General features: G+C 32.4%; 9 protein-coding genes, 1 long non-coding RNA gene and 2 other non-coding genes across 14 annotated transcripts; 8 read left to right on the top strand and 4 right to left on the bottom strand.

The window, feature by feature from the left end:
• Positions 1 to 27112: 27112 nt before the first annotated feature.
• On the top strand, positions 27113 to 31600 carry LOC108343029 (auxin efflux carrier component 4-like). Of its 2 annotated transcripts, none has more exons than XM_017581046.2 (6): positions 27113 to 28711; positions 28935 to 29217; positions 29367 to 29452; positions 30180 to 30337; positions 30724 to 30800; positions 30898 to 31544. In XM_017581046.2, exons 1-6 carry the CDS (start codon positions 27427 to 27429, stop codon positions 30962 to 30964), a joined length of 1956 nt encoding a protein of 651 aa, XP_017436535.1. In that variant the 5' UTR covers positions 27113 to 27426; the 3' UTR covers positions 30965 to 31544. The 2 variants fall into 2 exon arrangements, with proteins under 2 accessions (XP_017436535.1, NP_001316762.1); NM_001329833.1 differs by having other exon boundaries at positions 27135 to 28711; positions 28929 to 29217; positions 30898 to 31600.
• Positions 31601 to 62905: 31305 nt separating this feature from the next.
• LOC108341375 (probable aquaporin NIP-type) lies at positions 62906 to 64750 on the top strand. The gene is made up of 5 exons (XM_052869376.1): positions 62906 to 62971; positions 63057 to 63287; positions 63564 to 63761; positions 64372 to 64433; positions 64581 to 64750. Exons 1-5 carry the CDS (start codon positions 62906 to 62908, stop codon positions 64747 to 64749), a joined length of 726 nt encoding a protein of 241 aa, XP_052725336.1. The 3' UTR covers position 64750.
• Positions 64751 to 69153: 4403 nt separating this feature from the next.
• On the top strand, positions 69154 to 75123 carry LOC108341999 (protein WVD2-like 7). The gene is made up of 9 exons (XM_017579698.2): positions 69154 to 69359; positions 69484 to 69569; positions 71436 to 72218; positions 72483 to 72659; positions 72807 to 72847; positions 73081 to 73177; positions 73279 to 73350; positions 73904 to 74014; positions 74267 to 75123. The coding sequence occupies exons 2-9, from the start codon at positions 69528 to 69530 to the stop codon at positions 74741 to 74743; spliced, it is 1800 nt and encodes a 599-aa protein (XP_017435187.1). The 5' UTR covers positions 69154 to 69359; positions 69484 to 69527; the 3' UTR covers positions 74744 to 75123.
• Positions 75124 to 78107: 2984 nt separating this feature from the next.
• LOC108341997 (pentatricopeptide repeat-containing protein At2g01860) lies at positions 78108 to 80238 on the top strand. Its single transcript, XM_017579697.2, has 2 exons — positions 78108 to 78261; positions 78631 to 80238. Exon 2 carries the CDS (start codon positions 78681 to 78683, stop codon positions 80115 to 80117), a length of 1437 nt encoding a protein of 478 aa, XP_017435186.1. The 5' UTR covers positions 78108 to 78261; positions 78631 to 78680; the 3' UTR covers positions 80118 to 80238.
• Positions 80239 to 83517: 3279 nt separating this feature from the next.
• LOC128194938 (uncharacterized) lies at positions 83518 to 84423 on the top strand. Its single transcript, XR_008246403.1, has 2 exons — positions 83518 to 84128; positions 84268 to 84423. It is a non-coding gene; the product is annotated as an uncharacterized LOC128194938 (long non-coding RNA).
• A 702-nt stretch (positions 84424 to 85125) lies between these two features.
• LOC108342044 (uncharacterized) lies at positions 85126 to 87375 on the top strand. The gene is made up of 3 exons (XM_017579748.2): positions 85126 to 85346; positions 86028 to 86051; positions 86809 to 87375. Exons 1-3 carry the CDS (start codon positions 85130 to 85132, stop codon positions 87153 to 87155), a joined length of 588 nt encoding a protein of 195 aa, XP_017435237.1. The 5' UTR covers positions 85126 to 85129; the 3' UTR covers positions 87156 to 87375.
• Positions 87376 to 88304: 929 nt separating this feature from the next.
• LOC108341377 (probable inactive linolenate hydroperoxide lyase) lies at positions 88305 to 88721 on the bottom strand. The gene has a single exon (XM_017579064.1). The coding sequence runs from the start codon at positions 88719 to 88721 to the stop codon at positions 88305 to 88307; it is 417 nt and encodes a 138-aa protein (XP_017434553.1).
• Positions 88722 to 89230: 509 nt separating this feature from the next.
• Positions 89231 to 92000, bottom strand: LOC108341879 (probable diphthine methyl ester synthase). 2 transcript variants are annotated; one of them, XM_052871578.1, is made up of 7 exons: positions 91883 to 92000; positions 91681 to 91776; positions 91462 to 91586; positions 91153 to 91382; positions 90508 to 90547; positions 90244 to 90335; positions 89231 to 89668 (listed from the first exon to the last, which is right to left on the bottom strand). In XM_052871578.1, exons 2-7 carry the CDS (start codon positions 91738 to 91740, stop codon positions 89481 to 89483), a joined length of 735 nt encoding a protein of 244 aa, XP_052727538.1. In that variant the 5' UTR covers positions 91741 to 91776; positions 91883 to 92000; the 3' UTR covers positions 89231 to 89480. The 2 variants fall into 2 exon arrangements, with proteins under 2 accessions (XP_052727538.1, XP_017435030.1); XM_017579541.2 differs by having other exon boundaries at positions 91681 to 92000.
• Positions 92001 to 97899: 5899 nt separating this feature from the next.
• On the top strand, positions 97900 to 97963 carry LOC128195088 (small nucleolar RNA snoR101). Its single transcript, XR_008246661.1, has one exon. It is a non-coding gene; the product is annotated as a small nucleolar RNA snoR101 (small nucleolar RNA).
• Positions 97964 to 98466: 503 nt separating this feature from the next.
• LOC128195087 (small nucleolar RNA snoR101) lies at positions 98467 to 98530 on the top strand. Its single transcript, XR_008246660.1, has one exon. It is a non-coding gene; the product is annotated as a small nucleolar RNA snoR101 (small nucleolar RNA).
• Positions 98531 to 105744: 7214 nt separating this feature from the next.
• Positions 105745 to 106415, bottom strand: LOC108342300 (leucine-rich repeat extensin-like protein 6). Its single transcript, XM_017580059.2, has one exon. The coding sequence runs from the start codon at positions 106246 to 106248 to the stop codon at positions 105802 to 105804; it is 447 nt and encodes a 148-aa protein (XP_017435548.1). The 5' UTR covers positions 106249 to 106415; the 3' UTR covers positions 105745 to 105801.
• Positions 106416 to 141161: 34746 nt separating this feature from the next.
• Positions 141162 to 142095, bottom strand: LOC108342246 (chitin-binding lectin 1). Its single transcript, XM_017579991.2, has one exon. The coding sequence runs from the start codon at positions 141816 to 141818 to the stop codon at positions 141414 to 141416; it is 405 nt and encodes a 134-aa protein (XP_017435480.1). The 5' UTR covers positions 141819 to 142095; the 3' UTR covers positions 141162 to 141413.
• Between the last annotated feature and the right edge of the window lie 2084 nt (positions 142096 to 144179).

Below are 144179 nucleotides of genomic sequence, written 5' to 3'. Positions count from 1 at the left end.
GGTGGTATGGAGGTCAATATAAACTCAGATGGACACCTTTTCTCCTAAAAAGGCATACATGGGTTCGTCATAAAGGGTCATTGCTTCTTTTTGCAACTCCAATTTCTTTCATGACTAGAGTATATCTATTGAACCACCCTAGTTGACTAGGAGTTTTTTGATAGCAAAGTTCTCCACTTCCATTGTTTTGTCCATAAGGTCATCAGGATCTGAATCTACCTCTTGAAAGTTGGCATTTGTGAATGTAATAGTTGACATCCTCTTTTGTCTAGAACTCCAGGATATTGCATTCATTAACTGCATGACCCTAAAAAAATACCTCTTTCTAGTCGAAGATGAGGATTCCATATATAGTATTGATTGTGCTCCTAGAGAGGGGTCTTGCATTGGAACATGTGTCTTTGCATTGGGTTGGTTCCTCTCTTTTCTCTTCCTTATCTCTGTCTCGTTGACCTTCTCTTCAGTCATTGGGTCTTTGGTATTTAGAACAAAAAATTCCTTCATCGTCGCGCCTTACAAACCATTTAAGGTGGTCAAAGTCAGATTAATTGTTCAACCTTATCCCTAAGTGCAACACATTCATTCATTCGTAGTATGATCATTACTGCGATGGTACTTACAATATTTGTTCATGTTAACATTTCACACTTTTTGACATTTCTTAGATGGTGGTATGAGGTCTGCCTGTAATGATTCTTCAAATACAATGATTCTAAGGAAGCTACCTTACTAATTTCTCGTTCAACACCTTTCCTTTCAACTAGTATGGTCTTGTTATGATACTTTCTTACCTCTTCTAGTCGCATGAACTTGGCGGTCCACTATCTCAGGTCATCCGTGCTTGTTGGCGGTGTTAAGGAGAAAGGTTGGGCCAAAGCATGAACATAAAGATACGAAGGTGAGATTGGCATGAAAGCAATGGATGGATGAAGATATTGTTGTGAGTGGTTGTGGTGGGATGAAGGTGTTTGATGCTTCTATTGAGAGATTGAGCCAACTCTAGAGAAGGATGGCTAGAGGAGACCATATGGGATGCTCGAGCCTTGACTTGAGACACGATATGAATGTACACATATTTTGGCAACATAACATTATAATTCTCAAAGTGGTTTTAAAGGGAGGGAGACACTTCTATTTATAGAAGAAGGTGTCTCCAAAATGTATAGACACCAAATCTTAAAAATGCTACCTTGGTGCAAACCCTAAAAAAAGATTCCATCTTGGTGAAGGAGATGAGGACATGTGGCCACTAACTTTTAGAAAAACTCTCAACTCTTAGAGTGTCATGTGGCCACTACTCTTGCAAAAGCTTTCCCACTAGAATTATGACACATGGCCACTTCTCCTAATGTGGGACACCCTCCCCCTTGCCTTGTCCACCAAGTTAGGTTAAAAACTTAATCACTCAAGATTAACTTAAGCTAGGCGCAAATTGGATAACAAAAAAAAAACTATACTACTTAGTCCATGATACAAGGCCTAAAAGGAAATCCTTTAAGGTTTAAATATTCCTAATCTACTAAAGATGTTCCATGATGGCCTAAGAGAAAGATCTTTGTTTCACCTTGCATAGATGACTCTAGCTCTTCTTTATTGTGCTTAGGCCATGGCTAGGGGTTCTGCCATCTCCAGCATATCCAAACAGTCGATGGAATAGGGAGTTTGTCGGGTGAACCATTCTAAGGTTGCTCCCTTTAGAGTTGTGGCAAAAGCTTTGTACATGATGACATCATTAATTGAGTAGAGACCTTAGTGGTGTAGATGAAAATGTGCTCATTCGGGTTGGTGTTATCATCATATTGGTCTAGGGTAAGAGTCTTCCACTACTTAGGAAGGGGGGGGGGGGGGTTATTGGTGATGTCGTCTATAAAAGGGTGTTGACGGCTCACACCTATTTCCAAGGAGATGTATGTCTTCAGAGTGGGGTTGTACTTGCTTTCCTCTTCAGTTCCACGGATGCAGTTGATGCGAGGTGAGCTTTTTTGCACTGAATTCGTGTTATCAAGGGTTTGCTTCTCTTTTCCCTTGCCAGTTGTTTCTTTAGCTTCAACCCTCCATTTTAGCTTGATATTCTCCTGCCTCAGGGCATCCATCTCCTCAACACTTATTTTCTTAAACTCAACGAACTCCATTTCTAAGCTTCTAAAATAGCAACTATGTTGGCAGAGGAGGGTTCTGATTCCGTTGTTCCAACCATCTTACTTCTTATAGAACCATAAACGATTTCTCACATAATACAAGTCAACTTTAAGGTGGACACCAATTGTTCTTACAGAGTCGAATGTATATCCTGTAAAAACTCCAAGGGCACTCAAAACACTTCAAATCCTCAATCTCCAAGGTGTCCATCCTCCTTCTGAGTATTCGTCCTACTTGAGTTGGATATGAGTTGTGCTGGGAGAAGATAATCTAACATCCAAGTTAGTTTAATTCATCAGCAAGCAATAAATATAGTAATTAATAAACATAATTAATATCTCTCATAAGATGAATTATTTATACTACTATTTTTTTACTTCGATGAACTTGGGCCATTGGCCTAAATACTTATTAGTTTCTCAATTTGCGTGGTTAACTATGTATTATTGTAACTAGGTGAACTTTTGTGATGTCATGATAGTCGAGTATGAATAGTCCAAATATATATCGACTTAGTAGTCTGACATGTATTCGGTTAGAGACGAATCCTATACTATATGACCCCGAATGGTATTTTGTCATATATAATAACTTTATTGATTTTGTGAAAGTAATTAGTAACTTTCTCAAATTTCCTAATGGACCATGATATTTTAACAACTTTTTCTAACAATTTTTTAACAACAGATGATGTGTCATTATTTTATTGGTTCGTATATTTGAAACGGACCAATCACACACTACCACGTTAAAAAGTTGTTAAAGAGACATTTTCCTTTCCGAATACAACTCTCAGTTTTTTTTAATATTGATTCATGAAGTCATTGGATTAACTTGTGACATAACACATTTGTTATAGCATTTTTTTCGGTTCAAGCGACAGTTTTATTATTTTGCAAATGAATGACTTTCTAATCATACAATGCCCGATTGAACATGTTTTTACTGTCAGTTGTAAAATATTTCTAAAATATACAATTAGTAAATAAATTTAAAGCACAATAGGCAATCATTGTTAAATATGTTGAATTAATAAGAAAAGTTTTGTGATAAAAATTCATATTAACGCAAACTCTGTCACTAATATTTTTATGATAAAATTAATCACTTTTGTGTTAGATTTCTTCCATCGCCAAAATCTATTTTCTTCATAGTGATTCATTGAAAAACCTACAGTAATCAAATTGTAAATGGGAAGATTAAAGCTTAACAAACACTAAATTATTTTTTTGTATTAAATAAATTGACGATGTTGAATTAGGGTAAGACTTACGCTAACATTTCAACTCTATTTCACACTTTTTTTTATCATCAATAACAGGTCAGAGATTTCTCATCCAAATTAATTAATCTTATTATTACGTGTTAATTAAGTTTACAATTAATAGACATAATAAAATTTAAAGCTCGATTTACTCTTGACACTACTCAAACTAAAATTATGTACAGCATATATATATATATATATATATATATATATATATATATATATATATATATATATATATATATATATATATATATATATATATATATATATATAAATAAATAAAGTAATTATGAGAACTACTAAAAAGAAGCAATTACAGACACATTAAACATATATTTATTGACGTTCATATAAAAAATTTCAATAATAAAAGAATATATACATAAGTCTTTTCTTGAATAGCAATTTATTAATTTGAACACATTTTAAAAAAGTCTAATACCGACACTGCATGAACAATGAACGCAGTGTTCACACATGACTGATTACCATGAAAGAATTATAATGAGGTCAAAGAAAATTGATTGAGACGTGAAAATAACTACTAAGATATGGTGAAGACTGAAACAGTAAGCTTTTCTTCTACGAAACAACAATTGTGACTGCTTTTTCTACAGTTCATTGGTCTAACGTGAATGTGATTTGTGTTGAAACAAGTTACTTTTCTTTGGGACTTGGTTCTGCCTAATGTAATAACGTAACTAGGCAATGTTTTCCAAACTTTGGTTCTTTTTCTTTTTTAAGCGAATGAAAACTCAAATATTAACTTTACATAAGCAAATTATTAGGTTTTATTTAAAGAAAATGAAAACACCATACCCACTAAAAATAAAATCAATTCATTAATATAAATAAATATAAATTTTATTTTATAAGTAAATTAGACTTAAAAAAATTATTTTCTAACGTATTAAGTTAGATGAGATGCATGAACTTGGTTGAGTCTTTGGACATGATATTGTATTATTTTTCAATATTTTGGTTTCATGGGATTCCCTAACGTTGTTCAAAATGGTCTCACTTTTTCACGCTTTATGCCGTGTCATTATCATGGAAGCAAACTAGCTCCTATAATGCTCTCCCGAACTTTTTAGAGCGCGGAAAACAAACGATAGTTACATTTTCTATCTTTTCTTTTTCTGGTGCACTAAGCTGAAATGTTTTTTTTCTTTTTAGTTTTTCCATTAGTAAGCACTATATCTTTCTCACATTTTATTAAATTAGATGCTATTCTAATTTATGATAGTGTAATTGATGCTTATTTAATGAACCTTTATACTCAATAAAATTTTACAACGCGCAAATACAAAATATCTAATCGTTATATCAACACATCAAGTTAAAAGAAAAAAACATTTGAATGAACAAAGAATATAAGTAAATACAAAAAATTTGCTACTGTAAACAAAAAGTGAATTTAACCACTTTATTAGAGCAAGACATACCATATTAAAAAAAAGTGTTATGTAAGTTATTTCTTTAACGTGGATTTTACTATCCACATAGATTTTTCTCCCACTTCGTTCATGACATTCAATGCAATCTTTAAGTGTTACTTGCAAATTTACAAGTTCTGCCACACCATTCTTGAATATGTTATTTTTACTGTCATGTGTATGTAGGATTGTTCATTGGTTTGAGTTATTTAATTATCTAATTAATCTATTAACTAGACTGAGTTGAGTTTCGTTTGGTTAAATCTAATTAAAACTAAAATAAATTATTTTTATATAAGTTAAGTGATGAGTTTATAATAAATATGGTCTAAGATCTTATCCTTTTGTTATGTTTTTTTTTTATATTTTGAATTAATTCGATAAATTTGATGATTTGATTTATTGACTTATTTGAAATCTTAAATTAATTTTTGTAAAGATTGAATTATTTTTTAATCAGGTTGATTCTTGAAAATTAAAATTGTGTAATATTAAAAAAAATGGATCCAATTGGTATAACCCATTCCAAGTGAGTCAAAAGTGTATCATAAAAAATATAAAAACTCAATCCAAGTCTCCAATCAAATATTTTTTTAATGAAATATTCTTTTAATGGGTTGTGTTCAAATAAAAATCTAAAACATTAAACCAAATATATAGGATACATCAAACTCTCTTTTGTAACAAAGTCACTACAACAAATGATAAAATTACCGATGAATATTTACTGACGAACTATAGTTCTTCGGTAATGTTGTTTTGTCGATGGATCATTGACTATTACATTACCGGCGAATATAATCGTCGGTATAGCCAATGATATGGAAAACAATCATTATCGAAGGATTGGGTTACCGGTAAAGGGGTTAGGAAATTGGATTAAATATTTTAGGGGTGAGTTTCCCTCTTTGAATGAAAGAACCCTTTTCAGAGTCTTCTTCTCTACAACCCTATTCAGCACCCTTCTTCATTCACAAAGGCTCCATTAGTGTCTCGTTCGTTATTGCCTCCTTCGTTTAGTGCCTGTGACCTATCTGAGTGCCTTTTACTGGCTGTTGTGGTTGGTCCTCCATTCCGTTATCGTTCGCGACCATTAGTAAGAGTTCGTTCTCCTATTTTGCAAATTGGGAATGTGTTTGGTGTTAACCTTTTTTTGGTTGTGACTTTCACCTATTGTAAGATAAAGAGCCTTCGCAACCTTCGTCCTTTGTAGAGCCTTCATCAATGCCTCATTCCGTTAGTGGGTTCTTCAGTTAGTGGGTGTGAGCTTCGTGAGTTCCTCTATTGTGTTGTCGGGTGTTTCGCCATTGTTCGTTGGCACTTGTAAGTCTATCGTTTTCCCATATCCCAAATTGGGTTTGTCTGTCTTGACTTTGTTTGTGTATTGCGTTTTGCAGGCTATTCTAGGGTCATTCACAGACCAGGTGTAGGGTCTTCATTGAGGGACTAAGGTCGAGGGTGCTTGGTATGGGTTTCTCTGCTGTTGTGGTCTACTATTCTTGCCATCGTCAAGGAAGGTTATCGAGAGGCCCTGCATGAGGTAAGTATAGTGTTTACAATGAAAATTTTCAACTGATTCCCCTGTTTCTAGAAACTTTGGGTTTTGTCGTGGGTTGGTTTTGTTTGTTTGATTCGTTTGTGTTGTTTAATATAAACTTTGTCGTTGATTTGTTGATGAGGTTGTTTGAATGGTCATGATATATATGTTGATAGTGTTAGCTGAACGTTTTTCTGGTAGGAAAGGATCTAAGATTGAGTAATGGTTGAACGTGTAGGATGTGAGAATGATGTGAAACCCTTTAGGTTGACTCCAATTTACCAAATAATTGGAACTATAGTTTGTAATCATTGTCGTATAGCAAGAGATGGCATTGGAGGTAATACAACTTGATTGTAGAGGGATGCACTTCTCTACTTATAACTGAAAAACTCAATTCAGTTTTTGTCAAGGCCTTTAGGAAGGAATTCAACTTTTAGGACCTGCATAAACCAACTAAGAAAGATTTTGTTAGGGTCCTTTCCCTAGCTAAAGCTAGATAGCTATATCTTATTATAATGTTTCCAACATCAACTTCATGGTATTAAATGTAAGGATGACTAGAACTCGATAGGTTCCCACAACTGGTTTTGTCTTTGCTTGGTTCTGGCCTATTTCAAAGGTCTTGACCAATCCAAAATCTGATATCTTGGAATTCATCTCATGGTGTAATAGAACATTGATAGCTTTGAGATGTTTGTGACAATAGACAATGCCAACACAAAAAAAGAAAACATTGTGTTACAACATAGGATTACATATTATCTAGACATGCTTTCCACTACCTAGTACCTAGACACTATTTTTCAAAATGAGTTCAAATATAAGATGTAAAATAGTTAGGGAAAGTTAAGTCCACTTGAAAACTTAGATTGGATTTGATGTGAGTCATTGCAAACACATTATGTGCTTGCTCTCAGTCATTGTGAGCTTCCATTACCCCTTTCAATATGGTTAAACCTAATCCTCTGATTAAGTTTGTTATTTTCAAAAAGAAACCTCTCTTCTCACAAAGCAGGTGCAAAAATAACCGAGCAAACATATTATAGTGGTGATAATGAAATATATATCACTCTTGGATCAAAAGAACTTCAAAAAAATCCACTACCTCCACTAGCATTATAGGAGGAGGGTTCAGATCCTCAACTACAATAGGACAAATCATTGATTGTGAGCCAACTTCATATGCCCATGTAGCTCCTCCGTCAAAGTTGTCTTTCAAAAGCAATCGACCTTCCTTATTAATAATCTTCATATTTAAGAAAGGATTCCCCATTTTTTTTTATTAATAATTCTTCAAATAACATTGTGTTAGCTTAGACTATATTTCTACAAGTCTCATCAACTGCAACAGATACACCATATATCTCTCTTGCTATAATACTCACATACCGAAGACCATCCCCATAATATCTATGAATTAGGTGCTCAAATAGAATAGAGTCAACCTCATATATGCAATACAAAAAATAAATCTAAGTTCATTGGTAATAAACCTTTTGGACCATTGAAATCACCAATCTGATATGATGGGGAAGAAGTTGGTGTTCTTGCTCTGTCAAGTTGTGAATGGTTGCTAGAAATGCAAAGTTCACCTTACACTTTGGTTAAATATAATATACTATAAAATAAACTAATTAAATATAATCATAATACATGATTAGATTATTGTATGTGTCACTTTCTATGCTTGTATAAATAAATGCACACCACTTTTCCTACATAGGTGTCACACTTTTTCTCATTTACCCACCTAGCCCCTCTCTCTATTCTCTAGTCCTATGTGGGGTTATATCTGAATATAGTTTTATGCGGCAAAACAAAAGCAAAGTTGTTTAATTTGAACAATTTTGATTTAAGCTATTCAATTAAATGCTTAAATGAACTGACTTAACAATTATGCAATGCAAATGACCTAAACATGTTTGTATATGATAGTCTATGCTAATTGAATGATAAAAATGATAAAAGCCCAAGACTCACAAAATCATATGTTAAACTAAATTGTGACAGCAAAGACTTAAAATGGCTTTTAACTCCAACTATGATTATGCATAATTGTGGTTCTGATGTAATGTTAAGGGTCTGGACATGTTTCTTTATGCATGAGTATAGAAATGCAATGCCTAAACATGACCAAATTTGCTAGAATCATAAAATGACCTTTTAAACCAAGTGTAACAACAACTAGTCAAAACAAAATTTTACAACATGTGAAAATTGGTGCATATTTCGTGAATTAAATGAATGTTATATACATGAATTGGTATTTTTAGCATTTGAACAAGTATAATATAATGAAAATTAAAGGCAAAAACAAAGAAATAAAATAAAATAGCAAAGAAATTAGAAAATGGCTAATTGAACCTAAATAAATGCAAGCTAACTTCTAAGAATGACTGAAATAATGCACATGAATTTCATGAGTTATGAATGTTTGAGCCAGTTTCAATATGATCAAATATGCAGAATAAACCCTTAGAACTGTTCAACACACATAAATACATAAATTCTCTCTCCAAACCAGGATTTTCAAGCAAAGTAAGTAAACTAACAATGCATAACTTTATTAAAGAGGTTCTAAATGTGTAGATGTGCATGCATTCATGATTCTATCATGTAAACATGTTTAATATGATGTTAATGAACTACTGAAACATAGAATTTAGCTCTAAGATATTGCCTCTTGAATGTCTGATGTACATTACACCCCAATTCAGAGTACTATTCTCCTACCTAATTGAATGTTTGAATATCATGGTTGCAGGATATTAATTCTGATTTGGATGTTGAAAATGAGGTGTTAAATTTGATTAGGGTGTTAAAATTGGAGTCATGTTTGATTGTGTTAGTAAACTGTTGGCATTAATTTTCTCTTAGTTTTGCTATTTACCCAAACTTGTATCATTGTTAATTTCATTCATTTAAATTGCCATAAATTCAGTGTAATGTGGTTGCTTTAATTATGTAACATCATCCTCATTTATGTTTGACGTAAAATATAAATGACTAAAGCATGAGTTTTATATACCTTACCCTTATAGTTTTTTTCCACTTGGTTAAAGCTAAAACAAATTCATGTTATATGAATTTAAAATGTAGGAAGCTTTGAATAGACTAGAGAGATTTTTCTCTATGCAATGGGTAACGAATTTTCAACTATATTATCAATAAAGAATAGTTTAGTCCTGCATTGTTGAATATTGAATAATCAACTTGTAAAATATCATAACACAAAAGGATTAAACTAAAGGAAAGATGAAATCAAAACCTGTATGAAGTAAAGGTAGACCAATTGAGCAATGAATTTCATTGGAAAGTACACATTGTAGAGTCAATTTCATTATTGTACAACTCAATTTCAGTTGTAGAACTGATTTTGTAGATGAATGTTAACTCACCTTTTTGTGACTGAACATTTTTTTTTTTTGGCTTGTCGAAGAACATGGTCGATGATCCCAACCATCATGGGTGAATGTATGACTGTTGTTATAGCGGTAGGGGAGGTTTAAAGAAAACTTTTGTCGAAGGAGTTGAAGAGTTTGTGCAAACGGGTCGATAGTATAAATATTATGTCTTGATGGAGGGATTCGATATCCATGCATGAAGTGGGAATGTACACGAATTTTGAAAGATGACGTCGTCAAAGTTCACCTATACCAAAATGGTTTCATGCCAAATTACAAGATTTAGAAATTTCATGGTGAAGAAATACCTTCTACCTCGACTGCTCGTGAAAATCGGTAGGTTTCAAGTTTAAATACTTTTGTACATACATTTGAGATAGATCAATTTACCTATATGCAAGAGATGGTCGACAATGCTCTTTGTCGACATGTTGAACAAAAAGCAGACGATAATCCGGATGAAGAGTCTCCAAATGAAACCACTTAGAGGTTTTATAATTTATTGGCAGAGGCAAACCAACCTGTATTTGAAGGGTCATCTGAGTCAAAATTGTCAATGTGCATTAGACTCATGGATTGTAAATCTAATTGGAACGTTCCCAATCAACCATTGGACTTCATTTCAAAATTGGTGTTAAATCTGACACCACCAAACAATTGTTTTCCAAAGAATTATTATGAAGCCAAAAGATGTGTTTCGAAACTAAGACTGAAAGTGAAGAAGATTGATTGTTGTGTCAATGGATGTATGCTTTTTTATGACAATGACAATGGCAAGAATGATGTATCCTTAGTTGAATGCAAGTTTTGGGGAAGCCTCGATATCAAAATGCATTCAAGACAGAGGCAAAAAACCCAATTCCACTGAAGTCCATGTTTTACTCGTTGATCATTCCAAGATTACAAAGAACGTTCGCTTCTATGCAAAAAGCAGAACACATGACATGGCATGATGGTAACAAAACTGAAGGAGTGTTGCGTAATCTTTCTAACGGTGAAGCTTGGAAGCACTTCAATCGTATACATTCATCCTTTTCCAGTGATGCCCGTAACGTGCAACTTGGTTTATGGGGTTTACTCCTTACATTCAAGCGTTCGCATCACCATATTCATGTTGGCTGATGATTGTTACCTCATATAATATTCCACCTTATTCCACCTAAAAGTTTATATATTAAAAAAAGTTATAATTGATAAAATTAAAAAATTATTATTTTATCCTTAAACATAAAAATAATTAAAAATAAAGTGTAATGAGTGTAAATTATGTTAAAATAAAATGTGAATTGTTGTTTAAAATTAAAAAGTATTAATTAGAAATAATAATTAACTAGTGCAATAATTTATATTATTATAACAAAAATAATTATTATAATGATAATAATAATTAAAAGTTATTATTGTTATTATTTTTATAAAAAAAAATTGTAACATTATTATCTTGAGAGAATCTCTGGCCATGTCATGCATAGTAAAAAGTAGAGCTGTCAAAACGGGCCACCAGTCCGATCCGGCCCGGCATACCACGGGTTGGTCATTTAGCGAGCTAACCCAACCCGGCTCATTTATTAGCGAGCCAAAAAAATTTGAATCTGGTCCGACGCACCACGGGTTGGTGGGTAAACGGGTTGACTCACTGGCTCACTTAATTACAATATTTTTTAAATAAAAAGAAATTACAAACTTCCTATAATTCAAATCTAAATAAATTTCACTTTCAAAATTCACTCCCAACATGGGTGTTTAATTAATTTTGAAAATAAGAAACTTAAATAATTTTTTCAAACAAAAATAAAATAATAAATATTTTTTTATGAAATTAAAATTAAATTTTAATAAAATAAAATTAGGTAGGTGGATTGGTGGGCCAACACGGCCCACCATGGGTTCAACTCGCATGAGTCGGATTTAAATGAGTTGAGTTGAAATCTGACCCGTATAAAAAAAATACAATTTTTTTAAACCCAATCCAGCTCAAACCCGTAGTGGACCAAGTTAATTCACGGGTTGTGATCCATTTTCACAGCTCTAATAAAAAGCCATGGAAAATGTAACAATGCACAAGTTAAAAGTACATGAGCAATTTGGTAAATGTACAATACTAATGTCTTTCTCCACTTTTCCCTTCGCATGGTGAGGAAGTTCTTTCGCTCGAAGCCCCTGTTCCACGCTCGCATCTCAGCGTGACAACGTCAATCTATCGAAACAAACATCGTAGACACTCACTTTCCATCTTCGTCAACACTAAATCGATTGAAACAAATAAAACTATAAAAAATAATTAAATGAAACTCTTTACTAATTACATTAATATTGCTAGTGTAGTGTACTATGAGGATTATTATTTCAACCAACAAATTGTTACCTCTTCAAAGAATAATTAATACAATAAATTTATCATATTTGTAAACTAATCACTGCTACGCTTGTTATAAGAGGTGAATTACACTTTAATGAAATCTCACCTTTCTAAAAGGGATCCTGAATCAGTAAAAGTAATTTATTTCATAATAATCAATACCATTATAAAAGGGTTAAAACTGTTTTTAAGTTAAAATAATTAATTTACCCATTTTATTGTTTAACTAACTGTTTCTTTTTCATTTTACAATTTTTTTATAATTTGATTTTTTTTAAAATTAAAATAATTATTTGTAATAAAAGAATTACTTAGAAATTAAATAAAGTATTAAAATTATCTTTTATTATAAATTTTATTTATATTGATTTTTATAATTATAATTTTATTACTTTTTGCTATTATAAAAAAAATTGCATGCTGTTCACGAGTGATAATAATAAATATTACTATCACAAAATATATGAATCTGCATATTTTTATATCATTCGGTAATGTGTCAATTGATAATGAGATCAATAAATAAATTTAAAAATATAAAAGGTAAACATTTAATATAATCAGTTATGAATTTTGGAAATTGATGGGTTCAAGTGTCCCCTCAACTCAATGCAGATCCTCCAGTGTGGCTACTCGTAGACATGCATGTGAAGTGTAAGATGAATACATGTTTGGTTTTCGGTTTCTACATTTTCTTTTTGCTTTTCTGAATCTTTGTCGTTAATTACATGACAGTTACTACGTTAGATTTTTTTTTAATAGAAAATAAATAAACCTATTTTTATTAATTTTGCATGAATAATTAAAAAGAGAAAAACATGTTTTTTAAAGTTATGAATAAAATAAAAATATAAAATGTAAGAAAAACTAAAACGGACTACATAAAAAGAATAAGGATAAATATCCAAGAAGAATAACACCTAACATTGATTCTCAAGAGAGTTTTCATAGTGCAAAAGAAAATACGATTCATGTTAAACTTTATGGATTTAGATTATTCTTGCTGGGTGCATTAATTGGCTTCTCATATTAATATTAGATAGTTCATTAAAAATCTAAAAGTAGAAAATATATAAATAATTAAATTAATTACTACGTTTGCTTGTTTTTGAATTTATATTCTAAAACTGCATAGTATATACGCGTCTTTAGATATAAATAATTTAATGTAATTCTCATATATATCCATACGTACTATTGAATTGATTATAGGTTTTATTAATATAAAGTGAAACGTATCTTACCAAGCTTTATGAAGACACCGAATTTATTTATGAAACTGTTGACTGCGTATAGGGCCTCATAAATAATTGCTCCTTTGAATTAGCAACAAAATATGTAAAAGTTTTTTATATAAACTAATGATTTGATGAGAACAATATGTTAATATGTTTAGATTATGTATCTTGGAGCAATAAACTTTACCATTATTTAAGCAATATCTAATACTTGGAAAAATAATTATACGTCGAATCATAACACTTTATTTAATATTTATCGATTGTTTTTCTTAAAAATCAATATGTCCTTTATACTAAGTAAAATAATATATTTAGTAGAGGTTATTTTGCAGAAATTATAAAAAAACAATTCACAAACTAACATGATTTAAGATGATTTTGGTGAGATGTCTAAAAGAAAATAATAGTAAAAGTTTTAATTCTTTTTTGAAAAGGTTTATATCCTACATAAATTATAATTCATTTTTTTTTTTACATTTTTTTTCCTAATTTTTTTCAATTTCCTCCAAGATTTTACACTTACTGAACTTCCCTCTAAATAAAAACCCTAAGCACCAATTCATCATTACCAAAGTTCCACAACCACGACTTCCTCTGCCAGACTTCGGTCAAATCTCTCGTGTTCGCTCTGTTGCTTTTTTATCATTGTTGTACCAAGAAACTGCACCACTAGCTAACAATAAAATATAACATGAAGTGGATCTTAAGTTGTCTTATCATCTTACAAAATCTGAGTCAAAATACCTAGTGATCTCTAATTGGTTTGACCTCTTGTGTGTGAGCATACAATCTTTTGTTCTTCATAAATACCTCACAACACTTTTCGTTGCTTTCTAATGCTCCATTCCTGGATTGCTTAAAAATTTTCATAATACCCCAACTATGTATGCTATATTTGGGCACATACATACTTGTACATACATCAAACTCTCTACAGTCGATGCATAAGGAATCTTCTGCATTTCCTAAATTTCCAAATTTTATTTTGGGCATTGATTGAGGCTAAGCTTGGTTGCCTTAGTAACTGGTATATCTCCTGATTTACAATCCTGCATGCCAAACCTTTTAAGCACCTTTTCAACATAACTCCTCTGTGATAATCATAGAATACCTTGAAATCAATCTCAGTGTATCTAAATTCCTAACACAAAGGAGGCACCACCAAGATAGAAATCTCTTGGTTTCGTTCTATATGTCTATATTGTTGTTGGCAAGAAGTATGTCATGAACATACAAGATTGGAAAATATACCTTCTTCCACTCAATTTTGATACACACATCAACAACAACATTCTTCTTGAAACCAAATGAGAGAATCACTTGATGAAATTTATGGTACCAATGACGAGATATTTGTTTTATCCCATAAATGGATTTTTGTCAATTTGTAAACCATATTCTTTGGGTCTCATGACACAGTTTTCTGGTTGCATCATATAAATCATCTCGTCAATGTTGCCATTGAAAAACATCGTCTTGACGTCCATCTGATGAAACTCTAAATCATAATGTGCAACAAACAAGAGCTATGATTGTCCTAAAAGAGTCTTTCGATAAAACTAGTGAGAAAATCTTTTTAAAATTAATCATTCCTTTTGAGTATAACCCTTCGCCACAAGATAAGTTTTATACCTCTCCATATTAGTTTTGGAATCCCTCTTGGTCTTAATATCCATTTACAACCAATAGGTTTCACACCTTATGATAATGGGACAAGTTTCCAAACCTTCTTGCATGGACTTATACTCCTAATTCATTGCTTCAATCCATTTTTCTAAATTAAGATCTTGTATGGCTTGACGAACGGTGATTGGATAATCTTCTATCATACCATTATTTTCTTCATTTTCTTGGATGTAACACAATAAAATATTTAAAACATGTAACTCAATTTCATAAATGTTATTGGAAATACTTTTGAATATCATGAAATGAATGTCAAAATAGGTTAAAACCTATTAGCTAATCTTATTTACCAAGAGTTTGAGTCAAATAAGCAAGAAACAATTTAGTTATTTTATTTATCGATTAAACTTAACCCGATTCACTTGATGTAGAGGTTAAGTGGGACGAGTCGAGTTAAGTATGAATTGTCCCATAACATACCAATAACCATCCATTATTAGTTTTTTTTTTACCATTCTTTATAAATTTTTTATGATAATTATTTACTAATTCTAAATATGTATATTGATAATTTGATATTTTAAAACAATGATGGAATAATTTTGATGTTTATTTTATTTGTTATTAAGTTATGTAAATTGATTTTTTATTTTCAACTATTATCTTGTAATAATATTTAGTATAATATGTAAAACATTAACGGCACTACTATAAAATAAATTGATGGAGTCATTTCACTAACCTACTGATAAATTGAGTCAAGTTACAAAATATAAAAATCTTAATTTATTAAATAATAAATTGACTTGAGCTTACTCAATTTTAATCCATCTCTTATTGAACAAGCTTATATAAACGAGTTGACTCACTTTGAATTTAATAAGGAATATGTTGGATGAAAGACATAAACTTATATTAGTTCTAAACAAGTGGAGAATCTTCATGGTAAATTTGGAAAGTAACCAAAAATAGGAAAAAAGACAATAAAAAGTTATCATCCTAAGATGACAAAAGAAGATAGTTTTTTTTTTATATATATATACTTTATTATTGGGTAGAAAATTTATTACATTGCAATTTAGATGTTATTCCAAATTTGAATTAATATCTTCATTGAACATTATTCTCAAGAGTGTTGCATTTCTTAATCTTTTTGAATTCGAAAATTATTCTTAGAACACGAAAATTCATAATTGAAGGAACAGTGACAAACACTAAAAAAACGTGTTCTTCAAAAACTATATTATATTTCATTTTTTTCATATTTCTTGCTTAAATTAAAATTTAAAGGAAAGATGAAAATGAGATTATACATAACCTGGAATTTAAAAAGATATCCTAATTTTAAAGAAAAAAAGAAGATATTATAACTGATAATCTATTGATTTCTTAGAAAGATTTGTAACTTCTTGAATTCGAACTTCAAAACCTAGATGTTAGCTTTCAAATGTTATAAGAATGAATGCAATTGGATACTTTTGGACAAGCTGAGTTAAACTATGCAAATTGGTCAAAGACACATTTGCTTCTTTTTATTCTGGTTTAGGCTCGAATATGGTTATAGACTTTAATATAACTCAGATATTGTCGAAATATACATTTTGAGAAAGTAATTGAACTGAGGCCTAACCAAGCTAAAGAAAAGTGGCTCAAATATATTCAAGTATGCTGAAAGGTCTATGTACTAAATATCAAGAAAAGTATAGGTGTAAAAATGAATTCATTAAGATGTGGTACTAAGTGACTTTATGGTGTTTCTTAGTCTAAAATAGCATTGTGCAGCTAATCCCACCACTTCTTTAAAAACTTTACAAGTGATTTTAACACAAAAATAATTTACTAAAAAAGAATTCGTCAATTTGGTAAAATTTATAAATGAAAGCTCTGGATATTTATTCGAAATAATTAATATATGTGAGTTTTTTTTTTTCAATTAATGTTGTTTTCTTTTCCAAGAATCATGTCTATTTTGGAACTACATTCAATCTAGTAAACCCAATATTATGAAAGGCTAGTAAAATTTGACATCTAATTTGTATATCCACAACAATAATAATGTATTCATATAACTAGAACTATCAATTCGGTCTAACTTCGTTCTTGTTTATGTGGATTGAAACAAAAAAAAAAGTCTACACATAAAAAAAAAATCTTCAATTAAATTTTTTTTATAAAACCAAAAAGTCCATAAAATTCATATGAGTCATGATCAATTCATGGACTTTCATTTTAAACATGAAAAAATATTAATTTTTAAAAAAATATTATTAAACTTTCAATATAGGTTGCCCTGTCTCGACCTTCAACCAAATTAGCCAAGGTCAATCTTCATCTCGAGTCATTCCATCTTGACCTTCGACCTAAACCAACTTGTCTTGACTTAGTCGAATTCAGCCAAATTTCAATCGAGGCCGACCTAACTGAATCTGACTAAATTTCGGTTAGAGCTAACTCGTTAGAATTTGGTTAAGTTTTGGTCAGGGTCAACTTGGTCGAATTCATCTAAGACTGACTTGGTTAAATTTTGCTAAAATTTGACTAGAATCAACTTGGTCGAAATTCAGTTTGGGTCGACTTGACCGGATTAGGCCAAATTTTGATCGAGCCCGACTAGGTCAAATTTGATCGAAACCGACTCGATCAAATTTTGGTTGGGGTGTTTGGTCAGGCTAGTATCAACCTTTGGTTTGGACCAACTTGTCTCGACCATTGGCCCGGGCCAACATGTCTTGACCTTTAGCTCAAGTCAGCTCGTATCGATCTTTGGGTCGGGCTGACCCATCTCATCCTTCAGCGCAAGTCGATTGATCTCGACTTTCAGTTCGAGTTGACCCTTCTTGATCTTCGATTCGATAAAGTTTGTCTCAATGTTTTGTCTAAAATGGTCTATCTTGATTTTCAGCCTAGGCTAACTCATCTAGGCCTTCGACGCGAGACAACTCAAGTTGATATGTGATCCCCACTGAAGGTATTGTTTTAAGGAGTTAATTAAAGTCTTGTAATGGGGCCAAACCCTCTTTAGACTTTACCTTAACCCACTTGAGAGAGGACTTTGGGGTCTGATGGACAAATTTGTAAGCACCAAAATATGATGTCACAAACTTGTTTCACAATCGGCAAGTATGACTGAATCGTTCAAGTAATAAACTTGGTAAGACCAAGTATCGTTCTTCCCAAAGGACTCACGGCCTAGTTTAGTTGTGTGATTTGTTGATTAGCTAAGACTTACAAACGAAATATTTGGATTATATTATGCAAAAGACGAAAATAAACATGTATGCATGAAATTTGATCAATGACAAAGACAAAAGATAAACACTTTCAATGAAATATATGAATGAATATGTTGTTGGGGGTCAATTTCATCTCATCCACTCTCATACATTTTAGGAATTCAACATTCAAATCATCATTGTTAATGCCACTCTCTAAAGTACCATTCTAGATGGCTTCTCCCTAATCACGAGTTCATACAATTCCTAGCATTCCTAATGATTAGTTCATAAGTGCAGGAGCTTAACGACAACCAATATAATATTGGGAGAAATTCCCCGGATCTAGACTTCCCCGTACGTGTCCGTATCGACAAAACCAATAATCATGCATTGAATGAGTTAAACTATGCAAGCATTGAGCAAAGAGGAAAAACCCTAACTAATGATGAAAGAAAGCATAAATCTTAGATTAAGATGCAAGCATAAATTCCATATATGAGAGCTTCAAGAGATTACATTGATTCCCCAACAAACATACAAAGTTTAGTTCACCATATTCATGGTGAACCTAGATGAATTACAATGAAAGTATGAAAGAATAAACCCTAAAAAGGTGAAGAGGTAGCCTAAGCATCCAAGATCTTCCTTCAAAGGGGTGGAAGAGAGAGTGTTTGCCTCGTTTCTGCCAAAGATCCCTAACCCTAGGAAACCCTAAAGCTTAAATACCATTCGTAAATTACAAAATATTAGGTCCAAGCCCATTAAAGTGCCGCTCAGCGGTAAAGTACCGCTCAGCGGTGAGTGCGCCAGCTCGGTTCTTCCCCTCAGCGGCCATTTTGCCCCTCAGCGGTCCTCCCGTGAGCTTCTGAGTGCCGCTCAGCGGTAAACTGCCGCTGAACGGTGCCTTCGGCTTCTCCTTTTGCACTCTTTGATTCCTTTTCTGATTCCCTCTCTCTCATTCTTCACTTCTTTCACTAAATTCACCTTAAAACCTGCACAAAAACACTGAAATCAAGCATAAACCTGTCCAGCTCTCTTATTTCTGAAAATATGAATAAAAGTATGATTTCAAGCTAATTTCTAAGTCTAAAGGTTGCTTTTAGTATCAATTTTAAGCATGAAAATAACAGTTTTTCAATTGTTATCAGGGTCGCGGCTTTTTCTTGTTCCCTCAATTGGGATCCTAAAATGGACTTTTTCAAGGATGAGTTAGGGTTGATCCATAAACCATGGATCAAGTTGACAACTTATATATTGCAACATCTCAAAAGTTTTACCTTCAAACACACGTATTCATTCCTATATTTCAAAATTCCTCAATTGTATACCGCAACAAGCATAATTTTTCCTTTTTAAACATATGAGTAACCTAAACCAACAAATTTGAACAAAATCAAAATAATATATTTAAAATTTATATATATTACCATTATCATTAATATTAACCAATAATTTTAAGAAACATAATTATTAAATGAAAATAAGTGATAAATAAGTCACAGTTGAAAATTTATTACAAAATACATACATGATCGTTAAGATTTCATTTTATTTCTAAAAAAATTTCCTTGCATAATTATTTTGAAGAAAAAAATAAGAACACTTAAATTACGGAGTTTGAAGAACCTTAACCGACGCCAACTCCTATTTGTTAATGGCTTGTAGAGGTGAAGGTTTTGCATATGGAACATTGATCGTGCATCACTTAGAGTGCTTGTTCCTTCATAACCATATTGCATTAAGTATACTTAATTATCAGCAGTATTAAAAAATTATTGAATGCGAAGGCAAGAAATGGGTGGACTGGTAAAAGCTTCACAAAATTCCTTGAGTTGTTAAGTGACTTGCTTCTTGAAGGTAACACATTGCCAACATGCAATTATGATGTGAAAAAGATGTTGTTTCCCATGGCTATGGAGTATTAAAAATTTATGCATGCCTAAATGATTGTTTCTTGTACAAAAGTGAGTTTGCAAAATTACATCAATGTCCATAATGTGGGGTATCAGGATACAAATAAAAAGAATGTGGTAGTAAGGGTTTTGCTACAAAAGTCATGTGGCATGCAAATTGACGTATAAAAGATGGGAATTTGAGGCATCTAGTAGATGATTTTCAATGGAAGAATATTGAATTCATGTTCCCTAATTTCTCTAATGATTTAAGGAACATTAGGTTTGGACTTACTATAGATGGAATGAATCCATATGACAACTCAAGTAGTAAACAGAGCTCGTGGCCTATGATGTTAGTGATTTACGATTTACCTGTGCATGAAATGCAAATATGTGATGTTATCCTTGATGATTTACGATTTACTTATCCATGAAATGCAAGACAACTAGGAAATGACATTGATATTTATTTAGCCTCACTAATTGAAGATTTGAAGATTTTATGAGAGGAAGATATTGATATGTTTAATGAGTACATTGGCGATTACTTCAAGTTGTGTGCCGTATTATTTTGTACAATCAACGCCTTTCTAGCTTATGGTAATTTAAATGGCTATAACATTAAAGGTCAAAAAGCATGTCCTATATGTGTAGAAAGCACTTGTCACCGTCAACTACAAAATGGAAGGAAAAAAGTATACCTTGGACATCAAAGGTTTCTTAGTACAAACCACTCATATATCATAAATTAAATAAAACATTTAACTAGTTTCATTAGGGTTGGACCACAAGTATATGAGCATATGATGGACATTAGGGTTGTTCTTGGAAAAATGCAAAAAAAAAGGAACTTCAAGCAATATATGGAATAAAATGTCAATTTTTTTTAATCTCCCATATTGGAGGGTGCTTGATGTTAGATATTGTTTAGATGTTATGCATGTAGAATAAAAATGTATGTGATAGTATTATCGGAAAATTTCTCAATATTCAAGGCAAGATGAAAGATGGTTTCAATACTCGTTTAGACCTGCTTGAAATGGGTATAAGAAAACAATTAGCTTTATTATCACATGGTAAGTGACATATTTGCCTCTAGTATGTCACACATTGTGTAAACAAGAGGAGATAAGGTTTTGTGATTTTTTACAAGGTGTGAAAGTTTCACTGGGTTTACTCTTCTAATCATGAAAGATAAAAAATTACTTGGGTTAAAATCTCATGATTGTGATGTATTGATGCAACAACTTCTACTAGTGACTATTTGGGGAATATTTCTTAAGAATTTTAGATACACGCTAACAAGATTATGCTTCTTTTTTAATTTAATATGTAGTAAAGTTATCTACATTGAGAAGTTGGATGAACTAGAAAATGAGGTTGTGATCATATTGTGTCTATTAGAGATGTACTTTCCTCTATCGTTCTTTGATATTATAATACACTTGATTATTCATCTAGTAAGAGAAGTTAGATTTTGTGGTCCAATATTATTACGATGGATGTACCCTATGAGTTATACATGAAGATATTAAAAGGCTATGTAAACAACCAATATCATCCTAAAGCATCAATCGTTGAAAGATGTATTGTTGAGGAAGCTATCGAGTTTCGTACAAACTACTTATCAAATGTTGAAGCTATAGGGGTTCCTAAGTCTCGTTACCATGGAAGAGGTGTCGCTAAGGGTACTCAAAGTGCAAAAGTTGTGACTCTAAGTAAAGCTAAAGTTCTACAAGCACACACACATACATATTTATTAAATAACGCTAAAGAAGTCATCCCCTACTTAAGTGCTAATAAAGATATTGTTAAGAGAAATAATCCAAGAATGCCTCAGAAGTGGGTAGCACAATAAAACCTTTTTAAAGTGGTTTAAACAATAGGTTCGGGACCATACAACTTTTGATGCAGTAAACTGAGTACTAAGTGAGCAAAAATCTGATGTCATATGTTGAAGTAGGTATGATATAAATAATTATACATTTCATACAAAAGAAAAAAATGAAAAAAACACCACATAAAGTAGTTGAGTAATGGTGGTGGTTAAGTTAATGCATTTCTCGAGTTCAAAGGATTATTATGGCATCAATATGCTACTTTGGTTGAAGATATTTGGGTGATAGATTAGAAAAGTTTTAGAGTATCTATTTTTATATGTAAGTGGGTTGATAGTAATACTAGTGTCAAGCCCAATGATCTATGTTTTATATTGGTTGACCTAAAAAAGGAAGGTTATATTGAAGAGTCATTCATCATGCCATCTTATGAAAAACAAGTGTTTTATGTCATTGATCGCATAGACAATAGATGGTTAGTGATGCTCTAAGGTAGAACAATGCATGGTACTTATGACAATGATAAAATCATTCTTGATATCAGTGAAACTCCATCTTTCTCATCAAATATGTCAACCTTAAATGTAGATAACGAAGTAGATGAAATTCATGTCATATGTGATGATCACCACAAAGGGTTATGTGAGAACATTCCAACTTGACAATGTATAAATTCAAATTTTAGATTTATTTCAATTTTTATTTGTTATTTTATCTAATAATTCTTACTAACACTTAATCATTTGAACATGTATATGTTTGGCGACACACCATCTGGTGGCTTCCCACCTTCATAAGGTGGGGACGAGATTCATTCACCTATGGGGTAGGTCTAGGACTAGGTTGAAAGAGTTGACAGTTACCCGTCGTGTTGAGCATAGGTTGCTAATCCATTTTGATATGCAAACCTATAACCTTTGGGAGAGAATATCACGATATTTGTCAACTATGTGACCTTGGTCATTAGAAGCAAGACATCCATTGTTTGTGATTATTGAGACCAGAGAGTGTGAAGAACCAAATATGACAGAATATCTTGGTATGAAATCTTAACTTATAATAATTTATTGTGAACATATATAATTGATATTTAACATATGTCATTGATTCTTATTGTACAGGTCACATATGACGTCCCAAACACTAATATGTTGAGGACGAAATGGATTTCATATGCTAGGAAACGATGGAAGAATTTTAAGATTATGCTTACAACTCAATATATATATGGTTCCAAAAGTGATAAAACCCCTTGTGAAAAGTATCAATTTTTTAATGAGGACACATGATAGGCTTTTAAAGAGAAGTGATTAGATCCTGCCTTTCAAATAATATCATATTATATCTATGTTAAACTATTTATATTAATATCTTCTTAAAATAATTCATTCTTTACACTTTAATGTCATATGCTAAGATAAGAGTTGCACAAGATATGGAAAATTCAAATCTCCACCCCCATAAATTGTCTCGTGAGGGTTATGAGAAATTGGAACATAAAATGATGAAAAAGGAAATTGCCTCTAATCCTAGTGGGGCCTTCGATATGGGTATGATGGTTCGTCCTCATTGTCATGATACAGGGAAGAAAGCTTGCCAAGGACCATCAGAGGAGTACAGAAAGCAACGGGCACAACTAGACACATTATAAGTACCTCAATGCTAACATATGATAGGCAATATTTGGTAAATTTAACTTCAAATTTTTAGATTGTAAGATGAGTTGGTGGAGCAGAGCACACAAGGTACCTTCACCCCAAAAAGGTGTAAGGATATGGGTCGTCCAAAGCATCCTGGACGTGTTCGTGGTGTTCAAAAATTTGTTGACATCCGTCAATTCTTTCTTTGGTCCTCTATAAACTCATCATAGTAAATTCCATGTCACTAAGGATGTCTTCATGTCTATCAAAGAAGAAATCACACAAGAGATAATAAAGGAGAAGAGGGAGGAAATGAGGAAGGAGATGAGCGAGACGAAGAAGGAGTACTGTGATACGCAAGCACAATTGAAGAAAGAGTACTTTGATACGTGGACACAGTTATTAGCATAAATGCGAGTAGAGTTAGCCTCTTCTTCAAGCCAACCTAGGAATGCCCAATAGTACGAACAAAGTTTTATATAATTATAAGATAAATTAGGATCGTGTTATCAATACTACAATAAGATGAAACAACATTTCCTAAATCTTACAATAGAATTAATATAATTTATTATTATTATTAATTTAATAATATGGACTTAGCCTTCTCTTATCGACACAAAAATCGATTTTAATAGCGTTTTTATGCAAGTCAACACTAATTTTTGGTAACTACTTGGAATAAGATTTAGAAGTTTTAAAACGTACATGAAATAATTAAATGCAAAATAAAATTCAAGAAATATTAATTATAAATATGTAAATGAAATACACTACAAGATCAATTGTGCACATATATAGCTAACCTAAAACATTGTATATGTTTAAGAATAAAAATAATCCAATAATGCTATAAACCATTAATGAAAATGTCAAATTTTAATTTGAAGCATTAAGATTTTGATTAATACAGCATAAGCAATATTTTAATTAATATTGAATGTGTATAATTAAAAAAATTTAAAACTATAACTGTTGGTTCAACAAATACTTAAACTTATTGAACATTTTGAGATATTGATAAACCTTGTTTGTGTAAATAATGAAATTTATTACTAGATCATGTAACTTAATTACTTACAAAAGTTTTTTATATTATATTCATAAACACACCATTAAATAGATTCGATTACTTGAACTTAGTATTGTATGTAATGTAGAAAAATCTTTCGTGTCACTCTTTAACATTAACGACATACTTAAGATATTTATGACTTCAAGAATTGAAGACATATACAGATATTTTTAAATTTAATAATGAATTATTAATTTTTATAATAATTACAAATAGTTAAATGTGACATAGATATTAAATGAAAAGTTTGTCTAATTTAACCATAATTAATCTATAAGCCTATATTTTTTATATAGGTCTTTATAACATTTATATGTTCTGTTATTCTTTAATATTATTCTTCAACATGCTATGTTTCCAATAACTCAAAAAAGGTCTATAAGATATACGCTTAAAAGTAATGACAAATTTCTTATCACGCCTTATGCGATAAAGAGAAATAAAATCAAATGAAACTATTTTAACAAGTTACTTTATATATATATATATATATATATATATATATATATATATATATATATATATATATATATAACTTAAGTTCAAAAAGAAAATTACTAAATGACATTTCATGTATAATGACAACTTTATTGCATCTCACAAAACCTTGAGAGGTTATAGAAATTTTCTAAAGACATCTTTATCAACTAGTTTTACAATGTACCTATACTGAAATTATTGCTTAAAAAAGCAATTGAAAAATACTTGGGATATATCATCATGGTTATGAAAGAATAGAAAAAGCTTATGAAACTTAGTAAGTTAAGAACTAAATATAGTGTTAATGATAAATATGACTTGATGTACAAATGTGTTATTTTTTTCTATATGTTTTTATCAAAATTTTGTTATTATTGATTCTTTCCCATTGTTTATAAAAGTTATTGTTTAACCATCAATAGAGAATTTTGTTTTAGAATAAATTGTTATACTAAAAGAAAAGAAATATACTTTAATACATACAAATTTTTACATTTATTTGATATTATCTTTTCTTACTTTTAACTTTTTAAAACAATATATATAAAAATTTAATTTTTATAACCTTCTAATATGTGTCAAATAAATATAAATGTATATCACTCTATCATTGTTAAAAAAAATAAAAATTGATAAATTGTTTCACTTCCAAAAGAAACATAATTTATTTGGATTTTCATTGCAAAACTAAATATATATGGAAAGATTCATGAATGAATTAGTTACCTAAAAGCTTTACCAAACTCGTGGTATAGATTAATATCGGAAATAATGTTAACCTAATGATTAAAACCCTATGAATTTATGTTGGAGCAAATTGCATCAAATGAGGAAGTTTTTATGAAACAACAAGAGATTTGAATGACAAGGTCATAATACAATACGTGAATTTGATAAATCTGTGTATGCCCTAAAAAATGATCTCGAAAAATCAATAACAAAGTGGAATGGATTTTGGACAAAAAAGGCTAAGTTGATCACACCATATTTGTAAGGAAATCTATAAAATGAACTCTTACAATCTATTTTGATGACATTGTCTTCATTCACACTACAAGTGGTGATCAGATCGGACAACTACACTACTTTATTGGGATAAAAGGAAATTTTGACCTCCCAAAAAAGTAAAGATTTGATTTTCTTAAAGAAATATGCAGATATGAAAGAAGTTCTATGGATAGAACATAAGTAAAAAAAAAAATTAAGAGTCAGAACTCCAAATTTTATCAGCGTCAATCTATTAAGTGATTAAATGTTCCCTTGGAAATTAAAAGAGAAGGTACATTATCTATCCTCTTTCCCTTCTCATCTTCCTTTCTTTATTACGGTGAATCCCTGATTTTCTTTTGTTGCAATTAATCCTGTTTGTGGGGTACAAAACACGTCAATAGTATAAGTATTTGTTTATTGTTAGCATTAAGTTTTATAAAAAAAAGTAATGTTTGTTTCTGATTAATTTATTCAAGCAATAATAGGTGGGATTATTAGTAAGGATTTAGTCTGTGATGAATTGATGGTTGAGAAAAGAGTGGTAAAAAAATGCAATTATTAGTGGGAATGAAAATGGAGTGTTTAGAAGGAGGTTTTGAGATAGAGAAAAGGAAGTTTGAGTAAATGAAAAGGGAAAAACGGAAAAGGGAAAAAGCAAAGGTGTTCCACGTCAACCAAATTAATAGGCATTGTTCCCCACCGCATGGTCCATTGCAACTTTACCTTTGCTATCTTAACCAGGCTTTGGTAACTTAACCATATCAGGCGGTCAATTCTTGACCTAACCTCACACTGTTCCCTTGTGGTCCCCCCAATCCCCCTAAACACACCTCATTCCCTTTTTCAATGACACTCAAATAAAATCTATAAAAGAAATCCTCTATTTATTATAATCATCATATAATTATAGTTCTTTTCACTCCCTCAGTATATATATAAATACATAGTTATATACATATATATCCACCTCTTCTCCTTCTATATATGAGTCTATTCCCGCATAGCTCTCTCTCTATATATATGTAGAGGCTAAGCTAAACTAAACTAAACTAAATCCTTCTCTCTCTCTTTCTTTCACAGCAGTTGATCAAATTCAGAGCACAGCAGGTGTAGCAGGCATAAACCTTCGCTTCCACTCAGACATATATCCCCTATCACTCCAGTTAGTTATCTAACGGTTTTCTATTTTCTCACTTTCTTCCCACTTTACCCTTTTTTTTCTCGCTTATGCCATCCCATCACTAGCACACCGCACCATTTTATTCAATCAAAGCTAGAATGATAAGCTGGACCGATTTGTACACCGTCTTGACGGCGGTCATTCCCCTCTATGTCGCCATGATCTTAGCATACGGTTCGGTACGCTGGTGGAAGATCTTCTCGCCGGACCAATGCTCCGGCATAAACCGCTTCGTCGCGATCTTTGCGGTTCCCCTTCTTTCCTTCCACTTCATCTCCAGCAACAACCCTTACGCCATGAACTTCCGCTTCATCGCTGCCGACACGCTCCAGAAAATCATCATGCTCTTTGCTTTGGCAATCTGGACCAACTTCACCGCCAACGGCAGCTTGGAGTGGATGATTACCATTTTCTCCCTCTCTACATTGCCCAACACGCTGGTCATGGGTATCCCGCTCCTTATCGCCATGTACGGCGATTATTCCGGCCAGCTCATGGTCCAGGTGGTGGTGCTCCAGTGCATCATCTGGTACACCCTCCTCCTCTTCCTCTTCGAGTACCGCGGCGCCAAGCTCTTAATCATGGAACAGTTCCCCGAAACCGCTGCTTCCATAGTTTCCTTCAAGGTCGACTCCGACGTCGTTTCGCTCGACGGGAGAGATTTCCTCGAAACCGATGCTGAAGTCGGCGACGATGGGAAGCTCCACGTCACCGTTAGGAAGTCCAATGCTTCTAGAAGATCCTTCATGATGACACCTCGCCCGTCTAACCTCACCGGTGCCGAGATTTACAGCCTCAGCTCCTCCCGTAACCCCACGCCACGTGGCTCCAACTTCAACCACGCGGATTTCTACTCCATGATGGGGTACGCTCCTAGGCATTCTAACTTCGGCGCTGCGGATTTGTACTCCGTGCAGTCCACGTCACGCGGAGTCACGCCGAGGCCCTCCAATTTCGAAGAGAACTCTGCACCCGCACCGCAGGCTATCAGCTCCCCAAGGTTCGGCTTCTACCCCGCCGTGCAGACCGTGCCCTCTGCCTACCCTGCTCCCAACCCGGAATTCTCTTCTGGGTTAACGAAGAGTGTGAGCAAGAATTCGCAGACGCAGCCACAGCCTCAGTCTCAGCCGCAGGCTCCAGCTCAAGCTCCTCAAGTTGCTCAACCGCCCAACAGTAGTAGCAAAGCCAGCCACGACGCTAAGGAGCTCCACATGTTCGTGTGGAGCTCCAGCGCCTCACCGGTTTCTGAAGCCGGTGGCCTCCATGTATTCAGTGGAGCCGATTTCGGAGCTTCCGACCAATCGGGCCGCTCCGATCAAGGTGCCAAGGAGATTAGGATGTTAGTAGCGGACGAACACCCTCAAAATGGAGAAGCTAACAAAGGTAGTACCACTAGATTCTTTCTGTTTTTTTCTCTCTCCTCGACTTAAATTCACTTAGGTTTAAAACTAGTTTCCACTCAATTTTCTAATGAAGTTGAATTCTTCAATCAAAGTTTAAATTTGTGGTTGAACAAGAGAACTTGGTACTTTTGCAACTTAATTTAGGCTTTGTTTTGAGGAACTGATTTAATTTGGGTGATTGCGGGTTGGAAATGAAGCTACAGCAGAAGGAGAATTTAGGGGTGAAGATTTGAAGTTTCCAGGGAAAGAAGGTGAACAGGCGGAGGAAGAAGCAGAGAAAGCGGGCGCCGCCGGGCCCAACAAGCTGGGTTCCAGTTCAACGGCGGAGCTACACCCGAAATCGGGCGTAGGCGTGGCGGGGAAACACATGCCTCCGGCGAGTGTGATGACTCGTCTGATACTGATTATGGTGTGGCGGAAGCTTATCCGCAACCCCAACACTTACTCTAGCCTCATTGGTGTGATCTGGTCTCTGGTGGCGTTTAGGTAAGTAAATTTCAAAGTCAATCTGGAACAACGAGGATGAATTTTTGTCATGGTTTTGACTTTTAGGGTTTAGCTATTATTATTACTGTAGGATGGTTATTTTGTGTTGACGTAGCTGTGATATATGATTACTAATTAATTAATTGCAGGTGGCATGTGCACATGCCCAAAATAATAGAGAAATCAATCTCCATACTGTCTGATGCTGGTCTTGGAATGGCTATGTTCAGCTTGGGTGAGTGGCCGTGATAATTTGTCCAAATTCTTGCTCTTCCAATAATTTCATTCCCCTATATTTGCAATTCCTTTCCTCTTTGGCGAAAACATCGTAATTCATGATGGCTCCCTTTTCCGATGTTTAAACGTACATTGACGAGAGTAACTGATGATGTTCATGTGATTGTATCTAAATAACTTTGTTGGTTCATTTCTTGGAGTTTCAACAATGCTACTAAAAATAATTGTTTGTGGAAATATGAAATGAGAATGTTGATTGAATGCGATGGTAAGGTGAGTGTGATGAATGCGTGAAAAGTATGGATTTGGGGTAGAGCAAGTAATAAGCATAAACAAAGTAATCGGCGTCCATTGAAATGAAGTTTGTTACCACATAACACAAGCAGATGATGTTGTTCACTAGACGATAATATGGGGATTGCATAGTGATAGTGCAATGTCCCCGACATGTGGGGTCTGGTCTTGAACAACGTCTCTATGCGGTCCAGGGCGGTGGTGGGGACCTGTACCATTTTTGGACCCAGATTAGGCAAAGGTAGTTGATTTAGACGAATCAAGCGGTACTAAAAATATCTTTTCATTCACAGAACTTAAAAGCATTTTCCCATCATGCCCTGACTGTAAATTTTGGCTCCCTTTTTCCTTCTCTTTTCCTTTTCACCTTTTTACCCTTTCGGCCAAGAAAAATATTGACGACTAACCTATTTCGGTTTTTGCGCTTCTAGGTCTCTTCATGGCTCTTCAACCCAATATAATTGCGTGTGGGAACTCAGTTGCAACATTTGCCATGGCTGTTCGATTCCTCACAGGTCCCGCCGTCATGGCTGCAGCTTCCATCGCTGTTGGCCTACGTGGCACTCTCTTACGTGTAGCTATTGTTCAGGTAATTAACCTTGACCTATAATCCTATTTGATAGATATCACACTGTTAATCTTACTTGCGTGTGCAAATTTCTTTGATATCTTTGAATGCAACAGAGGAAGTGATAGATTTTCAATAGTTAGGACCCTTTGGCACTGTACATTCTAGGAGAGAAGAACCCAATAAAAAATCATTAAATAGACTCTTTCCACTTGACTAATTATAACTTTTACTAAATTTAGTTACTAGTAAAATATATTTTAGTGAAAACATGTTTTATAGCATCTTATATATTATATGAAATTTTAATGGATTTTTCTAGTTCAATTTTGGCTATCATGTTAAGCATGATTTGAAGAAAAAGCCCTGGAAAGCTAACTAGCTGAATATGCACATATTGTTCGTAGGCTGCACTTCCGCAAGGGATTGTTCCATTTGTGTTTGCCAAGGAATACAACGTTCATCCAGCCATTCTCAGCACAGGGTAAGTAACTGAAGTTTCTCATTTTATTTTGATTTTTGTTCTTTTTCTTAAGAAAGAAGTTAACATTTTTTCGTGAAATTTGCAAACTTAATTGCAGGGTTATATTTGGGATGCTGATAGCTCTACCAATTACTCTAGTCTACTACATATTACTTGGTTTGTAAAATATGTATGCAGTAGTAGTCAGCACACCAGGACAGAATGAATGACCCTTTTGAACCTTTTTATACTTTGGGAGTTAGCATGCATGCCTGGTGACCACAGTGGATTACGCTGTTATTAACGAAGATGTGGATCTTCTGAGCTGGGAGAACAAAAGCCACAAACTAAACTAGTATTCTTAAAGCAGAGGAGATCCTCGAGAGTTTCCAAATTTTTTGGAATTTCTGAAAAAATTGACCAATTGGCCCAAATCCTCATAATTCTAATCCCCTATCAAAAGTCCAAAATAGACGCAGTTTTCAAAAGCAGAGAGAGAGGAACAAGTACAGCTTATGGGAGACATAGCAGAGGAAAACAGGGGAAAGCTCGCATGAGCAGAGTCAATGAAATCTAAAAATGGTTCCCTCCGTATCTGCATTGTAAATTTTATTAGAGTCATGTTTGTGTCATCAAGTAACAAAGACAGCTGAGCAATTGGGTAGGGGAAATGAAAATGGAATATAAGCTGAAGATTGGTTTCTTTAGTTTTGTTTAGTCATTTGTTTACTTCGATTTTTATTATTATATAATGGGTTTGTTTAAGTTTTGTTTTTGTCTTTGATCAACCGCGGATCCCGCAATTATTTGCGTTTGTCGTCTTTCTTTGGTCACGTTATTTGTTTAGTATATTTGTATATGATGAAGTAAAAAGAGCAAAAAGTGATATTAGCTATTTTTCTGGTTTAAAGAGAGGCAGATCTGGAAATGAAGATGGGACCATGAGACTGAGAGTTGAACTTTCAGAATATAGTCTTTCCACTGAGTGGGGATTATGTACTTCTCCTGTGAAGTTGAGTGATGGGTGATGGAAGGAAAAACTATTTTTTTAAAATTAAAAATGAAATAAAGAAGAGAAGGAGCAGGGTTAAGAGCACAAAACTTTTATTTGTGCTTTTTGAGTAGTGATGTACCCACAACCCTAACTAGCTAGTAACTCAGTCAATAACACCTTTATCAGGAGTTGAGCTAGCGTGAGAGTGGAGGTGGGTTGGTCAGCACTCAACTTTTTTACCAGGAAAACGATGGTACTTCAAACTCATCATCCCCTACGGCTCCTTCAATTATATTCATATGGTGACAGTTGTAAGGAAAAAATAAAACAAAAAAACAAAAACGTGGTTATCTCAAACCATTCATGGCCCATGAAAAGGAGACTAGGCGTCTATTAGCTCTATAACGAGAGGGTCTTTTTTTGTGAACATCAAGTCATCAAGACCTTGCAATTTTCTGCGTCTACTGTAGTTTTTTTAGCATACTATAGCTAGCTAAAATTTTAAGCCAAAAGTTTTTTATTAACAGGAAGATCACATAACTATTTACGTTGGTTCATATTTTTAAGTTTTTTTTGACAGGGCCAGTTTTGTAATATGATTTTATGCATTTAGAAAGAAAAAAAGTTTGTTGAAAATCTATTTACGAAGATTCGTCCTGTGAATCAAAATGACGTCACACATATTACATATCTTGTTCAAGATGTTCAACTTGAGTATCAATAATATCAAATTTGTCACTCATGTTTAGCTCCAATTGTTTAAATCTAGCATTTATATTGTTGAAGTTGTCGCTAACAAATGTTCGCAGATCATTGATCCTCCTCATCATGTCATGAAGTGAAGAAATATCTTGTTAAGGGGGAGATGGTTGGTGCTGAGAACGTTCAGCACATTGGCATTGAGCAAGAGCAGTAGCATATTTGTGAACCCATTCATTGTCAAGGGTTTTTCTCTACCGCAATTGTGAACTTTCTTTCCTCTAGGACAAGTATTTCATCATCTAATGGAATTTGAAAATGTTGCATGATCCGGTGACAAAAAAATGCATAGGATAAAGGAGCCTCTGGCCTCAAAGCCTTCTTCATCCTATATCAGATGAGATGACCCCAGTTGATCTGTTTTGTTGTTATTATAATCCATATTAAAAGTAAATCTTTCTCGATAGCTTGTGCAACATTAGACACATGAGAAAGCAAAATACGACATATAACATAATGTAATATTCTAACCTCGATTATCATAGAGTCGGCTAGTATTCTATTAGTAAGGGATTTGTTGGGCATAAAGATCATTTGTCTGGCTTCTAGGACACTATATTGTTATGCCCATTGCTCAAGTAAATTACTCTCAAAATGCAAGCCGACAGATGGAAGGTTGGCAATGAAAGTTAATAGGTTAGGTTTGATTATCATTTTTACATTTTTCACCTCAGTCTTAATGGTTCCATTGTCAGATATTTTGAGGTTGCTATAAAAAACACTTACTAAATTAGGGTAGAATATGAGTAATCTTAGAGAAAATCATCCAAACCTAGATTTGTCAACATGTGGTAAAATTAAAACATTTTGTCATTAAAGTATTCTTCATCTAGGTGTTTTGGCTCAATAACTTCACGGTCATAGAAAAGTAAGAAATACCTCTGATTGTGCAGGGGTGGAAAACAAAAGATTTGGGCCTGGTTAATCCGGTGGTGGTGGTGGTGAGGGTGATGGCGAGCTTTCAATCAGTGAGGGTTCATACCGACGACGTCCTGCACCTGAAGAAGATAAGCCCCTAACCCTTTGCCTCTTTGAAGAATCAGTCATTTGAAGAAATTTAAATCGGTGGAAATTGAAGAGAAATGAAAGAAGAATGGAAAAATGTTGATTAGAAGTGAAAGGAGTAGAAAATGGGTGTTTTTTTAGGTTGGGAAGGTGCTCTAATGGAGGAGAGGCGCTGTGTAGGGAGGAAAAAGTAAGGGTCTGCGAGAAGAGAGATAAAAAAAAGTTGTATTTATAGGTCTAGGGTTTCTAGTAATCGATTACAGGACTTCTGTAATTGATTATCAAAGAGTTTTTCTGTATTAAAACATGTGGTAACCAATTACACAACACTTGTAATTGATTACTATAGAGTATTTATGTATTAACACACGTGATAATCGATTACAAAAGCAATGTGATCGATTACCAAAGAGTTTTTCTATATTAAAACATGTGGTAATTGATTACACAATACATGTAATCTATTACTAGAGACTTTAGGTTATAAAATACATATTTGTGTTATTTTTGTTTTAATTTAAATGATTGTAAAATATAATTTATTTATATGAATGTTATTTCGGTATAATCCATAATAGAAATTAGATTTTTTATATAAAAATACTATTTTGATAATTTCCATTTAAATTGAAATTTATTATTTTCATGTAAAATAATAAAAAAAAATAATAGAACTCACTTGATATGAAATATATAATATGGGAACTTTATTTGAAATATAACAATTTAAACATAACATAAAAAAGTCACATTACAACAATTATTGAAGTCTTAAAGAGTCTTAATCATTACAAATGACATAAAAGTTAATATATCCATTTATTTCTTCTTTGTCCATGTTCGTCTATGTAAGTCCAATCTTTGAGATCCTCGTAGTGTTCAGCTTGAGTTAGAGGACAAATATCTCTCTGATTTGGACGAAAAGTTCAATATATTCCCAAGTGTTTGGACGTAACACAAATATGTCAATAGTTTGTGTTTTTTTCCACCTTGCAATCATATATGCAATATCATTATCACATTTTACTGAGCTGTATCATGAATGAGGTGGTTATTACACACCTTTACTGGATGACAATAATCAATATGTGTGACAACTTTTCGGTCACCACACTGGACAATTTCACCGAATTGATTTAGGAGTTCATTGAATATTGAATTGGGATTGATTGAGTTGTTGGCTGCCCAATCTGATCGAAATTTGAGTCCGTACTCAGATTGATTTTCTATTATTCATGCGCCTTTTAGAGGACCTCTGAAATTATTTATTATAGGTGATTTTGGAATATCATTTGTGCATGTGGTAGTTAAAGATGATGCTTTTGTTGGGTTCATAAGAACCATGATTTGTTCTGTATATCTTACCCATTATAACATACAATTTTATAAATGTGTTAATGGGGAAGTGAGACTTACATGTAATCATTTGTAAGACATCTTCGTCTGATCGTGGTTTAACAACTTCATATGTGATTGTTTCATCAATACTAATTGTGGGTCACCGGAAGTACAACTTATTAATGATTGTATTAGTTGGTTTGTCAGAAGCTATGCAAACTTTTTGCTTAAAGAGCTTGAACGTGCAATTGTAAGGAAGGCGAAACAATTTTGGATGCTGACATACAAATTCGACCCCATGGTCACCATTTTTTATTTCCCCATCTTGAAATAAGACAACAAGGTAAAAATTATATAGGTTGTTTGTGTCGGTGAAGCCAAAGACTTCATTATCGTAGTTGTTCATCTTGTGTTGGGATGATGTGTAGAATGACTTGAAAAGTAATTAAAGTTTAGAAGATTACTACAAATTGAAAGCTTGGTTCTTTAAAGAAAGGAAAATAATAATTAAAACTTCTGTGAACATTAGATGAAAGTATTTAAAGTTTAGAACATGATTACAACTTGAAAGTTGGTTCTTCAAAGAAATGGAAAATAATAATTAAAACTCATGTGAATATTGGATAATATCCCCAACTATTTCACTTTTGTGCACTATCATCGTACCTTCACCTACTTTCGTGAAATACATTATCACAGCCGAAATAAACACAAACACACTAAAGAAAGAGTGAGCTAACATAGAATTAAACATAATAGATTAATACACCTTGATAAATAATTTACATGTACCTTACTTAAATCTATCAATACAAAACTCAAATCTTGTTGATTCGTATAAATGTCAATTACTTACTCACAGAGAACCAAATGTCCACTCACATAAAGTCATGCACCAACTCACAAAGCCAAGCAACTACTCACATATAGCCATAAATCTTCTCTCAAGAAGTCATGCACTTTCTCTTAGGAAGCCATGCACCTACTCAAACAAAGTCAATCAACTACGTACATAGAGCCAAATATTGTACCATTCACATAGAGCCAAACATCGTCAATGTTCACACAAAGCCACAGATATGATGATTTAGAGCCATGCACCAACTCATAGAGCCAAATATTGACTACTCACACAAAGCCAATCATCATCACTACTTTTACAGGTTCAAACATCATCACTACTCACATAAACCCAAGCATCAAATCATTCAACTTATTCTTTTTCCTATTAGACGATCCATCTATCCTTTAATATTCATGAAAACCTTTCAAAAGTACATTCCTTTTAGTATAACTACCACATGTTATATGAACTTAACCCTTCGATAGAAACCTATGTTATATGAACTTAACCCTTCGATAGAAACCTTGCACTAAGCTTGACCAAGGATTTGAATTCATGTAGTAAATACTATCATCTGATGCCCTCAAAAGAGGTGTTGCATTAGTTCATAAAGTGTATGGGTAACCTCACCTAATAAATATATAGTCTAATGGAAACATCGTCTGATGGACACAATGTTTGATGGGCATATCATCTAATGAAATTTGACAAACATTGAGTGTATCAATTTTGTACACTTGGTTTTTCTTTCATTGCTTCCCTTTTGAAACTTTTTTCAAAAATGTTAAACAATTAAATTCAAAAGGTTTTCTTTTATCTAATAGTATCCAAATTCATACAGTCATTCTCGTCATTCACAACCTTCCTTACCTCATGTAGATTCACTCTTAATTATACTCATAAACTTCATTGATGCATTTTGAGAATTCATATTAGATTTAAAGTTTCTAAATTAAGTTGTACCAATTAAATCATTCGTCCAATACTCGATGAATTTAGTATACATACTTAAGAGCCTTACACTTTCAATTATACTTGTAAACCCTCAAGAATGGTGGATTTAGGCAAAATCCACCTAATACATATTTACCTCAGCACAAAACACAAACACTTAGAGCCCATTTAAATAAAGTGCACAACCACAAATAGTTATCATCAAACGGATTCAATAAGTTGAACATTGCAAGTCAATAGAGAAATAACAATTCATCGTTTTAACATATTGCGCTCCTCGTTCTAACTTATGATGTTCTTAGTTTACTCTTTACGTTCTCACACTCAGTGATTTTTTCAAGTTGCTCTTGCAAACTTCAAACTTTTTGGAAAAAGAAAAAGAGGAAATTATTTAGATAGAAAAATGACATTTTTGTGTACAAATGGAACCACTTAGTTAATGCACTCTTATTTTTTGCTTGAGCTCTTTGTCATCAATATATTCAAATAATCATCAACATATTCAATAATTGTTTGATTATGTAATTAAACATTTGACTTGAGTTCCATTTGTTTTACTTGTTCTCACTCCTTACTATGTAATAATCTAATCTTTCATCTTTTTTACTTATTATCTAGTCATCTATTTTTTATATTGTTTATGGCATCTATTATCTCATCAATGTAATGCATATATCCTCCTATGCATCCAATTACACCTATCATTTAATATGTATAATCATTTCACATTTGTTATGCTCAGCACATGTTGTCTACATTTGTCTAGTCTTAGACTTAGTTTTTCTCCTGTCTTTTCGACTTTTCTACTTTCTATACTTACCTCGAATAAACAAGTTTTTAGAAAAATTAACTACACTTGATATACCAAGTACAAAATTATATCTAACATGAAGTAATTAAAAAAATTGTAATAAAAACTCAATTAAAAATATTCAATTTACCAAATATTTAAAGCCTAATTATGCTTTTGTTTTATGTAATTTATTGGTCATTTATTTCGTGTCAATTCCAAAATAATTATTTTTATTATAAAACTTTGATAATTATATTTTTTATGGTATTATTAATCACAACGTAATTAAAAAAAAAAATCAGACAAGCAATGTATTTATTAAATTGTGAACAAAAAAGTTCTTAGTATAACATTATTTATCATATATGTACAGTAGGATAAAAAAAATATTCTTAGCAAATCTCATTACTAAAACTTGAACACTAAATTATTATTTTTAAAGGATAAAAATTTAATCGAAGTGATAAATTATTGAATAAATTTATGAACTTTCCAATTAAGTTAATGTTAGTAATAGCTGCCATTATAAGAAGATTTTATTAAAAAAGAAAAAATAAATAAAAATATAGAGATCATACCAAATATATGATAGAATTACATTGTATGTATAACTAAAAAAATACCTATTATGAAAAAAATAAGTCATAATTTCTCTCATAAAAATCATTTCATACTTTGAATTCCAATACCAGAAAAAAGAAAAGGTAAATTTCTCATCATATTAAAAAATTTGTCATTAATTAATCTTCTCACATCCAGAAAAAATATTTAATTTTTAAAAGTTTTCTTTGAAGAATTTAGTATTAATTTTCTTTAGCATACTCCTACATGTTTCCTTATAGTTTTAATTGGTTCATTATCCTTTTCAATATTAGAATCTTTCCTTTTATAAAACATATTAGCCCATTTAGAAGCTATTTTCAATTCCTCTAAAATCGAGTTTTCTTAATGTCAAAGAATTAGAAATGCAGCTAAACTACTATGAGTTGAATATAATTGGTTCAAACCTTACAAAATATTCACAATGAGAGTGATATCCTCCGAAGAAGACATACAAGCCAAAGAATCAGATTTCACTTGCACACCATCATCTAGATGCTTAACAAAAGCTATGAATGTGTAAGCGATTTGTCCCCTTTGTTAACAAAATACGTCCATGCAAATGATTTTTGAAGACCATATATCTCTATATACAACATATTATTAAGGACTTGTGAAAATGTATATTTTTGTGTCCACACATTTAAAGAAGATTTAGAGAAAAATAGTTTTTCGTGATCTTAATCTTAAAAGCAATTCCAAAAAATATGAAACCTAGAAGAAGAAATCATAATATATTTCATCAAGAAGAAGACTCAAACCAACTCTAATACAATCATGAACAAATACATCTAAGTAATACACATCAACACTCCATAAAATGTCTTCATCTCTATAAGCCACCACATAGAGTTGGCGCCTAGGATTCTTCAAACTCCCCTAAAACACCCACCACTTTTTAGTATATTGTCAAAAGTTTTGATGAAGATAATATTTTAATTAATTGGTAATATAATTTTTAACTAATTAATTGTGATTTGTAACCGTCAATTAAATTATTTATATTTAAATTTAAGTATGAAAGAAATATTATGTGCGTAAAAAGATTTCGATAATGTCATTCCTTCTTTTTTTGTGTCAGTATCAGGATTAAAAAATAAATAATATATAAAAGTAAATTATTATTTCAAAATAGAAAAAAAATAGTTAGATAGAAAACATTTATGCTTTTGTAATAACAAATCTACGTTGAATTCGAGACTAAATTTAAAGAATCTAAGTCTCGTTTTCCTTAAACTAAGAAAATGATAATATTTTTCAAATTGAAATATTACAACACTTTATAGATTCAGAGGAGTAAAACTAATCCTTGAAACAAACACCTTCGTACATATTTTCTTTATCCTACAATAATTAAAAATAATAATATTTTAACAACATTTTTTTACAACATTTTAATATCATTTACGTGTCATTTTGTGATTGGTTTATATTAATGTTTATAATTATTATTATTGATTATGAAATAATTTTATACCAATAACAAAATGACATATACATAATATTAAAATGTTATAAAAAAATATTATCAAAATATTATTATTCAATAATTAAAGATATTTTACGAACATAAATTTGAAAATAAATTAAAAAAATACTACAAGATTAGTTAATTTAAATATTTTGAAAGCTTCTTCTGGGAGAAAAACACGCGCAACGCAACAACACACCGTTAAAGTATTTTTTTTCATCCCAAAAATCAAGAACAACCCTTCGTCCACCCCTAACTTAAGTATTATTACAAATCCGACAAACAAATTATTTTTCTTTATCATTTTGCAAAGCTTGGAAATATTATTTTAAAAATGCAAAGTTAAGCTAAACTTTATAATATTTTAATTAAATTTTAACTTCCTTATATATTTGAATATTTTAAATTAAAATTTTATTAACAAACAAAATTATTTAATTGAATGTTTACAAGTTATATATTATTTTAACTGTAATTTGATTTTGTCAGATTGACTTTCCCTTTATCTTGTATTATTATACATAAAAAATGAAAAGCGAGATAATTAAATTGTAAGTCTTTCGTTAACTTAAATATTTATAATAGTAATGGTAACATCCAAAAGCATAAACCATATAATGGAGTTATCATATAATAATATTGTAAGACAATTAAAGATGTTATAATAAGATTATAATTATCTTAAAATAACCATAAAATTTAAAGTTTTACCGATCGATAATTTAGGATTACAAAATTTAACCGAATGGTTCAATCCAAAAACTAAAAACAGTAATATGACTAAACAGTCATATTTTAAACTACAGGATTCTCGCTCTCCAACTCCTGCTCCAACGTATACTCCACATCCTCTGCTCACACCCAAGAGGTGATCATCGCATGGGAAAAACCGAACGAGAACATGGACAAAACAGGAAATAAGGGTAAGCTAATGTAATTTAGTTATGCAAACATACATACAATTCGTACAAGTACAACCAATGCAGAACTGAATACTCCAACATACCAAAACAATACATATATGCATATACAAATGAACACTATACTTCATGCTTAAACCGTACACCTGACTTGACCATCCGGATTGTATGAATATGTAGCTTGAGGCCGTTCATGCACTCGGGTGGTGTAGTAACTGGAAAACCATCAACTGCCACCCAAGGTTAGTCTGTTATAACTCACCCAAGAACCTATGGGCTAGGACCTCCTGCCATTCTCACACAATGCTTTACCCATCTCTACTTGAGAATTGGTAATCATCAGAATATCAAGATGAACTCTTTGAATTTCACTATCCATATTCATACTATAACACCACTTTGATACACTTTTCACTTGAGACATTTACCACTTCAATACACTTTTCACTAAGACATTCCTCTTTGGAATTCTCTTTCACATTACTTGAAACATATGCCTTGTTTGAAATATCAATACAATTTCTCATACTCAGTAGATCAATACAACTATATCAACCCATCAAAGTCAAACAGTGATAATAGCATTTAAAGACCAAATATTCATTCATAGCAGAAAACTGAACGTCAACAACACAAACTCTGAGTACGACCGAATGGAAATATCAACAAATCTTATGGACAAGACCAGATGGAGACGGTAAAACAATCCCCATATGAGAACATGATCGAACAGTCATTTAAATAGTAAGACCCAAATAGGAGTCGAACAATATTGGCTTAAACCGAAACCTATTGGCTTAGGCCGAACATTATTAACTTAGAACAAATATGATATTGAGCACTCGTATAAGAATGAGCGTTCATAAGAGACCACACAACCCAATAATATCGATCGCTAACACTATCATAAATGCTAGTACAAAATCGAGCACCATATCGAACGAGCGCTGGTCCAAGACCGAGCACTTACCAAGAACGAGCGCTAGTACAATACCGAGCACTACCAAGACAATATATGACCAAGCGATCAATAACAATTAAAACCTATGATAGACCGAACCCTGTTTACACTCAAATGTTATCTCTAGACCGACTGCTATATTTACCTGAATATCAATACAAGACCGACCGATCATTAACTAAGGATCCACAAAAGTAAAACTCAGTTAAGAACGAGCACCAATACAAATCGAGTACTATTAATAACGAACGCCAAACCTATTACGACTAATAACAAACAATAATACCCACCCTGAGACTGTCGAGATAAAAAACGAATACTTTTAAAACTGAACGTCAACATTAAATCGAACAACACTTAACCAAATTATCACTACGGAAGCTAATACTGCTAAGCCCGATTACATGACCAGACCGAGCGTTCTAAACCGATCGTTCGATATTCTACAAAACTTGCAGAAACTTCTCAACTACTTCACAGATTTCATCCAACCACAGAATATAGCATACAATTCAATCAAACATACAATTGTTCATACATGCAAACGTTCAAACAGAGATTCCAAACACAAACACAGAAAAATATAATTAAATTACGGCTTAATACCTCTTTTGGTCCCTCGAAAGGGGGCAAATGTTCAATTGCGTCCTACGTTTTTTTTGAAGTTCAATGTGTTCCCGACTTATGAAAAAAATGTGCAATTAACTCCTTTTTGGTAACGGCGTTCATTTTTTAACGGACCAGCTAACAGGGTGGACTGAAGTTTGCAATGTGTCTTGGAAAGGTTAATACGTGGCTGTGTGAGGGTAATACATGGTTGTGTAAGGGTAAACGTGTGTATATTATTGTGGTTAATAAATTAGAGGTTAGGGTTTGGGTTGCAGAGAAATTACGATTTAGGGATTTATCATTGTGGAGGAAGTGTCTTGAAATAAAGGTGTTCTTGAAGCTGAAATCTGCACAGTGAATTGGAAACCGCAAATCAGGTTAGGGTTTATGTTTGATAATTTTATGAAATGTAGTTGTTGTATATGTTATCATTGTTGTCGCTTTATTGGGGGTTTAAGTAGGGGTGAAAAGTTGTCTTCTTTTGATGGTTGATAGTGGTCCCATAGATATTAGTTTAACTAAAATTAGTGGTCCCCGTTTGCATTTGCAGGGTTCGGGTTGGGATGTGTAATGACATGTTTCAGGTTGTGGTCCATCACGGTGGGACCTTGATCAAAGAAGTCCCCTTTAAGTATATGGGCGGGGAGATAGTTTATTGGAACGTAGATCCCGATAAATGGTGTTATTTTGGAGTATTAGGTTCACTTAAAGATCTGGGTTACATGGAAGTAAAATAATTATATTACAATACCCAACATGTTTTACATAAGCTTGGTGATGATAAAGGAGCTATGAACATGATGAAGGTGGCTAATTATTTGGGGAAAGTGAACCTCTATGTTGTGCATGGGGTGGACGAACCATCTATTGTAGAAAATGATGAGAATGAGATTATGTACCTATGTGAAGGTCCTGCAGAGAGTGGTGAGTGAGGGTAGTGGCGTTGGAGGAGAAGCACATGTTCAGGGTGGTGATGAAGGAATTGGGGACGTAGTGGAGGGTGTAGTGGAGGTTGAGAATGATGATGCAGTGGATGTTGAGAATGAAGATGTCTGAGAGGATGACAAGGAGGATGCTGAGAATGAAGATGTCTGGGAGGATGACAAGGAGGATGCAGAAGATGTTGAGGTTGCAGTGGAGGTTCAGAATGAGGATAGAGTTGAGTTTGAAAGTGAAGAAGTAGTGGAAGTGGATAATGTGGATGAAGTTGAGGTTGAAAGTGATGAATTAGTGGAAGTGGACATTGAGGATGGAGTGGAGGTTGAAAGTGAAGAAGAATTGGAAGTGGAAGTGGAAGTGGACAGTGATGATGAACCAGGAATGGATGATCTGAGTGGTGATGAATACGTGGATGCAGACAATCATCAAGAAACCCAACAACAATGCAGGGGTTTGTTAGACGATGATTGGGAGTCTTATACGCTTGTAACTCCTGAAAACAGTACAAGTGAGGAGGATGACAACGAGGATAGAGTATTTGTGGGTCGTTTCTCAAAATATGTAAAACAGAAGTCCATGGCAGATTACAAGTGGGAAGTGGGCACCATTTTTAGTGGGAAGGAAGACTTTAAGGATGCTATTAGAAGGTATGTTGTTCATGCTGGGAGGGATCTAAAATTTGTCAAGAATGATAACCGTAGGGTGAGGGTGAGGTGCATGGGTGCCCAAGGTAAGTGCCCATGGGTAGCTTACTGTGGGTACTTGCCATCACGCAAAATTTGGCAATTAAGGAAGATAATTGATACTCACGGTTGTAGTAGGCAACTTAACATCAAACTAATGAATGCTAAGTGGTTGAGTCAGGAAATATATAGGTCTTTAGTTGACAATCCTAATTTAAAGGTGAATGATATTCGTACTAAAGCATTAAGAAAATGGAATACAAATGTGTCAATATCCAAGGCACGAAGGGCAAAGTTAATTGCCACAAGACAGGTTGAAGGAGATTTCAAAGAACAGTATAAAAGGATATACGACTATGGACATGAGCTGTTGAGGTGTAACCCAGGTTCAACAGTGCAGATTAAAGTTGAGTCTCATAATGGTGACCCAATCTTCCAAAGAATGTATGTGTGTCTCAAAGCTTGTAAAGATAGTTTCATAAGTTGTAGGCCCATTATATGTTTAGATGGATGTTTTTTGAAAGGTTATTACAAGGGGAAGCTGCTCACTGCTGTTGGTAGGGACCCAAACGATCAAATGTTACCCCTTGCCTATGCAGTAGTAAAAGTGGAGAACAAAGACAGCTGGACATGGTTTTTGCAATTATTAATTCAAGACCTCGGGGGTAGTCAAGTATGTGGTGGGTGCACGTGAATGTCAGACCAGTAGAAGGTAAATATACTACTTATATTCAATCTTAGTTAATGCTTTGTTAAAGGATCTTGTTTTATGACTAAATTTAATTGTGCAGGGGTTGGTCCCAGCTATCCAAGAGCTTCTGCTTGGGGCAGAACAAAGATTCTGTCTCAGGCACCTGTATGCAAACTTTAGGAAAAGGTTTGGTGGTCAAATATTAAAAAATCTGATGTAGAGAGCTGCCACAAGCACATATCCCCAGGCTTGGGAGAGAGAGATGCTGAAAATTAAAGAAGTCAATATTGAAGCATATAAATACCTCATAGGCATTCCCCCGAGGTAACCCAGTAGCCATTACATACAATTTAGTGTCCCTGATGCATGATAACCCAGCTAAGAAATGTTTGTTGCAACAGGTTTTGGTCAAGATCTCGCTTCACAGGTCAAACAATGACTGATACACTAGATAACAACATCAGTGAAGCTTTCAACAATGTTCTTATTCATGCAAGAGGAAAACCAATTATCATCATGATGGAGGATATCAGAGTTTATCTCATGAAAAGGTGGGCCACCAATAGAACCAAGGTGGCATCTATGGACTTCACAATCTCTCAAGATTTTGGGTGCCAAGGTAATATTATCAATTTATTTTATATACATGTTGTTATTTATCTACATTGTTGATGTTCTTCATTTCTTTCAGCTGGTCTGCACGAAAGATTTTTGAGGTTAGGCATACTTCATCAGTTGGGAACAAGTTCACACTAGACCTGGACACAAAGGAGTGTAGCTGCAGAAAGTGGATGATCAGTGTCATCCCATGCTGTCATGCAATTACAACAATGAACTACTCCAACGTTGATCCAGAGAATTTTATCCCCACTTTGTTCACAAGATCCACCTATGAAGAGGTGTATGCGTCCATAATTTTTCCACTCAATGGCCACCTACTATGGGAAACCACAAATTTCAATGATGTATTACCACCAGTGATGAGGAAGATGCCTGGGAGGCCAAAGAAAAAAAGGAGGTTGGAAGCATGGGAGCTAACTAAGGATGACACTCAAATGCGTGTTGGTGGGCATAGGAAAAAATGTAGTATTTGTCGTCAGAGGGGGCACAACAAGAATAACTGCCCTTTAAAGCCCCAGCCAGCAGAAATAACACAACCATCATAGCCACCTCCATGTTCCCCGACCTCTCAACCATCACAGCCACCAAGTCCCCAATCATCCCGTCCAACAAAATGCAAAGTTAGAAGAAAAGATACTTAGATGAATTGGTTTATTACATAGTTAACTTACATGGTAGTGTAATATGTATTGTTTGTTAAATGAACTGGGGTATTATGTACTGTATATTAGTGAACTGATGTCTTTATGTCTTTCTTTTATGTGTGGTAATGAATGAAAGTGGTTTGATGATGTTTTGGTCAAAACTTGTACTTAAATTTCTTATTTTTGCAGAAACTAGTAATATGTGCCATTAGTCATCATCATATGCATTATTGGGTTGACCTATGTGAACATTTTTAAAGCAAATGGGGGACTGATTTCAACATTTTTAAACCATAAGGGGGACTGATTTGAACATTCTTCACTGAAATTAACTCATTAAAATAGTCAATGGAACGTAATACATTGAATTGCATAATTGATCTTACACCTTTCACAACACAGGATGTTACAATCTAACTAAATCAACCTAAACAGAACCTGAACATGACAAGGTCCACCACAATACACACACACAAAGCTACAACTAAAAACTTCATTATTTTCTGCAAATCCTTCACTGCATTTTCCAGCTGACTTATCCTCCTCACCATTGTGCAATCTTTTTCATCAACGTTCTCTTCAAGACACCACTTGAAAAAGTTACATGAGCTGTCAATTAAAGATCCACCCTGTTATTCACCAAGTTAGGGAATCTATCAAGAAATGCATCAAGTCAAAAAAACATTAACTCAAAAGGGTATAATTCAAACCTTGTAACGTGGACAACCCCAAAAATTTCTCCCAGCATTCTTCGTAGTTCTCGCCACTTTGGTTACAGCAATATCACCACAATAACAAGTAGGGATTATCCCACCTCCTCTCACACCACAACCATGGGACGATCGAGAAAATCCTTTGCCCCAACTTTTCGAACACGATGAACACCCTTCGGAAGAAGCCATTCGTATCTCAAAGACCAATTGGGAGGAACCAAAACCCTAACCTCTGATTTATTAACCACTGCCACGTAATCTGTAATAATATACACACGTTTACCCTCACACAGCCACGTATTAACCTTCCCCAGACACGTTGCAAACTTCAGTCCACCCTGTTAGCTGGCCCGTTAAAAAATGAACGATGTTACCAAAAAAGAGTTAATTGCACATTTTTTTCATAAGTCGGGAACACATTGAACTTCGAAAAAAACGTAGGACGCAATTGAACATTTGCCCCCTTTCGAGGGACCAAAAGAGGTATTAAGCCTTAAATTACTAACTTCCCTTACCTCTTTAACTGGACAGAGAACTTTCAGTACAGAAACTTGCTCACCACCAAAAGTCTTAGAAACCTGAAGTTCACTTATTTGTGAAAATATACCAACCACAAGACCAGAAATGTGATCAGAATTTAATAGAAAGAGGTAATAAACTCATGCAACCAGAAACTTGGTTTGCATGTGCCGGAAAACAAACGTTCTAAGAAGAGGATGAACTTACCAGCTCAAAACAACAACTTGATCGGTGCAAAGTGAAGCCCTTGACACCAGGAAGACTCAAGCGTTGCCTGATTGATGATCGAAATAAGAAGAAAGTGAGAATTTGTACAAAGAACACTAGTAAAAAAATGATTTTTTAACTCGCACCATATGTTTCGGTTTTTACAAAACCGATACTTATAAATATGCGGTGGCATTTTCGTAGTTATGGCGAATTTATAGGCTTCGGTTGACTGGGAACTGAGGCAATACAACCGTTCGGCTTTGGTTCTGCTCTCAACTGAGGCAATAACCGAACGTTTTGTCCACTAATATGCCTCGATTGTCTGGGGACAGAGGCAATATGACCGTTCGGTTTCTCTTCTGCTATGAACCGAGACAGTAAGCGAACGTTTTGTCCACTAATAAGTCTCGGTTGTTTGGGGACAAAGGGAATATGACCGTTTGGTTTCGGTTCTGCTATGAACCGAGGCAGTAACCGAACGTTCCACGTTAATTTTTCCACTAATAAGTCTCGATTGTTTGGGGGTAGAGGCAATAGGACAGTTCGGTTTCGGTTCTGCTATGAACCGAGGCAGTAACCGAACGTTCCAAGTTAATTTTGTCCACTAATATGCCTCGGTTGTTTGGGACAGAGGAAATAAGACCGTTCAGTTTCGCTTCTGCTATGAACCGAGGTAGTAACTGAACGTTCCAAGTTAATTTTTTCCACTAATAAGTCTCGGTTGTCTGGGGGCAGAGGGAATATGACCGTTCGGTTTCGGTTCTGCTATGAACCGAGGCAGTAACCAAACGTTCCAAGTTAATTTTGTCCACTCATATGCCTCAGTTGTCTTGGACAGAGGCAATAAGACCGTTCGGTTTCACTTCTGCTATGAACCGAGGCAGTAACCGAACGTTCCAAGTTAATTTTGTCCACTAATATGTCTCGGTTGTCTGGGGACAGAAGCAATAGTACCGTTCGGCCTCGGTCTTTTACTTAACCGAGGTAATAGCCCCTGCGTAAACTAAACGCGAACACATTTTCTCGCGCAGTGTTCTTCCTCTTCCCTTTTGCGCCTCCAAAGAAGTTCTTCTCTCCAACCTAGGGTTCTTCTTCCTCTTGTTCTCTCCGTTCTAATTCGCGGCAAAGGAGGTTTGATTCTATTTCCAATCTTTTCTCTCTAGGTTGGTAATGTAGAGAGGGGAAAATACTCATGGCGGCGGGAAGCTCATGGGTTTGCGATTTAAGCTCGTGGTTCTTCTACAGATTTCTGGTTCTTGTGGTTTGCAGGTTTGATGGCGTCCTGGATGGAAATGTGGTGGTTGCAAGTTCTCGCGTTGAGTGTCGCGATTCTTACGGCGACGACGGCCTGAAGTAGGCTTTGTAGCGCGACAACGGTGGTGATGCTTCACGGTGGCGATGGCACGAGGCAGTGGCGATGGTGAGGTCGCACTTGGGTTCGTGAACCTGCTGGGAGAGGCACTTTCGTGCGAAGCGAGAGTTCCATGGTTGATGCGTCAATGGAGGAGATGACGCGACTAAGGCTCAGCGAGATCGAGAACCATTCGACGAGGACGAGAACTGTTTGGTTCAGTACGAACCGAAGCCTAAAGTCTAAAAAAAAAACACCTTACTGCCTCGGTTACCTAAGAACCGAGGCATAATCCAACCGCTTTTGGCCTCACTTGTATATGCCTCGGTTGCGGAACCGCTACCTATAGGCGAAAATAGCCACTGTCGTTTTCCCTTACTGCACTAGTGGAAGGAAGAGAATTGTAGAGAGGAGGAGAATATGAACTCAAAAACTTAGAGAGAAGAAGTGCATGTAGAGTAAAGTGGCACGAAATTTTGAAAAGTTTCTTTATATACTACCGTCAAAACCGATCGGCCACTCAGTTACACATACCTGGCTTCCACTTTTTGAATTTCTGAATCCTTACACCTACAACTGGCTTCCACTTACTACTGAATTTAATGGTCCTTACACTAATTTTATTAAAAACGATCACATAACTTCTTCATTTACGGATAAAAATAAACTACACAAACTCAACCAAAATATGCGAAGGCTTTGGGTAACTAGTATAATAAAATTTGTTAATAGAAATTCAAATAATAATATTTAAATTTATGATAAACTTAAAATTTAATTATATATATTTATTTATTTATTTATTTATACGTGAAGATACATAAGCATATATTAATGGTAACGTCAATATATTTAATGACAAAATAAAAAAAAATAAAAACTCAATTGAAAAATATAACATTTTTTTTACTCTCAATGATATACTTTTTCTTTCTAATGAAACACTTTATTAAAAATACTTCAATTTATGAGATAATTAATAATTAATTATGCTTTATTAATAATATATCAACATCGAAATAGTTATCCAAATCTCAACCACGTTGTTTTTCCTGTATTTGAATTTATTTAAAACATATTCAAAACTGAAGCACACGTGGGTAGACAAGGAAACTTGACGCAAAGACCAACATGCTCTGATGTGGGTTAGCTACATTCTGAGTGCATGCTTACACTCTCACATGCCATCTTCCTTTTATTTAGCCTAACATCTACTTTAGCTTAACATCCACCCCTCGCACGTGTGCTTAAGGGACCTACCCTATCCACTATAAATTAACTCTGACTTAAGGATATATGTGTAGATGAGAAATATTGACCGATGAGTATCAATGATGATAGGAACGTGAGTAATTTTATATAGAATTTAAGAAAAAAAAACTGAGTGACTAAAAATAAGTGTGCACTTTCATGACATATAAAATTAACATTGATAAATATTCTTAAAGGGTCTTGTAAAGATTTTTAATATTTTTAAAAATATTTCTAATATTAATATTGTATTTGTCGTTCCCTTGAATGTTCGTTTTATCTAATATGAAAGAAGATTACGTACGAAGAAGACATTCGAATTTTGAAGTTAGTTTTTCATGTCACAACAACAAATGTATAATTATTAAATATATATATATATATATATATATATATATATATATATATATATATCATAAATTATATTACACACATGATAAAGCATATGTCCCAAATTATATCACAATTTTAAATTTGACTCATCTGAATATAGTATGAATATCGAACTAGGATAGTTTATGCACTTGTAATGGTAATACAACTAGCTCACCTCAAGCTACCATATAAGATTAGTCCGTAAATGTTTTTGGTCAAGGTAAAACTCCTAGACTGGACCTCATACTACTCTCCACGATATAATCAACCACCTCTACTTGAGTTGGGGTTATTGAGAGTGTTAGGATAAACTCCTCATACAAAGCTCCATATATTCATACAACAACACAGGGTGCACCACAATGTAACCCGTGAGGGTCATGAAATTATGTCCATCAATACCATTACTATAATCAACCACATATTCATCATCATTATATCATTCTCATAATATATATATATATATATATATATATATATATATATATATATATATATATATTAACACAAACATTGCATACTATCACATGAAACATCTAATTATACATTAAACAACCAGAACCATCCTTACAAGTCATCAAAAGCCACACAATAACACAATTTTCTTCATAACAACTTGATATTCACACTTATACAAGAAAAACAGCTTTGAAACCCTCAAAAATAGCTCCGAAAGGGTCCAAAACCCCCAAAACGACCTAAAAAACGTCCAAAATGGACATCTAAAACCATGAAAACCTCTAAAAATTGGTGCACTATCTCTTAAGGGCGCCCAGGGTACTCAGGGAGCGCTCAGGGGGCGCCCAGGCACGAGTCGCACTGGAATAAGGGGCACTCGGACGCCATGACAGCACACAAAACACTTCAAAATTGACTTTTAATGTAATTGAGACTTGTTCTATTAATCAAAGAGGTTCTTTAAACATTATAATTGATTGTAAAACACATTTATAAGTAGAAGTAAGCATTCATTTGATCATTAGACTCAAGACTGTACACCAAATTTTTATAACCTAACCATTTGAACAAGTCTTAATTGACTCAATAACAGATTATAAATCATCACCTATAACCGAGAACTTCAAATTTGAAATCTTACTAATTAAAACCCCTAAAATTGAAACTAAAACCATACAAAACTCAAATTTCAATTACTATTTCATTTTACCTCATATTTTTCTTAATCAAGAGTCTAGACAAGTCATAATAGTTCTCCTAATCAATTCTCAACTGTCCAAAACAGTACACACCTCTTACTCCTAAATACCACTACTCCAAACCCCCAATTTTTTAATTATATTTTTTAATCTTGTCATAATTATCAAAGCCCAACTATTTAAATAAAAAAAATAACATATTATATAAGACTCATTTGCTACAAATCAGAAAGAAAAATAAAATGTAAAAACTATTATAACTATTATTATTATCCTTAAGAAATTTAAAAAGAAATCAGCCAATTTATATTTATCCACGATTGCAAAATCATTTTTGAACAAAAAATGAATGATTTTATATCTGAAAGATTGTTCAACATAACTTGTTTCTTCCTAAAAAGTAAAAGTGTGAGATTCTTTTCAGTGTTTATTTATTTTAAAAAAACTAAAATAAATGATGGAAAACTTTTTAAAAGTAATTATTTTAAGAAAATACTATAAAAATGGCCCTTATTTCCAAAAGTATATATGTTCTAACTTAAGATGAGTTACCTAGATGCAAAACAATAATTTCAAGGATTATTATCAAAAAAAAATATATCATATATGGAGCAAAACCAAGAAAAAAACTAAGACTAAAACAAGGACGATATATTAGGATACAAAATCTAAGTATTTTATTAAATAATATATTCATATGATTAATTGTATTCCTTAAGAATTATATATATATATATATATATATATATATATATATATATATATATATATATATATATATATATTCGATAACTTAACCATGATAGAATCTAAATGGATATGTAAATGCTCTTTTATCTGTTAGCTATACTTGATTAGGATTAAAGATTTACTCGTTTCAATTAGCACAAATCTCAACAAGACTGAAAAATACCATAAACTCAAGTTAATTAAATCTCAAACACAGAATAATATTTAACAATGGAGCTAATGACATAGAAAAACTAAAGTTTTATTAAGTCAAAAAACCATTGATGATGAATTATTTGTAACCCATAACTCAAAACAAGTTGATATGTCTTTGTCTTGATACAAAGGGTATGTAAGTCTTTTCCACTTTAACATCATGAAATTCTTGGCACAATCAATTCATATTTCTATTTTACATTTATAATGATATCGATGTGGGACTAATCATATTAACAGGTTGAAACTGTCCATTTTCTCGAGTATTTTTGTGCTTCCTCGCATCGTTCACCATAAATTTAAACCTGTTTAGCAGTTGAATAATTGTTCATGGGTATATATTGATGTGCCTTCTCTGGTCCTTTTCATCAGACTTTTAATTCCATCGTCAAGGGGTATATATCTAGAGAATATTTTTTTTTTAAAATTGTATATTTTTTCCTTGTAAACACGAATTTCAAATCAAAATAAGCATCTGGATTTTAAAGATCCGACTTTAACCCCAAGAGTGTGGCATGGAATGAACACAATCTTTGGTGGAAGAAACATTTATATTTTGTGTATGTTTTTGCAAAGAAAAGAGGGAGGAACATGCTTAATATCAATGAGACTAATAATATAACAGTGATGGCGATTTATCAAAGTTGATACCTCTATCATTCGTCTAATCTTGGCACAAGTACACATTAGTGCCAACACAAGTTAAGTCATTATCCCTTGTTGATGGACGACCATTTCCATGATGACAATGGCAAACAAACATACACATTAGGTACAACTCATTAGACACTATAGTATTATTCTATACGAATGCACAGTGTTACCTGTGACATATTCTGATTTTCATTTTCTTTAGGTTAGAATTACAGAACAAAGGAGAGATATCCCTTTTAGTATGTATATATGTCTCTATCTCCTTGTCTGCTTCTAATTATAAAGGTCATATTTCTAGCTCTAGCATATATATTCTCGCTACATTGCCCTTTTCAGGATTCTTCGCAAAAGACACTGGGGTCCTTCTCACCGTCACAACTTCATCTTACTTTCCTTACACTTACCTGCAATAGTAAAAATCCTTAACTCTTAGTATGATAGATTACTGAGTTCTGTTAACTTGTTTATCATAAAATAAAACGTTGAGTATTATGATATGCAAAACTGGATAGGGATCAGAGATAGTATTGTAGTCGGAAAGCATGTGATAATTTGAAGGTGACATAGGGTAAGATTTAAGGTATGTGATTAATTGCAAGGTGGTGAAAAGAGATTAGGAAAGTGACAAGGAGATTATACATGGCTGGTTGCATAAATGTTAGGGTCCAGGATTTGAGAAATTTCCTTCAGTCGGGCAGCCCTTTGTCAATTTGTATATGGAGTGTACAATGAGGGTGGATGAGTACATACATCAAAACAAATATGCATGCACCAAATCTAGGTTGGCATTGGTTTGACACAGACAAGAGGTCAATAGGTAGTAGTAAAGTGTAATAATCATTGCAGATAAAGTATACACATGGCAAAAGTGATAGGTTGCGGTCCATGCTCATGTGGGTTCATGTGGACGCAACAGTGATGGCAGTAGCCAGCCAAAGCTGAACATTGAGTGGTGCGTGTGCATTCTACTGCGTTGAAGGTAACAAGAAAGAGATATGAATTAAAAGAGATAGAAGCTTGGAGACGTTTTTGTAGGGGCTTGCCAGAATGTAGTTGGACAAACTCAACATGTTAATTTCTCATTTATGCCTCTCTTTACTTTCTTTTCAATCTATACAAAAGCTTAAATTCACATCATTATCACCCACTCATACGCTACTAATTTTCATTCCCATCCATTCTACAAAATAAGTAAGTTCTACAAAATTCAAAACTCTTACAAATCCAACACAGTATAAGAGATTGAGCCGACATGGAAAGAATAAGTTGTGTGAATTTTTTATATTTGTTTAGTTAAGGTATTATTAGTGTTGTGTGAGAAGAAAATGAAGAAGTGATGGGAAGAAAATGAAAGGGTGTGGATGGAAAAACATATGGTGGCACACTCGTGTGCGTGGCCTGATATTGAAGCATAGATTGAGGGGCCAGAGTGTGGAAATTGTAGTGGCTGGAATGAAAGTACAGGAAGCAGTGATGGGAAATAGAAAAATGGTATTGAGCATTAAATCTGTCTAACCAGCTGTAACAATTTTGAGAGAGAATGGAATTTATTCAGGTGAATAGAAATGTGTGTATTTTGTAGGAAGAGTAGAGAAGGAAGGGTGTTGAATATTGGAGTTGTAGATTTTGTGTTGGGACCATGAAAAATTGAAGGAAGAAAGAAGCAAAGGGTGTGTTGGGAAGAGAGTAAATGAATGGAAACAAAAGGCAATGAAAGGTGAGAGAGAGAGGTGATGGTGTTTGTAGGGTGAACCACGGACATCAACCGCATGGGGTGGTGTGGACTACTTCCTATTGGGACCATTAAGCCCCTCGCTCGACAACGACAATCAATCAAAATCATCAAAAATATTTTTTCAATATTACATCTTCACCCTCTTCTTTCTCTTTATTCTCACACCAACCCTTTTTAGGACTCCCACATTCCTTATGGGATACGGAAATTAAATCAAATATAGGACTACTATAACTTTTCTTAATTTTAACTTTTTCTTTTCTTAAATCTTTTTTACAGCTCAAAACATACCCTATATAATATGAAATATTAATTTATTCGCTCCATAATTTGATTATTTAAAATACGTTTTAATTCTCATATTTTTCTGATTCAACTTAATTATTTTAAATTTAATATAGATAGTTTAGAAAAAGGATATAGTTTCGTATTTCACAAATAGTATAGACCGCTTCTCAAGTCCAAATAACAAAGGGGAAAGGCCCATTTTAGGGAACAAATATATTAGGTCATTGCTTCCATCACCTCAATAATTACTAAGCGCACTCACATGATAAGATAAAAAGATTTGCACTGCACCATCACTCTCATTGTCGTCACCCGTCATCATACCGTTATTGCAGAAGAAGAATGGGAGAATGCTCTAGAAAAGAAGAAAGGATAAAATGTAAAACAAAAGTTTATTCTGGAACGTCTTTCATGTGATATGAAAAACTCTTTTAGAAACACATTTTGTATAAACATTTATTTTTCAAAATTTTGTTTTTAGTTCCGAAAATCTTGTTCCCAAAATTTCTAAAATTTGTAAGTTAAAGGTCATTTTTCCAAGGTTAAAATAACTATTTTGAAAATTTTAGGAGGTGCAAAAAGAAATTGTGATAGTGAGAAAATTAAAGTGTAAAAAGTAAAAAAAGGCCCATAAGTATTTAAACGATTGTCATTAATCTCCCTCTCACGCTCTTTTCCATACTTACTAATTCATGAACCCGTGAAATCTATGAAATTTTTTTCAAAAAAATTAAATTTTATTTCTATGATAATTTCATTTAATTAAGTAGATGATTTATACTATAATATACTTTATAATTAATATATAAATGGGTGAATAGCGTTGACGACTAATATAAGAAAATAATTCAATTATCTGAAAACTTTGAAATTATTTATAGTGAAACTATATACAAATAAAAATAAATCATATTCAATAATAATTTTATATTATATTTTAAATAAGTAATATGCAGCAAAACTAAAACTACTTTTTACGTATTATAATAAAAATCAATTTTACTTATTAACACTATAATTAACTATAAAAATTGACTATATATATTAAATAGTATTTCTATGATTATTTAAATAATAATTTTCTTTTTAATAGTCAATTATAAATTTTAAATTATATATATATATATATATATATATATATATATATATATATATATATATATATATATATATATATATATATATATATATATATATATATAATACACGCACATTCGTGGATACTTTTGCATTGTACATTTGATATTTCAACATCCAATTGACCAAATCTAATCTTAGAGATTCATAAATAATAAAAATCTAAACCTCATTGGTTCTCCAAGAATGTCAAGTATTTATCCTAATAAGCTCCAAAATGAAATAGTTATTTTGAGACTGAGTAAGCCACTCAGACCATATTTTATATGGTGATTATACTTTTATGAATGAAAGTTATTAGAAAACATAATATGAAAATTAAATTAATAAATATTTAACAAATAAAGCATTTCATATACTATTTGAGTTGTTTAAAGATATTAGAATTGTAGGAGGAAAACACTAGAATTCACTGATGTATTAAAAAAATGTATTATAGCCAGACAATTTGAACTCCGTAAAAAAGATGGGAGTTTGTTGACAAGTGGGTCTATTAGCATGAACATGTCAGTCGTATGACATATACATTAATTTCATTTATGTTTATATTGTACTTAGTCATAAAGTTTTATATGTTAAAATTTGTGTACAAAAAAATGAGGCACGAGAGCTTGGATGGTCTGTATAGTTTGATGAGGTATTTTAGCAAATATATATTCGCACGGATATCGGCCAATTTCTTAATGAAAGATCTTAAAAGACACATGCAAGTCTCTTTTAATGTTGAAATTATTTACTCTTAAATTTATATATTAGTTAACTCTTTTTAATAGTAATAGGAAGAATTTGAGAGTAGACTTTTGCATGCAAGATATGAGGATGAATCTTCTGCTAATGAAGAATAAGAGCCTAGTGCTCTCATCCTACACAAGACAGGATTATTAGGACTTTGGTACAAATTTAGAAATCGTTGCACATAAGTTATTTTGTTTATTCATTCCCAATTAATCTATGGGTAAGGATGCAAGTTTGGAAATATTTCTAAATGAGTTAATTTTTTTGTTCATCTCTAAATTAGAAATATAAGAAAACACTATACGGGTGAATTATAATATGTAATTATAATTATATTTAGGAACATTTTTAATTTTATTACTATAATTATAATCGTAGTAATTATAATTATTTTTAAGAACATGTTTAAGAATTTTTTGATTTTTGAATTATTACTACTTTCAATGTTGGTTGTTTTATCAAGAGACTTTTTTTTATTTAAACATGAAATACATTCTTCATTTTTAGCATATTTACATTTTTCATAATATAAAGTTTTATTTTTCAAATCTTTATTTTCTTCAATAATATTTTAATAATTTGATTTTAATTCTTTCTTTAATTTCTTATGAGCACTATCTAATTTCTCTTATTCAAATAGTAATTCTTTATATGTATCAAGAAATTCACCCTTACTATAATCTGAATTTTCAGAATCGCTAGAGCAACATACTTTTATTTTCATAGATGTCGTCATCTGCCATTAATCATATGTTAACTTACTCATAAAAGTCGCTTGAGCTTGTTGTAGATTCATTATCTTCTTCCCAGGTTATAGACGTCTTCTTTTTTCTTGAAGAACTTCTTTTGGCTTCTCTCTTTAGCCTTATTTGGGTTTGGACAATCTGCTTTCATGTTTCCTTTTTCTCCTCAACTATAACAACAATAATTTGATGATGATTCCTTATTTTCCTTCTTCCCATTTTTAAATCTTCTTCTACCCTTGGACCTCATGAACTTATTAAATTTCTTAATGAAGAGACCCATATTTTCTTCATCTTCTTCAGAGTCTTCATCTTCATTAAGATCTTTGCTCTTATCAATCTCAGACTTGAACACCAAAGTCTTTTTCTTTCCTTTCTCTTCATCCTCGTTCAATATCTTGAGATCCAATTCATGTTCTCTCAACTTACCAAACAATGCAGCCATTGACATGGTATTGAGATTTTGTGACTCATTAATGGTAATCACCTTTGGTTGCCAAGTCTTGTCCAAAGATTTAAGAATTTTTATATTTAATTCATCATTGTCAAAGGACTTACCTAACCCAATGAGATGATTCACTATGTGCGTTAAACACTTTTGAACATCTACAATAGTTTCTTCCTGCTTCATGCAGAACATCTCATATTCTTGGACTAGAGTATTTATTTTGGCTCTCTTAACATTATTAGTTCCTTCATGGGTGACTCTCAGTATCTCCAACATCTCTTGAGCATTCTTATAGGTTGAGATCTTGTAAAACTCATCAACAATTAGAGTAGATGATATTATATTAAGAGCCCTTACGTCCTGTTAGGATCTTCTTCTATCATCAGCATTCCATTGTTTTAGTAGTTTGAGTTCTTGCAAATTGTTAATAAACACAGTAGGAACAAAAGGACCATTTGTGATAGTTTCCCAAATCTCTCTATTAATAGATTCCATGAAAATTTGCATTCTCACTTTCCAAAAAGCATAGTTTTCTCCAGTAAACAATGGAGGTCTATTGATAGAAGCACCCTTAGCAAATGTTTGATGTTGTCCAATCATTTTGACTTACTATCAAAGCAAGCTCAAATACCAACTGTCAGAACGGTGTAATAGAATAGTTAACGTGTACAACAAACTAAGAGGAGGGTATGAATTTGTTTCTTATCGCAAATAATACCTTTAATAATTTTCTCTAAAATATAAATTCCTTAACAACAATTTAAACAAATTAAAGAGTAAGAAAGAGAGAAAATTGAACAGGTGATTTTTATACTAGCTCGGATCACACAAATCCTACATCAAATTGTTAATCTCAAACGAGAATTAACGCTTCACTATCACAAACCAACAAATTGTTACAATCACAACGAAAATAACACGGTTTAAGGTTACAACACCTCTCTTGTTCCCCCAAGAGATGAAACTCAATTCCCTTGAAACCCTCAAGGGAAGAACACCTCTCCGAATGCTTCACGAAGGATGAACACCTCCTTTGAATCTTCACAAAGGATGACAGGATTTAACTCAGCAACAACAACTACACTCAATCACAACTCCCGTGAAAGTTCTCGCTATATGCCAACACCAAGTTCTCAAAACCAAAGCACAAGGGTTACACAAACCCTAGAACACTTATCACAGTATAAAACAAATAAGAATTTTGAATACCAAGTATTTCGTATTTTAGAATGAGAGTCTCAGTCCAATTTGTGGAGATCTCACTGAAGGTTACCTCCAAAAATCTATTGTCAGTTATTTAACATGTGATAACCGATTATTCACTTATGGTAATCGATTATGAATATAATGAATTCACAAAGGTCAAAACCTTGCTTAAAAATTTTCATAATTGTTCGTGATAATCGATTATAGCAAGTCATAATCGATTACTGATAATCGATTATTATAAGTTGATAATCGATTATCTCGAGTATAAAATGAGGTTTTCTGATTCAAAATGCATTTTAACACAATATAAGACAAACAATACATAGAATCAAAGATAAACTACATTCTATACATAAATCTACTAAATTACAAAATCTTTAACACAAAACAAGTCTTCATGAAGATCTTTTTGCAACAGGAGCACCTGAGACTTGACTTTGAGACATCATCAAAACTTCTTCTTTTCAGCTTTATGCTAACAGTATTAATTTGATTGCATCAACGACAACGTCAGAAGAAAAAAAAATGTTTCACATGATTTTTATTATAGTCAAAGTCAAAATAGTTTAGACATTATGAAAAGTTTAGGGATGTAGGAAAAAAACAACAGGGTGTAGGAAGAAGCCATCTGTTCAACTTTTACATTTTTTTTATTGTCCTGGGAGAGATAGCATAAATATTTACATTTATATACAAATTTGAATTTTAAAAATTTCATAATTTCCTAGAAGATAATTATTACACAAATAAATTGATTAGTTAAAGCATGAATGATCAAGAAGATTTTAAGTGGTACTAAATTTTGTCTTTATTAATAAGAATATAAATTTTTTTTCATATTAGGTTTTCTCTTCCTTTGTTCATAATTGCATAGTTTATTTTTTTATTTTTTTTCCTCATTTGTTTTGGAAAGTGACTTTATTTTCTCAATATGGGTTTGGTTTTACCCATGTTTCGTGTTTATTCTTTTATTTTGGTTTAATGAACTTTCCTATGACAACATAATGGTAAATGTTGTACTGAGTAGGACTAATGATCCTTAGACCCCTCCAGATAAGGGCTATAGCCCTAAGGCATGTTAGGATCATGGGTATTGGGGATTGGGTATCCCAATCTGGATACTTGGTATCAATGTTTCCTAACTTAGAGAATGGATGGGCTAAAGGTTGCTATTGGGCTAAAAATAGGTAATTGGGTTAATGGATTTCTCGAGTGATGGTCCACAGAGGTGTGGTCGATCCAGTTGATTCCCTGGTCAACTAAGTTAAAACACTATAAATATTACACTAATGATAATTTACTTTCTCTTTTTAAATTAATTGAGATTTAACTTCAGAGCTCTGACTAGCTTACTAACTTAAGCATTAGAGAACCTTTTTGCAAAATCTCCCCTATGTGGTAGTGTTTGAAATGTTGGAGAACAGATACCGAGTACTAGAAGCTTGACATCTGAAGGTGCAAAAGACGATTTATGGAAGATATGTCTTTGTGAGATACCTTCGATCCTAAGGGAACATATTTCGTCATTCAAGATAAGAACAAATGTCTTTCAAATTGTTAACATGTCAAAATACATAATGATAACTAAAATTCATAAAACAAAATAATGATTGGACAAAAATAAAATAAATTATAGTTATATTTAATGATTAATATATGTAAGATAATTCGATAAAAAATTAAATAATAGATAAAATAAAAGTTATATTTAAATACAATTTTTTCATTTCAATTATATATGACTAGTGAAAATATATACGTTTTTTATAATAATAAAAAATAGTAAAAGCTTTAAGGAAATATTTCCAAAATGTCTTCCTATCTCTTAACGCATTTATCCTTCTTGTGCATAAATTTGAGTAAAGGTCTTGTACTTTCATGATCTTAACAAATAAAGAGGATGAGGCATACAAGCAAAGAAACACTTCTTCGTACATGCAATAAATGTTTTAAACGTTCATAAATGTTAGGATATATTGCATGTTTAAAACATTTTAGCACATGCAAGCTCGTTTGATAGAAGCATCGTTTAGGAAGTAAGGCGTTTGATATATGATCTTCAAACGATGTAAAATGTTAAACGCTTATTTTACAAAAATGTTTAAGTTCCATTACATTGTTTAGTAAGCTTTTCTATTTGTTCAATAATGTTTGAATATAAGATTTTAAGCTTTAGCGTTTTGTTAAGCATACACTAGATGTGTCCATTTGTCAGACGTTGTTTGTTAAACATTGTATGTTGGACGGTATAGGTTGGAAAATGTTATTATCATAAAACGTTATAAATGCTTATTTCGTTCAACACTTATTTTGTTGAACATTATTCTTAGTAAACACATTCTTTAGATGTTTTACTAGTAGACGATATTTCTTCAAGTATTGTATGTTAAACTTCAAGACATGAGTTGTTAGACACTCTAATTTAACTAGACGATCTTGTCTTAACATGGTACTCATCCTCCAAGCCTCCTTCGTCTTCTATCAAAGAGTGAGGTGTCTGAAAAAGATTCTCAGATACTGAAGTTAATAATTTAGTTAGAGATTCTAGTCAAATTTAGATTAATGCAAAAAAGTAAGGTCAAAATATGATTAAAATAATATTTATAGGGATGTTTTGTTGACCATGGATCCTCACCTGAATAGGCTTCATTTATGGGCCCGTTGGTCCATAGGTCCATTGGCCAACTTACTTGTGGCGAACTACAACCATTTTTGGATAAGTTACCTAATGTGAGAATGTCTTCAACATGCATAATTAGGTATTGGCATGCGGTATCCATGAGGAGCATTCTTATCAAAGGATGGATGTAGCCTTTAGTTCGAGAAACATAATATTTAATATATTCGGTATTCGACACTTGCTAGTCAACATTGAATTTACTTATTTGGGTGTATCAAGTAGATATTCCATTCATTGCAGAGTATTTGATGGTCATCCTATTAGTTGTACTGGTTACAAGGTATCTGGTAGACGGTATCATGTTACTGTCTTATAAGTAACTATTTCAAGACTGGAGTTGATAGGGTTAAAGGATCTTCGGTCACCTAGAGTACAATTTGATTTTGCAATTAATCAGTTTCTCTTGTGTAAAATCTTGTTTAATTAATTAGTTTTTTCTTTTAAGATTAAATATTTTAAAGAATGAGAATGAATAAAATACATGTAAGCCTTGTTTAAATTATTTACCTTTGAATTACATTTGCGAATATAACCCAATGTTAAAGTACAAATATATAAAGACCGGTTCATCGTTACCGATGAAGGACACCATTTTTTCAAAAATATATTGACAAAAGGCCATAGTGACCACAAGATTGATTCTTCAACGAATGGTGCAGTTTTAGTGTGACTATCATGACTTTATCAGGTGAGGTGTTGCCCTTGGGTTTGGATTTAGATCTTGACTTTATGATGTGTACTTTCAATCTATAACTGATTAAGACAATCTATTATTTTGCATGTTTTATGCTCCCTTTGAAGCTATTCTGTAATGAAATTAAATAAATAGCGTATGCTTGATTATGTTTTGATGGGCCAAGCACATTTGAAGCTTTAATATCTTGATTAAATTGATGAAACATGACATTATATTTGATTCGTACAAAGTTACAAGCTTCTTCTGAAACCTATACTTATACGAAGCATTTATAAATATAAAAAGCAGATCCATTGTTTTCTCCTGAAAACACGTAAACCACCAATATCCACGTTCGTATCCTATAAATTAGTATGGTTTAATTGCATGCGGAAAGCAATCAGCACCAAAAGAAAAAGAATGATGGTAAATTAAAAGAAAAAAAAAAGTTTAATGTAATTTAGGTTTTGAAAAATGGGAGGAATCTTAGACAGTACTAGGTTGTGTGGTTCTCCTACGGTAGTTGAGGTTTTTCAAAAGGTGTGCATATATTTGATTGATTTAGTTTATGTTGCGATGTTGCATGGAGGATGACAGAAAGAAGAATGAAATGTTTGTGTGACAGGTATTTGCAGAGTTGATAGGGTCATATTTTTTAGTGTTTGCTGGGTGTTGCTCTGTGGTTCTTAATAATTCAGAAAAGACAAAAGGCCAAATAACATTTCCGGGAGTTTGCGTAGTGTGGGGTTTCACAGTAACCATCTTGGCTTATTCTCTTGCTCATGTCTCTGGTGCTCATTTCAATCCTGGAGTCACTCTCAGCTTAGCTATCTATCGTCGTTTCCCTTTCAAAATGGCATGTTATCCATCACCATATCTCTATTTCCTGCGTTTTCGACGGGTTAATATTAATTTATGATTATGGTTAAACAATCTACCTATCTGTGTTCATCATTCTCATTTTCTTTCTAGATCTTATACTTTAATACAAAATTATAATTTATTTTTATCTTAAATTTTGATATAATTTAATTTTAAAACTTAAAAAATAAATGAGTATAATCTTTTTAATATAATATTTGTTTGCACTAAAATTTATTAAATTGGTTTCATATAAACATATTTGTTGCAGGTGCCTTTGTATTTTATTGCGCAAATATTGGGATCTTTCCTTGCCAGTGGGACGTTGTACCTTCTGTTTGAAGTAGACGATAATTCTTATTTCGGAACAAGACCAGCAGGATCTCCAGTTCAATCTCTTGTTTTTGAGTTACTTGCAACATTTTTATTAATGTTCGTTATCTGTGCGGTTTCAACGGATAAAAGAGCGGTTAGTATGCTCCATTAATGCACCTTTTCTATGTTTCAATTCCTTTCATTTAATTTTCACATATTACACGTTTTTTAAAACAAATTACTTCTTACCCTGAATAAAAATATTAATTAAATCTATATAAATTTAGATGAAGTATTTTGTCTTACTATCTTGATTATTTTTATTTATGTATTAAGAAATGTGATATTTTATAGTAAAGTATATAAAATAATATTTTGATTAGTATACATTTACGATTGCTTTTTATTAATTTTATTAAAAATATGTTAGATATTAAAATTGTCATGTTTTTTTTTAATGTATATTATTACCTATAGATCGCCAGAATCATTGATGGACTCGTCCTTATTATGGAATAAGTTTTTAATGAGATACAAGTAAAAGATAACATTTGCATCATCTTATTACTAAATTGAAAAATATAAAGTTTTGAATGTTTAATAGACTAAAATTATTTAATAAAAACTAACCTCAAAATACAGCCTAAAATATTATATTTATAAATTCTTTAAACCATAAGCATTACAGAAAAAGCTAATTTTATGCACGTCTAAAATTCATTTTCAAACACTATAAATGATGCAAATCCCTCTTTCTGTAACAGATTGGAAAATTAGGAGGGGTTGTTGTTGGTATGACAGTTACAGTAGACGTCTTCATTGCTGGGTAATTTACTGCTAAATTTGTTACTAAAGTAATATTTCAGACACGAAGATGAAAGTTTTTTTTTTATTTGGGTTATATTTAGGAATATTTGATTTACTAAAACATTATTCAATTTTTGAGTGGAGTTTGATAATTAATGGCATGCAGACCTGTGTCAGGAGCTTCTATGAACCCAGCTAGAAGCCTTGGACCTGCTTTGGTGATGAACGTTTACACTGGATTTTGGATTTATATAGTTGGACCATTTGTTGGTGCCATACTAGGTGCAACGTGTTATAACTTTATTAGACATACCGATTCTAACCCTCCGATTTAGATATCACGTGTAAGTAAACAAATGTGTATTGATTAAGAAGAAATACAATTTTAATATACCATCATAATATAATATAATGAAAATTTTAAAACTGGATCACATAGTCATGAAATTAATTAAAAACTTGTAAAAATAATAAACAATATCATTACAACTCAAAAATAATGTACTAAAATTCTTCAACATAATTTATTTAAAAGAAATAAATTTTGAAAACTCTGAAAGTAATATCTCACTCATCTTTCGATTTATAGCACATCAACATCATCAGCAATGTCCTCTCTAACATTATCTGCTTCCTATAAATACTATTATAGTAAGTAGAAATTATCATCACAAATACAAGGGTGAGCTAATAACATCAACATCCAAAAACACATATAATAATACAATTATTATAATATAGTTATCTAATAATGTATAAGCTCATAACATCACTCCATTTCACAACACAAAACACATTGGTAATCCAACTCTTGTCGAGATAAATTATGTCACCACCAATCACTATTGTTATATGTCGTCTTCTGTACTTTAGCACACAAGACCAGTTCACCAAATTGGGCCTATGCACCAACGTAGGACTTACCCGTTCACAAAAACATAGCTCATACACTAACGCAAGTCTTTCTTGTTCACCAAGACAGGGTCCACACACTAACGTAGGACTTATCTGTTCATCAAAACAAGGTATGCACCAAAACAAAAACTTTCTCGTATCATGACTAAAGAGTACATAAGACTACATAAGATCTACCACCTCAATTACATTCAACACAACAATATGGTTTATCAGACAACAATAAAGAAAAATAATTCAACCAACATTACAAACACTCCAAACAACTCAGCACACACACTACAATACATGACAATAACATCACACAACTCAGAAAGTAAATTAAATAGTTTGGCCTCACCTAGACCAACTCGGAAAAGTGTTCGGAAAAATAACATTTGAAAATAGATCTCGTATCAAACCTATTTAAAAACAAAATCACTTTATTTTATTGATTGTAGTAGGCAAATCATGAACAAACTCAATTACTTTATATTATTTTATATATAAAGATATATTATTTTAAATATTTGACTCTTTGATGCAATCAGCTAGTCTTATTCGTGAAACTTTGATAGTTGATTAGTGAGATCAACAAGAAAAAAAAAACTTATATGAAAAAGTGGTTCATAATTTAAATAATATTGGTACACTCTAAGTATATTTACATTATTAATAAGAAGAGAATAAGAATTTGAGTGTGAATATATCAAGCGTAAAAGAAAATTTAAATGATAAAATATATAAATTTTAATGGAGAAGCCTATTTGTTTCTCATCGTAAAAGCAAAAACTATATAACTAAACTATCTTAAAAAAGACATTAATTTTATTACAGATGATTACCCTACAAACTAGTTTGGTGACTATAATATAAACTCATTGGATGAAACTGTATATTTGCCACCACAAATTTCATTAGAAAATTCAACAGGTTTAAATATTTAAAATTCATCATCTATCAAATCAAAAACTTTTTTCGACTAGTCAAATTTAGGGGTTAATGAAATTGACTTCAAATCTTTTATCAAGTTTTTCTAAAGGTTTATAACTTATATTTATATAATGTACAAATTTGTAAATTCCAACATAGTCATTTTAAATTTCATTTTAATTCTCAAGTCAATTTAGCCTTAATTTAATCACAGGTCGAACTGTAATCAAGTGAGGACAAAGTCTAATTAATAGGTTGATTAAAATATCACTCCAAGTTAATTTATTCTCTTAAGTCTACACCATATGCTCTGATTTCTTTAAAAAGAAAAATAAAGCAATAAAAAATAGAAAGCATATATTCCACTTATTTAAAAATAAAATAATAATAAAGTTTTCTAACTACGTTTCGTAAATATATTTTTGTGAAATTAAAACTAAGATTTCCTAAAAAAAGATTTACAATTTTAAAACAATAAATGTTTTTTCCTTTTCATTTAGAATTTCTTTTAATTCTTAACAAATGCCCTGGAAAACATTGTACTACTAATTAATAAATAAAAACTAAAGTTCTTTCAGAATATTTTGTCAATTCCTGTTTTTCGGAAAAAGAAAAAAATGTAGACATTTGACGTTCCTTAATTAAAGTCAGTCTTTATCTCTTCATAGCACCTAAAAATCACACTCATTTGAGGTACTCAATAATATTCACACTTTATTTTGGGACCACTAATTCTCATAATGAATATTGAAGAAAAAATGATGGTTACACTCTATCAAGAATCAATAATCAATAATAGAGTTAAAGCCAAATAATATAAAAAAAAATGAGAAAATCTTATCTATATTTATGATAACAAGCACAGGTTGTATTTGTTATACGAGAAAACAAATTATTTTAACAGGTATGCAAATAGAATAGTACATCTTTTGCACTTAAATATTAGTAAACAAAATGTTCATGTTTACGGAACTGGAATAGAAGTAGTTTTTGTCAAATTTATTTGAATTTAATATTATTATTATAAAAACACTAATCACTCATAAAATTTAGTGAAATTTTAAATTTGAACATAGTTTAAATAAATATTATAAGAAGTATGAATGACAAAAACATTTATGTCAGGAAGTATTGGTTGATAAAATTATATAACGGGTATTCGTAAGTAACACATCATTTAATATTTACTATAAACATGTCGTGGTATCATACTGCTATTTATTATCTATAAAATATTAAAAATAAAATTTAATTTATATTTTATTAAATTTAATTTAATTAAATTTCTATTTTATTAAATTATATTTAATTTAATTTATATTATATTTTATATTTTTTTATAATTTTATTTATATTTCATTTTTAAAATCTATATTTATTTTTTAAATACTTATAAATATTTTTAAAATTAGTATTGGACAGAAAAAATTAAATTTTCCACAGCTAGTGGATAGATATTATGTGTTCGATATAATTTCTAATTAGAATTTCTTTATTAGATTGAATAAATTATACAAACTACTTACATGAATATATCTTTTTTTTAATTAACATGTATAAACACTTAACTTTCCTTACAAAGATAAATGGGCAATGTATTTTAAATAATCAAGGAGATTAACATAATGTAGAATTATTTATGTAATATTCTTCAAATAATTAAGAAAATTTAGTATAAAGATAAAGAAATAGGAAAAATTGAGTAATTTTACGATACAATTAATACAATTTACTAAACAACATATAATCCAATTTAATTAATATTCTTAATTAATATAGACAAGGATGATGATAAATAAACACCTAATATTTTTACTCTACACTCATCCAAAACTAACAAAATAACATTTTTATTCTATAATATAAAAAAAAGATAAATTATTTAAAAAATATAAATATTTTTTTATTAAGTGTTAGAGAAGTATTAAAAAAAAGTATGCATAAAAAAGATTAACATGTATTATGTAATTCGAAAACACATGCAATATATTTCAGAATATTTAATGTATAAGCCAGATGAAACGGTGATTGCGACCTTTTTCATAGGTCAAAATAGCACCGAAGCGGGACACGTGCTTCTCTCGTTTTGAGAACATGAATTATGCTACGAATCGTTACTTTTTTTCTCGTGTAGTTATATTTATTTCTTTGGGTTTTATTGTCGTTTATAAGCACTTTTATTCAATGCAAAAGTTTGTCATATTTTACTTTAATAATATTTTTTTACTAAAGTTTAGTGAAAGAAGAGATGATTTTGAAAAGAAAAATTTCTAACGGATTTAATTAAAATTTTCTACTACATATTTTTTTAATTAAATTTGTTTTTAAAAATTTTATGTTATGAGTGTTTAACAGTTTTTTAATCTTTGTTTACAGACTCTATTGTTTACTTTTTATGTGAAGTAAACACTATTTTCAATCTCTTATTGTTAATTTATTGATCGATTCATTTATTTTTTATTATTTTTTTCGTAACTCATCGACTTGATTATGCAAAATAAATGAACGAGTTAATTGACTAATTGAAAAAGGAAAATGGTGCTGATTAACATAATAAAAATGAAAAAATAATAATAAATACTAATAATTAAGACAAAATATATAATAAAATAATAAAAAGTAATCATTTTGATATAAAAGCTTTTATTTTATTGATTGAATTTTAATTAATGATTAAGGTAATTAAACATGAATAAGACTTTTAATAATTATTATTTATACTATATGTATTAAAAATAATATTAATATACAATTAAAAATTAATCATTTTAAATCAAAAACAATAATAAGAAAAAAAAAACTTCTGACCCATAAGAAAGTTAGAGGTGTTAAATGAGTTAGAGGGAGCATGGAGCGTGATGCACAGCTTCTAAACCGTGTGGAAGCCAAACAAGACAAAATAAGACAAGCTGCACATGATTATTTTATGCCTTATACATTATCCTTTTTCTAATAAGGAAAACAATAATAATAACAAGTATCTGAAATCTGAGTTACAGAACACTTTTTAAGTGACATCCTCATCTCATCTCGTGTTGTGTGTCTGTGAAAAACCAAAGTACCAAACAACTTTGGTTTGCTTGTCGTGTTTCTCGGGTTTCCTATCACGCCTCGAAAGGTATTTTGTTTCTCACTTTCTCAAATGGGTTTCTTCCACTGCCATAGATTTATATGTGTCTTTCTCTGGTTATTGTTTCCACATGCTGGTTCTTCAATAATGGAGGTCTCTGGTTATTTTTTAGGGAAGAATCATGATTTGTAATTCTGGTTGAAGGCTGTGAGAGCTATGGGAGGGGAGGTTGAACAATCATTCAGCATGGAGTTTCAGGTTATTCATCCATTTCTTGATTTTTAACGTCGATCTATTCTTTCTAATTCCAGTTACAATGTTCCAATCATTTTTTGCTTTCTTTAGTTTGAGTTGTGTGATTGGTTTTGTGTGACTTTTTCTTGTCTTGTGTTTAGAGGAGCAGTGGCTGCCACCAGCTCAGTAGGCCCCTTTCACATTTTAAAAAAAAATTAATTTAAATAATTTCGTAATGAATTTATTAAATTTTTTATTTTATTTATCAATAAGATTATGTAACCACAGATATATTATTATATTTTATTTGCTTAGGTGTACACCTTTATCTCTCATCTATCATCATTTCATAATTTTACTTTTTTTTTCTTGGATTTTATCATATTTCTTTTAAATTTTCTCACATTTTGTCGGTTTGATACATTTCTAACAAAATATCATGTCATAAAAGTTTCTAAAAAATAACCGAGGTTCGTTTTGTAAAAGATAGTGATTAAAAAATAAAGTTATTATTTTGAAAATATGTGTAAAAGAAACTTGGGTGGTGAAGAATAAAACGATGATAGCTGATGGTAAAAATGTTTAATTAAATCAAGATCATTTGAGGAGTTTTATTGATTATTCCTTTAAAGTGTTAAAAATTACTTTATGTTTTATTTATATTCAAATAAAAGTAATATTCAAGTATTTAGAAATTAAATTTCACAACGAACATATGAATCATGATTTCTGGTAAAGACAGTAGTGATGAGATGGGACATTCAAGATTAATTAATTTTATTAGGATTTATTTTGTTTTATTCACAACTTATCCGATATAATTAAAATATGAATAACTTTTAACTTTGTTTATTTGATTTCTAATATTTAAAAATTTCAAAAGAAAATAAATTAAAAAGTAATAACAGTGTATTAATTTTGAAACAAAATTATGTTTTTGCAGGTATTTATTTTTAAATTAGTGAGTGATGACGACTTCTTTTTTTCTAGATTGAAGGTACTATAAATACTGGTGAAAGAAAGTAAGGACATATTAGAAGTATTAATGTACATTAAAAATTTGAACTAACGATTATAAATCTTTTGTAATTGTTGACATTGTCAATTTTTTTTTTTTCAAAATAGATTTTTATATTCAAATTGAAATGATTAGTTAACAATTTTTTATAACTTTGAAAATAGATTATATATCATTATTTTATTGATTTATTTGAATTTATTTTCAGAAATAGATCAATCACGAATCACGAGTCACTGCATAGACGTTGTAAAAATGTTATTAAAAAAATTTGTTAAAAAGTATTGAATGAATGACCACCAGGAATTGAGATGTTGAGATAACTTGACTGTTAAATTGTAGTTAAAATTTATAGAATTAATAAGGTAAATGTAATTCAAAACATAAAATAAGTTCAAGGTCAAACACAACCCTACTCATCATGGTCAGTGATATAGTGAATGAAGACAATAATTTGCTAGAACAATGATCTTCTTCAGTTATCATTGCTTAGTGAAACATATAATGATCTTGATCTGAATTGCTTCTTTTGAATTTAGTTGAATAAAGAAGATTGAGTGGAGTTGGACAATGCAATGTTATTCCTTTTTTATGTTCCCTTTCTTTTACTATACTCATTTGTTCACAACTTTCTAATTTGCATGGATTTTGTTTAGTATTGATACTTTTTATGATTTGTGTCATTTGGAACACAGTCAATTCTCTGATTTATCATACCACACACAAAATGTTCACCTTCCATTTGACTATTCCTTGCAAAAAAGGATAAAAGTGTGAAAAGGGAATCCTATTTTTTGTGTGTTGACTGGATAGAATATTGTTAATATTAATTCTGCTGATATCTGCTGTTTTGATTCTTGCCAAAAATGCAGGTAGATTCTATACATTCTGGTTCAATCTCGTTTGGGAGATTTGAAAATGAACCTTTATCATGGGAAAGAAGGTCCTCTTTCTCTCATAATAGGTACCTGGAGGAGGTTGAGAAATGTTCAAAACCTGGTTCAGTTATTCAGAAGAAAGCATATTTTGAAGCACATTTCAAGAAGAAAGGGATTTTTGGTATTATTCCATCCACAGTTCACGATGGATTATCATATAGAGCAGCCGGTGAAAGTGATGGCTCTGAGGGAATTGGTAAACAAGAGGATTTTGAGTCTAATAATGACCACTACGTCCCATTTGACGAAATGTCCCAGAAGGAATTTGAGTTAGAAGAAGGTGACAATTATGTTGAAATGGATCCAAGATCCCAAGAAGATGTCATCCCAATTGAAGAAAACCATCATATTCAATTTCGTGGAATTCCTGATGGTTCAAATTATCATGGAGAATGTGATGTGAACGAATATGAAGAAGAAGAGACCATCGAAGAATATCCAATGCTTTCATTTTCAAGTCTCGAGATGGAATCTGTCATAAATAATTCTAATCATTTCGAAGATGCCAGTGAGAACAATAGTACTTTGAATGAAGCTCATCGATCTGAAAATGAAACAAGTAACATACTCTTAGCTAATGACGAGGCGGTTATGGAAGTGGAAAAGGATGATGATGTTACTGTAAATACTGGTGAATCATCAATAAGCACTGTGAATGCACCAGCACAGTGTGTTGAGGAAACAATTATGAATGATCTTGCAAAACCTTCTCCTGAGGTATGCATTTCCATGAGTTAAGTTCCTGTTTTTTGCCCATGCAAAGATCCAACATATAGAATGGCTTATAATGAAAGCACTATCAATGCAATGAATCAAGATTACGCATATTTATGGCATGTGTATTTGTGCTTTAATTTTATATTTCTTTGAACCAAAGCTTATGGTTTCCCCGTACAGTTATTACATTGTTTATATTTTTCAATTATATTATTGTCTTGCTATACTCGGGGGTTGGCATAAGTGTGTTTAATTTATCCATAGGAAACAAAGCTCAAGACTCAACAGAATTCTGAAATGAACAATGTTGGAGTTCAGGGAAGCACGGTTACTTCAGCTAAGGATCCTGCTAGGCATCCGAGTAGAGAGAGTCAAAGGAGAACAAATATAGAAAAGAATTTACCAAAACTTACAACTCCAACTAGCAAAACTTCCAAAGAAGTAAGGACTTAATAACAATGTACTGAGGGATGAAAGAAGGATATTGTCTCTAAATTTTGCTTATACTTTTCAAATGATTACTCTTCTATATAAGTGGCTTGCTTGTGAATTGTTAAATACCGCTAATTTAAGGGCCTCTATTTGCAGGTTTCCAAAAGAGAAGAGAAACAAATTCGTGAAAGCAAAAGGTAATTTTTGTTTCTTAGTTTTAACTGTTATATTTTCACATTCACAGACTCAAATGTGTTTTGAATTTTTAATAATGAAAATGTATCAAAACTACGAAAGGGTGAAGAATCCCAACCTTCTGCTTTAAATTCCAAAGGAATTCAAGAAGCAAGGAGGTTTTGTAAACCTATGTGAGATTAATCATTCGTTTTCTCTCATTTTGACTTGAGACAAGCAAAATCGTGTTTTGCAGGTTGAACCAAGCTTTGGATTCTATGAAGTCCAATGTTAAGCCTAAGGCTGCAACTTTTAACTTTAAATGTAGTGAGCGAGCAGAAAGGAGGAAAGAGGCAAGTAAAATGCTATTTTGTTTGGAATCATTTCTGTTTATGTTAACAAATGATATAGAATGCATGACATTTTATTTGCTGTCCTGATCCTGTCAACTCAGTTCTACATGAAGTTGGAAGAAAAATTGCATGCAAAGGAAGCAGAGATTACTCAGATGCAAGCAATATCACAGGTAATTTAGCCAATAATAGCTTCTACTTTTATGAGATGGCAAGAATATCACAATATCAAGCGACAAGCTTTGTATGAATAAATGAGTCGATATTTTTACATCAATGGAACTTGGAACCATTTTTGAGAAATTGTTACATGAAGTTTAGTCATATGTGATATGTGTGGAATCTGTTGGATTCTAATTGAAGGGACTAATATGATTGTTACCAGTGAATTTTCTAATTGAAGTGTCCATTCAATTTACATCAATGGAACTTGGAACCATTATTTCATTGTTTTCCTAAATTTTATCAAATATTTCTTCAAGCATAGTCAAATGCAGAAAAGTGAAATAATATTGTGTGAAATGACATTTGTCTGAGAAATCTGGAAATCGCAGTCTTCAAGTATTGGATAAGAGTTGTGGCAAACAACAAAGAATGAGGAAACAAAACGTGTAGAAGGATTTTGCTATATCTTTTATCTAGTATCTGTAGTGTAGCTGGCTCCAGTTATTTGTATTTCTTGTGAAGCTTGAAGAAACTTACTACATTCAGGTGTTATTTTTGTAGGAAAAGACAGAAACTGACATTAAAAAACTCCGAAAGAGCCTCAACTTTAAAGCAACACCAATGCCTTCATTCTATCGGACAACTCTCTCTTCACAACCACATGGCAATAAGGTACATGTTTTTGGAGTTTTCAGTCTACTTTTGTTCGTGAATTAGTGTTTGCATACAATCTACTATTCGTTGCAAATTAGTTGTTCTGTTGTCTCATTCCAATATGCAACTTCATGGGACCTTCTTGGTCGTCACATATCTACTACCCTAGTTTTTGTTTAAGAATTTCTTAATAGAAATGAAATCAAAGTGCTTTTTTCTTTCTCTGTTCGACTTCAACCATTTAATGTTTGCGAATTCTTCCTTTTCAAGTCTCACAACCAGGTTGTGTCAAATAACACCAGAAGTAAGAAAGAACAGAATAAACCAAAATGTTCAACGAGTGGATCAGATGCAACAGTTCCTCCGAAATCAAAGGTGGGAAACAATCTGGATACTGGTGAATCGATAACAGTAAGAGAACCACATGATATCTCGATCAAAGAGTGTGCCAAAAGTAAAGCATCTGAATCTAGTTTGATTTTTCCTGCTGCATCAACCAACCATAGACACGTTCCTAATTCTATGACAAGTAATCATGCTTCTGGAAAGAAAGAAGGAGCAAAGGTTTCTTCACAAAAACAGAAGGTATCAAATAGTTGTAAAGGAGAAAAACAACAAAACAACGAAAGAAATAAAAATGGTGAAACCACAAAACACAGAAATGATATAATGAGAAAAGGTGTGAAGAATGTTGGCTTCAGAAACATTTCCAGAAGTGGTAATCTTATTGTACATGTTTCCTATTAAAAAGTTTACCACTTACACTTTATAACTCGAGACATTTCAGGCTCCAGCATAAAACGAAAGCCGAATGATTACCACTTCATACGAATCAATTAAGGCATATTGCACATTGAGTTAGTAACATTTCTTGTGTTTTATTCATGGTATATTTGAGACGAGTTATAGAACAATATGGTCCATGTTACTACTTCTCTAAGTTTGGTAGAAGTAATGTATAAAATAAACATGGAAAGTTACCCAGTAACTAGTAGTGGGCATGTTTTTACTGGATTTGGATCTTGTGGTCTTCTCTCCATGTTGAAGAGTGTTCATTTGTTAATTAGAATATAAATGGAATTACATTTATGGAAAGTCTAATTTGTAATTAACTTATTTTTTTAGTTTATCATGATCTGCTGCTAGACTATAATACGTTTATCTTCCTTTAATACATATTTGTATATGTAGTATCATTACAAAGTTCAGTCGACATAAATTTTATTCTATATTTGTTCGTATATTTTTCCTTTTATAATTCTTTTAATTTTATCAACTTGTTTTTGTTAACCTTTTCAAAATTAATGAAGGTTGTGATTGTTATGAAATTTATTTATATGTAACGGTGTAATATTATATATATATATATATATATATATATATATATATATATATATATATATATATTATATTCTTTATAAATAATTTCTTTTAAATTTTTAAAAAATATTTTTTAACTTTCTCAAAATTAATTAATGTTTTGGTTGTTATGAAATTTTATGCATAATTCCGTAATATTTTATATAATTATTTCACTTTTATTCAAATATTATTTGGTATCTAGATTTAAAATTTATACAATTATAACATTTTTTTATAAATATTTGAGATTGAATATGTTCTTTCATATTAAATATTGATAATATCGTGTTTTTTTTTGTTATTTTTTGAAAAAAAAATAATTAATTGATACTGTAATCATAAGAAAATAAGTATAAGCAAAATGGGAATGAAAGAAAAATTTTATACTTGATAAATATAAAGATGATATAAATTTTTTATTTGAGATACAATTTGGATATTGAAACATGTCCTCGTCCTATTGTAGTGTCATAGTTGCAAGTATCTCAAAAATACTTGTAATAAGTAATGATGGGAAATAGTTACATTATATAAGAACATTCAGAAGCAACTTGACACATGACTTAGTTACATTTGCATTTACGATCATATTTCAAATATTGAGGAAGTTGACTCTATGGAAATAAAAATGTATAATATTGTACACACAGTTGAAGGATTATGACTAGTAATGTAAATTCCAATTTTCATCTCTTTTAACTACTGTATGATGTATCACATTTTTAATATTACAAAACAGTTTATTCGAGTAAAACATATAAATTATCGTTATAATTATTCTCAAAATAACATATAATAGCAAGATCTATATATACACCTTTTTACACTACAAAAAGATATATTACATTGAGCCAAAAGTGTAATATAGACTTTACAAATAGATAGGAAGCGAAGAAACGACTTACTCTAAGCTTCAGCTCTTCCACTCGCTAGCACCTGCTCACCAAAGATTCTCCCTAAGCTCACACCTTTAAGGTGATCATTACAAAAGAGAAAACAAGCACACACAGGAAAATATACAACACAAAAGTAAGGGTAAGCTGGTATAAATAACAAATATCATAAAATAACTAAGATTTTAACATAGATCATGAAAACCAAACCAAGTATACAAACATTCTAGAAACATAAAATACGCATAGGCTTGACTCATCTGAATATAGTATGAATGTCAAGTTATAGTGGTTTCTGCACCTGTAATAGTAATATCGTTGGCTCAATCCAAGCTATCATACAAGGTTAGTCCATTTCAATTGTCTTTGACAAAAACAATGCCCCTAGACAAGGACCTCCTTCTATTCTCACCACATGACTCATCACTCTCTAATTGAGCATGAATGATCATTAAAATGTAGGATGAACCCCAAACTTAACTCCGATTATTCATACTTACAACACTATCGGACACCGCCATGTAACATCTCCACGAGAATCATGGAATTACGTCCCTCAATACCATTCACTTGATCCACAACATACTCATCATCAATGATCATATAAACATCACATACTCAAAGTATTTTAAGGATAAAAATTCATTTATAATAATCTGGAAATAATAAATGATGTAATCAGTAGACGAGAACTTTTGAATATGCTCAAGGTAAGGTATGTAATGAATATTTTGAGCTCATAAAGTCTAACACATTTGTAAAGATTTATAAGGATATATATATTTGAGCTCAACTTATCTCTAAACACGAACTGACAATTCACATACCTAAATTTGAATGTTAACTTAATTCTACACAAATTAGATTATTAAGTTGTATAATATTGGATGACAGTATTACATTAACTTATAAATTTACTTTATTATATTAAATCAACTTGTCTCTTTGCTTTATTACATTAAATTAACTTCATTTATATTTTATTTCACAAAACTTGTCAAACTCTTTTTTATTGTCAAAGTGACCTTAATGAACTCTAAATCAGATCGATTGTCGAATAATTGACGAAATGGAAAAAACAAATACTGAAATAAGAAGACTTTGTTCCATTGTTTACCAATAATTTGCAACCATGGAATGTCAAAATAGTTACTAATAGCCATAACCAATGAAATTGTTGTACTTATTAAGGACAATGAACATTCAAGACGACAACTTATTCAAATGGTGCTTCAAATTTATGTCTTCACACTCATCCCATACACAACATTTAGTAAAAATGTCGACATAATATTGTTTGAATAGGTTGTTTACATACTTAAACAAAGGAAATTCATTATGAATTGTGATGAATATAGTTGAAACTTATTATGTGTGTAAATTTTTTATGTCATGTAATATTGTAATTTCACTTCGTTGATTTTTTTTCTCTTATAATAATTTTTAAAAATAAATGTTATTAATAAATATCATTTTTCTTTTATATAATTTCACTAATGACATTTTAGTAATATTTATTTCCTATTTATTAAAACATCATTTTTATTTGTCACATAGATCAAATCTTATATAACTTTTACTTCTAAATTCATCTTCAAATCCTTTTAAAAAAATAACACTCAATTTATTCTCAAATTCATTCATTTTTTTTTTCTCAAATCTTTCGCTCTAAGTGAACAAATGTCGAATACATTCTTGAACAATTGTTTCTGCAGTTATTCTGAAAAAACAAAGCTAAGGTAGAGTTTAAAAAAAAAAACATGTAATGGTGTTAATTTATAAAAAACTACAGGTTGCCCTCCATAAAATCAAAGATTTTGCCAATACCTCAGTCTCAGCTACTAATGATACTGACTACTAAGCCGTGCAGAGCCAACACACTTGTTGTCCTCGCTACTGTAAAATAGATACACATATATTCTTTTTCTGATTTGGGCAGAGTAACTTTTCTCACAGACCCTTTCATTCCTAGAAACCTCTCCCCTCTCCATTAAATACACTCTTCACCAGGTACACTCACCCTCCCCAACGATTTCTCTCATTCCCTAATATTTCTTATACTCATTTTTCTACAAATTTAGGGATTTGCATTCAGTCTAATCAATATTTTATTCATCAAGTACAATTTGAGAACCTAAAAAATAAATTATCTTTGGAGTGAATAAAAAACAATTATAGATTTGCCGTTTAACCCGAATGAAATAAAAGCTGTTTGTGTGTTCATGGAATTGAGATTCGTCATCCCAATTCGGCAAGTTCAATTCTTTCCAATAAGAAGTAACTTATTTTTCGGGTTTGGTGCTGAAATATGCACACTATTTGTTTGATAAAAGTTCTACACCGAACAAAATACACACATGACGATTATGTTCTTTGCAGGTTCTGAATGACAATCCAACTGCCACATTTTTAATTCGTACTAGTGAATAATGTACTGCACCTTTTCATTTCCCTGTGTTTATTTTATTCCGGTGGGAAGAATTTGTTGCAACTACAGAAGAGTCACTTTAGCAGCACATTCGAAAAGAAGAAGACCACCACCAAAGGATAATCGGTATCGACCATATCCTAAGCAACCTCCAGATTTTGGTGTTAATTTGTTCTTGAAGAAGCCTAGCACCACCTCTAAACCAACTGAGGATGATTTTGATATCAATGAAGAGAATGACGAAGAGGAGGATGAAAATATTGGTGTTGTTTGGGAATCAGATGAGCTTGAAGCCATCTCATCACTTTTCCAAGGTAGAATTCCGCAAAAGCCTGGAAAATTACATCGAGAAAGGCCTCTTCCTCTCCCAGCTCCCTACAAGCTCCGACCTTTGGGGCTACCCAAACCAAAAACACAAGTAAAATTGACAGCTCCAGCTGTAGTTTCTTCACGGGCTTCTATGGCTAAGAAAGTGTACAAAAGCCCGAGTTTCCTAGTTGGACTGGCAAGAGAAATGAGTAGACTTGGTCCAGCTGAAGATGTATCTAAAGTTCTTGGGAAGTGGGTGCAGTTCCTGAGAAAAGGGTCGTTGTCATTGACAATAAGGGAATTAGGTCATATGGGATTCCCTGAGAGAGCTCTGCAGACATTCTTATGGGCACAAAATCAACCACATCTCTTCCCGGATGATTGGATTCTGGCCTCAACTGTTGAGGTCTTGGCTAGGAACCATGAGTTAAGAATTCCGTTCAACATTGACCAGTATACTGGTCTGGCAAGTCGTGCGGTATTGGAGGCAATGATCAAGGGTTTTATAAAGGGTGGGAACCTTAGACTTGCGTGGAAGGTTCTAATAGTTGCCAGAAGGGATAAAAGAATGTTGGATTCTAGCATTTATGCTAAGTTAATATTAGAACTTGGAAAGAACCCTGACAGACACAGGCATGTGTTGCCCTTGTTGGATGAACTTGGAGAACGAGAAGAATTGAATTTAAGCCAGCAAGATTGTACTGCTATAATGAAAGTATGTGTTAAGATGGAGAAATTTGAAGTAGTTGAGAGCCTGTTTAGTTGGTTCAAGCAGTCTAGCTATCAACCAAGCATAGTTATGTTCACTTCTGTTATTCACAGCCGTTACACAGAGAAGAAATACAGAGAGGCATTGGCTGTAGTTTGGGAGATGGAGTCTTCTAATTGCCTTTTTAACCTTCCTGCTTATCGTGCGGTAATAAAACTGTTTGTTGCTCTGAATGATCTATCTAGGGCCATGAGATATTTTTCAAAACTTAAAGAGGCTGGATTTTCTCCCACTTTTGGCTTATACAAGGACATGCTTCAAATTTACATGGCCTCTGGGAGGACTGCGAAGTGCATAGAGATCTGCAAGGAGGCTGAGATAGCTGGTTTCAATCTAGATAAATATCTGGTGATAAATTAAAATTTGTAGACTTGAAGATCCTGGAAGCATTGTCATTGTTTTACAAAATTGTAAATCCCTCTGTCTAATATAGTCTCGCTGTAAATTTTCCCAGTTTCAATACAAGTTGTTCCTCCAATTCTTTCCCAATCCAATTTACTCTTCATGCATTCTTTACTGTTCTTGTATGATTTCAAGTTGTTTTTGTTTTGGATTTTAGTTCTTGCACATCTTTACGTTCTGTTTTCTTCTTGCTTGATGAAATTGATTTTACAACTCTTGATCATAATTAGATTTTGACTGACTCTTGAAATTCTCCTTCAAAGAATTTCTTGCCTTTATTGATGTTTCACAGACTATCTTTCTTAGCATCCATACCCGTTTTTCCCTCTTTCTTTCCTTTCATGATAGATTTCTCACTTCCTTTTAAGTCCCTTTCTTGATTTTGGTATTCCTGTATCATTTCTTCCAATTCTTGGAAACTTTTCCTTAATTTGACTATGGCTCTACCCCGTTCGTTGGTCAATCTTTCCAAGGCACCGACTCTCCCTTCCATGCTTCCACCCCATCTTGATTTGGCAAGTAGAACCAATTTGTTAGGAATCCATAATTGAAAAGAGAAAGAAGAATAATATTCTTTATTGTATAAACTGAAAATAACACATAAATCCATAATGCTGTCATTGATAGATTTAGTTGTGATTCATGATCCTGTGCAATAGCATCCATGTTTAGCATACAGCTTTCATATTCTAGCATCGTTTGGTACTTTTTCAATTTAACACATTGCATTTTGTAGAGCATGGTTACAACACCACGAAGGTTACTGCCACCCTTAGGATCAAGAAGTGACTTAGATTATGTGTATTTCTTTCATGATTAAATGTCATCCTTCATCACATCTCATTATTCTAGATGTGTAGGAACCATTGCATATGCAGTTTATCTCTGTTAGAGATATTATCTATATTTTATATTTATCTTTTATCTTTAATTAGTGTTATTATTTTTTATTTGTATTTTGAACTTAACCATTTTTTTTTCTATTATAAATAGAGAACCCTATGTGTATATTCAACGTAAGAGAGATTAATCTCATACATAGTTTTCACTAAATTTAACATGGTATCGCCAGGTTATTTTGAGGAAAAACAAATTTTTGTTGCCTCTATCACGACACCTGCTGCTGCCCGCGGCAGCGCCATCTACTGCTGCCAGTGGCGTCATCGTCTATTGTTGCCGGTGGCGTCATCGTCTACTGCTGCCACTACTGGAGTTCCAGTTTCAACTAACGATCACAGTTTTGATCGTTTCGGCCAAGCGACCATTGTGTTGTCAAGACGCTTTCATCGGAGCTCCTATGTGCGCTCAACGCTTTTTGAAGTTGTGGATTTGCTCCCTTTTCCGTTATGCATGGTAGCACATCTCGCAGGGATTTAGAGCGTTGAGGTCACTCTTTTTCCTCTTTCAAATTCGTTGTGCATGGTCGCGCGTCTCAGCCAATTTAGAGCGTCGAGGTCGTTATTTTTCCTCTTTTAGGTTCGTTGTGCATTGTTGCACGTCCCATCTCCTATCAGGCAACTATTTAGAGCATTGAGGTTGCTTTTTTTTCCTTTTTCAGGTGTCTTGGTTGGAGAATCTTAGATTTTTAAGGTTTCTCTCTCCTGTTCATCAATGACTTCTTATGTTGTTGTCCCTTTTGACCTCCCTTCTATCACCATTGTGTTTGATCTGTCCATATATGCTTTTTCTCCCGTGGCAAAGATGATTTTTGTTAGTTTATTTATAATCGTGGTGACTCTTCAACAATGACCTCTTTATTCACTGGAGGTCAACAATACATTCCTCAATGGTGATTTGTAAGAAAAGATTTACATGGAGAAACCTCCCAGATTTGTTGCTGAGAGGGAGTCTTCTGGGTTGGTATTTTGTCTTCAATGTCGTTTTTGCTAATCATTAGCAATTTGGTGTCACTTAAGTGGAAAAACAGATATTTTTACTAAGTCTTTAATTATATTAGTAACAAGTTTGGTTAATAGGATTTGTATGCACCAGCTTGGGAGGGAGTGTTGGATATACTATCTTTATTTTATATTTATCTTTTATCTTTAGTTCGTTTGTTATTATTTCTTATTTGTGTTTTGGGCTTAATACATATTTCTTCTATTATAAATAAAGGATCCTATGTGTATATTCAATACAAGAGAGATTAATCTCATACACAGTTTTCACTATATTCAACTATCTCCATTCATAGTATTTTCTTTTCATTCTGCATTGGATAGCATTTTGGACAGAATTTATGTTGAATCTTCATATCTGCATCAGGTTTTGTAAATCTGTAAAATTCAGGTTTCAGTTGTAGGTTTTTAGCCATGCATACATTCATTGCTTTTAGCTTGTATTATTCATTCATAAATATCACTTTAAACTTGTTCCAATTACTGCATGTATATTTTCTGCATTAGCATTATAAGAAAGCAGATTTGGTCTTAAACATGTGTACATATGCTGTCAAATCTGCTAGTTTTAGGTTCACATGCATGATTTCAGTTTTTGCATTCCATTTAGCATTATAACTGCATATTACTCATTATTAGGATAAATTAGACTTGTTACATGCATTACTTCATAAAATTCTGCATTTTAGTTCCCTTGCGTACTTGCATAAACGAGATTCTTAAAATAACCATTCTGCATCATTTTAGGCATTCTTGCATCAATTTTTACAGCACTTTACATTCTGAAAGCATGCATTAAGTGCACTTAGATAGTTTCTTTTTATATTTTTTTCATTCCCCCATTGTTTCCAGTTTTAGCAAGGATAAAAATACAAACTAAAAACTTAATTTTCTCCATCTCTGTGGATTGATTCCCATGTATCCCTTACATTAGAGGGAAACTATCGGATTTTGTTGGCCTGATGTTACTAAAAGGCTACCAGCACTCTACTACGGGATGTTGTGTTTTCTTGGAAGAAATATTATTTTTTGGAAAAGTAAGAGTGAAACAACTCCTAGAGTTTAAATTCTTTGAAATTCAGACAATGAAGGTATTGTGATAACCAAGTTATTCTCCACATTGCGTCGAATGTAGTATTCCATAAGAGAATTACATTCCATAAGAGAACTAAACACATAGAAATTGATTATTGATTGTCATTTTATTTAGAAAAAATTATTGTCAAAAAAAATTTGTATTGAATTTGTCAGATCTAACGACCAATTTATAAATATATTGACTAAGTCCTTAAAAAGACCTCATATTGGTATATATAATTTATATGCTCTAGTTTGATAGGAAGTACTAGAATAAGTATTAAAATCTAGAGAGAAAGTAGTTGTGTTGGGAACTACTTTCTGCTGTGCCTATGATTTATTTCTAGTTCTGTACTTAGGAGTCTAATGCAATCTTTAGATCTTTTATTTTCTCATTGTATTATATTTCTATCGTTATAAATAGAAGATCATAAAAGGGGTCTTTCAACCTCTTTAAAATTTATTTTTCTCTCTTTTTTGAATCTTAAGTCTTCCAATCATGAGATCCGAGCCTTCTGATGTTATCCAGCAAAGCTGCACAAGGATGAGCGGGATCAGCATTCAATACCTCATGAACACAGGACATTTTTATCTAACGAAATAGGTTTAGAATTTAAAATTTGACATTATTATCTCCAAGTGACCAATTCTTCCTGATAAGTTTATTATTGCAGAGAATATTTGAAGTGAATATCACCTCTCTCTACCTCCCCAAATTTGTTGTGTGCTTTCCCACGTATTTTCTTTTGAGTCCATGCCTCCTCCGACCAAGATTACAGTTTCAACATCAATGGAGAGTTACATGATTAATGTTTTATGTGTATGAATTTTATTTGCTGTCCTGATCCTGTTAACTGTTATTTTTTGAATCATTTCTGTTTATTACGAATTTTTATTTGTTGTCCTGATCCTGTCAACTGAGTTCTACATGATGTCGGAAGAAAAATTGCATGCATAAGAAGAAGAGATTAATCAAATTCAAGCAATATCTCAGGTAAGTTAGATAATAGCTTCTGATAGCAAGAACTCTTTACATCAATAGATGAGTTGACATTTTTACATCAATGGAACTTGGAACCAAGTCACATAGTTTTCCAATGAATTTTGTTTCTGCTTCTATGTCTATGGTACAGGAGAAGCAAAAGACACACTGATATGGTTGACTAGGACGAGATCTGATGGTTGTGTCCAAAATAGTTAAGTTGTAGTTCATATATCAATGTCATGTGCCACTTAATCTCATTGAGAAATTGTTAAATGAAGTTTTATTCATGTGATATGTGTGGAAACTGCCGGATTCTAATTGAAGGTGCTAATATGATTATTACCAATGAATCTGCTAATTGTTTTTTTAAAATATTTACAATTGACTATTATTTTTATTTCTTTTTTATTTCAATCTGTATCATTAATTCATTATTTTCCTAAATTTATCAAATATTTTCTCCAACCATTGCCAAATACTGAAAAGTAAAGTAATATTGCATGAAATGACATTAGTCTGAGAAATCTGGAAATCGCCGTTTCCATGTATTGGATGAAAGGTGTGGCAAACAGTACAGAATGAGGAAACTAAATGTGTAGAAGGATTTTGTTATACTTTTTAGCTAGTTTGTAGCGTAGCTGGGTCCAGCTATTTGCATAATTAAATTTTATTAAATGAGAAAAATAAAATTTAATAAATTTTAATCATTTTATCCAAGCAATATTTAAAAGATAAAATAATTTTATATTACTTCAATTGAAATTTAACTTATTTTTGAAAATTATATTTAGGTTTAATGTCTCGGTAAGTCCTTAGGCGTGAATCTCAAATAGATCCTTTTTTTTTTTTCGGCGTTTCAATTAGGTCCTTTTTTGTTTAAAATTGCAGTAATTAGGGGTCTGCCGTCAAATTCAACAAACGACCGTATAAATTTAGGCTACGTGATATGGTGAGTGTATTCATTATCTGACGTGGCATTTAAAACGAATTTTGTATTAAAAATTTGGCCAATGTGGTATGGTGAGTTTGTGAGAGAGATGGGTTTGAATTGTGGCGGCGTTGTGGTGAGGTTTGGTTTGTGGGTGGCGGCGCTGTCCATTGCGGGCTACATAGTGGGTCCTCCTCTCTACTGGCACCTCGTCGAACTCCTCAACCATTCTTCTTCTTCTTCTTGCACTCCCTGTGTCTGTGATTGTTCTTCCCAACCCATCATTTCCATTCCCCAATGTATATATACTTTCCCTCTAGTTCAATTCCACCCCTTTTACCTTTTTCCTTTTCTGCCTTCAACATCTTACCAATTTCTTCTTTCTTCAAAATAACTTCTTTCATCACTCATGTGCTTCCAATTTAGATCTTCTTCTTCTTCTTTTTTCTTTGTTTCGTTATTACTGCTACTTCTGGATTGAAATCTGTTCTAGGTCTCTCAAGTTGCATCAAGTAATCATACGGGGACTTATTAAGTGGCATAAACAATATTCAATAGGCTTGCCCTAGCTTAATTAGGCTGTAACTTTCCTTAATTAAATATTAGTCTCTTGTATACTGATACTGTGAAAGTAATTTTTTTTAATTAATTACCAGGGTCCCCTTTTGCTTGGTTACATGTGGTTGTCACATAGCATTCACCATGAAACTCGCAATAAAACAAGAGTATCATGGCTTAGCCTATTTGTATTCTAAATTAAGAGAAATACTAACCTAAGCCCAATAGCCTTGAAACATTTCTACAGCTTTTGCTTGCTTATCTTTAATAAATCTGTAGATTATTTATTTCTGTATGTGCTGTCAAAGCAATAGTGGTTCCAATTGAGACTGTTGTTTCATTATGATTGTTGTTGCGTTCTCTTGATTGCACACCAAGTCAATCATGTGCTTATTCCAGTTTCTTTATCTGTATTTATGCAGCGCTCAGCAACTCTTCATTTGAAGGTTGGTTTCCTGAATGAATTCCTGTGAAATATCTCAGCTGATGTACTCTGCATGAGTAAACCTTTCTTTATTATCGTGACCTCTCTATGACTGAATCTGAAGCATATTTGTGTGATGACAAGAGCCGAAGTTACATAGTTACTCTCACTCATTTAATAAGCTAACTCGTTTCTTTTTAGGTTGGGCGAACTATCAGCATATTTGTTTGTTTTCCTTTTATAAAATTTGATTTATTTCTTTTGCCAAATTTTCTTGTTTTTGAAAAATCTGTTATGCAAAGATTTTGTGGTATATAATATAGAGTTCTGATTTATTTCAACCTAGTATTCTACAGTGCTAAACAAAATTTCGGGGTACTCGTCTAGTGTTGCAAACCATTTTCTCTGAAGCATATAATATGTTGTGTTCAAATGAAAGAACAAACTTGTTTGAGTGACATGGTATTCATGGTTTGGTGTGATGCATCATTTTCATCACTAATAGGAAATGGTCATGAAGTTAACATGAGGGAATTGTTATAGATGAACTTATTCATAAGTTAATTTATAGTTCATGAAAAAAATTTCTTCTTCTTTCCTATGAGTATTTTTATACAAATTTAATCAAACAAACTCTCGTATTTGATATTTGTCTGCATGAAGAAGAGGACAGAATTTTTATTTTGCCTGCAGCTGTGTCATCAGAGCCTGCTGTTTCTATGCCTGTTTTTCATGTCCAATTGCTGTTTCTTCCCTCGATTAATTGAATTGTCATTTAGATTGTGCAAAGCACGATCCAAAGGTGGATGGAGACACCGAAAACAATGTTGCAGAGCTACTGTCAGAAGAACTAAATCTCCGGGAAACTGAAGCTTTGAAAAATCAGCGTCGTGCTGACATGGGTCTGCTGGAATCTAAGAAGATTGCATCTCAGTATCAAAAAGAAGCAGACAAGTGTAATTCAGGAATGGAGACATGTGAGGAAGCCAGGGAAAAGGCTGAGATGGCCTTAGTGGCTCAGAAGAACCTCTCTGCATTATGGGAACTGAGAGCTCGTCACAAAGGATGGCAAGAAGGGCTTGCCAAATCTAATTCTCGCTCTAAAGGGAAACTGCACTCTGCTTAGACTGCACTGGCCTACATACTACTTTCAAATGGAAGTTATATATAGTTGGGGTAGTAGCCAATCATCATCATAGGTCCCTTATAATTCTGGTATATCCTTTAAGAGTCAAAACTGTAAAATCCTAATACAAATGTTGCTGTATTTCTAACCTCCATTTTTGGTACTTACTATATATTTAAGACAGTTGAAAGCTGAGAAGTGTTAGGTTTTTTGTGACAAACTTCTTACATAACAAAATTGTGTGACTACTTGTTTCTGAAAGTTCTGGTTTGAAATCAATTCTGACTGTAGCTTATTCTGGAAATATGGCATTGAACTACAGAGATACCATTTTTGTTTGCCTGAGGTGTGCATTAAACCTAAATGAATGTAGGCGACCTAATTGTTTATGCACTGAGGAAGGATTAGTTATTAACAGAAGGATTTATGCAGACATATTTAGATAAATTTCTTCATAGATATTAAAGTTAGTTTTACAATAAGGTAAAATTGATTTATACATAAATTAGTTTATAGAAATTATTCTGTATTAGCTTTCTTAGAAAATGATTTTTGAAGTGTACATAAATTCGTTCTAACTTGTAGAAAAAAATTTATTTTATTTTTGTCTAATTCTTTTAGAATTACTCAAACAAGTCCTGTATTATAAAATGCATTGAACCAAAGTTTGTTTGTTCCACGGTCGGATTATGTAGATTTGTCATTAAGACGGAGAGAGTATGAAAGGGCAGACTTGTTATATGGCTTATGTGGAATTTGCCAATAAGCAATTATATTATTGCCTTTTTTTGTCAAAAATAAATTTACATAACATGGACATAAGTCTATCGAGAGAGATAAGAATATCACCAATCATTTTATCAAAGTTGCCAAAAAATAATGTTGAGCTTCAGGGGAATTTGGGGGAATATCTCAAATCAATATATCAAGCACTATGCACTTTATGTCACGTGTCCATGCAAACCTTAGTTTTAACGAGCTTCGTCATACTTTTACTTCAGATTAAAAGATAAAAAGATATATGACAGTGGTATGAAAGAGTAGCATAATCTTGCATTTAAACTCTTGGATAAAAAGATATCATTATCAGCACGTGTGTGCATAGATTAAGTAGAATCTCCAAGTGGAAATAAAAATTTAGCCTTGAGTTCACTTAGACTTTTGAAGGGCAGTGATGGAACTGCTATCGCCGGTGATGGAATCATACCTGCGAAACAGGTGAGCCACAAGCAAGGCCGCAGTGAGGGCGACAACGTCCTTGCCGGCGCATTGTTTATTGGACAGAGTGGGTGACCCACTTTGAGGCCCATTGGACCAATACAAATAGTCCAGCAACTGGGCCCCTTTTTCCTTCGTGAACCGGTCCGGCTTAAAGAGGTCCGGTTCGTCGAAGATGAGAGAGTCTCTCATTACGAGCTTCTGGAAGCCGCATAGCAACTCCCCCTTCTTCACGTCGTAAACGGAGTCGTGAGAAGTCAAACGGAAGTCCTTCCGAGCGCGACCGAACTGCAGCGGAACCGGAGGGTTCATACGCAGCGTTTCGTAGATAATGAATACACTCACCATACCAAGTAGGCCAAATTTTTAATACAAAATTTGTTTTAAATGCCACGTCAGATAATGAATACACTCACCATACCACGTAAGCCAAATTTAAACGGCCATTTGTTAAATTTGACGGCAGACCCCTTATTGCTGCAATTTTACACAAAAAAAGACCCCATTGAGACGCCGAAAAAAAAAAAAACCTATTTGAGATTCACGCCAAAAATAGGGACCTACCAAGACATTAAACCTTATATTTATCAGAATGAGTTAATTCATTCATTGTTCAAATCCTTGCTACTACCAGGTAATACACTTTATTTAGCATAATTTTGTTCACAAAAGAAACAACTTTATAATGGTGTCCTAGTCGTTATAGGTCGAATTTAAGAAACAAAATAAATAATAGAAAAATTCATAACACGAGTTGTTATAGAAACAAAAAAAAAACATCAACAGCGAACTAGGTTAAGCAGAACATCATAAACCAAATTATTTAATAAACTAAGCAAAGACTAGAACACAGGATCTGATAGAAAGCAAAATAACATAGGTGCCAATTTCAATTGGATATATAGTTACAACTGAGAAAATAATCACTTTTGGGGGGCTGAATACATTTCAAGACCCATAACTCTCCATCCACCAATGAATTTTAGTTAAGTTTTAGCCCTGATTAGAAACAAAATTGTTTTACATAAAGAGCAAAAATAAAGGGCCCCTACAAAAAACCAGCAAGTCCCTTATGCTAAATTAAATTGGTCCTGCTGTCTTAAGTATCTATGTTCTGCATCTGTAAAAATCCAGCATTTCTTCCTCCACAGGATGGGTATTGCCTGCTATGACAAGGCAATGTAAAGGTGCTCCAAAATCAATTAACTGCAACTGCTTCATTGTTCCAGCTACTATTATCTGATCTTCACTACCAAGCCGTGCAAGCCCAACACACTCGGTATCCTCAGTATAGGCTACAAGGCAAACAGGGGAAGGCCACTATAAACTAGATGCATATATTTCTTGTGACAAATATATATAAAGTATAAGCGCTTACCACAGTGAAGATTGGATCCTGATGAGAAAATACTAGGGCATACATTTAAGAACCACAAATAAAGACATGGGGCAGAGAAACAAGGACCATAATTACATAAGTGACTGATCTTTAACAACACCTCAAATATCTTTGAAAACAAAGCAATTTGACATGTAAAAAATCTAGAACTGGTGATCATAATATACAGTCAACAGACAAATTAGGATACAGCCAATGATTTGGTAAAAGCAAGGAATTGATAAATTCTCCAGATAAGAAATGTACTATTTCACCTTAACAAATACGCAGCCAAGAGAGCAGATTACAAAAGCATGGAAACTTATGAATGTCTGTGGGAATGGGAATGGATTCAAACATTCAAGAAGTAATAAGGTATCCAGCCCAAATTTCAAAGGTCTAAAAACATTTGAAATTAATGCAATCAAGAAGCAAACAATTTACAGTTGAAATTTATCAAAACTACTGTGGTGTTAATGCTTAGGAACTCACCAGATTCTTTACGATCTTGCATAATCTCCAAAAGCTGCTCAATGGCTGTGTTTATCGTCATATATCTGGGTGGTTCATAAGCTTTTTTTCCTCTGAAATGACCACAATAAAAAGGATACATGAAACATACAAAGAAAAGCCTCAAACTAAACAATTCAATGAATGTCATGATACTACCAGAACATTACAATGACTGACAGAACTTCAGCAACACCTACACGAGAAACAGGAGAAAGAAAAAAAAATACTATTTTGAAAATCAACCTGCACAAAGATTCTAGTGTGGGCTCCTTCACGCGAATATCTGTAACCATACCAAATTGGAAATTATATTAGCTCTCTCAATAAGCAAAAAGGAAGAACCTTTAGCACACTAGTCAAAGAAGAAAGTTTTCCTCTAATGTCCTTAACTTCAGATGGTACAATCTTTTGAACATGTTATTGAATAAAATAACAAACTCTTATGCTAACTATCTTTTAGTTATTTACGCCACACTCTAGGCTTTAACATTACATTCCAAGAAGCAGAAGATAACAAGTTCAATAAAAAGGTTTTGAGTTCACTAATCAGCAATGAAGGAAAAAGCACACACAACATAAATCACACTGTTTCATATAGTACCTACTGAATCAGACTATAATGCATTACAAGTACAAGAGAGACATCAGGTTCATTATATCTACAGAACAATTGCCTTCACCGAAAAATTAATACAAGAAAACATAAATAAAACAAATTAAGTTTCTACATAAACTAAAATTAGCTCACACATATATTAAAAATTAACTTATTAGGAAGCTAGCAGGAGCAAGTTTCAAACTTAGTTTAATTTTTCTTATTTTCTTCTCTCACAAGCTACAAAGAAGATTATCCAAGCAAATTTTAAAGAACAGATAACAGATAGTAACCTAACAAGCAAAGAGTGTGCAGTCCCATGAGTCGGTTTCTCTGAATCTTTTCATAGAAGCTATCAGGTCTCCATGTCTCAGTAAAGAAAGGTATAGAAACAGTCTCCCCATATCGGTAAAGCTGCAGACCACAAATTCCAATAGCATTCATCACAGATGCATTGTGCACTATTTTGACATCAATTCCCATATTCTTGGCTCGAACAACAAGATCACTGTGAGTGGTAGCCCTGGGAAAAACAACAATAAATAAACCGTGAATAATTTGATGGAAGAAAATGTTGCACTGAGAAGAAAGCAATAGCATACCCAAAAGGGTCCCCAACGACGAGAAAAGCAACGTGGTCATGGTGAGCTTGGGCAAGAATTTCATGGGCCTTTTCTTCTACCATTTCTCTGTCGGCAAGAATAATGGGTTTACCGTATAATTTTTCCTAAGAAGATGAAAAGAGTGAAAATTGAAGTGAAAATTGAAGAAGAGGGAAAGAGTAATGGGAAAGGAAAGGAATGAGAGATAAAAGACGGTACCAAGTTGGAGATGCCATTGGTGGAGAGACCAAAGGAGAGGAGGGAAGTGTAAGCTTCCATATAAACCTTGTGGCACTTTTTCACAGCTTCCAACCCCTTCAAAGTGATATCTTGTTCATCACCCAATCCCAAACCAATTATGTATAACATTTTTGTTCTCCAAGCTTTGATTTTGCTCTTGAAATCAGAAAAAACCACTTACTTCACAACGAGAGATGAGTCTGAGAGAAAGAAAAGAGCGCGGTCGTGTTGCAGGGGTCACTCCTAGGTTTTCTCACTCCAAGGGGAAGAGGGAAACTGCAGTCTCTTTAATTCTTACACTTTCTATTAACAAAAAACAAAGTCTTAAAAAATACCTAATTCAGATATGTATGTTTTTGAAATGGATCAAAATAATTAAGTTATTTCGAAAATTAATTATATATACAATATGCATAACATTTTTACTGAAAAAAAATTGTTTCTTAAAATTAATTTAAATAAGCTTCATTAAAATATATAAATGGTTTAGTCTGAATTCTGTTTAAGTGTTAATTTTCTTTTAGTATTAGAAAAATTAACTTTATAAAATAAATTAATAACACTAACACATGTATTTTAATTTTTTTAAAGTATTAAAATCTTATTTAATTTAGGTTATAATTACTGTAATAAAATATTCCTAAAACATATTTGATTTTCTATTAATTAATATTATATTTTACATTTTCCAAAATTAAAATGTTAAATGTACAACTTAATTCTTTTGTATATTTTAATTATAACTATAACAAACTTAATTAAACTAATTTTATACTAGACTAGTTCAATTTTACTAGAAAAAAAGTCTCTTTACTATTTATAACATTTCCTCGTAGTCTTTTCACCTGTAAGTTTAGTTGTTTGTGTCTAGATTTTTCTGACATATACTTGTCCTGTATTCTTTCTAGGTTGTTTTGCTTCGTAATTTGAAAAACTAAGGGCGAATTTAAGGCCTTGTTCACTTGAAGGGATTTGGAGGAGAGTAATTGAAGGGATTTGAGAGGATTTGAAGATAAATTTTTTTGTTGTTTATTTGAGTGAATTTGGAGATAAATTAGAGTATATTTGGAAGTAAAATTTGTGAAAAATAGTGTAGGATTTTATTGACGTGACAGATTAAAAAAATTTACTTCCAAATCCACCCTCATTTACCTCTAAATTCACTCAAATAAACAACAAAAAAATTTATCTTCAGATCCTCTCAAATTCCTTCAATTACTCTCCCCCAAATCCTTTCAAGTGAACAAGGCCTAAAGCAAATGATGTTTTCACAACTTACCTTGATGCTTTCTCTTTGCACTTGATTATGAACCTTTTAGGATGACACAAAAATGTTTTATAACGAAGGGCTATTAGAAAGTAATCTTTAGTCTGAGAGAAAAAAAAGATCTAGCAGAGAAATGAAACGGAGAATTAAGAGGAAGAAAAATTATTCTTGATATTCATGTAAGAGTTCAATGAATACTCGATATACAGGAAACAAGAAGATATGGACTATATATAACAAGAGGAAGAACAATTCGTCCAAGAGGAAGAGCTCTTGGAGAACATGTATGATTAGCCATTAAAGCATTATATTCAACTTGCATGGCTTGGCTCCAAGAGGAAAAGGCTTTCTTGAAAGTAGATCACTAGTATAGAATTGGCCTTTAACATCATCCAGTAGACGTTGAACCACAAAATAACCAACGTAAGTTATTGACCGGTGGCATATTCGTAAATAAGTTGGACACATAAACTTCTGTTAGGAGGGGCACCGACGTCTATAATATTATAGACGTCGGTGCCCCTCCTAACAAACGTCTATGTGTCTAACAGGTAGATGAAAAGTTCTTTTTTTTCGCCATATAGATGGTCGATCCCGCTACCCCGGTCTATATATAATTATAGACGTCGGTGCCCCTCCTAACAGACGTGTATATGTCTGACAGGTAGATGAAAAGTTCTTTTTATCCGCCATATAGACGTCTGATCCCGCCATCCGACGTCTAAATGGCCTGACAGGGTAGGTGAAAAGTTGTTTTGGACGTCATATTAGTGAGGGCTTCGACGTCTAGGCGAGAATAGACGTTGGTGCCCTCTGTGTCCGACGTCTTGTTTGCTGTTAAATCAGAAATCGAACCCGCGGTTACGCGCACTTCATCGTCTTCCTTCTCACCTTTTCTCTCCACGGCATTGCATTTCCGGGTGTGTTTTTGTCTCTTTTGAACCATTTAAAACTTACTTTTACTCCGATTAAAATGAGTTTTCGTTGTGTTTTGATGTAGTTTTTATTGTGTCTTTGGGTAACGTAGTAACACATTCTCCCTTTGCTAGTTTCCTAGTAAGAAAAGCTTGCGTCTTTTGGATGTCTTATAGCGTTTCAACCCAAAACCAAACCTGGGTCCTTGCCTAGTTCTCATGTCACCGTATTCGTTTTCATTGCCGGTTGGAATGGAACTAGGCAATGACCCAGATTCGGTTTTTGGTTGAAATTCCATAAGAGGTCCAAAAGACGCAACCTTTTCTATGACGAAACTAGCAAAGGAAGAAGGTGCTACTACGCTACCCAAAGACACGAGCTGTAGTAGACGTCAGTTAATGCCATGTCCGATGTCTAAGGGCACTATAGACTTCGGTTAATAACGTCACCCATAAAGACATCAGATCGGGATCAGACGTTAAAAGCCCAAAATAACAGACGTTTAAAGCCCTTTATGCACTAGTGGATGTTCTACAACAATGAGAAGTAAAGTAGGAAAGCTACTTGGTTTAACAATACCAAATTTAGACACAATAGGAGCATTAACTACAGACGATTCTTGAGTAGCATGCTGAGTGGGAGAGTCAACAATGGAGGGAATTATTCCAAGAGGAAAAATCTGGAAGGGTGAATATGACAACAAAGGAGTTTGAATTTGAGTGATAGAAGGAAAAGTGTTTTGATCAAAGATAACATCCTTAGAAATAAAGATCTTGCCATTTGAACTATGACATGAGAAATAACCTAAGAATGTAGAGGCAATAGAATGAAATTGTAATTTATTGGTATTATAGGGATGAGTATGGCGATAAGATGCATAACCAAATATTTTGAAGAAATTGTAGTTAATATCTTTGTGAAAGAGAATGATATATGGTATATAATGAGGGACAACAGAAGAAGGAAGTTTGTTAATAATGTAAATAGTGGTGTGAAAGGCATGATCTCATAAGGACATAAAAAGAGAAGCTTGAGAAAGAAGGGTAAGACTCATTTCAACAATATGACAATGTTGACTTTCAAATACATCATTTCGATGGTAAGTGTGAGGATAAAGTAGATGATATAAATGCCAAAAGAGATAAGATATTGAGTAAAAAATCTAAATATTCACCCATTTCCACCCAATATGCTTCTACTTCTTTAGTTTCCTAATTTAATTGAAGTTCGGTAGAGGCTTAAACTGTTTAAATATATGTAAGGTCTCATATTTGTATTTTAGAAAATAAATCTAAGTGTGTGTGTATATATATATATATATATATATGCATCAATAAAGGAAACAATAATTGTTGTCCATAGAAGATTGAATATGTGAAGGTCCTAATGTGTGAGATGTTAGTAATAACATCAAGGGTTAGAAATTAAGGATCGAGGGTTGATGATCGAGGATGAATGATCGATGATTGGGGAACGAATAATCAGATTTGATTGATTTGTTATGTATAGAGGATTAAGAGTTATATTGTTATTACTTTTATGTATGGGGTGTTTGATTATTGTTAATATAATTAGTATATATGTATCTTGTTTTTATGATTATTTTATCGGTAATTTATCTCATACGTGTGTGTTTGTGAAAATGAAATTATTGGCAATGATCATATAATATATTATACGTGAGCAGATGATATTGTAGATGTTTCATAAGCATGATAAACATGAGAGGTGACGAGGGAATGATTTGAGTTTTTTTAAAAGTTATTTTGATATAGACTTTTGAGACAATGTAATTTGAAGTTATCTCTATTCCTTCGTTATTTTCATTATTTGTGAATAATGTAATTGAACAAGGCTTTTGAAATAATGCAAATTGATTTGTTTTCGCAATAAGTATTGATGAATTTTGAATATATGTTTCTACGCTATAAGAAAATTTTAAAATATACAGTTTTTGCAATAACCCATGACACCCCGAATATGGGGCATTACATTTTGGTACCAGAGCCTTGTCTTTGGAAAAAAAAAACTTTGAGGCTTTTGGGGAGTACACTTGTCTAGCTTTCGTTGTGTGATTGTAATGCATGTGTATGTGTATGACTATGTGGATTGCATTCGTATGTGTATGAATGTGTGGATTGTTATTGAGTCTTTTGTGAAGAAGTTTAATGTCTCTATTTGTATATGGTTTGGTAATCTATGTGTAAATTGTTCTAGAATTGATTTAGTTTTTATTGTGGATCTTTGTAGCTTGTTGTTTGCATGATCAAAATATATATTAAGTCTTTCTTATTATTTATAGTTGTGAATAGATTGTGGCTTTTGTTTTGTATGTTTTAGAATACATTAAGTTTGTTGTGATGTTCTTTTGATCTGTTTGGTAATTGTTATGAAAATTTATGTAATTTTTGGAGAAGTATATGGAATTCTGCCTAGTGTATGTGTGACACCCGGGCACGGAGACGAGGGCGGGGAGTGACGCCGGTGCAAGAAGCATGGTGCAGGGGGCACAGACAAGGAGCGGCTCCTGGCAGCTTCGGGTGGAAGGGGTACATGGACGAATCGAGCATACACCGGAATGAGAGGGATTTGGAGACTGTATAGGTATGAGACTATACAGTTGAAGGATAGCTTAAAGGAATTGATTTGACTACTCATATCTGCGAGTGAGTTGCCGGGACGTTACAGTATGCTTCCATATGAGTGCAATTTTCGAGAATGAAAATTCTTGAGAAGGATGAATTAAGATATGGGAAAAATAAGGGTCTTAGAAATATAGTATTGAGACTTTGGTCTTTTTGTTTGGTAATTAGCGTTCTTGAGTATACATCTTAGACATAATTATTATATTTGGTAATTACCAAAATTAATTTTCTTAATTGATTTTGTAAAATAATTTAACTCTTAATCCATACAAGAGATAACAAGAGATCATATTAAATATACTTAGTACTATATATATTATATATTATATGTCAAATGTTAGTTATTTATTAACGAAGATAATTAAACTCACAATTTTTTATTCACCATCTCTTCAAATCCATCAAACAAATATTATAGCTTTCAAGTGTTAGAACCCAAAATCTCTCTTATCTTCTTTTCTAAATCCATCAAATCAATCTTATAATTTGTAAGTATTAATATATATAAAGATCAATTAGAGATTAATATTAAATTTGGACACATAAAATATTTATTAAAAAAACTCTACACCTTCAACACTTTATTTTGATATAAGATTATTTTGATAAAGGCCGATGATGTGTGGTTTTTTCTTGTTTGAGGGAAATAGTGGAGAAAATATTTTAATTTTGTTTCAAACCAAATTAATTCTCTCTATTTCTATGATATTCTTTTTTTCCTTTTGACAACCAATACAATATCACTCTACTCCATAGCTCTATGGAAAATGACTGTCAAATGATATATATATTCCCTTTCTTCACCCGTCCAGCCCCTAGCTTGAGTTTACCCTAACTTTTGCCCAACCCTGCACCTCCCGCAATATCTAATCCTTTGATTCTTTCCCTTGACCTACAAATCCCAGCTATATATACAGCCATTGAATTCTCCATCTCCTTAATTCTACTCCCAATCGAAAACCATAATTTTGTTCTGCAATAAACCCTTTTCGTATCAAACGTTTGCAATCCCATAAGAGATTCAATAAATTGATGTAGTTTACTGATGTCTCCTTTCTACTGTCGCGACTAAGTTAGAGTTGCGATTTACGTTGCGAATGTTTTGCATTGTACATGTTATGTGCGTGTTTAGTCGTTCTCTAATTTCCCTCTTTGTTGTTAAATTGATAACTGATAAGTTAGTCAGATCTGTTAAATTTTATTATGATGGCAGTCTCTTTTGCTTGTTATAACATTGCGTTTTAGTTTTTGCACTAGCAAGTTTAATTGTTTGTCTGTAGATTTTCTCGTGGTCGTTTGAGCTTAAATGCCCGCTATAATATTTTTGCAATGCCTTGCTGAAATACCAGCGCAAAGTTAATGCTTATGATGGTTTTACACTTGATCTCTGAACTTCAGGTAAGTTCCTGTGTTGACAAGTTTATTCACTGAAGCTTTCTCTTTGCATTTGATTATGAACCTTCTAGGAAGCCAGGAAATTTTTTATAATGAGGATTGCGGACGTTCTAATTTTTAATGAAACATAATTTTGTTTTGTAGCAAACCCATTTTGTATCAAATATTTGCAATCCCTTAAGAGAAGCAATAAATTGATGTATTTTAGTGACGTTTCCTTTCTATTGTTGTTGTGACTACATTAGGATCGTGTTCTTTTACATTGTGAGTTTTTTACATTATGTGCCTGTGTTTGCTTGTTATCTAATTTCCCTCTTTATTGTTGCATAGATATCTGATAAGTTAATTACACCTGTTAGATTTTATTATTACGACAGTTCTTTTGCTTGTTAGAACATTGCGTTTTGATTTTTTTACTAGCAAATTTAATTGTTTGTGTCTAGATTTTGTCGTGCTCGTTTGGACTTAAATATGTGCTATACTATTCCTGCAATGTCTTGCTTCATAAACTGAAATGCAATTGCTAAGTTAATGCATATGATGGTTTTACACTTGATCTCTGAACTTCAGGTAAGTTCATCTGTTGACAAGTTTATTCGCTGATGCATTCTCATTGTACTTGATATTGAACTTGCTAGTAAGGCTAAAACATGTTTATAATGAGGATTTAGGACATTCGAATTTTGAAAGATGTTATCTTATATCAAGTTTTGCATTTCTTTTATCAAAATTTATAACTCTGTATTTGAATCTAAACCTTAAATTCCTTACTCTTGAAAAGTAAAAATAGGCACCTCACATTTTCTAACTTCATTGTTATAATTTAATATATTTTGTCTAAGGAATTTGCCAAAACTCAGAAAATCACATAATCTAAGAAATACATTGGTCTAGTACATGAGTAAGCAAGAAACTCATAGAAGAGAGAGTACATGATCCAGTGATATATAATTTGAAACTTATGAACAAGTAATGCTTTGTGTTTGATGGTGTTTATTCTCTCTATCACTGTGTAAATGACCTGGTTGTCTTCCCCAAGGACTAGCCTTTGTTCCCATTTTCATTCTATTAGGCATTATTTGGAATAGAAGATAACATTTTGATATTTATGGAAATCTAATTGTTTTAGTTAAATTTCTTTCCTTTCCAAAATATATTGTTCGAAAAAAGTAATTTGACTTTCTTTAATTTCAATTTTTTTAACTAGAAGAACTAATTTAATTTTCACCGAATGTACAAGTTTTCATCTTTTAAGAACTTGTTTCAATAATGTGCTTTTAATATAAGCTTTATCAAACATAAGCCTTAGCTAAATCTCAAGTAGTATGGTTTTTTTTGTTACTTTAAGTAAGCATGTTATCAGATATATCACTATTTCTCATAGATAGAAAAGAAGAAAGAAATAGGGGGTGAGGCTGTTAAGTAAGGTCAATTCTCCAGACTTTTCCTTGCTTGAGTTATGTAAGTTTCGTTATTACATATCTTTAAATTTCATTTTTGTTGGTAAGGATGCATGACACTGGTTGAGCAGGCTAAATAGATGTTCTTCCAATTTGGTTGCATTTGCTCCTAATGCAAAGTTTTTGTGCTGCTCCAGCATACTAATATTATATTTTGCCTTACATACTACTTAGCCCATAAATTAGACTTTCCTTTGGTGGGTTTACAATTTCACTGATTGTCACTAGTATATGAGTAAGCAAGAAACTCATAGAAGAGAAAGAGTACATGATCCAGTGATATACAATGTTTGACTTAAATTTATGAGTACATTCTTAAAACTTTTATCTTGTAAGTTTTACTGTCTTAATTAATGTTGAAACTCTGATCTTGCTCGGAGGAGGCATCGACTTAAAAGAAAATGCATGGAAATGTACACAACAAATTTAGGGAGTTAGAGAGTATTCACTTCAAAGATTCTCAGCAATAACAGGTTTATAAACCAGAATTGATCACTTGGGCATTATAATGCCCAATTTTAAATTCTAACCCTTTTCGTTTGATAAAAATGGCCTGTGCTCATAAGATTTTAAAAGCTGTTCCCACTCATCCTTATGCACCATTGCCGGATAACATCAGAAGTATCACCTCTCATGATTTGAACCTTAACTTCCAGCAGACTCTTGGGGAAGACATCCAACTGCCGACAGTTTAGCCAAATTTGGAGTTGGTCATGTAGGTTCTGTTTTGGTGCTTAAACTTGTCATAATTGTTTGTTGATACAACAGGCAGGAGTTCAACAATTAATTTGAACACGTTTGTTATTTGAGGGACTCTTACAATGAACAACAGCTTATAGTCATCAAATTCTCCTATATTATATTATAGATTCTCAATTACAAATCTCAATGCTATAACACGGAAAATTCTAGAAAGTGGGGATTTGAATAATCTTTTCGCAAAACAATGTTTAATTTTTTTTTCCAGGAGTTAGACAATGTGTAATAGTTATTAAACACTTAAGTTTAAATTGTATTTAGGAAAAACATTTGAAAAACAAAAGTAATAAGACCTATTTATTTTTTTACGAGCTCACTTCAAAGTGAATTACAACTAACTCAACTAGTTAGGATGAGTAATCAATTTTGGTATTAACTAGTCTAACTAACTAGAAGTTTAACTTCATTTGGTTAAACTTATAAGTATTTTAATTCATTTATAAAAGAAAATAGTAAAGTATTTTATATATTACAAGAACATAATATGTAATTCTTATAGAGAGAATTTGAAATCAATATAAAGATTTTCAGAACTTGTAAAGGGACTATTCTTTTTCTCAAAAACAATAGTTAGATGATGTAAGGTTTAGAAAATAGTAGTAAGAGAGATAATTGTTGATTTGGAGATCTTGATTATTTTTTTCTTTTTATGCAATCTTCTTTATATAGGCTTATTTGAAAAAACAATCAATTATTTTGAACTTTTAACTTTCACTTAAAGATGTATTATTTTTTATTAGGTCAGATGTTATGTTGCGTCTTATAAAGGTAATTGAGTTGTATACAGAAGAGATAGATATAAAAAATGAAGAGATCATTCTAAAAATATTTTCATGTTTCTAAATCTTCTTTTAATTTAAATGAAGAAAACATTCTTAGAATATTTTCATGTTTCTAAATGTTTTTTTAATTTTGATTCAAGTTTTTGAACAAAAGGTTGTGTAATGAAAAAATTGCATAGAAAAAGAGAACATAATACAATAGACAAAATAATATTATAACGTACATACATAAAGCGTTAGATGATCTATTAGACTCGCCTTTTTTGCCGTTAAAAGTTCAACAAACCAAGAACTACCCCTTAATGTAGGATAAGGAAAGACTCGAGATCAATTCAAAGACTTAGTTCTTGTTAAATTTGAGTAACTAACCTAGGTTAAAAATAAAAGAAAGAATGTAATTGGTGAAATGAAAATAGGACTTAGTTCTTGTTAAGTCTTAAATTTGAGTGGCTAACCTTGGTTAAAAAGAAAAGAAAGAATGTAATGGGTGAAATGAAAATTGAATGAATGAATGACTCTAGGTAATAATAAAATGCATGTTCTATCAAAACTATCAAAGCAAATTAATGCAAAATCTTAAATGCCTAATACAATATATTTTATGATACAATGCATGTATGAAATTCTATTCTATCATAACAATGATTAATACGAAGTTAGAAGGTTAAATGGAATGCAAATTTTAGATGTATGCAACTGGGAATTTTTTTATAGCTTCTAACATATCATTTTAGTGCAAAATTTTCTAATTGCAATGATGTTATATGTACTATGAAATGAATTCTACATGAATTCATGCAAGAAGGGAGGGATGAATGCAGATGTTGGTTGGTGCAATGTAGAATGGTCATAACTATCAAAGGATGTTCTTATGGTAGCAAAGAATGCAAAGAAATCAGAATTCACAATATAGGGTATTCTATTTAACATGTAACAACACTGAAATTGAAGAACTTATGCTATGCAAAGGGAAAAAGATGCTGAAAGATGAAGGAAATAATTATGAATTAGTTGGCAGTAATAAACTTGACAATTGAAACCAAAGTTAAGTGAAAACAACAAAGTTAAATGTGTTTCATTTAAAGATATTTGAATTCAAATGTTTTGTCTTAAACAATGAAAAAGAGAATTTAGGAAAATTTGACTCTAAAGTCGATGAGACTATATTTGTGGTGTATTCTCTTACAAGCAAAACATATAGAATTTTCAATAGAAGAACTTTAAATATTGAAGAATCTATACATGTCTTTATGAAATTGTGGACCTTGAAGAAAATCTTCTTGAGTCTAATAAGCCAAATGTAGGTAATGAAAAATATCTAAAGGAGACACTTGATGAGATGTATCTTGATGAGAATCCTCCTTCTCAACCTGAAGATCTTGCAAAAACTTAGCAATCACCAAGAGGATTATCATTGGACAACATAATAGGAGAAATCTCAAAGGAGGTAACCATTAGAAAAAATTTAACAAATATGTGTATGAATGTAGCTTTTGTTTCGTAGATAGAGTCGAAAACAAATAAAATATGTTTTTCAAGATGACAAGTGGTGCATAGCAATACAAGATGAATTGATCAATCAATTTGAAAGGAATGAAGTTTGGGAAATAATTTCTAGAGAAGAAGTACACCAAGTCATTAGAACAAAGTAAGTGTTTAGAAACAAGCTGGATGAAGATGAAAAATATAACCAAGAATAAAGTTAGGCTTGTTGAAAAATGATATATCTAAGAAAAATGCATAAACTATGATAAAACATATGTTCATGCTCCAAGGTTAGAGGTTATACGCCTACTTCTTGCTTATGCTTCAATCATGAAATTTTAATTATATCAAATGAATGTTAAGAGTGCTTTTCTAAACTTTATTAAGGAATATGTGTATGTAGAACAAACTCCTAGATTTGAAAATTATAAATTTCCTAATCACATCTATAAATTGAAGAAAACACTATATATGGATTAAAACAAACACCTAAATCTTGATATGAAAGACTTAACAATTTTTTATTGGAAAATGATTTTACTAACGGAAAAATTGATTCAATATTATTCATTAAGAGAGTAAGAGAACATATTATTCTTATTCAAGTGCACGTGCATGATATAATTTTTGGATCAATTGATAAATCTCTTTGTAAAAGATTTGCAAATATTATGTAGGGAGAGTTTGAGATACCAATGATGGAAGAATTGACATTCATTTTTAGATTACAAATTAAACAAATGGAAGGTAGAACCTTCATATCACAAATCAAATACGGTAAATAAATCTTAAAGTTTTTTGAAATGAATATAGCAAAAGAGACAATGTAATAAATATTTACTACGGTGTGGGTAGCCGCATAATTACCTAATTAATATAATATATTATATATATAATGTGTAGGGTTAAAATGGATATCACAATAAATTTTGCGGGTGCAGGGAAAAGAAATGTGAGGTGGAGGAAGAAGCTCCCGATAATCTTTCAACCATTTTGGTCTTACCTTTGTTGGGCCCATATATTACACGACCGTAACATATATTAGGGTGTTTCACCTTGCACGTCCAATATTTTTATTTACCAAATTGTCACTGTCCATTTTTTAAGTCTGATTTATTTTAATAGACTTAAATTTACAGACTTCATAAGTATATTTTGCACTAGTGCACCTTGCATGTTCAAGACTTTTATCCTACACTTCTAAATTTCATAAATACTCTCGCAATTAATAAAATTATTAAGTTGATTGTACATTAATATGAAGATGTTTATGTTTTGGATATGAAAATTTGAAAAGAAAAATATTGGATATCACATTAAATTTTGCGGGTAAATTTAATATATTATATATATAGTGTGTAGGGTTAAAATGGATATCACAGTAAATTTTGTAGGTGCATGGAAAAGAAATGTGAGGTGGAGGAAGAAGCTCCCGATAATCTTTCAACCATTTTGGTCTTACCTTTGTTGGGCCCATATATTACACGACCGTAACATATATTAGGGTGTTTCACCTTGCACGTCCAAGATTTTTATTTACTAAATTGTCACCGCCCATTTTTTAAGTGATTTATTTTAACAGACTTAAATTTATAGACTTAATAAGTATATTTCTAGTGCATCTTACACATTCAAGAGTTTTATCCTGCACTTCTAAATTTTCATAAATACTCTCGCAATTAATAAGATTGTTAAGTTAATTGTACATTAATATAAAAAAGTTTATGTCTTGGATATAAAAATACGAAAAGAAAAATATTGGATCTTGAAATTTGATTATCCTTTATCAAATGTCGAAATCTAGTAAAGAAAAAATTGAATTTTAAGATCCAATGATCCCTGCTTTGCATTTCCATATCCAAGACATACAAAGATTTTAAAAATTGTACATCGTAATTCCAAATTCGATACATGTTTTTTGATAAAGTATGTTTTTTTTAATGTTTAAGTGTATTAGATTATTTTATAAGGTAAACCTTTGTTTTTTAAAATCATTTATTATATTATTTTAAAATATAAAAGTTTGTTTATTTTAAATGAAAAAGTTTATTAGAATAATTTAAAATGTTAACTTTTTAGGTTTAATTTCCTTATAATTTAAGTTTTTATTTATTTCTTTATCATGAGAGATACCAAACACTATAAATCTATTATCATGTACATAATATATGACTGTAAACTAAAACTTTGTTAATTACACATTTAACGTAACATACTGATAAGATTCAATGGTTATTATAATAATATTTTTATTATTTATCACATTTTAAATTGAAAAAAAAAAATTAAAAAAAAATAAAACAATAATTTAACTTATTTATGAAAAACATAAAATACTATCATACAATTATACAGAAAAATTATATTTTGGACCTTTATTTTATTACATATGCTTGATGATTGGACATGCCAAATAGCTACTATGGGTAGAGCCAGTTCTCTTTCATGGAGTGTGCGTGGAAGCAATGGAAGCCAGTGAGGACGGAATTAGATAATTATAAAGATCAAATTAGTAATTAATTAATTGAATATACCATGATACAGTATAACAAGAGTCCAAACAATTAAAAGCAATACATATCAGCCAATGACGACAAGAAGTAAAGGAATTTTTCTTTTTTTAAAATTTTTTTTTATATGTAAAGACTATGCAGGTTTATAGAGACAAATAGTTAATTGAAATAATTTTTTAAAAAAAGTAGTAATGAAATTTCTTGCATACGCTTTGACAAAAGAAAAATGTGAAACACTTTATGACTTTTTCATCTTTCTCTTAAAGGAAAACCATATATAAAATTATCTTTCATTTTTTTTCACTTGCTATCTTATGCTTACTTTTATTATTCAATCCTTTTTCTATTATACTATATATAAAAAAAAAACAGTTTTTGATATACAATTAAGAACAAACAACTAAAGTATAAAACAAAAGAAAAGAGAAGAAGAAAATAAGAGCTCTACATACAACTATCCAAAGCAGGTGACATAAATATATAGCGGTGACTCTATCCTAATAATCACACCATTCAATTCAGACAAAAATGCTCAAAATTTAAACCAATTTATTTCCTGCTTAAAAAAACAGTTTAGTTAATAAATTGATAAATCGATTAATTTAATCTCCAAGCAAATATTCGGAGTTTTTATTCTTTTGTTTTCCTCTGTCTCAAGCTCCCCAGTTCGAAATTCCTCCTCTGTTTTTCTCTTCCCCTGAAGAACTACATCATGCTCATAAAACCTCACAACCGCAAACAACAGATAAAGTAACATTTTCTTAAACGCAACAAAAAAGAAAACATGGGTAACTTAACATTATATTTCTAAAAACAACAGGGGAAAAAAGAAGCATTAAATTAACAATTTAGAGTACATGAAGATTTCGATGAAAAGAGTTATACAAAGAGAAGAAGCAACGACAACAAACTAGTTATGAAAACCATCTCCTTCCGTTTCCTCCAACTGGTCGGTGCTGAGTTGTCTTTTGGCTTGTTGGGTGGATTCTTGTAGTAGAACGGAAAGTAGGGAAGAATAGGGTCAGGGGGTGGCGGGGTGGCAAAAACACCACCTCCGTCGCCGCTGTTGTCGCCCCCGCCGCCGTAAGGCGGTGTTGGGTAATAAGGGTAGGAGCCGGAAGGTGGCGGATATGTTAAGACGGGTTGAGGTGGTGCCGGTGTAACGGTGGAACCACCGCCAGCTGAAGGGGTTGTGGGAGTGACGACTCCGGTGGGTGGTGGGTAACACGGATACGGGCACGGTGGGTTGTCGGATTTTGTTGTTGTTGCAAAAGAAAGGAGTAATATTGAGAAGAAGATGAGATTGGATGATGTTGCTGAGGACATGTTTGGATGAAAAAGAAAAGAAAAGAAAAAGAAAATGGGGTTGAAGAGGGAAGAAGGAAGAAGGAACCGAGTGGGTGTGAGAGAGTGAGAGAGAGAGAGAGAGAGTGAGTAAACGAAGTTAAGGTGAGTTTGAAGAAATGTGTGTGGTGGTCTTATTGGATGGCTACAGGTGTTTTGTCACATTTCAACAATGGAAACTATGCCATAGATTGAAAGTGAAGTTATAGCCACTTGGATGTGATTATTATGATAAGAAGAAGTCAATTTGGGATTCAAACCTGTTAGAAATTTTGGTAATACAAATTAATAACACCCTTAAATGATCTTTGCTTTAGTGTTCTTTTTAGGTTTAGCTTTTCATTCTTCTTAGCATCATGATTAATTAAAGACTAAATTTTACTACTAAAGATTGTAGTTTATTTATTGAGTTCCTAATTATTACGCACACTGATGGCAATAAATAGATACCAAAAACGGTTTAGTTGGGTTGGAGTTGGTGATGTGTGGATTAGGATAAATAAACCCTTCAATTGTTTGTTCGTTAGGAAAAATAATGATTGCACATGTTATGCCTACGACGAAAAGGAAGAAATACATTCCAAAATCCATCAACTTATACGATCAAACAGACTCTGGTCTGGTTTTAACAGATAGAAACTTCCAAGTTCCAATGTTATATCAAGCATCTTCAAACTAAATGGAAATTACTTAATTTGACAGGTCACAGCTAGCTTCAACTAACGTATTATTAAGAAAAAAAGTAATATAAAGAGAATGAAAAATAGACTCTTGCTACTTATGCCTTTGGCCTTGAACAATTATGTTTCTTCGGAATTAGAAGTATAATAAATATATTGTAAGTATAATTACAAGTACAACAACATTTTGATGTGGAAAATAATAGTATTGTAGCAAATCATGGCTGGTATATATGGTGATATGATATGTCTGAGAGTGCAAAAGTTGTTGAGTAATAATGCAGAGACAGGGGCATTATGGAGAAGTATGCATCTTTTCATCAATCAACAAACGACCACAGTTTTATTTACGATGAATCAACAAAGCATCCTTAATCGTTAAGTTGAATTAATTTTGAATGATTAATATAGCTTACGAGCAGAGCATGTCGCTTTTGAAATTTTAAGCAGCAAAGGTCTTACTTTGGCAACAGCAAACATCAAATCTGGATGACATCAAATGACAGTAACTACTGATGGTGTTGATTGCTTTTGGTTGTCATGGTGTCTTCTGAATCGAAATTATGCTTATCCTCAACGAAATGGAACTTCTTTTTCACCTTTTTCAGATCATTTCTAAGATCTATCTCTGCTTTGATTTTTCTTCTGTAGCAAGAACCCAAGAACATGTTATACTTTCTTAGCTACATGAAATTCATCTGTCACTTGTAAGTTCAGTTTCTCTCCAAACCAAGAGCAAGTGATGTATCCTCTCTCTACACTTCTTATAACAAGTTGTTGTATAAAATGAGAAAAATATAAGATAAAATAAATACTAGTATAAATAAAACATAGTTTTTGTAATAAAAATAATGTGCATATGTTAAACAGCTTTCAAACTTTAAAATTGTTATTAATTATATGGTTACTTGAACTTCTTTACAAATATTTTTTAAAAAGAAAAATTAAAATTATTTTTCCTATAAGTTATTAAAATTAACTTATGTGAAATTCTCTAGTACAACTTTTTTAAAATTTTATTTTTAGATTTTTTATGAGCTAATTAAATATTTTTTCTCTTGTAATTCTTTATGAAATAAAATTTCGAAACAGACTCTGATCTATTATATCTTGTATTTTATCATTTGTTTTGCAGTTAAATTGTTTTCATTAAAAGTAGTTGTCGAGAAAGTAAGACCAAAAGTTGTCGTTGGAGGACACAAATAACCTATCTGATTTCTATATTCTATATGTTTCACATTGCGTTTCGCTAATAAAGTTTAAGACGCGGATTAAAAAGTTACTTTGAAACCCTTTTTACTCTTTTCTTAAGGAAAAGTTGTGTTGTTAGTTTTGTGAGAAAAATGTTTTGAGTAAACAATAGTTAATAGTGTTGAAAACTTAATTGCTAAAAGAGGATGAGAAAAAAATAAAAAATATTTAATTCCCGTGTCAATTTTTATTGAAAGGACACAATATAATACGAATATGAAGGGAGGGGAAACATATTTCAAGAATATCATACAAGCAACATGACTATAGGGGAAGAAAGAATGCATAAAATAGAGCAGGGGATTGGAGAAAATAAAATAGAAAATACAAAATCTTTTGTAGAAAAATAGCTTAGAATTAGACTCTTTTTTTTTTCAAAATAATTTTTTTAAAATATCCCGAAAGAGTGTTTCAAAATATTTCAAAAGCAAAATTTCTTTCAAAATATTTTAGAACCTATTAACATGTTGAGTTAGAGTTAAACTTTATATAAATATGAAAATCCATATGAACATATTGCTTTAAAGTTTTTTTTTTTGTTGAATTTGATGTCAACATCTTATCTTATGTATAGGTTAAATTTATGTTTTATTGGTAATATCTCTTAAGTAATCCTTCCATCACATTATATCATAATTCTTGGCAAGTTAGGAATTTTTCTCTTTTTAGTTAGTATGTTTTGTTTCTCTTTCACACCCTAATTTCTTGAAAAAACATTGTCATATTTCATAGAAGACTCTCCTTTTATATTTTTCACATTTGACATATATGAAATTAGTTAATTTTATGTGTGATTGAGTGTTTTGAGAGTTTTATACTCTTAGTTTATAGTTTCTTATCTTAAAATTTGTATTCAATTAATAAACTTATTCTTTTAAGTCTTCAAGGTTTTTGTCTTTTTCATATTATTTTTCCTTTAATACTATTATGTAAAATATCTTCATGATATTTTGTAAAATATCTCCATGTAAAGTAAGAAAAAAAAATGAGAAATGAGAATCCTAAATAGTTTGACTGTAGATACATGGAGTGGAAGATAAAATGTTGCAGATTTTACTACATTTTTATTTCTTTATTGATAAGTCTCCAAATGGTCAATTTAAAATCTCTACTAACATAAATAATTGTTTGACTTACAAAGCTGTTTTTTCACACATTAAAACTGATTTAGATGGTTTTTTTTCTCTGATTCTCTTAAATCAAACATTCCATAATTCTTTCCGTCCCTTTAATTCCTATTTTCATCCACCTACTTTTTTCTTCTTTCTAGTTACTACTAAACAAACCTGCATGACTTCTTTCTGTATTTTAGCATTGTTTGTTTGGAACTTTTGAAGAGAAAAAAAATGAAAAAAAAATCAAGTTTTCTTTCCTTGGAAAAGAAAAATATATATGAAAAGAGAGAAAAACAATTGATGGGGCTGATAGGAAAAAAATGCCTCAAAAAAAAGAAATTTAGGTGAGCAAATAAACATGAAAAATAGTGAAACTCACTAAATTGAGAAAGTGCAGTTATCATTAACTTTTTTAAGAATAAAAATGTCTTTGGACAACTAAAGGACCTCTGAGAATATAAGCAAAGATACTTCAATGCTTATGAATGTACATTTATTTTGAAATATTTGTCTGTACAATATTACATTTTTCTCTCTCCTCTCTACTCCTCTTTCTCAGATTTTTGTTCTAGAAGAAGAAAAATATTATATAATAATACAATTTACTCAATAGAATATAATATACTTCGTAAAAATAGATTTTACGAAGCCTACAAACTAGAGTACAAACTCAGCAAACTCTTTACGTAACTTTAATATTCTAAAAAGGTTGCAAATTCTATGTTAATTAAACTTTTCTTTTCATTTTTATAAATTTCCAATTCTTCAAGGCTATTTGTGTTTCAAGCACATTTATTTATTTGATCAGCCATTACATTCAAAGGCTGTCATTGAATTGGTTATATATCGTAGTCTAAAAATAAAGTATTATGACTATCTAAATAAGAACTTGAATGAAATGGACCCATTATTATAGACTAAAAGTACTAATTAAAAACCTAATACTAAATCTAAATATAGATTAGTTATGAAATTTTGCTAGTGATTTTTCATTAATTAGAAACAAGATTAAATTATATTATATAAATAAAGTAAATTTTAGTTTGCAAGACAATTTAATAAAGTTTACTTACACCTAAATTTTTATCTTAATTTTCTATTAGAGTAATAAGTGTTGGAAGTCTCACATGGATTAGAAATAAGACCAATTTATATTATATAAGTGGATGCAAACCTTATCTTACAAACTGGTTTTGTGGAGTTGAGTCAGACTTAAAGTCCATCTCTTAATATGATATTGTATTGACTAATTTTGTAAGATTGAGTTAGACTTAAAATGCACTTCTTAACTGTAAAAAGAGTGATCGATTTTGTAGGATTAAATTAAACTTAAAATTCATTTCTTAACTATAAGAATCTTGATGTTCTTAACTTAAATACACTATGTTTTCGATAGAAGAATCGTATTGAAGACCTCACGTTTGAATTAGAGATAAATTTAGTGTTTAAAGAACTTTTGTAAATAGAAACTTAGTTTTAATAAAAAAAAAAGAATAAGGTTGTTGTTTGGAAGAGTGAAGAATGGAAGAATGAAATGATAGAGGAGGCATGTGGGTAGAAGATTAAATTTGAAGGCAGTGTCCAATTTGCTGAGTTGAGAAGTGTAATTCGAATGGCCAAAAAGCCATTATATACGCGAGAACAAAATTGAAGAACAGCTGGAAAAAACAAAAGTAATGCAGCAGAAGAAATGATTAGACGCGTGGCTCGTAACCGAAACACTTGCTGTGTGACATAGACTAACTTTTATAAAAGAAAGCTACAATGCCTAATACTTTAACTTCAATTTGACCTAATCGAATAGTTAATCAGAAGAATCATAGTACAGTGAAAAATGAATTAGAGGGGGATTAGGTGGTTTTAGTGAAACTCATCGTGTCGGTGGAAAAGAACTTGTTGTAGTTGGTTTTGTTGTTCCAAAACAGACATTTATTTGACGTGTCACAGTGGTTATACTTACCAATCCATGATTCCAAATCGGTTCAACATTTCAAACTATTCTAATTATTTTCTTCTTTGGGTTCATGCACATGTCCCTCATTGTGAAAGATTCCCATGCCAATTAGCTCATCTATCATTATTTAGTTTAGTATGTCTTAATTACAACTGCATGCCTCTTGGGAAGGATACATTATTTAAAATTAACACATATTCAAAGAATTGTTTATTTTAATATTTGATACTTTTATCACGATTTTATCTGAATAAAACATACATGAAAATTAAAGGGTAAGTATATTATAACATTACAGTAAAATAAGTATGTGATCGTAAAGTTAAAAATAAGGGTGCGCTATTTTTTTTCTATACATATTTTAATTAAGTTTGTTGACATGAATCACTACTCCGTATAAGATATTATTTGTGAAAAGATGTTTTTGGTAAATTACAGGAAGAATAAGGGTCCCTCACTTCAACTCACTTTTTCAATATCTATATTTACGTGCATTAACTTTTTGTGTTCACTTACTGACTTGAATATTAAACACCATTCACAGGTAGACCTTTATTTCATGTTGTGATCATTCCTTGTTGTTATTAAATATTTAGATAATTCCTTGTGCTTACGTAGTAGTCTTCTAGCTAATTTTTTATTTATTTTTTAAACTAAAAATTTAAATGATAAAAAACATTGTTTTTGTTTGTATTTTTATTTGAAAATCAAATATGCAATTGTATTGTATTTTAAATAAATAACGTTTATATTGATGAATTATACTGATACAATTTAACATGTAAAAAACAAATATTTCATTTATTTATCTACCATTAAAAACCGTAATTAACTAATGAAATACTTATTTACATTATTTTTTTAATGATAAAATTAAATAAAAACGATAAAAGAATAATTTAACCATATCTATATTATTATTATTAAAACATTTTATATACTTTTTTATATAGACATCATATATAACACCTCTTTTACAATTTTGCTAGTTACTGCATTGAGTTTTTCGAGGTAAGAAACTTAATTCAAATAATTCAAAATCATGAAAAACAAAATGCAAAAATTAAAAGACTAAAGTGACCAATAAAGTAAAGGATGAAAACTAAAGATAATTTTTCAAAGTTAATTTGTTTACAATAATTCTTCATCTCAAGATACACATTTGGGGTAGCTTAGACTATTTTTCTGAAAGCCACATGAACTAACTCAACTTTCTATGGTGAAACTTTTTTGCAACTTCCAAGCTCACGTATAAATGTGCACTTTCTACAATCCCCAATGGCAATTGAGATTCACAATCCTATTTTCCTTTTAGCCCTTCTATTATTATTATTATTGTTATGGATAATGATACTTTGACAACAATTTTTTTACAATATTTTAATATTATTTATGTGTCATTCTGTGATTGATTTAAAATTATTTCACAATCAATAATATTAATCATAAACAGCAACATGGACCAATCACAGAATGACAGGTAGAAGATGTTAAAATGTAATCAAATATCATTATCCTATTGTTATTACCTTTTGATTCTTTCCTTCCAATTCTCTCCCTCACCAACTTCTGCAACAACTACTATGGTTTTCTTTTAATTTTAGACATTTTATTTACCAAATTACTACCTTCAAGAATAAATAAGTATTAATTCACCACGACCAATAAAAAAAAAGTTAAATTAATAAGTTTAACTAATAATACTATCAATTTAAATTTTATTACAAAAACATTAAAAAAATATACCCTTTAAGATACAGTAATGTTTAATGATTTCGTAATCTGAAAAGTTATTTTTTACATTTTATATTGCTAATTGTCAATAATTAGATCACTTTAATGAAAAATCAGTACTCTTCACAATAATAATTGAATTATATATTGATAATGAATTAAAAAATAATTTTAAGAAATTGACAGATTAAATATATTGTTAAAAATTTATAAAAACTAAAATTGTACGATCGGTGAGGTGAAAGTTAAATTTAAACTTAACTAAAAAGCATAATTAATAGTATATATTTCTTTTTATAATCACAAATTCTAATCCGAAAATATCATTTAGATGCTCGGATTTTAATGGCCTTAATTAGGTCTTTGGTTTTAAAGATGTGATATAATTTGATTATTTTAATGTTAACTATGTGTTATCCGTTCATGATTTTTTTTTAATTATTTATTTTAATTTTTAGAAAGTGGTCATGTGTCAAATGAGGAATCTACTACGGTAGATACAATGTGATGTGATCCTGATTAGATAATGTGTTCATGTAAAAACAAGTGTTATGTGAAAAATCTCACTTTAATATCTCTTTATTTGTATTTTATCTCAATTTAGTTTTATTTTTTTTAAACTGCAACAATTTCATTTATCTTCAAATTGAGACCAAATTTAACTTTTATATAAATGTTATAATTATTATAGTAATATGTTTTTTAATATTTTTAGCAAGATTAAGTTTTTTTTTAAATTTATATTTTACTTTGAACTTTATTTAAATTTTGTTTTAAAACTTTAAATATATTTATTTTAAATTGTTAAAAAAATATTTTAAAATTTTATATTTGAATTTATAAAATTGTTATTTTTAAACCAACTCTAACATTTATATAAAAATTATTACATCTAAGCAAACACCCAAGACTTGATCATTTGCAGCTTCATATTTATGGATAAATATGATGCAAGAGAAGGAGAAGTTGTCCAAGGCAGTTTCAACAATCTAAAAGTCACTCATCTAGTAATCTAAATCGTTTTCTAACTTAATTTACAACATAGTTTCAACAATCTAAAAGTCACTCATCTAGTAATCTAAATTGTTTTCTAACTTAATTTACAACATTTTTATTGACACAAATATGTTTTCCAATACATCTTACACACAACTACTGTTTTACAGAAGATCAAGATAGTTAAAATATTGTATTTTCTAACAAATCCCTATAGATACGACACTTGTTATACTACAACAACCCAATATACTTGCTGGTATATTTTAGGTGTTGCATAGATAAATGAACAAGATTTTGGCACCATTGTCGGCGATTTAAGTCAAGAAAATCTTTTTTTAAACCAGATTGATAATTGCACAAAACTATATTAAAGTATATATAACACTAGTACAAAAACAACGTATAATGTTACACCATTAACGTCCAACCACTGAATAGCCAACGTTAAAAATAACCAGTGGCATTTTTGTAAATAAATGCAATTATTAAACGTCGTTTAAAATTATAATTCAACGTAAAAGGATATAAAACGTCGAATGCCCCATTGTTAGACGTCAAAAGGTTAGTGAATTCAATAAAAAATTGAGTGGAATATTGAAAATTGATTCACTTTATCTTAGCGCACGAGACTCTTTTCTCTTCTCAAACTTTTCTCGAACGAAGTTTGACGACCATCACATGTAATCTTTCTTTCATTTGATACAAATGCATGTTAATTAACTACTTTATGTATGATTTTCGTTTGTTTTGACCAATCATTTTTGTTCTCTTGTCCTTCATAGGCGCATTCTACTTTCTCTGTCACTAGTGACAACACTTTATTTCGACGAACCCACCTTTTGAAGGTTAGTTTTTGTTTTCGTTTTGAAAAACTTATTTGTTGAACTTGTTTGTTGTTTTTTTGTTGAACTTGTTTGTTGTTGTTTGGTTGAAGTTGTTTGTTGTTGTGTTTGATTGAACTTGTTTGTTGTTGGTTATTGTTGTTTGTTGTTAATACTACACTAAACGTTCATAGTTCTTGCTTTATAAAATATCAAAAATGAAATTTGTTCTGCTTCATAAGTCTTGTAGAGTTGTAAAAAAGGATCACAATTAATTAAATAAAACAAAATTCGACGACGTTAATTTAACGTCGAATTTTTTAAATTCGACGTCAATTTAATGTCTCCTGATATGATGTCGTTTGCGAATTCACCATTAAAAGCCCAAAATATTCGATGTTGTACGCAATTTTTGTACTAGTGTAAGCTAACCAATTTGTTTGTTTTCGTATTATTATTATTTTTAATTACTATTACATTGATTGCTCACTACTATTTGAGTTATTGTGTATGCAAAGGAGAAGACAAAATCAGGTTTTATTGTTTGATCTAGAGGTTGAACGCATTATCAAAGGCATAACAACAAGAATAGAAAACAAAGACAAATTATGACGCCACCGCTGTAGCCGTAGACTGAAGTCGCAGACTCAAACCTTGATTTGAAAGCAAACTTTTCTAATCAAATGGCTACAAGAAACACTAAAAGGAGATTACTAGGGGATTACACTCAATCATAGGGGTCACACCACTTTTCAAGCATTATTAGACCTATAAGAAGTGTGAAGATGAAACCTACATTACTCTCTATCATAACAACAAATCTATTTGCTGGTTTAGACTAAGAATATCCATTTAATCACTTGGTCACGTCCTATTAACTATATGGAACACTTGGGATAAATATTGATGATGAAGAAGTTGTGTACCTCAAGTTGTTTCCATTCTCACTTACAAGAAAGACCAATATTTGGTCACAATCTCACACAAATCAAAGCTTAACAAGTTGGGAGAATATGAAAAGAAAATTTTTGGTCAGATTCTTCGTACCATATTAATATTTAAGTGCTAAGGCTGCCATTACAACCTTTTTCCCAGGATTGGACGAAAATTTTTGTGAAGCATGAGAAAGGTACAAAAGCCTTGCTAAAAAATGTCTTAATCATGGATTTAATGAAGTACCACAACTCAACATGTTCTATAGTAGGCTTAGACTACCAACAATAATGTTGTTGGATGCCTCAGCAGGAGGAACTGTGATGAAGAGTGTTGAAACGGCTACTACAATAATTGAATCACTAGCAACTAGTGATCACCAAACACAATATGTCAAAAATCAGCCTTTCACAAGATGAATACTGGAACTAGGCACACAAGATGTCATATTGGTATAAAACAAACTCATTTCTTTTCAAATGGAAGAGTTGAAAAAGCATATGGCAAAGCTACAACTTGGGCCGCGAGCTCACAACTCCACAAAGCAGATAAATGTGATTTTTGTATAGGTGAACACTAGAATAATCACTCTTTTGTTGCTAAAACTGCAAGGAAAGAAGAATTAAACTTCATGATAATGGTTCAACCAAAATTAAATGAGTTAGAGGTAAGATGATGTTTCAACCAACAAGAAATCAGCACAAACAAATTGCCATGGACAACAACCTCAACAATAGGACAAAGTATCAAAAATTGAGGATGCATTAACACAATTCTTCCAGGTGTCTACATCAAATTAGAAAAATAAAGAAGCCTCACTTAGGAACCTATAGGTGCAGATTGGACAACTAGCATAACAACTAGCAGAACAACAAAAAGCAAAGCTCATGACCAATACCAAGATTAATCCAAAGGATTAATGTAAAGCCATCACAACTAGGCAAGAAATTGTTATGGATAAAGGAATTGGTGATGACTTGGCATAGAAGAGAGGGGTGAGGAAATGAGGTAAAAAAAATATAAAGAAAAAGAGAAAGATTGTGAACCTAAATCAGGAAAATTGAGAGAAGAAAAAGAAAAAGAGTGTGAGCATGATTTTGAAAATTTGAGAGAAAAACAAAATGCAGAAAAAGATGATGAGAGAATGTCTATTCGAAAAGAAGTAGGGAGTGAAAAAGAGAGCTCACGAGAGAAAAAAAGGAAGAGTGACAAAAGAAAAAGAAGTTGTTTGAGGATGACAATGCTCTTGTCACTCACCTACCATACCCTCATGGACCAACTAGAAAGGAAAATTCACAAGGTTCTTATATATGATTAAAATGTTTCAGGTCAATAACCATTCACTGAAGTAATGGAACAGATGCCTACCTATGCAAAGTTCATGAAAGATTTGTTAACTAAAATGAGACGAATCGTAGAAGAAGAAATCTTGGAACAATAGGATGGATATTGTAATTATTCAAAAGTCCCCGCCATATAAGATTGTTAATCCAGTTAACTTCACATTGCCTTTAACCATAGGATAATTGACAGTGGGAAAAAGATTAGTGACGTGGAGCAAGTATCAACCTTATGGCATTGTCAATGATTAAAAAGATTAGTGATGTGGAGATCTTACCTATAAGGATGACGCTGTAATTGACCGACATATTAGTCAAACATCCTTATGAAATAGTAGAAAACCTATTGGTGAAGGTAGATAAATTATATTTCCCTGTAGACTTTGTGATAATGGACCTAGAGGAAGATGCAAAAGTACCATTAATTCTTGGCAGGCCATTCATGAAAAGTACGAAAGTCATAATTAATGTGGACAATGACAAGCTAAAGGTTCAAGTACAAGACAAAAAAGTGACCTTTGACGTGTTTGAGGCTATGAAATATCCAGCCAAAGAAAAGATTGTTTCAGAATATATGTGTTCGATAGAATATACATGGATGTAAAAAGCTCATTTTCTCTAGTGGACCCTCCATAAAAAGCCTTAATGAATATTGAACTAGGAGGAGATTCTGATGATGAAGAGAAAATTAGAAAAATTATCATAGGATTTAACAAGTCCAAAGAGCTGTAAGAAGAAACAAACTTAAAAGTTGTAATGACACGAACCTATAGTTGGAGCGATACTGATGTCGTAGATAGCGAAACTGAAATAGATGCCTCCTCGCTTGAAGTATGTGTTTCTAGAGAAGGAGTGCAACAAGTCATTCATTCTAAGCAACTCTCTTGCGCCTAAGAAGCAAAGAGGTTACTTGAAGTGCTAAAGGCCAATAAGAACTTAATAAGATGGACTCTTACAGACTTAAAAGGAATTAACGCTTCATAGTGTATACACAAAATTCTAATGGAGGAAAATTACAAGCCTATGGCTCAGCCACAAAGGAGACTTAATCCTACCATGAAAAAGATAGTTAGAAAGGAAGTAATCAAGTTACTTGAAGTAGGAATGATTTACCCAATCTTTGATAGCACTTGGGTAAGTTCAGTACAAGTTGTGCCAAAAAAAAAGGAGGGATGACACTCATTTACAATGAAAAGAATGAATTGATCCTCTACAATAGTAACAAGATGGAAAATGTGCACTAATTACAAAAGACTCAATCAACCTATGAGGATGGATCACTTTCCACTTTCATTTGTAGATCAGATGCTAGAAAGACTAGCTGGACAAGAGTATTATTATTTTCTTGATGGATACTCAAGCTACAATCAAATAGTCATGCGTGCCCAAGTCCAAGGAAAGACAACCTTCACCTTTCATTTGGTATTTTTTGCTTATAGGAAAATGTCATTTAGTCTGTGCAATGTTCTAGCTACATTTCAAAGGTGCATGCTAGCTATCTTTTCTAATTTGATTAAGAAAAGCATTGAGGTTTTCATGGATGACTTCTCTTTGTATGGTGATTCGTTTAATAATTTTTTGAAAAACCTCAACATCGTACTAAAGATATGAATAGAAACTAACTTTGTGTTGAAGTAGGAAAATTGTGATTTTATGGTTAAGGAAGAAATAGTTATAGGCCTCAAAATTTCAAAAAAAAAAAAGAATAGAAACTGATCCTACTAAGACTGACAAGGTAATTGAAAGGAACTATGAAAGATCTTCAACTAGGAGTAGCAAGGTAGCTAGTAGGGAACTATGAAAGTTTTGCTTGAAGGCTTGCTATTTTAAGAGGAAATAAAAATAAAGCACATATGTAGAGGGAACCCTTTATTTATTGATTAAGTGTCTTGTTAAAACCTTCTAAGCCAAAATCCTCCTTAGGGAAAAAATATTATGTAAGGAAATAATACACTATGGATTACAAGATCAACTGAAATAAAATTTAAGTGAGTTACGTTCCAAGTATTAGATAAAGGCTACCCCGACAAGTACTCCTGCCTATAAGGAACTTTGTTGACATCCTCAATTATTCGGTATGGTCAAAAACTTGCCATCAGACTTCCTGGAATTACTAGCAATGTGCCACACCATATCACCTTTCTTAAAAGATCTTGGTTTTAACTTCAGGTTGTATTTTCTATCTGCTCTTTGCTTCATGATAATTTCTCAAATTTGTGCTTTCTCTCATTTTTCGCTTAGTAGGTCTAGCTCTATATTTAGACAATCGTCTTTCTTCATCATATTTGTTTAGGCAATATGAGGGTTCACATACTCAACAGGTATCATGGCATCAATGCCCTATGTTAAATTAAATAAAGCCTCTTTAATGGATTATTAAGGTGTGCACCTATACGTCCAAAGTACTTCCAACAAATCTTTAGACCACCTTCGCTTAGTTGAATCCAATCTCTTCTTAAGCTCCACTAGTATTATTTTTTCCTAGCCTCGACCTACCTAACTTTTTTGTGGATCATCAACCAAGCTAGTAAGATTGATGACAAACTCCTAGCTAAGGGTCCAATCACAAGAAGCATGGCCAAACAAATTCAAGAAGGATTAAAATCATTTCCAAAAGAAGGAGCTAAACTCTTATTTACTTGGGCTATCATGAAGTATTTCTAGACCTTGTATTAAGGGTCAAGTAGTATAGGGTATATTTTTAGGCCTTGTATAATGGGCCAAGTATTGTATGGTTTGTAATATTAGCTTAAAAGAGTGTGTCCCACCATGGGACATGATGGCCACATGGCAAGCTCTTAGTGAAGACACTTCTTAAAAAGGAAGTGGCCATGTGTCACTTTCCAAGTGGAGAAACTCTTCCTAAAGTGGATTGCCACATGTCACTCTAAGAGTGGAAAGCTTTTGCAAAAGTGGATTGTCACATGGCACTTTAAGAGTGGAGGAACTTTGCAAAAGTGGATTACCACATGAGTGGAGAAGACTTTACAAAAGTGGATTGCCACATGGCACTCTAAGAGTGGAGAAACTTTGTAAAAGAGGATTGCCACATGTCTCTTTAAGAGTAGATAGTTTTTAGGGTTTCTTGTCTACTTTGGAGACACCTTTCTCTATAAATAGAAGGGTCTCCTTCCTTGTAAAAGCACTTGATGAATTTGAATGTTATTATGCCAAAATGTGTGCAAACATATCTTGTCTCAAGTCAAGGCTAGAGCATCCCATGAGGTCCCTCTAACCACCCTTCTCTAGAGTTGGCCCAACCTCTCCGGAGATCCATCAAACACCTCCATCCTACCACAAATACTCACCAAAATTGTGAGCCACCACCATATCCATCACTTCCGCACAAATTCCACCTCCATAGCTTCATCTTCGTGCTTTGGCCCAACCTAGCTCGAGGAGGACGCTATCATTTGGTATCAAGAGCTTTGGGTCTACAAGAGCTAAGTATCTTGGTCCTTTACCTATCTTTGTGTATTTCTTGTTGTTATTGTGTTGTTCTTTATTGTCTTCCATTGTTTACATTCATATATGTTATTTTTATGGTTCTAGTTTGTTCTTTTGCGGAACCATTCGGTTTTTACCACTAAGTTTCCATATACATGTGTTGTGGCGTGCTTTTATATTTTTTTTGAGTCTTTCTTCATATATTTGGTTCTGTTTTAATGTCATTTTTGGGTTATTTTTTATTTTTAATTCCATCCATGTTGTCTAGAGTCATGTGTAGTCATTTTTATGTCACTTTCTCTTAGTTCGGGCTTTGCAAAAATCATAAAAAAATATGTCCCATTGGGATTTCGAAATTACAGTATATACATCCATTTGAGTGCTTTTTTATTTCATATTTGAGTTCATGCTTGTCATTAGATCATTGTCAAGTTCTTAGAGTTAAGTTTCTCTTGTGTTTCTTTGAGTTTCATGCTCTATTTTTGATTCTAAGATTTCTTCCATTTTTTTTCTTTGAGTCATGAACTTTGAGCTACCCAAACAAATTGTCCAGATCTAATTTGTGTTGAAAAACAAAAGTGTAGACAAAAGTAAAAAGCCAAAGTAAAAGAAAAAAAAAGTAAAAGTACAAGCAAAAGCAAAAGTGAAAAAAAAAAGTTACTTTGACTTGAGACTTTGACATGAGACTTTACCATGACACTTGGAGATGATACTTGGACATAATACCTTGACATGACACTTGGACATGACCCTTGGATATGAGACTTGGACATGACACTTTTGACAAAATATTGTCTCTGTCTATAGTGCACCATTAGCTCAGTGTTTGTAAAGATAAGAAGTAATAATTCTCTATTCTAATTGTTTTTGGTTTTGTTCATCTATTCTAGTGCCTTTCTTTAGGTAATTCTTTTGAGTGCCTAGCCTTCGTTCTTTAAGCTTTTTTTTCTTGATTGTCTTGTTCATTACTCTCTGTTTTGTCTCAACATAACTCCTTTTGAAGAGCTATTGTTCAAATTGGCCCTTGATTTGCATTCTCTTTGGATTCCTACCTTTCGGATTTGGTTTGATATTTGGTGTAGGATATTCTTTGGAGGAAAAACGAAATTGGACATAGTATATTGGGTGATCGGAGACCTCTTTGGACCTTGAAACCTTGAGGAAGAGACAAGAAGAAAAGGAGTGAAACACTTTAGAGAGGAACACACATTATTTATTTGTATTACGCATTTTTGAGTTGTAAAATTGTATTGCTTTTGGATTTGTAACTCATAACCTTGTTAGGTATCTTGGGGTAGTCTGTGATACTCAATCCCATATCCTAACAAAGACTTGTAAACCATATTGAAAACGTTTTTAGTTGGTTAAAGTTTGAAGGTTCCAAAGTGCCTTCTAACTTTACCATTAGGCCGCATAGTCTAGTTTAATTGTTGTCTTTAACTGATTATAATTTATTGTGTGTCTACTTGTGTATCAAACCTAATTCCATTTGAGAAGTTTGGTGCAAGAGAACTTGAGGTAAACTTTGGCTAGGAAAGGCTTGGATTTTAAGTGATCCTTAGTGATTCTCCTCTCTTTCCTGGAAGTGAACTTGAGATTATTTTGCCTCCTTAAATCTCTAAAGGAATTTACTTTTGAAATACAAGTTTGTGTGTGCATTACATATTTTGAATATTTTTTAAGAATGTCTAAGGAACCTTCTTACCAAATTGATAGTGATTATAGTGAAGAGGCCCAACCAAATTTAGAACAAATGGCCAAGGAACTAAAATCACTAAAACTTTGGCAAAAGCAAGAATCCATTTTGAAAGAAAAAGAAAGAGTTGAAAGAGAACAATATCTTGAAACCTTAGAAGAAGAACTTAGAGTTCTAGCCCAAAAACAAGAAAAGGTCCAAGAAGAGATAAAGAAAAGTAGGAGTAGGAGTCACTCAAGGAGAAGTTCAAAAACTCCCACAGAAAACACATACCCTGAACAAGATAGTAGGACTGCTGCACAATTCTACCAACATCCTCCACCTAGAAGGTATAGAAGGGAGAGTGAACAACCACCAAGAGAGATTAGGATAGACCTTCCTCATTTCCATGGGAAAGAAGATGTTGAGGCATACCTAGATTGGGAAATGAAAGTAGAACAACTTTTTGAGTGTCATCAAATAATAGAGGAAAGGAAAGTTTCCCTAGCCACCTTAAGCTTTCAAGGGAATGCCATGTATTGGTGGACTGCCCTAGTGAGAGAAAGAAGACTCTCAAATTCCCCTCAAGTCCAATATTGGAATGACTTGAAGAGTGCTCTAAGAAGAAGACACATACCTTCCTACTACCATAGAGAGCTTATGGATAAACTCCAAAGGCTCCAACAAAGAACCATGAGTGTGGAAGAGTATAGGCAAAAGATGGAACTCTACATGATGAGGGCGGGAATTAGGGAAGAAGAAGGAACCACAATTTCTAGATTTCTAAGTGGTCTTAATCTTGATATTAGAGATAGAGTGGAATTGTTGCCCTATCAAGATCTTAATGATTTGGTACAAATTTGCATAAAGGTAGAGCAACAACATTTGAGAAAAGGTTTGAAAATTGACCACTCAAACTCATATGTTAAGAAAGACTACAAGAGGGACGGAAAACAAGTGAGAAGAGAGGAAACCCCTAGGAAATTTGAGAAAGAGAAAGAGAAGCCCAATCAAGGATCATCATCATCCATGCGCACTAGTGAAATTAAATGTTTTAAGTGTTAAGGTAGAGGTCATATTGCATCACAATGTCCCACCAAAAGGATCATAATCTTAAGGGGTGTTGACTCATATAGTAGTGAAGAAGAAGAAGAGAAAGGTGCAAGTGAGGAGGAGAATGAAGGAGAAGATTCCTACCCTTGTGATGGAGATGTCCTCATGATGAGAAGAGTTCTCAAGAATCAACCCAGTCCCCAAGTCTTAACCCAAAGAGAAAACATCTTTCATACAAGATGTAGAGTTTCAAACAAAACATGTTCTCTCATTGTAGATAGTGGCTCATGTTGTAATTGTTGTAGCACTAGGTTGGTGGAAAAGTTAGGTCTCACCATCAAACCTCACCCCAAACCTTACAAACTTCAATGGCTAAATGAAGGAGAGGATTTGAATGTGAACCAACAAGGGGAGGTCAAGCTATCAATAGGGAACTATGAAGATAAAGTACTTTGTGACATAATTCCTATGGAAGCTTGCCACATTTTATTAGGAAGACCATGGCAATTTGACAAGAAAACTATACACAATGGTCATACTAATGAGATTACTCTCCACCATAAGGAAAAGAAGTTTATTCTTCATCCCCTACCACCTTCTAAAGTGTTTGAGGATCAATTACAAATGAAGAAACTAAGGAATGAAGAGAGAAATGAAGAGAACATGCATAAGGATTTAAGGGAGCAAATTCCCAACTCTTGCATTCATGAAGAAGGGGAAAGTAGTGCTCTTACCAAGGTCACTCAAAAGGAGAAAAATTTGTCTAAGAAAACATTGAAGAAAACTCTCCTTTGTGAGCAACCTTCCTATCTCCTTTTTTGTAAAGGAGCACTTTCATGCATTACTGCAAATCTAGAACTCAAGTGTCTATCTCCTTTGGATAAACTTTTGAAAGAATTTAGTGATGTGTTTCCCAAAGAAGATCCCAAAGATCTTCCACCAATCAGGGGTATAGAACATCAAATAGATTTTGTTCTTGGGGCAAGTTTACCAAATAGGCCAGCCTATAGAACCAATCCTCAAGAAACTAAGGAGATTGAAACTCAAGTTCAAGAATTATTAGACAAAGGTTGGGTTCAAAAGAGTTTGAGTCCATGTGCTGTGCCCGTGTTGTTAGTTCCTAAGAAAGATGGAAAATGGAGAATGTGTTGTGATTGTAGGGCTATCAACAACATCACCATTAAGTATAGGCACCCAATTCCTAGGCTTGATGACATGTTAGATGAGTTGCATGGATCCATGATATTTTCCAAAATAGATCTTAAAAGTGGTTATCACCAAATAAGAATAAGAGAGGGTGATGAGTGGAAAACTGCATTTAAGACTAAATTTGGTCTATATGAATGGTTAGTGATGCCATTTGGCTTAACTAATGCACCTAGCACTTTCATGAGATTAATGAACCATGTCCTTAGGGATTGCATTGGAAAATTTGTGGTTGTGTACTTTGATGACATCCTAGTATATAGCAAGAGTCTTCATGATCATTTAGGACATTTGCAAGTTGTTCTCTCCACCTTGAGGGACAACCATCTTTTTGCAAACAAAGAAAAATGCACATTTTGTGAAGATAGTGTGGTATTTCTAGGATTCATAGTGAACAAGCATGGTGTGCATGTTGATCCCACCAAAGTCCAAGCCATTCAAGATTGGCCAACTCCCCAAAATATAGGAGAAGTTAGGAGTTTTCATGGTCTAGCATCTTTCTATAGGAGATTTGTCCCTAACTTCTCAAGTATAGCTTCACCTCTCAATGAGCTAGTAAAAAAAGATGTGAAATTTGTGTGGGGAGAGAAACAAGAGTTGTCTTTCAAGCAACTCAAAGAAAAACTTACCAATGCACCCATTTTATCTCTTCCAAACTTTTCAAAAACTTTTGAGATAGAATGTGATGCAAGTGGTGTAGGAATAGGTGGAGTTTTGTTACAAGAAGGACACCCCATTGCCTATTTTAGTGAAAAACTAAATGGTGCCACTCTCAACTATCCCACCTATGATAAGGAGTTGTATGCTCTTGTAAGGTCCCTTCAAACTTGGGAACATTATCTAGTTTCCAAGGAGTTTGTCATTCATAGTGACCATGAGTCACTTAAATATTTAAGGGGACAACACAAGCTAAACAAGAGACATGCAAAATGGATGGAATATCTAGAACACTTTCCTTATGTGATCAAATACAAGAAAGGAAAATCTAATGTTGTGGCTGATGCTCTTTCTAGAAGGCGCAATCTCTTTTCAAAACTTGGAGCACAAATTCTTGGCTTTGATCACATGGGAGAGTTGTATGAACAAGATGACTTCTTTTCCTCCATCTTTTCAAATTGTCAAAAGAAGGCTCAAGGAGGTTACTATGTGTCCAAAGGGTATTTGTTTAAGGAGGGTAAGTTGTGTGTGCCTCAAGGTTCCCATAGGAAACTCCTCATTAAGGAGTCGCATGAAGGAGGTCTCATGGGCCATTTTGGAGTTGATAAAACTCTAAACATTCTTCAAGAGAAATTCTATTGGCCCCACATGAGAAAGGAAGTTCAAAGGTATTGTCATAAGTGCATTGCTTGTTTACAAGCCAAGGCTAAAACTATGCCTCATGGTGTGTACACCCCTCTCCCTATTGCTTCATCCCCATGGGAAGACATTAGAATGGACTTTATACTTGGTCTACCTAAGACTCAAAGGGGATTTGACTCTATCTTTGTGGTTGTAGATAGGTTTAGCAAAATGGCTCATTTCATACCATGCCACAAGGTAGATGATGCAAGTTACATAGCAAAACTCTTCTTTAGAGATGTGGTAAAATTCCATGGGGTGCCTAGGACCATTGTCTCAGATAGAGATCCTAAGTTTCTTAGTCACTTTTGGAAAACACTTTGGTCTAGACTAGGAACCAAGCTTCAATTTTCAACCTCTAGTCACCCACAAACTGATGGACAAACCGAGGTTGTGAATAGGTCTTTAGGAACCATGTTGAGGGCTATCTTGAAAGGAAACCACAAATCTTGGGATGAGTACTTTCCTCACATTGAGTTTGCATACAATAGGGTGGTTCACAAAACTACCAAAATGTCTCCTTTCGAGGTTGTGTATGGTTTTAATCCTCTCACTCCTTTAGACCTCATACCTCTCCCAAATCCTAGTGATTTCATTCATAAGGAAGGAGTGTCTAAGTCTGAATTTGTGAAGAAAATGCATGAGAGGGTAAAGTCACAAATACAACATCAAACTGAGAGATATGCCAAGTATAGTAACAAGGGCAAGAGAGAAGTGATCTTTGAAGAAGGAGATTGGGTTTGGCTCCACTTAAGTAAAAATAGATTTCCAACACAAAGGAAGTCCAAACTCAACTCTTGTGGTGATGGACCTTTTAGAGTAGTTCAAAGGATTAACAATAATGCATATAGGCTAGAGTTGCCTTGTGAGTATGATGTAAGTGCTACTTTCAATGTTTGTGATCTAACCCCTTTTGTAGGAGATTTGGAGCAAGATGAAGATGAAGAGCCTCAAGATTTGAAGACAAATCCTTCTCAAGAGGGAGGGGATGATGACAAACTCCTAGCTAAGGGTCCAATCACAAGAAGCATGGCCAAACAAATTCAAGAAGGATTAAAATCATTTCCAAAAGAAGGAGCTAAACTCTTATTTACTTGGGCTATCATGAAGTATTTCTAGACCTTGTATTAAGGGTCAAGTAGTATAGGGTATATTTTTAGGCCTTGTATAATGGGCCAAGTATTGTATGGTTTGTAATATTAGCTTAAAAGAGTGTGTCCCACCATGGGACATGATGGCCACATGGCAAGCTCTTAGTGAAGACACTTCTTAAAAAGGAAGTGGCCATGTGTCACTTTCCAAGTGGAGAAACTCTTCCTAAAGTGGATTGCCACATGTCACTCTAAGAGTGGAAAGCTTTTGCAAAAGTGGATTGTCACATGGCACTTTAAGAGTGGAGGAACTTTGCAAAAGTGGATTACCACATGAGTGGAGAAGACTTTACAAAAGTGGATTGCCACATGGCACTCTAAGAGTGGAGAAACTTTGTAAAAGAGGATTGCCACATGTCTCTTTAAGAGTAGATAGTTTTTAGGGTTTCTTGTCTACTTTGGAGACACCTTTCTCTATAAATAGAAGGGTCTCCTTCCTTGTAAAAGCACTTGATGAATTTGAATGTTATTATGCCAAAATGTGTGCAAACATATCTTGTCTCAAGTCAAGGCTAGAGCATCCCATGAGGTCCCTCTAACCACCCTTCTCTAGAGTTGGCCCAACCTCTCCGGAGATCCATCAAACACCTCCATCCTACCACAAATACTCACCAAAATTGTGAGCCACCACCATATCCATCGCTTCCGCACAAATTCCACCTCCATAGCTTCATCTTCGTGCTTTGGCCCAACCTAGCTCGAGGAGGACGCTATCAAAGATACTTGATTCAAAGGTTGAAATTGAACTCAACTAACTCTTTATCTCCAAATTGTCTCTCATTACCAATTATAATAGTTTGTAATACTCCATATCGACATATGATGCTTTTCCATACAAACTTCTGCACCTACTAAGCTGTAATGGTTATTAAGGGCCCGATCTCGATCCTCTTGGTGAAATAATCTATAGCCACTAATAAGAAGTTCACCTGACCTTTCCTTAGAGCGAAAGGTCTGATGATATCCATTATCGACTTCAAGAATGACTAAGGGGAAAAAAGACATGGAGAAAATCCTATTGTTTACTATGAATCAAATTTCAATGCTTTTGGCATGGTACACACCTCTTCATGTATTTGGCACAATTTACTGCCATGGTAGGCCAAAAGTAATTAGCTCATAACACCTAAACTGCCATAGTTCACGCTCTTGAATGGTACCCACAAATTCCTTCACGTATTTCTCTTATGACATAATTAGGTTGTTCTGGGTTGATGCATTTCAACAAAGGCCAAATATATCCCTTTCTAAACAAGGCTTCACCAATTAATGTATACCTAACTACCTTCTTCGCTTGTTCTTTTTCTTCTCCCTCAAGTAGTTCTTCGATATGCATGTATTTAATGATAAGTGTCATCCATGAGTGCTCGGTATCCATCGCCATTACCTTATTCAGTGTACTAATCGATGTTGATACCAATACTTGTTGTAATATGGACTTGTATATGCCTTTCTTCTTAGTGCTTACCAACTTTGAGAGCATATTAACTCTTATGTTATCTCCCATAAGGATATGTTCTAATTTAACTCCTTCAAATCCTTCCAACATGTTTTTCATCAGATGGTACTACTAAAGCAACAATGCCTCCTTAACCTGATACTCTTCAATTAGCTGGCCGATAGTAGGTCTAGAATCAGTTCGACATATTATCCTTACAACTCTCATTTCTTCAGCAAGCGTAAGGTCGCGTATTAACACTTCATAACTCAACCTGGTTGTCGGAGGTTTAGAAATTAAAGTGCAACGAATTCTTTACTAACATCTTTTTGATCCTCCTAGTACTATCCTTGCTCCTGCTCCCTTAAGGTTGGAAGAATCGTCTATGTGTATGATCGACCACTCATCTTCTAAGTCGATGTCAATATGAAGTTCACTAGTAAAGTTTTCCAGGCATTACACCTTTACAAGCCCCCTCTATTCCTACCAAATGTTGAACTTCCATAACTCTACTGATAACTCTTCAATTTTGCATCTTTTTTTTTTTGTGTTTAGAAGTCTTTGTTAGTGTATTTTAGTTTCTTATTAGGTAGAATTAGGCTGGTTTTAGGATTTTTCTTTATATTTGTAGTTTTGTAAAATTGTAGTTAAAATTAGGTTTTTAAGGGTAATTTTTAGTGTTTGTAAATAATTAGGAAATTAATATTTTTTTAGAAAATATTTTGATAAAAATCTTTCTTTTTGATTGATCAATTTTCTTTTTCTTTCCTTTAATTTTGGATTGATTTTTTTTTATGCAGAATAAGCCCTTATAAATTGGGCTGAGTTGACAAATGGGCTGTTGAAGCTGATTGGAATTAAATTTGGAAGTTGTTGCACAAGCTTTTGGCCAACACATAAGCTGGATACTAGATATCTTAGGTCGCTGCTACTGTCTGGATGAGTGGGCCGCTGCTGCCACACTTGGAATGTACTGCAACATTTCATATTGGGCTGTTGTAATTAGGCCTAAGTTGAACGACGTTGTTTTGGGTGAAGAGATAAGTTGTTACTTTTGGGAGTAAGTCTCGAAGACTCAATTCACTTTTTCCTATTTTGGAAGAGAAGAACCCTCGAGCTAGGGCTCCTGTGTGAAAAGAAAAAGAGAGTTTGAGAGAGTAGGAGCTGCCCGGAGATGGCTAAGGCACGTGACCAAAGGAACTGCCCGACGAGGATGATCGGAGCTAAACCGACAAAAGTGGAAGATGACCGGAGCTGCCACGTGGAGAGGATCAAACGGCTGGAAAGCAAATGAAGGTTAGTCGTCCGACTGAAGTGAATGAAGCTTCTCGAGCAAGGTTCCCATCTCCTATTTTGATCTCTTTTTCCCATTTCTTTTCTCTTTTCTTTTCTGTAACCCTATATAAAGGGGTTTTGCTTTTGCCATGTAATATATACATTTTCACGGAGACATATATTTTTATAGTTTACGTTTTTAGTCTTAGGAATAGATAGAGCGAACGTGAGAGCTTAGGGTTTTATCGCGCTTTCGGCTTCGAGTTTCTTGCGTTCTCGATCACTTTTTCTTCGGTATATTCTCGTGTAATCCTTGTTTTCTTGTGAATAAAATTTCTTCTGTGATGTTTCTATGTGTTGTATGGTTGGTAATTTTGTTGTTTTGATTTTTCCTTTAAGTTTTTGTTTTGTTTGATGATATGTGTTGTATAAAAAAATCTGACTTAGACTCTGTGACTCCACATAGTTGAAATTCCTTAGGGAATTACATGCCTCCATAGTGAGCATGACATACCGAGATGTCTTCTCAAGTTTGGAGATGAGTCTAATGAAAGAAAAACATTGTAATTAGTATTTTGTTTATGTTATTTCCTTTTGATTAGAGTTTTGTATGTTTTAGAGTATATTACATGTTTAAATTGCATTTAGATTAGGTTTTGCATCTGGTGATGATTAGAAACATGAATTAGGAATTGAACTTGTTGTGATTTGGTATAGTAAGTGGACATTTACCCAATCTAGGTTCTGATTTGAACTTAAATACCACACAGTGGGTATGATTGTCCAAGATGTCTTCCTGAGTGGTAAATGACTACTTTTCTACACTAACTTTGGCGCTTTTGATTCTGATTCATGATTCTAATGAACCAATCTGTTTCTACTCATTAGTTTAGGTGTTTGTTCATTTGATTTCAGTGTCAGTTGAGAATATTAACATGATTATTCTTGATTACTTCTATTCAGAGTAAGATTTGATGATTCATTTTATGTTTTATGTTCTACATTTTATCTCAGATTTGATGCTTAGTTTAGGAATATCTCTTGACTGTTAATGCATTCTTTTAGATTTAGGTTCTACTTCTGTTATGCATTTATGTTTCAATGATTTTCCTTCCTTATTCATTTTAGCGTTTGAGTTCTATTTAGATTGTAGGAAGTTGTAGTAAGTAGGTTTTGTTGTCGTTTTGATAATGTTATTTTCTTCTCTTTCATTACATTTCAAATTCTTTATTCTTTTAAACAAATGTTAGTTTAAACTAGTTTCAATTATTTTATTTTAGTTTCATTCATTTTAAATGTCCCCACCCAATTTAATAGTAATAGTTAGTAAATAATAGGTTTAATCATTTTGGACATCTCTATTTATGCAGGATCGTCTCAAATAGGTCCTCGTATTTTTTTTCATCTCAATTAGGTCATTATTTTTGTAAAATTGAATTAATTGGAACCTTACCGTTAATTTTAATGAACAGTGTTAAATTTGATGTGTTGTGGCATGCTGACCAAGCAAGTAATTTTGATGTGGCACAAAATATTATTGATGAGGGATTTGTAATTTTTAAATGAAAGAAATTTGGGGGGCGTGGTACTACGTCGTTCTCCGCTTCCTCGCTTCCCTTTGTCAAGCCTTCCATTCTTTGTCCTTCGTCAAGCCTTCCATTCTTTCTCCGTCACCCACACACTCGCAGCCCTCAAATACTGGAAAAAAAATCAAAATCTAGGAAAAAAAAATCAAAATCTAGAGTAACTATGATAGACTATCGTTGAAGCTATCAAATTAATACTACTTTTCAAGACAACTTCAGTATTGCCAAGTAGTATTCAAGAAAGTAGATAGGGTTAAAGTAACCCTGAGTCGTCTCCCAACGAATACGGAATTGCCTTTTAATATTTGAATCTTATGAATGCAATGCAATGTTCAAGAATAAAAATGATGTTTGGAGAAAGTTTAAAGAACAAATAAGAAACTTAAAAACGATTATAATGAAATAGGCTAATTCCACTGCTTTTCCAAGATAGATTCATCATCGGTTATTCACAGATAATATTTCAATTGATTATTATTTAAGTTTCAAATTAATTAAAGTACATTCTTAATTAATTTGAGGGCGATCATGCATTTAACCAAAGTAAATTCTCAATCAAATGCAAAACCTTTCTAGATTATTCACAATGAATTCAACCAAAGTACATTCTCAATCAAATCCTATTGTGTTTAATAATGTCTATTCTTAAATCGCCTAACCAAATTAAAAACTAATCAATCAAAGTAAATTCTCAATTGATTATAGTTGAAATTATTACTACCAATCAAAGTACATTCTCAATTGATAGTAAAAACCAATTAATCATATGAAAGTTCCTAAATTAAATCAAAGTAGATTCTCAATTAAACCTAGAAACCCTAGAACTCATATAATCAATATGCATGTAGATTCAAACACATTATGATGCAAAAATCTTTGCTTTTAATTTGATAAAGAGATGAAATACATAGAGAGAGAACAACTTAAATCAATAATCAAAATAAACAATTGTATTAACTCAATCTAACCTCAGAATCCATAATGGAATTACAGCAGAATAGCCCTAGATGCTTAGCTCTCCATGAATGGAGTTGAATACAAGATGAAATAAGAGAGAGAGAAGTGGTGAATGAATGAATGAAGTCAAGTTTTTTTTTCTGCCTCTCCTAGGTCTCTTTATATAGGGCTTGATTGGGCTTGGACTCTGAATATTCAATTGATAGAATTTTTTATCTTATATCTTAGATAGTTATAACATTATTTAGAAGATATTTTCTGTTGATGTTCCCAAATTAAATTAATTCAACAACTGAATTTTATCTTTTAGCTTTTCTGAATTTCCAAAATTACACATAAGCTTTGAAATTTCCTCTATCTGCACTTTAACCCCAACTGAATTTCCTAAAATTGCAACAGAACCCCTTAATTGACCAGACTTTGACTGTTTGACCAGCTTTGACTCATATGGTCGTGGCCAATGGAAGCTTGCCACATGGCATGATCTGGTGAAGTTTGGCTTAGGAGGGGTATGGGTAGGGAAATTTAGGAGGTGTATTTAGAATAGGGTTACTGTTTGGCCCATCTGTACATTATTTTCCAAATAAAACCTGATTTTAGGCCTTGAATTGCCATTTGGACCAATATAACTTATAATTTCAACTGCACAAATAAACGTAAGAACATCCAAGAATATTTTACGCGCTAAAACTCATTTTTTACATCTCTTTAATTCCCAAGCCCAACAATTCCAATCATCACAAATCCTCTTTAAATCAATCATTCAAGCACATGAATTTCATCAAAAATTTAATTTTAAAGCATAAATGTGGGCATAAATATGCACTCATCAAATTGTAACTTGACAAAGCGTAATGTGCAAAAATGAATTAAATTTTTGTATGCGAAGTCCAAGCACAAAAGTCGTTCATACTTTGTCTTCATAAATCACTGTACAGTTTAAATTGATTATTTTTTTTTGTCGAGGTATCAGTATTGTCTTAGTTTCACGTCATTTGATAATTAATAGTGTTGATTTTGGTGTATGGTTGAATAATTTGTAACTTGTAACTTCAACCTCTCTTTTTTCTCTTTCTTTGTGTTTTACCATTTCTAGATGACAAAAGAGGCAATTAGTGGAAATCCATGGACTCCAGATTCCGTAACTAGTAGAAGGTTATCTAGAGTAATTTAAGGTTTTGGAAGTGTTCCCCATCGGTCACGAACACACAAAACGATGTGTTGTCTGATATCAAGGAATATATCAAAAATCAAAATAATGAAGAATCCTAGGTTGAGGTCACTGATGTAGTTGGAGGAGAGACTACACCTTCGACATTGTTGCCGAATTCAACGCCTCCCCCAATGTCTTCTTCCCATCCACTGCCACGACCTTCTCCCACTTTTTCCACCTCCTATTTCACAAGGGGGCATTTTTTTAGTCTGACGAACCCTAATCAGAAATTCTCCCAATTCTTGCTTTTTACTCCTTGTACAAATCCTAACATTAAAGGGTTTTCTCTCCTTTCCTATTTAAAAAGGCTTGACAGAATAGGGAGGCACCCTTCTCCTTCTCCTTTTGGTTCTGGTTCAAGTCTGCAAAGAACCGATTTCTTCTTCCCTCTTTCGAGTTTTGTTTCGCATCAGGAGGACGTCGATCTCCTCTTCTTCCTTTTGGTTATGACGTGGTCTTTGCAAGGAAGGAGATGATGGGTTGGATAGGCGCGGCGTTTCTATGACATCTGGGTTCGCTCTCCAGCGGCGAAGGTCTCTGTTAGTTGGCATTCTCGTGGCGGCACAAGGCCCTGCATTAGTGTTTCGTTTTGGGGATTTTGGGGTTTCTGATTTTGGGTTGAGTCCGAAGAAGAAGACCTGCATTTTGTTCTTGCTTTCTATGTTTTGTTTTGATTGAATTGAAAAGTAAATAAAAGGAAAGAAATATAAGGTAGATAAACTTTTAAAATGAAAAGTAATCAAAAGGAAATAAATATGTAAGGCAACTTTTAAAATTAAAAGTAATAAAAAAAATCCACCTAAGCGAATAAACTTTGCCACGTAATTAAACATTGCTTAGTCACTAAGTCACGCATCAAAACTTTTAACGCCGTCCAGTCTAATTAACGGCGAGGTTTAAATTGATTCAATTTTTCACAATAAAGGATCTAACTGAGAACATTTAGAATACGAGGACCTATCTGAGACGATCCTGCATAAATAGGAATGTCCGAAATGATTAAACCTAAATAATACAAGAATTAATTCTACATTCTAAAACTTAATTTTGTTGAGTCCTAGGATTGATATTTTGGTCATCCCTATGCTACATTAGTGGGGACCAGACTTTGTTCTGATTTTGGGCGACAAAATATCAGTTTAACATCTACAAACCATGGTGACATTCTCCCTACTAGATCCTAATTTTCTAATATTTTCTATATTGGGTAATCGATTTTGCCCTACCACATTATGGCTTTGAAAATAAGACCTCAACCTTCTAGCTATTTTAATGAGGGATAACGTTACCTTTTCTACCATCTGATTTCAAGTTTCAACATTCTGAAGGGTTATACTAACAAAGGACATTGGGTGTTGTTCTCTATCATGTTCTTGAATGAGAGCTACATTTATGGCATCTTCGATTTCTGTTATATAGACAAGCAAAGGCTTAAATCACTAGTACAAAAAGAGCGTATAACGTCACATATTCAACGTTCAACCACTAAATAGACAACATTAAAAATGACTGGTGGCATTTTTGTAAATAAATTAAATTATTAGACGTCATTTAGAACTTTAATTTGACGTCAATTTGTTATAAGACGTCGAATATTGAGAAATTCGACGTCCTATTGGATAAATTTTGTGAAAATGTTTGGCTTGAAGGTGATAATATATTTACGTATGACGTCAAATGTCTTAGAATTAGATGTCAAAAGATTATAAAACGTCGAATGCCCTAGCGTTAGACATCAAAAGGTTAGTGAATTCAATAAAAATTTGAGCGGGAGATTGAAAATTCATTCACTTTATCTTAGCGCGCGAGACCCTTTTCTCTGCTCAAACTTTTCTCGAACGAATTTTGACGGCCATCACATGTAATCTTTCTTTCATTTGATACAAATGCATGTTAGTTAACTACTTTAGATATGATTTTCTTTTATTTTGACCGACTATTTTCGTGTTTTGTCCTTCATAGGCGCCTTCTGCTTTTTCTCTCATGGGTGACAACACTTTATTCCTACGAACTCACCTTTGGAAGGTTAGTTTTCGTTTTTGTTTTGAAAAAGTTATTTGTTAAACTTGTTTGTTGTTGTTGTTTGATTGAACTTGTTTGTTGTTGTTGTTTGATTGAACTTGTTTGTTGTTGTTGTTTGGTTGAACTTGTTTGTTGTTGTTGTTTGGTTTAACTAATTTGTTGTTGCTATTTGGTTGAACTTGTGTGTTGTTGTTGTTTGGTTGAACTTGTTTGTTGTTGTTGTTGTTTGTTGTTGATACTACACTGTACGTTCATAGTTCGTACATTATAAAATACCAAAAACTATTGTTTTTCTGTTTTTAAAATACCAAAAATTGAAATTTTTTGTTTTTCTATTTTTCAAGTCTTCGTAAAGTTGTAAAAAAGGATCACAATCAATTAAAAAAAAAATTGATTAACGTCATATATTGACAAATTTGACGTTAATTAACGTAACGTCGAATTTTTTAAATTCGACGTCAATTTAACGTCTCCTGATATGACATCGACCTTGAATTTGACGTGAAAGGCTAAAAAACACTGATGTTATATGGTATTTTTGTACTAGTAGATGTATCCGACTTTTGTAATATCGAGAAAGATTTCAACACTTTTAATCTTATCAAAGTTGGCTTGACATGTTTCTTTTAAGGAAAACTTGATCAACTTATTTAGTAATTTTATCATGAGCTTTGTTTTTCCGAATAATATTTGCAAAAATTGAGATATGGTGGTCAACTTCCAATCAAGCTTTGAACCTCTTTCACATTTTTTTCGGCTTCTCATTTCTATCACCACTCAAAACTTCTCAAAGTTATCCTCTATTACCGTCTAGGTCAACATAAAACCTAAGAACTTTCCTCCCATCCACTCCAAAGACACATTTCTTACTATTAAGTCTCAAATGATGCATCTTTAAAGCTGAAAATTCGTCAGCCAAGTTTTTGGCATGTTGTGCGAGAGAAGATTATTTTACCACCATACTGTCAATGTATACTTCCACACTATATCTAATAAGATCAGGGAAAACCTTGTCCATAACTCTATGATATGTCACTCCTGCATTTTAGGTCGAAAGACATTACTTCACAATAACAATTAGTTCCTTCATTAACGAAAGTTGTTTTAAGCGTATCCCTTTTGTCATAGGAATATGATTATAGTCTAAAATTATGTGTAATTTTTACTATTTTTTTATAATTAGCTGACATCTATGAAATTATTATGATACTTTATTTTAATATTTATGTAACAATAATTTATTCATCGAAATTTGATTTTGAAGAAAAGAAAATATGTACCAGTTTTATATTAAATTATTAATAATATATTATTTCATTTGTCATGATTTTATTTTTTGTAAAAATATTATTTAATTAATATCTAGAAAATTGCAAAAGTAGATACATGTTTGAGTATCTATGTATATATTATTGGGTTAAATATGTTTTTGGTCCCTTAACTTTTAGTGAAAATTGGAATTAGTTCCTCTTCAAAACTTTGGCCTAATTTAGTCCCCAAACTTTAGAAATGTGTGAATTTAGTCCTTTTAACTAAATTTTGTTAGGTTTATTTGATGTTTCAAGTGCGTTTCATGATAGCATTTGAGTTATTTATACCGTTTGACACATTTTTGCTTCAATGTTAACTGAGAAATGCGTTTGAAACATCAAATAAAGTTAACAAAATTTGGTTAAAAGGATTAAATTCACACATTTCTAAAGTTTGGGGACTAAATTAGTCCAAAGTTTCGAAAAGGGACTAATTCCAATTTTTACCGAAAGTTAAGGGACCAAAAACATATTTAACCCTATATTATTTAATAGGAATAAGAATAAAACCCAAATTTCATATTCCAAAACAAATAAAAAAATAAATTCATATAAATTTTCAGTTCAAAGATGATATCTTCATTCCACTCAATTATCCTAATTGGTATTTCACGTAATACTAGACAAGACCAGGCTTAGAGGAAAAAAAAATCTAGTTATCACAAAAATAAAAAGTTTTACATTTGGGATAACCAGAATACAAACAATTAAAATCGTCAAATGTTTTCATTCTATTTTGTCAAGTGTCATTTGCATCATAGTGCCAACCAACTATTCATTAACTATTTGATCGATTTAGTGCTCCCATTTCATATATATATATATATATATATATATATATATATATATATTCATTGAATAATTCTTTTTTTCTTTCATTATTCCCTCACCCTATCACTTTATATATCATAAATTTATAATTTTTTTCTTTCTAGAGTGTATGTAGTATAAAAGAATATTTTGGGTGTCAACGAAACATTTTAAATTTTCTGGCAATTATCTCACTAGTGCAGAAAGAACTTTAGACGTCTGTTATTTTGGGTTTTTAACGTCTGATCTCTGTCCGACGTCTATATGGGTGACGTTAATGAGACGTCGGACACTATAGGTCAGACGTCTATAAAGACGTCCGATCCATACAGGTCAGACGTCTATATAGACGTCTGATCTATACAGGTCAGACGTCTCTGAGGTTGCTCCTGACTCATGGTGATTCGAGTTTACAACTTTATATTTTAGTTGAAGAGAATGTATTGTACATTTTTTTATTGGATGGTTTTAAAAACGTAGTGGAGGGAATTGGAGGAGTGCAAAACGCAAGAAATCGCCACTGAAGAACGCCGCCTAAGGAAACGAGAATAACTGCACCAAAACCCAACGAAAACACATTTTAATCGGTTCAAATAAAAGATAATGCATCAAAGAGTGATGTAATCAGAGGAAAATTAATTTAAAACGGTACAAAAGTGAGAAAACGAACCTGAAAAGCGTAACGCGTAGAGAGAAAACGCGACGAAGATGATGAACAATGAGTGCGCGTAACGACTGTCTCGTGTTCGCGGTGTTTTAATACCGACATTTAGAAGTTGGTTCCCCCATAACATATGTCTAAAGGACTTTAGAAGTCGGTTACCCCCATAACAGACGTCTAAATGGATTCAAAAAATGATTTTTTATATTCTTGGGCTACGTATTTAGACGTCGGTTCCCCCATAGCCGACGTCTAAATGGCTTTAGAAGTCGGAGTGACGGGATCATACTTCTAAATAGAGTCAAAAAGTGACTTTTTAAATTCTTGGGCTGTGTATTTAGACGTCGGTTCCCCCATAACAGACGTCTAAATGGCTTTAGAAGTCGGAGTGGCGGGGTGAGACGTCTAAATGGAGTGAAAAAGTGACTTTTTAAATTTTTGGGTTGAGTATTTAGAAGTCGGTTCCCTCATAACAGATGTTTAAATGGTTTTAGAAGTCGAGGTGACGGGATGAGACGTCTAAATTGAGTGAAAAAATGACTTTTAAAATTTTTGGATTGTGTATTTAGACGTCAATTCCCCCAATAATAGACGTCTAAAGGGCTTTAGAAGTCGGTTCCCCCATAACAGACATCTAAATAGAATAAAACATTATTTTTTTAAACTTTTTCGTTTAGTTTTGGTGTCTATTCGGGGGAGCCGACGTATATGAGTATTTAGACGTCGGACCCCTCAATAGCCGACGTCTAAATAATTGTTTTATTTACGAAAAATGTCACCGGTCATTTTTACCTTAGATATTCGAGGATCAAACGTTTAAAGGGTGACGTTAAAGGTCTTTTGTGCACTAGTATATGTTAACGTTAACTATCCCAAGGTCCCTTTTTTCTATCAACAGTTATAATGAGTCAAAGATGAAAATAAGGGCATTCTTTGTCGTGAATCTCAAATTTTCTATTAGTTTCATAATTAACCTCCAAAGCAGAAAAGAAAGAAACTCATTTGGATTATGATGGAAACCACAACACCATAAATAATTACATCCTGGAATAGGTGCACCGGTTTCAATCACACTTAATCTTAGTGATGTCTCTTCATGTTACTACGCATATTTGTTCGTTCTAAAGAATGTGGTTACTAATTTATTAAGGTTGATGTGACGAGGTTTTTCTGAATATTTCCAACTTGAAAATTAACATCCAAAAAATGATTGAAAAAACATCACAAATAAATTGAAACTCAGAATAACTAGTTTTCATTATAGTCAACAAATTATTATTAACCACAATAATGAAGAACAGTGAGCGAATTATTAGCACAGGGAAATGTCCGTGATCCGTCCTATTAGGACGGGGAATTAAGTTCTAAATCTTTTTATTAGTGAAATTTTTACTATAAATATAAATTGAAGTTAGTTAATATTTTAATTGAACAATGTTAAATTTCTCTATTTTTTGGTTATTTTTTATTGTTCAACTGTCTAACTGTTCTTACGAGGTTCTTGGTTATAATCTTTTCTTTATCGGAAATGATACATTAAGACATTTTCTTAACACTAAAAAAATTGTATTTTTAATTTGAATATAAAATAGTTTAGGTGTAGGATATATAGATGTAGAAAAATTAAATGGTATCCATTTCCTTTATTCATTTTTGGCAGTAGAATATCTAGCAGGTTTGTGAGCTATTTTTCAATATTATGTAACATAATTAAATATAAGTTTGGTATTTAAGTTGACAACGTCTAATTGGTTCGATGATGAAGTATAAAGTAAAAGATAGTAAAAAACTTGGGAATAGTGTGGTTTAGTGGCATTTTGTCCTATGTTATGCAAAGAAAAAGTACCCCTCGTTAGGATAAACATTGAAAAACAGTAACTCAATGGTACTCACGTATAGTTGGAAATTTTGAATACAACTCAAGGACAAGGAAAAAAAGTTGTAGACTTAACCGATCTGCTTCTGTCATTTATATGCAACCTAAACCTAAAAGTTGTGCCCCATTGAAAGTTTCTGTACTGGAATTTTTTTAGTGCGTGAGATAGAATCAAACAGTGAAAAGTTACAACAACACAGGCTAAACTTGTCAAACATCAAAGCATTAATTGGTCCCCACTCTATGTATGGTTGGTGTAACCGAAGTTGATGTTTCAAGCCACTGACAAATGGATCTTTTCATTTCATAAACATGAATTGAACTCTGACATCAGGATCCAACGGATTATACTTTAATGTCACTGCTCTCTTTGGTCCACTTACAAAATGATAAAGATCAGATTCCACATTCACACGTGGCTTGTCTAAGTTAAACAGTTTAGCCCCCTATAACACTTATCTCTTGTTAATTATATTAACCTTTTTTATATTATAAGTTTCATAGTGTATACCTAAAACATTGGTGAATGTTTCTGCATATTTTGTTCAGGAGCATTTCCTTTTTCAGCTAGTTTTTTAATTAAACTTAAAAGAAAAATGGAAATTAAAAAATTATCGGTGTTAATGGTTCTATAATTTCCACGATCCATCGTTTACCATGTGTATAGAATATAGATAGGTTACGCCAAACCTAAGAATCATTATTAGCAAAGAACGTGGACCCATCAACAATGAAGTTTTTGTGTATAATTTAGACGGCAATTTGAATGTGTGGCGCTGGTGGAGGTGGTGGATGATCTGTTGCATTCATTATAATTAATGCTATGTCTAGCTCTCAACTATTCAACATTAATCTTTTTTCAGCACCGACTTCTATTTTTATTGCTTTCATCAAACTTTAACTATTCACCATTTTCTCACATCTCGAGTTACAATTTATTTATAATATAAAGTTTTACATTACTATTTATTAATTATATGACTTGAAAAATGTAACTTACTAAGATAAAAAAACGGGTAAAATAGAAAATCGTATGAGACAAACGCGATATGAAAATTTGATAGAATTGCTAGAAAGATGGATATTATTGAACAAATTGATGGCATAGAAAGAAGACCAGAACGTAGTGTGAAGCACTAATGTCGAAGTACAAGTACAAAATTCTCTGCGCTGTACCTTATGTAAATCTTGATATTCATAACTACAACGACATCATAAACCGTAAAATTTTCCGATGTTGTTTTTAAAATGATCTGAATGATATATCTATATGTCGTGGTTATTACCTTCTTCACAAGCGAATCACCAAAATGCAAGCGTAAAAAGCATGCCAACAAAAAGTGGCAAGGAGGCGGCGGCGAAGCTCCGGCGGTGGCAGGCGGCGGCGCTGAAATCCTCGTCGACCGGATACAAGTTTCCCGGAGGCCCAGTTATGTATATGAAGGAGGAAGGGGGTGGCGGAGGGCAATACTGTGTGGGTGTTTTCTTGGGTGGTGGTGGCGACGGCGGTGGAATGGCCGGTGGAGGCGGGGAGGGGTAGACGGTGCCGCATGAACCGCACTTTTGTTCGGTGCCGTTTGTGGCGGGCACGGGGGTCTCATCAAGTTTCCTTGATTCAACGGCGTTGACGGAAGAAACGAAAAAAACAAGGACCAAATTGACGAGAAACAATATTGGTACCTTAATTTGATGCCCTTTGATCAGCATGATGTGTTTCACTACAAAGATGTTACGTTTGTGTGGTTTTGTTGTTTTTGAGTGAGTGTGAATGAGATTATGGATTGGGAGAAGAGAAGAGAGATTTAGAAGTGGAGAAGAAGGTGAAGGATTTCTTACGTTATAGGTGCATGGGAACTATAAAATATAAAAATTAGACCTTTTGGAATAGTTTTCTTAAGACCAAACTTGAGTGAGTGAGGGAGAGTGTTTCTCTTGTGAACTCTTCTCGATTGCTTTGAGTCTTTTAAGTAACTTATGGAATAAGGGAACTCAATAGCATGTGGCTTATGTATACTTTGGGCTCCACCAAGGTTCAAGTTATGTATTTTGATGGAATATAAATATAATTTTCTTGTGAAACACAATTTCCCTATTCATGATTTGTCCACGTGTCCTCAAAATTAAGATGTTTTGGCACATAATTCGAGTTTAATCTCGTGATCCCCGTATTCACCAACACTTTGAGGTCAAATCAAAACCCATCCCTGAAAATTCCGTGTTATAATCCAATTCCTAATGATCATTTTTGTTGAAATTTATGCAGATTAAAGTTGAAAGCAACAACTTTAAGGCGTATGCGTGTGGAAATCATATCTTGCAAAGAGGGGTAAGTCATTCCTTTTCTCGGTGAAAAGCCAGAACAGCTTTACCATGTTTATTAACTTTTTTACGAACTTTTAAGTTGTTGTTTTGCTCAAAAAATTAATGTGATTATATTCCTATGAAATATTTAAAACAAAGTTTGACGTTACGCTTGAAATTTGGCACCACAACATGTAAATAAGGAGAAAAATAGAAAGGGAGATAATGACTGGGGAAGGGGTTGTTAAGCTGTCACTAACACATTCAAATGTTTATTTCTACTATAAAAGAATTGACAAAATTTAACAATTGTTTTTGTGTAGGACTTATCCCTTCCCATGTCCTATTTTCTAACCCACCCCACCCCTCAAATCAAAGGGCTGAGTTGGTCATCATTTTGGACTAATGTAGCTTCAATTTGAGTGATCTTGGATTATACATATGATTTTGAGTCATCATCTTCACACTACACTTATATGCTAGAGATCTCTTTACATTTTCTATTACTTGCATATATCAAACTAATTATTTAACCCCTCCTTGCTCTTTCTTTATGTAGGACAGGTGTGGAATTTATGAGGCACAAATCCCTATTTTTGTGAGACATATTCCTAGAATCTCTTGCTCCAATATCTGTAGTGCAGTGTATTAGAAAGTGAGTTTATGCCTAACTCATCCCCACAAAACCGGCTTGTAAGGTGAGGTTTGTACCTCACTTATATATTATCATTTGGCCTTATCTCTAGTTAACTCACTTTCTAATACAGTGGTACAACATTTTCTTCAGGAAGGTTCCTTTTCTTAGTGTTTTTCTTTAACTTCTAATGTTTTTTTTTAATCTGCACCACTCGTAAAGCAAATAATAGAGACTATTTCATGGTTGAAGTTTCTTATTCAAAACAATCCAAGTTGTTTTGAAGATCAGATGGGCTTTTTAATGATTCTCCACCTCAAAGTTACGTTGTTCGTTTTTCTTCTTGTTTGTCGAAGCCTTGTGGACGGATACCTGTCAAAGACATTCTGATGCTCAAGCCAGTAATATAATTGATCGGTTATCACAATAAGTTATGCACATAATGCGCATAATCCCTAAAGTCATACCTGATACATTTATTTATACTAGTTATGATGGATTTTTATCTTTTTCTGACCTAATGACAGCTCAATCACACCTTAATTTGCATTATGGTTTCAGTGAGTTATTATCACTTATAATCTAACCATGTGATCGATCTGGTGGTTGGTCGGTCTAAGTGGTCGACCTGAGTGGTCGGCCTAGTGGTTGACCTGGATGGATGGTCTTGATGGTCGGCCTGGATAATCGACCTAGTGTGCCCGTAAAACCGTACGGTACAAAGACAAATAAAATCCAACTAAAAGTTTTACTCCTACCTGCCACAGCTTCTTTGACCTATGGGTTAACTTTTTGAAACTGTTAATGGTTAACTTACAACTTTTTATTTCCTTTTAGTTAAGAAAATTCAAGGGTGTCGATTTTATAGATTATACTATTATTTTTTCACAACTCTCGTGTATATGCATGCTACCGCAAAGAAAAGAAGTTATAATCTTTTTGTTTTTATAGAAATTTTGTTTTATAAAAAAATTCCATTCAGAAAGTTATAATAAATAATACTTTCAACCACTTTAGATTGAAATAACACGTATGTCGTTCATGTTTTTCATAACATTAATATATTTCTATAATACAAAGTCCTACGATAGGAAAATGTACATTAATGCAAAATCTACACTACTAATGATTTA

This window comes from Vigna angularis, chromosome 1 (genome assembly GCF_016808095.1).
Source record: "Vigna angularis cultivar LongXiaoDou No.4 chromosome 1, ASM1680809v1, whole genome shotgun sequence".
NCBI classification, from domain to species: domain Eukaryota; kingdom Viridiplantae; phylum Streptophyta; class Magnoliopsida; order Fabales; family Fabaceae; genus Vigna; species Vigna angularis.
The sequence above is the reverse complement of the archived record's forward strand: the minus strand, read 5'-3'. Positions and strand labels throughout refer to the sequence as shown.

Coding starts and splice junctions, on each gene's coding strand:
- LOC108341377 (XM_017579064.1), bottom strand. CDS start 88,721: ATGGTGAGTGTATTCATTATCTACGAAACGCTGCGTATGAACCCTCCG.
- LOC108341997 (XM_017579697.2), top strand. CDS start 78,681: ATGTACTGCACCTTTTCATTTCCCTGTGTTTATTTTATTCCGGTGGGA.
- LOC108342044 (XM_017579748.2), top strand. CDS start 85,130: ATGTGGTATGGTGAGTTTGTGAGAGAGATGGGTTTGAATTGTGGCGGC. Junction 85,347..86,027: donor CATCATTTCCATTCCCCAAT/GTATATATACTT, acceptor GTATTTATGCAG/CGCTCAGCAACTCTTCATTT. Junction 86,052..86,808: donor CAGCAACTCTTCATTTGAAG/GTTGGTTTCCTG, acceptor ATTGTCATTTAG/ATTGTGCAAAGCACGATCCA.
- LOC108342246 (XM_017579991.2), bottom strand. CDS start 141,818: ATGCTGATCAAAGGGCATCAAATTAAGGTACCAATATTGTTTCTCGTC.
- LOC108343029 (NM_001329833.1), top strand. CDS start 27,427: ATGATAAGCTGGACCGATTTGTACACCGTCTTGACGGCGGTCATTCCC. Junction 30,338..30,723: donor TACGTGTAGCTATTGTTCAG/GTAATTAACCTT, acceptor TATTGTTCGTAG/GCTGCACTTCCGCAAGGGAT. Junction 30,801..30,897: donor CCAGCCATTCTCAGCACAGG/GTAAGTAACTGA, acceptor ACTTAATTGCAG/GGTTATATTTGGGATGCTGA.
- LOC108342300 (XM_017580059.2), bottom strand. CDS start 106,248: ATGTCCTCAGCAACATCATCCAATCTCATCTTCTTCTCAATATTACTC.
- LOC108341879 (XM_017579541.2), bottom strand. CDS start 91,830: ATGTTATACATAATTGGTTTGGGATTGGGTGATGAACAAGATATCACT. Junction 90,548..91,152: donor GCACACTCTTTGCTTGTTAG/GTTACTATCTGT, acceptor GTATGGTTACAG/ATATTCGCGTGAAGGAGCCC. Junction 90,336..90,507: donor ACACTAGAATCTTTGTGCAG/GTTGATTTTCAA, acceptor TGGTCATTTCAG/AGGAAAAAAAGCTTATGAAC.
- LOC108341999 (XM_017579698.2), top strand. CDS start 69,528: ATGGGAGGGGAGGTTGAACAATCATTCAGCATGGAGTTTCAG. Junction 73,351..73,903: donor AGATGCAAGCAATATCACAG/GTAATTTAGCCA, acceptor TTATTTTTGTAG/GAAAAGACAGAAACTGACAT. Junction 74,015..74,266: donor CACAACCACATGGCAATAAG/GTACATGTTTTT, acceptor TTCCTTTTCAAG/TCTCACAACCAGGTTGTGTC.
- LOC108341375 (XM_052869376.1), top strand. CDS start 62,906: ATGGGAGGAATCTTAGACAGTACTAGGTTGTGTGGTTCTCCTACGGTA. Junction 63,288..63,563: donor GTCGTTTCCCTTTCAAAATG/GCATGTTATCCA, acceptor TATTTGTTGCAG/GTGCCTTTGTATTTTATTGC. Junction 64,434..64,580: donor GTAGACGTCTTCATTGCTGG/GTAATTTACTGC, acceptor AATGGCATGCAG/ACCTGTGTCAGGAGCTTCTA.